Source organism: Arvicanthis niloticus, chromosome 26 (genome assembly GCF_011762505.2).
Source record: "Arvicanthis niloticus isolate mArvNil1 chromosome 26, mArvNil1.pat.X, whole genome shotgun sequence".
NCBI classification, from domain to species: domain Eukaryota; kingdom Metazoa; phylum Chordata; class Mammalia; order Rodentia; family Muridae; genus Arvicanthis; species Arvicanthis niloticus.
In genome coordinates, this window is record NC_133434.1 from 6,906,262 (window position 1) to 7,030,000 (window position 123,739).

The window sequence follows — 123,739 nt, forward strand, 5'->3', positions numbered from 1 at the left end:
TTGAATTATCCTTCTATTTTGGCTCTTAGTCTCATTTTAACGTGGTATTTTGAAAAGTGCTGGGATTACATTTTGTTTTTATTGGTCATTTTTTGTTTACATTTTAAATGTTGTCCCTCTTCCCAGTTTCCCCTCTGCAAATCTCGTATCCTATCCCCCAGCCTCTTTGTCTCTAAGAAGGTGCTCCTCCCCTTACCCATTCACTCTTATCTCACCCCTCTTGCATCTCCCTACTCCGAGGCATCAACCCTCCACAGGATCAATGGCCTCATGTCCCATTGGTGCTATATGTGTAGCTAGAGTTATGAACCCATTCATGTATACTGTTTGGTTGGTGGTTTAGTCACTGGGAGCTCTGGGGGATCCAGTTACTTGATATTGTTGTTCTTCCTATGTAGTTGCAATCTTTTTCATGTCCTTCAGTCCTTCCACTAATTGTTATATTGAGGTCCCTAGGCTCAGCTCGATGGTTGGCTGTAAGTATCTGCATATATATTAGTCAGGTTCTGGCAGAGCTTCTCAGGGGACAGCTATACCGAGATTCTATGTGGGAGCACTTCTTGGCATCAGAAACAGTGTTGGAGTTTGGTTTCTGCAGATGGGATGGATCCCAATGTTGGGTGGTCTCTGGATGGTCTTTCTTTAGTCTCTGTTCCATTTTTTTCTCCCTGTGTTTCCTTTGGACAGGAACAATTCTGCATTATAAATTTTGAGATAGGTTGGTGACCCCATCCCTCAACTCGTGGCCTGTGCTTATCTACTAGAGGTGACCTTTGCAGGTTCTATCTCCTCTTTGTCAGGTATTTTGGCTAGTGTCAACCATGTTGGGTCCTGGGGACCTCTTGCTTCCCTGGCACCTGGAACTTTCTACTGGCAATCCCCAGTTTCCAACCCCATTCTGTTATATATTCTCATCATTTCTCTGACCCTCTGGACTTCTCTCTTGTCTCTTCCCATATTTTGTCCTGCCCTTCTTTTTCCTCCCCTCCCATCTCCCACCTAGGTCCCTTTATCCTTTTGCCTCCCATGATTATTTTGTTTCCTCTTTTAATTAGAATTAAAGCATCCACACTTCAGTCTTCCAACTTGTTAAGCTTCATATGGTCTGTGAGTTGTATCCTGGGTATTCTGAGCTTTTAGGCTAATGTCCACTTATTAGTGAATACTTACTATGTGTGTCCTTTTGTGTTTGGGTTACCTCACACAGGATGATATTTTCTAGTTCCATCCATTTGCCTGCAAAATTCACAAAGTCATTATTTTTAATAGCCAAGTAGTACTCCATTGTCTAAATGTACCACATTGTCTGTATCCATTCCTTAATTGAGGGGCATCTGAGTTGTTTACAGGTTCTGGTTATTATAAATAAGGCTGCTATGAACATAGAGAAGCACATGTCCTTGTTATATGTTGGAGCATCTTTTGAGTATATCCATAATGCATTTAAATATGTATATATGAAAGGAATTTAGGTTACAAAGCGGGTTTATAAACACTAAGGTGCAGAAGTCAAATGAAATATAAGAAGATATAGCAGGAAATATGCGATGAGTCATAGAATTTTTATGCGTAAGTCTTTCTCATGTTACTATTTATGATAAATATATGTAACACCAATTTTGAAGAGAAATAACTTTGATCTGAAACAATTAATTTAATAGTATATATGAAATATTCATGTATAAAACCTTTAAAACCTTTTATCAAATATAAAACATTACAATTATTCAAAAATTAGCCTTTGAATATTCTAAAAAGTGCTGATTTACAACCTGTGTGTATTTTTATTATAAAGACTGCAGCCAAAATATCACTTGGAAACACATATAAGCAGGATATATTTCAAATTTATGGAGCTTAAACCATCTAAGAAAAGTACATTAATCAGGATACAGAAGCTTTTCTTTTAAGATGAAGGACTTTTTTTTTTTTTTTTTTTTTTTTTTTTTTGGTCTCTGAAAACTCAATAGAACTGTGACACTTCAAATTGGCTTTTCTACCAGGAGATATTATACATTACAATGATGAAATAGATCCCTGTCTTTTATGAATCCTTCTTAAAGAAACTCTTTGTCATGTTCTCATTTAGTTTTTGGATAAAGCTTGCTCCCTGGCTACTTCCTGAACCCTTTGGCTTTAATTTATTTATCTGATATTGAATTAAAGTTAAGATGGAGGATAAAGATACAACATTTGTTGCACCCCATTGATTTTAAATAGTAACTAATCATGCCCCTATTGGCATACATGGATGAAATATTTTAAATTCAACTGAAGATTCTGTGGTTTCTTTAGATATTCTCAAAAATTGTATTGTTTTTACTATCTTCAAAGGGTTTCCCTTCTAGTCCAAACATGACCACACTCCAGGGAATGCTGCTGTCTTTAAATGGTGCACTTCTAAGGTCCAAAATATGACCTCTTACACTCACTTGAAATCCTGCATGATACTCTCCTAGGGTTGCAAACTTTATAGATGATTCATGCAGAAAAACTAATAATTTCAAAGTAAATTGATTTGCTTCATTTGAAATGTATAAACTCTTTAAATTATAAATTATAAACCACAGTCGCTATTAAATGTTTCTTACTTGTTTTAATATGTAAAAGTAGAATACTAAATTGACCAAATTGAGATACTACCATCTGTATCTTTAAAGAACCTAACATGAAATCACAGAAGTCTATAGATTATTTAGGTTAACTAAAAGCTCCAGATATTTTATTTAATGTAGATAGATATACAAAATATGGCTCAATAGCCAGATACACAAATAGATCGGCAGTTAAATAGATATGAAATATAGTTATGTCAGAGTCTTAATGTCTGGTAACTGTCAAGGTTACCTGTCCCCATGAATATCCATGTACATAGTCTTTCCAGTAAAGGTAAGCCAATATCGCCATCTTTTGGAACCTGCCAATATTGAGTTTGTAATTATACTGTGTAAGAAAGATCAGGTTTGGTGAACCCCTCAGTCAACGACTTCCACAATTCTCAGTGGGTATGTACCTGTCCTACTAAAATGGACAAAATCTTATAAGATCCTTTGTTTGTCTTGTCTTTTTCCTTAACTTTGAGAAAATGTGACATTGGAACATTGTTTGCTTTATTTTTTTACATATGATGAATATATTCAGGTGTACTCTATGAATTACAAAGGCACATTCACTTTAAGAGTTTCAAAAGAAACTGCTTTCACTAGCACCTTATTCAGACAGACAAGTATACATGAATAGGATCTGAAGTACAGCTGGATGATGTCACAACAGGATTTTACCATTTCCACAATTTCTCATTCTGTAAAATATGTGTACTATTTAAAAATAATATTAGTGAAATCCTTGGGTGTTTTTTCCATTTTTTATTTAGAGTGTATTTTTTTTTGTCAAATTATGGAAAATAGTTTTTCAAATGATATAGTAAATCTATGCGAGGGTTGCATTTTCTTATTGCACATACTGTTTCTTATTTTGCACTAGTAAGTTTTTGAAAATGTAATTTAAATGTCTGTCCTCTTCTGTACATTCTCCCATGGAAAGCATCATATCTCCTTTAACTGCTGGATGTGACACATATGCAAGGAACTGGTCAAAACTATCACATAAATCATTTTAACCTGCATGCAGTGTATTATATTTCTGTTGGTCAGAATTTTCATACCTAGATGAAATTAAGCCAGCATAAACTACATTTTTATCATCTCCTCACTGTATGTAAAGGATTACAGTCAGTGAGGAATTTAGGATACTGAATAATAATGATGATATCAAATGATGTGAAGACTTCCCACAAGCTCATCATGCAAAGCAGTCTATAGATCCAGTGAAACCCTCACCAAAATTTTAATACAATTCTCCACAAAAATAGAAAACCCGTGAGTACCACTCCCACATATAACATATATTTATATACTTATATATAAAATTTACTTAAATGAATATGGGTTTGGTTTTTGGGTAGAATTTATAACTATTTACAAAATGGTCTTAATCACTTTGGGAAATTTGTCTCATTTATATGAAGGGGTTGATTTTTTATAAAATAAAAATACAAATTCTGAAGTGTTGTTGAAGATGGCCTTGTGTTGGAATTATAATCATTCATTTCAGATATGACTTGTTATGTGAAAATACATAAGTACACCTTTGTCATAAATATGCTAATTTGCCCTGAGAAAAAATGATCTACATTTCAAAAAACTGCTTCAGAGGCTGAGAGACTGATTCAGTGAGTAAAGCCCTTGCTGCTCACCTGTGAGGACTAACAACTGCTACATGATTCAGCACATAAGTCCCACCTAGCTCTTCCCACCATATAATAATGATACTGTGTTATGACCAATCAGCCCTTTCCACCTATACCCTCAAAAATGCTGTAAGGAAAGTCTCTTAGCCTATGGCCAGTGCCACCACTGACCAGCTTGAGAATTGTTCTTGTTATCTCTGTGAAGAATTGAGTTGGAGTTTTAATGAGAACTGCATTGAACCTGTATTTTTTTCAGTAACATGACATTTTTACTATGTTAATCCTGCTGATCCATGAGTGTGGGAGATCTTTCCATCTTCTGAGGTTTTCTCTAATTTCTTTCTTCAGAGACTTGAAGTTCTTCTCATATGGATCTTTCTCTTGCTTGGTTAGAGTCATACCAAGATATTTTATATTATTTGTAACTATTGTGAAGGGTGTTGTTCCCCTAATTTTTTCCTCAGCCCATTTAGCCTTTGTGTAGAGGAAAGCTACCAATTTTTTTGAGTTAATTTTATATACAGCAACTTTGCTGAAGTTGTTTGTTAGCTGTAAGAGTTCTCTGGTAGAATTTTTGGGGTTACTTATGTATACTATCATATCATCTGCAAATAGTGATGTCTTGACTTCTTCCTTTCCAATATGTATCCCTTTGAACTCCTTTCATTGTCTAATTTCTCTAGCCAGAGCATCAAATACTATATTGAATAAATAGAGAGTGAGCAGCCTTGTCTTGTTCCTGATTTTAGTGGAATTGCTTCAAGTTTCTCTCCATTTAACTTGATATTGACTGTGAGTTTACTTTATATTGCTTTTATTATGTTTAGGTATGTGCCTTGCATTCCTAATCTTTCTAAGACTTTTAACATGAAGGGGTGTTGTATTTTGTCAAAGGTTTTTCAGTATCTAATGAGATGAACTTGTATTATTTCCCTTTTGAGTTTTTTATATAATGGATTACTTTGGTGAATTTTCTTATATTGAATCTTCCTTGTAACCCTGAGATGAAGCCTACTTAATCATGGTGACTGATCATTTGTGGTCTTGAATTCTGTTTGTGAGAATTTTATTGAGTATTTTTACATCAGTATTCAGAAGGGAAATTGGTCTGAAGTTCTCTTTCTTTATTGGGTCTTTGTGTGGTTTAGGTATCAGCATAATTGTGGCTTTATAAATGAATTAGGTAGCATTCCTTCTGCTTTCAATTTGTGGAATAGATTGAGAAGTATTGGTATTAGGTCTTCTTTGAAGGTCTGTTAGAATTCTGCACTAAAATAATCTGGTCCTCAGATTTTTTTATTGTTGTAGGTTGTTTGGGGGATTTTAATGACTACTTCTATTTCTTTGGGGTTTATGGGACTGTTAAGATGCTTTATTTGATCCCGAGTTAACATTCTAAGCAAGCATATAAGATTTCACCTAGTGAAAGAAAGCATGGAGAATCCACATATATGTGACTTGCTTTCTTGCTCTTCTATTTTGAGAGTGCCTACATTAGCAGAATTAAAATATATGTAAATCCAGAGCACTGGTGATATCAAGGAAGACTGAGAATAACAGAACAGGAAGGATTGGGTAGGACAGGGGGAAGGAGGGCAGAATCAAGAATGGAGTTTGAAAAGAGAATAACTAGCATTAAGGACATTTGAGAAATTATGTGTAAGCATATTGCTGTACAAGCTTTCCAAAATATAGTCATGTATAAAACGGGTTTAAGTAAAGTTACCCTATAATTGTGAGACAGTGTTTCTCCTACCACACACTATCTAATAAAAACAAAATTCATTGCTTTTGGGTACCCTTTTTGGTTGTTTGCCAGTTGTGTTCCATAGCCACCCCCCAATATTTCAGACTATTGTCATTGTTCATGATTGTACCTATAACTTGATGTTGAGATATTATTGGTGAAGATACCATATATTCAAGTCATAAAGTGGAGAAGCAAATCTTGTATCTGCCTAGAAGCTTTATTTCTATTGTCTAGCTTTTATAGTGTTTAATGTCTAGGCATGTTATCACAGGTGAATAGTAATAATCAATTTTACATAGCTGTGAATTCTGAAACCTACAATAATGGCTGAGAAGGCAAGATACATGCTCTTATGCAATATTGGTACAAGTGTTGTTGGAGTAAACAACCACTTTCCATTTGTATTTCAGGATTGTTCCATAGGCAGAAATTAACATGGTTCTTGTAGCCAACTACTTGAGATTAGATAGGTCGCAGGCCCTGGAAAAGTACTTAAGACTGTTTTTTAGTTGTGGATATACTTTAAAATTGACTAAATGCTTAATAAATTTTCATTATACATTATACCTGTAGATTTGTACATCTCTCTCCCTCATCAGAGATGCTTCTTTAGGTAGGAGATAGTGATTAGCACAAACATCCATCATTGAGAACTAGGCAGTAATTAAGAATCTGGGAGTGTTCAATCCTAAATAGGATCTTCATCCCTTCACCCAAGTTACAGGCATCATAAGGGAAATAGGAATCAAAAAATTGTAAGAGACCAAGGTGATAGATGAATAAATTAAAACAATATGTTTTGGACTCAAGAAGTTCACTGGTCAAATGAACCCACAGTAATCTCAATAATATATATATATATATATATATATATATATATATATATATATACATTCAAGGACATCACAGGTGTTGAAAGAGGATATGGTCATAAAGTTTCACCTCTGGCCAAGAAACTATTAACAATTGATGGTTACTGGGAGAAAAAGAGTTGATTTAAAAAAAAATTGGATGGCCCCTGAAAGGCACTTAAATTTCCATAGGTACCACTACAGTTATATACATAGTGGCAGTTCTGAGTGGACTCAGTGTGTAAAAAAAAAAGAGAGAAAAAAAGAAAAGATAAAGGGATAACGAAAGGAGGATGTGGGAGGGATTGTAGGAGAAGCAATTGGCAAATGAATCAAAGCAAAATTCAAACAAGAAAAGTCAAACAAAATTTTATAAACTCTAATATGGCAATGTCTTCAGTATTGAACTAATTGTAAGATCCATAGCAACAAAGTCTGATCTCTGGGGGAAAAATAACTGGGAAACAGAAGCTTTCCAATTTTTAATCAGGTCCCTGAGATTATAAACTCAGAAAACTCTCTTGGGTCCCAATCAGCAGGCTCTTGAGATATCAGTAGATGCTATTTACCAACCTCTGGACTAGAGAAGACATTCTTGGAAAAGCCACCACAAAATATGATAATATAGAATCATGGCCTTTCTTAATCTTGAGGAATAAGAGGTCTGACTTCACCAGTCCTAAATTAATTTTTCTCATTGCCAGAAAGACAAATGTAGTAATAACATTGAGATTTTTTTGTTTCTTGTTTTATTCTGAGCTATACACCTTTAGAGTTCTCCAATGATGTGAGTACTTGTAAGTATAAGAGTAGAGAAGAAAAGATAGTAAATTCATTTTTGAGGTCCCCATGTACAAAGGTAAGTTTTGAAGGCACACTTGCTTGTTGGTTTTATCTTTCCCCTTAAAGTACATTTGAGTGAGCCTTTGAGTCTCTGATGTACCTGTCCTTCTTTTAGGATTATCACTTGGGAGGAACTGTCAAGGTAGAAGTAGAACAGAGATGCTACAGAAGCGAGAATGATCATTGGTGCCATAAATAATATTTCCAAGGAAATGGCCTGTTATATATTTATGTTTTGTTTTAAACCATAAGCGTCAGATATTGAAAACCAGTACCGAGAAGGATGGGATTACTTTTATCCTTCCATGTTAGTTCTTAGTTTTATTTTAAGAAAATTGGTGGAAGAGGGCTAGGATTTTATTCTAATGTTACTATTTTTACTATTCTTACTTAGACGTGATCTTGGGAAGAATGGCCTTTAGCAATGACTCTTCAGTGAAGGAGTTCATCCTGCTGGGCTTGACACAGCAGCCAGAGCTCCAGCTGCCTCTCTTCTTTCTCTTCTTGGGAATCTATGTGGTCTCCATGGTGGGGAACCTGGGCTTGATTGTTCTGATTGTGTTGAATCCCCACCTGCACACCCCCATGTACTACTTTCTCTTCAACCTTTCCTTTATTGATCTCTGCTACTCCACTGTCATAACCCCCAGAATGCTGGTGGGTTTTGTGAAGCAGAACATCATCTCTCATGCTGAGTGCATGACTCAGCTCTTTTTCTTCTGCTTCTTTGTTATTGATGAATGCTACATTTTGACAGCAATGGCCTATGACAGATATGCTGCCATCTGTAAGCCCCTGCTTTACCATGTCACCATGTCTCATCGGGTCTGCCATTTGATGATGATGGGAGTATATGTGATGGGGCTTGTGGGTGCCATGGCCCATACTGGTAGTATGCTAAGCCTTACCTTCTGTGACGGCAACATCATCAATCACTACATGTGCGATATACCCCCTCTCCAGAAGCTCTCCTGCACAAGCATCTCCAGCAATGAACTGGTGGTTTTCACTGTTGTGGGTGTCAACGTAATCATACCCAGTCTGACTGTTTTTATTTCTTACACTTTGATTATTTCCAACATCCTCAGCATCCGTTCTGCTGAAGGTAGGTCAAAAGCCTTCAGTACCTGTGGTTCCCATATGATAGCTGTTTCTCTTTTCTACGGAGCTTCAGCCTTCATGTATCTTAAGCCTTCTAGTGCATCTGTGGATGATGATAAAATATCTACCATCTTTTATACCATTGTCGGCCCAATGTTAAATCCTTTCATCTACAGCTTAAGGAATAAGGATGTTCACATTGCACTGAGAAAAACCTTGAAAAAAAGCATGTTTATCTAAGAAGAATTAGTATTTACTATGAGAGGAAAATCTTACGGTCTGCCAGGTTTACAATTATGGAGAAGACTGAAGGAATAACTCAGTGGCAGAGCTTTTGTTTATAAGCATAAGGCCCTGGATTTGGATCACAATTTTGGAAAGCTTCAATGGTAAAAATAAGTAAAATAACTCTAAATCCAAATAAATATGATAAGAATATTATGGAATCAAAATTATTTAACAGTGTGTAAAATTCAGTAAATTATGGAGAAAATGTCACCAATGCTCCAGAAATGACTTCAGTAGTCCTACTGATTCACAGGCTAGACTTAGAATTATTTCTTTGGTCTATCATTTGTGTCCCATTTGGGGAAAATTATAAGTTTGCCAATGTATCCGTAAAAAATGTCACACAAGAGATTTTGGTTTATTGTTATATGTAATTGGCAATTCAAGTTTTATGTAATTAATCATACATGTCCCAGTTCTTTCCAAAACAGAAAAAAAATGCAAATAATGTACAACATTCTTGGGAAATATTGACAAAAATAATTACAATGTTATGACAATTTTCCTGAAAATGTTTAGGTTAATTTTGTTTTGTAGCTCAAGTGTATCGATAATTACTCAATATATTGAGCATATTCATGTAATTCCTGCCAAGTTCTGTGAGCGAGGTCTAGATTTAATAATATTTTAACTTTTCTAGTCCCTGTCACTTTATATATATTTATGCAATTCATTTCTTTTACCTTCATTCTGGTTATAATTTCTAAATGATTTTCAACCCTAATCGTAATGAGAGTTATTCCTACCTATTGCTACTTAAATGCATTGGGAATGTCCGTAATTTTGACAGAAAAATAGTAAGTATTTGATATTTTGCTCTCTAGGAGTTTTAGGACTGAGAATTGAAATGTAGCTTCTGAGTGCCAACAGTTACTAATAGTGCAACAGTTACTAGTAACAGTTACTATCTTGACATCATCTTCATCTTTTATTTTAGTCAAACCTATGTCCAATTAAAATAATGTCAGCTACAAAGTAAAAAAAAGAAATGAAGACAATGAAGGATGATTGACCCACTATCCTTTAAGTGAAGAGAGAATAGGTTATTTTGCAATTTTCTAAAATCTTAAGTTATCTGCTTTCAGTATTAAAAATTTAACAAATACCTTGTTTGCAGCAATCTATCAGTACACTGTAGTCTTAGAAATCACAAGAATTTAAGTAGAAAACTCAGAAACGGTAAAACCATGAGATTTTTGAAAATGTGCCTTTTAAATATATCTTTGCTGGTGTGTGTGTGTGTGTGTGTGTGTGTGTTTGTGTGTGTGTGTTTGTGTGTGTGTGTGTGTGGTTTATTCATATTTAGGAGTTTTAATGGTAAGATTCTTTCATTGAGCTATATCATAAGCACAGTGATAGTATCTTTGATTAGAGCACATCTAGAAATCTTATGTTGAAATGCCACAGAGATACTGATTTCAGTAGTCTTGGAGACAAATAATCTGATTCATTCAATCAATAAGCCTCTGGGAATATTCGTAGACTTCATTTTGAAAGGGTCATTTGTTTCTCTAAAAGATGAAGGGTGGAGGGAAAATGCCTATCCACTCTTGTCTTTTCTCCATAGTCTAAAATAAGTTTGGTAAAGAGGAGTTGACAAGTCTGCTGTGAACAACAGTTTAGGTCATTCAGGGTACAGTGAACCTATATTAGGTTTTTCCTTTATGTACCTGAGGTGGGCATGTGAATATAAGGACCTTCCATGTCTTCATTGCAAAGAATTTGACTAAGCAAGTTTACTAGTTATTGTTAAAGGTATCTCATTTTTTTCCCTCAAATAAATTATATTACCACCATTTATTAGCACTTGGTACTTTCCCTTTTATAATTTTCTTTTCATTATGTCATAAAGTTTCTATATACAATGATGGAGTTTATTAAAAAGCAAATTAAAAACTCAGGGCCTTTTGTAGTTTAGACATCAACATATCTAGATTTTGGTCAAACATTAAAAATGTAGTTTAGAAGAAGGCTGATGATACTTGTGATCTCAGGAAGGTACAGATTAGTAATGTGGTAAAAACAAAATGTTTGTTTCTGTGAATGTGTACAGAAAGAATAATACACAATGTCTTGGAAGAATGTAACTGCACTGAGAATAACTGTAGTATGTTTTTGTGCTGGCTGTTAGGAGAGACTTTCTGAGGAGGTGGCAGATGACTTGACTGAACGCAGGCTTGCCTGCAGAACATGTAGGCAGAAGGACAAGCCTAGCAGAGTTTTGGGGGCTGTAATGATCTTGATGAGGAAGATGAATGGTTTGGAGAAATAGATAAATGATATGGGAGAAGGCTAAGCCAAAGGATGTGCATGTGAGTGTGAAGAATAATTAATATGGGGTTGAACTGAAGTTCAATAATAATAAAAATCTTGGTGATATAAAACAAACAAGAGAAAGCCTTTTCTTTCTTCTTCTTTATTCTGAAGCTCAATTTATGCTCATTTATAACTGATCTAGGTTCCACGAGCAATTTGTAGTACCACTCATAATACGACAAGTCTTAAAGAGAAAGTTTTCATGTTCAGTGGACAGGATGATGCTTCTTGTCTTCCTGTCTAATGATAAACATAGGAGAAAGTGGGTCAATGTTTGTTCAGTGTGAGTTGAAGCAGCAATAGGTGTTAGTTGGGAGGCCCTTGATCCGAGCTCTTCATGTCCTCATTTAGTTGTGTCAAATTGAAACTCCAGTGGAATTGGGTCTGGGTTTGAATCTGGTTTTTGCAGTTTTTGACACTTTGTGCTTTCAGTCTTAGATTCTGAACAGCTAATAATAAAACTGTTGTGCTACAATTAAGTAAATACTGAGGTACACAGTAAATAAATGATACACATTTTATTATATACTATCATATTACAGGTAAATAAACATGCTTCTTTTCACATATCTTCTCTTGCTCAATATTTCCTTGATACACAATAGCCTTTCACTGCTTATTTATGTCTTACATTGATTTGAGAAATTATGATCCTCTTAACTTTGTCTCTTGAGCATTGAGATTATATGCATGCACCACTACTCCATGCGTTTCAACTTCTGTGTTGATGATGGCCTGCTGGCAGTTCCAACATAACTGCAATTACTATTATCTGTGTAAGCACATGACTATAGTTATTGGTGTTAGAGTTATTGCAATTGATTTCAGGGAGAATTTGTGTTAATGCATACTTGGAGTTAACTCAGGGCCATTTAAGTTCCATACATATTCAAATGAGATCCATATATATTGTTAAAGTTGTAAGATAAATCCAAAGTACAATATAGAAACCAAATATAATTTGTCACATATAACACATGAATCAGCATATGAAGAAATAAAATAATATTAAAAAATAGTTAAGGAAATACTCTTTTTTATACTATTGGGAGTAGATGTAGTATATTCTCACGTGAGACAGGCACCAGTACTCATGTGTTCATTTTGAACAGATTTTATTGAAGAAATAGTACCATTCTTATATATGTATTTATTTGTTCATGTAATGCAAAGCCATAATATCCAAGAAATCAAGGCAGCCAGAAGTAATACAAGCTAGATCTTTATGTCTGAAACTCAAGCACAGCTAGTGTATATATTTAAAGACTAATTTCTGATGACAGAATAAATTGTTGGACCATCTATAAAATCGAAGTGTATATGTACATATGATTTGATCCTTTTAATAAAATTCTAAGCAGTATGTAATTTAATGCATTAGGTTGACAGCTTCTTTTTGTCTCTTTATGATATGAAACAGTGAGTCTTACTAATCATGATATCGCTGTCTCAGTGAAGTTCTATATTGTCTTCACTTTCTTGCAGAATAGTGGTTACAATGCAGGTGTGTTCCTGCAGGAGTTTTTCTAGGTGTCCCATTCCCCAGGACAGTGAAATGGCAGTCACAGTACGAGGCTCTTAAAGATACTAATTATTTAAAACTCAGATAAGTAAATTTGTTAATTTAATGTATAGATGGGCCCTAAACCAATCTGACTAGTGTCCTTATTATAAAAAAAAGATGGAGATAGATGTAGATCAAGAATGAACATACACATAGAAAGGGGCAGCAAAAGCACAGGTCCCTGTAAACCAAACAGAGAAGTCTTAGAGGAAATAGAACCCCCACTTGATTATGGACTTTTAGCCTCCAGAGCTACAAGAAAACCATCTCTACTTGTTTAGGGCATCCAGTCTGTTGCAGTATTTAATGAATTTTCATGGTAGAATTAAGTAAGTGACACAGGGGTAAGAATACAATTTTTAACCTTTGTGTGCCACCAGTTAAACACAGGACTTCTATGCTATGAATTGCTTCATCATTGCACTATTTATAGCCATTTCCCTTTTTTAACTTTTATATTCGAGACAAGGTCTCATGGTGTGCTGACTCTAATCCCTTTCTGGAGTACAGGTAGGTCTTGAACTCTGTATTCAATACTTGCTAGTATTGTAGGCATGTATCACCAGGCCCAGCTACTTTATGTTCTTAAGAGCCTATAGAGAAAAAACAAAAAGAAAAAGAAATAAACAAACAAATAAGTGAATAAAAATGCTGCCAGTTATGATGACATATACTGTAATCCTGCACATAGGCATCTAAGACATGGAAATGACAAGATCAGGGACTTCCTGAACCACATAGTGAGTTCCAAATCAGCATGAGCTATATAAGGAGACTGTTTTAAAAACCAACCAACAAATCAACCAACCAACCAACCAACCAACCAACCAACCAACCAACCAACCGACCCACTAATAAAACCAACAAACAATTAAATCAGAAATAAAGATAGCCTTTCTTCAAGGATGTACTTCTTGAAAGGCTATCTTCACTCATGATATGACCCTACATTTATATACATATTAGCCCTATTGAGTGGACTCAGTGGGCAAATAGAAGTAAGGGGAAAGAACAGATAAAGTTGTGAGGGAATAGTGTCAGGGCAATTGAGAAAGAATTGTATGGGAAAAAATCAGGGGTGAATTTGATCAAAACATATTGTATATATGTATAAAAATTTCAAACAGTAACAACAAAGCAAAACAATACTGTATACCTCCAATAATACAATGTCTTACTATTGACTACTTTGTAAGTACTATAGCTACAAAGTTTGCTCTCTGGGGTAAATAGCTGGGAAACATAACATTTTTTAATGTTTACTCAGGCCTTTAAGATTACAAACTCATAAAACCCCCTTGGGTCATTACTAGGTGGCTCTTGTGACACGAGTGGGTGCTATTTACTATCCTCTGTGGCAAAGAAGGCATTGTAGAAAAGCTACCATCAGAAATCAAGATCCGGAAACATGGCTTTGCAGAACCTGAAGGAATAAGGGCTCTGGATTCCCAGTCCAAAATTAATGTCCCTCACCACCAAAAAGCCAAACTTAATAACAGAAATTATTTTTTTTCTGAGCTATACACCTTTACAGCTCACCTGCGTCTTTTGTATGCACCCTTTTCTGAGAGGATAGAAGCTTCCATAATGTCACTTGTGAGGTCCCCATGTACAGAGGTAAGTATTGAATTGGATGCATGATTTTCTTTCCCCCAGCTGAGCAACCCAGTGAGCTTTTGATGTGCCTTTTCTCTTCTATTTTGAGATTACCACTGAACCTGAAATAGAAAGTGGATTGTCAAGGTAGAAGTAAAACCGAGATCTTGCAAAGATAATAATGGTCATTGGTTCTCTGAATATTATTCCCAAAGACATGCCTTCAATAAATTTATAGCTATTTCTGTGACTTAACTCCCATAAAATGTGTGTGTGTGTGGGGGGGGGGGGGAGGCACAGAGAAGGTGAGCTTCAATTTATCATCCTATTCTGGTTCTTAGTCTTTAGTGTGGTAGATTGATGCTATATTTTAATGCTATATTTTTACTGTTCTTGCAGATATGACCTAGGGAAAAATGGCTTTAGGAAATGTTTCTTCAGTGAAAGAATTTATCCTGCTGGGCTTGACACAGCAGCCAGAGCTCCAGCTGCCTCTTTTCTTCCTCTTCTTGGGAATCTATGTGGTCTCCATGGTGGGGAACCTGGGCTTGATTATTCTGATTGTGTTGAATCCTCACCTGCACACCCCCATGTACTACTTTCTCTTCAACCTTTCCTTCACAGATCTCTGCTACTCCACTGTCATAACCCCCAGAATGCTGGTGGGTTTTGTGAAGCAGAACATCATCTCTCATGCTGAGTGCATGACCCAGCTCTTTTTCTTCTGCTTCTTTGTTATTGATGAATGCTACATTTTGACAGCAATGGCCTATGACAGATATGCTGCCATCTGCAAGCCCCTGCTTTACCAGGTCACCATGTCCCATCAGGTTTGCCTTTTGATGACAGTGGGGGTCTATGTGATGGGGCTTGTGGGTGCCATAGCCCACATAGTGTGCATGCTGAGACTGACCTTCTGTGATGGCAACATCATCAATCATTACATGTGTGACATACCCCCTCTCCTTAAACTCTCCTGCACAAGCACGTCCATCAATGAGCTGGTGGTTTACGTTGTGGTAGGTTTTAATGTAACGGTGCCCAGCCTGACTCTCTTTGTTTCTTATACCTTGATCCTTTCCAACATCTTCAGAATCCATTCTGCTGAAGGTAGGTCTAAAGCCTTCAATACCTGTGGCTCCCATGTGATAGCTGTTTCTCTTTTCTTTGGAGCTGCAGCTTTCATGTATCTGAAGCCTTCCAGTGCATCTGTGGATGAAGATAAATTATCAACCATTTTTTATACCATTGTGGGCCCAATGTTGAATCCTTTCATCTATAGTATAAGGAATAAGGATGTTCACATTGCACTGAGAAAAACTTTGAAGAAAAGCTTTACCTAAGTAGAATCTGTGGTTTTTAAGGATGTAAATCTTAAGATACATAACAGTTACAACTTGGGAGCAAAGTGGAGAAGTAGTTCATTGTCAGAATATTTGTTGACGTTTTTAAGACCCTGGATTTGACCCACAGTTTTTATTTTAATTCAAGTAATATAAACTTTATTGAGAATTCCTGTAATAATGGTTATCTTCCCCCATTCTGGAGATAGATAACACTCTAACAAATCACTGAGAAACTATACTCCTCTTTGGTCAATAGTGGAAAAAAGAAAACCCTTTAAAGGGTGGGTCTTCAGTTTTCCTTATTCCAAGAGGACAGATGCAGAGGAATCCTTTGTAAGATATTTGCTTCAGGGTCAAGTATATCTCCTCATAACTGGAAAAGAAGTTCACCCACTTCTCTCGTGGTGGGGATCTGAATGTCCACATTCATTTCTTACCCTTAAAGGTACTGTTGCTTTCCCAAATAAAACTTTCAGTTGTTTACATTCCTGACAACTGGATTAGATTCACAGTTTTTTAAATGACAGAAACTAAAGATAAATATTTTAAAGCACTTAACTGAGAATAGTTTAGAATCAAAATTATTAAACACTACTGTAAATTAAATTAATTATCATGGAAATTTCAGATGTAAAGGAAGTGACTCATGATTAACCTATCATCCTTTTAGGGTAGAGAGAATAATTTATCTGTAATTTTCTAGAAGCATAGGTATCTTTTTCGGTACTGAAAACAAAACAAACACATTTGAGTTACCATGTACCAGTCCAGTTACCTGCAGCCTTTTATATCATGAGGATTTACATATAAAATGGTAGTCAATATTATACTCAGAAATGGAAAAAATCAAGACTTTTTGTTAAATGTACATATTTATTTTATCATTTTTGTAGAGTGTGTTTGAGGGGATTGTTTTCTGACTCTCTTTCCTGGTTGGCAAGTGTCCTACCACAGGGCTACATCTTAAGCACAACTTCAAAGAGGTATATTTACATAATTTATGTAGCTCTGACAGTAAATGTCACTTCAGTAGTCTTAGAAACAATGTCTTACAAGATCAGTTCATAAACCTCTGGGATGATTTATAAAAAATTTCATTTTAAAGGTTTTAGTGTCTTAAAAGACTGAAGGAGGGGAAATGTCCTTTCAATTTGGTCTTTTCTCATAGTCATAAAGCAGTTTGATAAATAGGAGGTGAGAGTCTACTGTGATTCCAGTGCCCTGAAATAGTAATTTTAATCAATCAAGATATGGGAACCTATAGCAGGATTTCCCCTCTTTGACTTGAAGGCAGATATATGAATATATGGACCTGCTATGTTTTCACTGGAGATAATGTGACTGAGTAAGTTTACTATGTGATGGCTGTGTCTTAAATTTAACTGACTGTGATCAAGAGATATATGAAACAAAATTGCCTCTATCCTGAAATACCCAAGGACAGATGCAAATTTAAAGACCTTTAAAGACCATTCTTGTACATTTCTCAGGAAATTTTTGTTTATCACTGTAATGGTTAAAATGTGAACCACTACCTCTGCTTCTATAAACAAATCTTTCTTGCTCAAGACAATCAGGAAACCTACTGTTTGCTAAAAGCTGTGATTGCACATAGACATGGGTGTGCTTAGGCAAAGATACATGTGTGTGCATCCACAGAATGTAACCTCCTGATTGCAGGATGTATGTCTGCACATGAATGGGATGTAACCGTATGCCTTACACTGTCATTATAACCCCCCATCTTGCGTGACTTAGTGCTATACCCTGGAAATCTAGAATCCCATGAATAGCCCAGGCCAACCAGTATCTGAATAAAAGCCCTTTAATAAAATATATTCTTTGTCAGGCTGGTGCACACTCATAATCGTAATATTCTGAGGTCCCAATGAGATCTGGGAATTTGCTGGAGCTGCCAATTTTTTCTGACCTGTGTTGAGTCCTTTCATACTCCCACCTTGGGGCCTGAGATGTAAATCAGAGAGGCTCAGTGCTTGGGGAAAAAAGACTGGTAGGTTCTCCATGATGAGTATGTGGAAAAGAGCTAGAGGTGTAGTTAAAAACACTGCCTGAAGCACGAATTTGGTTCAGTTGAGGAAAAGCTGGATCCAGAGTTAATTTTCAAGTCAGAGGTTCAGCCTGGGCAAAGCTAACTCCCATTGTTTGGCTCCCTGAGGGCTCCTGGCATGGGAGCTGAGAAATTGGGAGACCCACACTTGAGGGGCCCATGGTAAAGCTGAGATGGAACTAGCTGCTGTATGTATAAATGAACTTGGCCACCAAATGTTTGTTTTTCTACGGTGTTCTCGTTTTCAGCTTCTGTTTGATAGACATGTATTTTCCCGTGTGCCCACAAACTTGTTGCAGTGTTGAATGGATTGCTTGGTATGTTGCTTATTGTTCTTGAGAAAATTAAAACAATGTGTCAAAATATTCCATTCATAAAATGTGGATGAACTGTGTCCTGTCTGTTGAATTTGTTTTAGTTGTCTCTGTCTCTTGCATATGTTTCTACGTCCTTATTGATCTTTTCCAGTTACAGGCAGACATGGGAACAGAACTTCAGTGATGTCCTCTCTCAAGAGTTTCCTGCTCTCTCTGCTTTCTGCTCCTGTCAGCTGTTTACTCCTGTAGCTGCCTCACCCAGAGTCTCTTATCTCTGAGCATCCCCTTTCTCTCCTATCGCCGATTCCTGCCTCTGGTCACTGGATTCAGTTTTGTAGCTATTCAGGTGTATTATAGGTATGGATAATATAACAAATTTTGTTTTATGCTGTTGTATATTATTGAAAAGCTGGCTCTGGAATTTGGACATAGCTTCCTCCACCCCCAGCCAATTACAAACATGCTTGTTTAAAAGTTTCCTCCGAAACTATGTCCGGTGTCAGATGGGCCACTTGACTTTGTGACAAAGAGAGAAAAACAAAACAGCACAGGAGAAGACATGGTGTGCTTCAATACAGCTATAACGTAGACTATTCCCAGTGGGGATTATTGCTACTCCTCACAGTTTTGGTTTCATGTAACTCTCCGAAACTTATGCTGAAGCATCAACTTTATCTCAAGGTTTGTAAGGCTATAGTGTAAACTTTCTGTGCTTCAAGATTTATAAGTCCATTGGGTATGGCAGAAAATGTGTAAAACCTCTAACAAAAACAAATTTTACTTAGACTTTAAAAAAGGGTTGATAATTGAAAATCTATACATAGGTAACCCTCATTTACTACAATATAATATATAATATATTACACATATTATATATATATTACAAAGTTATATATATATGTGTGTGTGTGTGTATGTGTGTGTGTAGGAGGAGCTAAGGTGGAAGGAGTAAATAGAGGAAGACGAGGAGGAGTAAGAGAGGAAGAGGAGAAGGAGGAGGAGGAGATAGGGGAGAGCAGAGATATAGGAGGAAGAGCCATGCAGGTATGGAGATCCATCAGTCATGGGTAACAACTTTTACTTAGGTTAGCTAATTGGGAAACAACTCTCTCTGTATGGGCAAATTGTTGTTGAGCATTACCAAACATATAAAGCCTTTGATTAATCTTTAAGCATTAGAGTCTCATTTTTTACTGGGTCTGCATGGATGGTGGGATGATCTGGGCAATGCCCAGCCTTGCAGAGACAGTGTGGAAGATTGGCAGAGCCGTCTCTCATGGTATCTCGTGGGTGGCAGGGCTGGTGTTTCTGGCTGGTTGATTCTAGCTGCAGCACCCGGGTGGCCTCTGGCCACATGGTTGAGCTAGGCAGAGCCGCAGCAGCCTAGACAGCCGAATTGACCAGAGGCAGATATTAAATAATTACTACATCATATATATATATATATATATATATATATATATATATGCATATATATATATTTACTACAATATATATAATTACTACTATATATGTTGTGTACACATATACATATATATACATATATGTATATATATGAATAACTTTGATTCAACTTTTCTTTTTTTAAATAAATGCTTTTAAATAACAGCTATGTAACTTCACTACCATCTTGATTAAGGTGACTATGTGCTATAAACCAATTAAGAAACCCATAACAAGTCTGTAAGATATTTTGGATTAAGATATGTTTCTTTGCATGGGAAATCTTGTCCTAGAAATAATAGAAAAATGAAAATAACAGATGAGGACAAAATAAAAAAGAGTTTACTGAAGAGAGGACATAAAATGAATTCATATTTAATAAACTGCACCTGTAAGCATTTATACACAAGGATTAAAAAGCAAAAATGAAAAGCTTTACAGGTGGGGCAATATAGGCAATTTTATCTCTTTACCTTTGCAATGTTCTTTACTATAATACCAGAGCAACCAGTAACATTTGGGAAACAACATTTAGGAGGCCAGGGTAATCAAAGATGTAAATAAGAGTCTTCAATAGCTTTATTCTTAAAACCTGATATTATAATTGAGGTTTTGTTAGCTATGTTCTGCAATTTTTTACTCTATTTAAAAAGAGTAATTAACAAGTCTTCTGGGGTTTAGATTTATCTCTGAATAGTGTCATTGATAAAACCAAAATGTTTCTCCTTGAGCCTCTTCAAATTCACTGAGTCTGAGAACTTCACTGGTTTATTAAATGCAGAAATTCCTTTAGTAATTTTACTACTTCTATTTTTCACTTTAAATAGAGAGCTATGGCCAGATCGAGGCAATAGAAACCCCCTGCTCAGGACACAGAGGACTACTCCTAAAGAATCCATTTAAAATTGGTCAAGACAGAAAATACTGATAGAAGAAAAACCAAGTAGGAAAGAAAATGAAAGAAGCTGTCTCATGAAAGAAATCAGCTCAGGTCATCTTGTGACTTTGGGGTGCTTTCTTCACGCCGCCGTTTGTTTGTTTGTTTTAAATGTCAGTCTGATAGTCACTAGCAGGGACTGACATCCTTTGTTGAATCTTTAAATTAAAAGTATTAGTGGTGGGTGTCTGGGTTTGCCACCCCTGCCACTCATCTTTAGTGAGGTTGGCTTGGGCATGCGGGGATGGCCCCCTCTATATCCTCGCCTCTTACCACCGGAGGCATCTGGGAGAGCTGGCCTGGAAATCATAGGAGAAGAAGAGCTATCCCTGCCTTTCACCGGCTGTATAGCGCTTGAGAGTGTAGACCCTGCCCCTGAGAGGAGCTTGCCCTGATAGGGAAGGCACAAGTGAGCCAATCCCAAGGGTGTGAGAGCAGGAGGGCTGGCTTAGCGTTCATCAGCCACAGCTCTTGGGAGAGTGGGCCTGTGCCTGGACTGGGTAGTACAACCAATGGAGCTGGCACCAGAAACCTCTGTGATGGGGAGCTATCCCCAGTTGTATCAGAGTAGAAAAGCTGGCTTTGCCTTCTGCGGGGCGGCAGCATTGGGAGGGTTATCAGGAGCAGGGCTGGAGAGCTCTTCCTGGTGGTGCCGATGAAGGGAGAGGTAGGCAGCTGATTAGCTCAGATCCGGGATTTGGGTTGACCCACCCCTAAATCTTCCTTATCTTTGAGGTGTTGGAACATGTGAAAGGCTTGCTGATCCAACGATGAATGAGATGAAGGATTTCCATGGCAGAGGGCAACAACAGGATAACTGGGAGGATTCCCAGTGAAGATCCATTATTTATGATGTCACAGAAGCCAGACTTCTGGCAATGAACATTTGCAAGTGAAGATGTGGGCAGAGGGCTGTTCTGTGGGATGTGCTGCAACAGTGAAGATGTGGGCAGAGGGCTGTTCGGTGGGATGTGCTGCAACAGTGAAGATGTGGGCAGAGGGGTGTTCGGTGGGATGTGCTGCAACAGAGCACAGCTTCCACAACAAGATGTTTCCTATGCTTTGTTTTCTTTTGTTTAGTTAATTTGTTTGTTTTTTTCTTTTCTTTTGGGAGGAAGGTTACAGGCACAGAAGACGGATATGAGGGGATGGGGAGATGAGAGGAACTGGAATGAAACTCACCAAAAATCAGTAAAAGGTTAAAAAAAAAAAAAAAAAGAAAATATGGCTTAGAAAAGACCATCAGAAGTTTAATGTCATGAGGTAGGCTCTGGCTAAGATAGACTAGGATGGCAGAGAACTGCATCATTCTAGATAAATTATAACAGAGGTTTGAGAAACAGGTGAATGACCTAGGATACAATGGGGTATCCTAGGAATTCCTAATTATTAGAAAATTCCTAATTAGAGAAATTAGGAATGTGGAGAAGAATTTGAGAAACTAAAGAATTAAGACCATATCTATGAGCACCAAAAACTCTTATATCCTATCTTACGATGCAGTGGGACAATGACCAAAGCAGTTTGTCAAAAGGCCTATAGAATGTTTCTCTTTAACTATGGTGTATTCAGGCTAACAGAAATTGACTTGAGAGTTTATGCCTGGCCTTTTTGTCTTTATTGACTTTGTTAAACTTTAGGTGTTTATATAAATTGAGTCATACAAGGAACTTTGATATTCTGTAATGATGCAATACAAAAAACCAAAAAATATAAGATTCTCAGTCTCTTCGTGGGCTGCATTTATGATTTGAATTTTTATTTCGCTACTAAAAGGGCTTCAACTCAATAATTGTGATTTTTAAGGCTCAAAACTGACAGAAATAAGACTGTGAAATCCTAATCTATTAACATGTCGACTGTTAAAGAAAAGACATGCAAGTTAATAGTTATTCATCTTATAAATAATCAAATTCTTTCATGTGATCAAAACTAGGCTTATGATTATGCTAAACACAAATGCAATTCATTTTACAAGGACAGGGCCAATTTAGGCTTCTTTATATGTTTTCAATGTTTAACCTAAAGCAAGCTACTGAAAACAAAGTTTATTTAGAATCAGGCAAAAATAATAGATGACCCTTTAAGCTCCTCAGAGATCTGCCAAATATGGTGTATACAACTGTTTACTAGTAGAGGCTTTCTGTGATAGACAAAAATGTCAGCTATTGATGGAAGCCCTACAGTTTCCTCCAAAGAGGCCTCTGTCTGAATTTTGCTAATGTTAAGTACTGGTGGTGTGTTTTATAAAAAAGAAAAAAAGAGGTCAGGGATATGTTTGGTGGATGCACAGTATTGTGTGGGGGAAAGGGGTGTCTTTGTGGGCCCATGCTGGGGCATCCCTTTCCCTTGAGGTACCAGCCACATGACAGTATAGTATAGAATAGTTTATTTAGGGCATGGGGAGGGGAGTTGAAGGGGTAGCAGTCGCAGTCGCAGTCATCGCAGTAGGAGTAGCAGTAGCAGTAGCAGTCGCAGTAGGAGTATGGGTGAGGGAGGGAGAGTAGAGGAGTACAGGCTGGCCATGAACACATGGAGAGAGCGGGGTAGAGGAATGGGAAGAGAAGGGACAGAGACGGAAGAGAGGGAGTAAAAAAAGCAAAAGGGTGAGGATGGGGTAAGCAGGCCCTTTTACAGTGAGTCAGGCACACCTGGCTGTTGCCAGGTAACTGGGGCGGAACCTAGAAGGAATGCAAACAAATGGGCAAAACTGCCCCATGTCTCACTAACCAACCGCCAGGTGGATAACCAAGACCCTGGAGAATTAACTGCCCTTGTTTGCCTCACCAATAAGACAGTCTCTCAAGTTACTAACACACAGGAAAGTCTCTGGGATCTTTTGTGTGTGGCAGTAGAAGGCTGTTGCTGCCCTGTATGGCAGTCAAAGAGTTAATGTTGTCCTGTGTGATCACTGAAGATTGACTCCACTTTGCCTCCATAAATATTACAGAGATTGCCAAGGAAGAACCTGGGTAATCCTCCAGAGTGCTGGTAAATATCTGTCATCTTGATACAGAGCCCATTTGGTTCACATTTCCCTTCACATTTATCCTTCTCACGTCAATGACAGTGTTGATGGTTAAATAGCTTTATCCCCTCAGTAGCTGCTGTCAGATCAGTCCATTTCATCTGTAAAAATTAGACCTTGGTTTTGCTCCAGCAATTCCATCTCCTGGTAAAAGAATTAAACTCCCAAGACCAGGTTTCCATGTGAGTTCTTAGCATCCTTTATTTAGAAGACCTTGTTACTGCTTTCAGTAATCCAACCCTGTGTCTCACAATAAAAGATCGGATTGAAAAAAGGAAGAGGTAAAGAAAAAGCTCTGAAGAAGTACAAGTTGTAGGGGTCTGAGGATATGAAATCTTATGTGAGTTATGAGGTTTTTTTAAACTAAATTAATTCACTTTACAACCCATTATCAACCTTTTCTCTATTCCTAGTACCCCTTTACAGAAGACCTCCTTCCATTCCAACTCCCCCTTCTTTTTTGAGAAGAGGAAGCTCCCCTCTGGGTGTCAACTCCCCCCTCCACTCCCGCACACATCAACTTGCTGTCAGATTAGGCATATCTTCTCCTACTGAGGCCAGACAAGGCTTTCCATTTAGGGGCACAGGGTCCATGGACTGGCAGGCAACAGACTCAGGGAGAGCCAGCCCCCTGCTCCAGTTGCTGGAAGACCCACATGAATACCAAGCTTCTTATCTGCTACATATGTGCAGGGGGCCTAGGTCCAGCATATGCTCACTCTGGTGGGTAATTCAGTCTCTGGGACCCCCAAAGGTCCAGGTTAGCTGACTCTTTGGTCTTCCTGTGGAGTTCCTGTCCTCTTCAGGTCCTTCAATCTTTCTTACAACCCTTCCATAAGACTCCCTGAGCTCCATCTACTGTTGGAGTGAGAGACTCTGCATCTATTTCCATTGGCTTCTGGCTGGAACCTCTCAGAGGAAAGTTATGCTAGGTTCCTGACTGTAAGCATAGGAAAGTATTATTAATAGTGTCAGGGATTGGTTCTTGCCCATGGGATGGGTCTCAAGTTGGGATGGTCACTGGTTGGCCATTCCCTCAGTCTCTGCTCTATCTTTGTCCCTGAAGATCTTGTAGGCAGAAAACATTTGGGGTTGAAGGTTTTGTGAGTGGGTTGCTATCCTTATCTAGCCACTGGGAGTCATGCCTGGCTATAGGAAGTGGTCACTTTAGAAACCATATCTCCCACTGCTAGGAATTTCAGCTAGAGTCAACCTGATAGACCCTCTGAGGCCTCTCCCCATCGCAGGTCTCTGGCATGTCCTTGAGATAGTCTCCCCTCCCCCTGCCCACCAATCTCCCTTCTCTCCCTCCTGATCTCCTACATATGAGCTACCCCACCCCCACTCCATTCTCTTCTGAATTCCCTTCAGCACCCAGTTCCCTCCTTCCATCGACCTCTGATATCTATTTTGTTTCCCGTTCTAAGAAGGATTCAACCATCATCTCTTGGGTCCTCCTTGTTGTTTGGCTTCTCTGAGTCTGTTGATTATAGCCTGTTTATCCTGCACTTTACGGCTAATATCTACTTAAAAATGAGTATATATCACGCATGTTCTTTAGGTCTGTGTTACCTCACTCAGGATGATATTTTCTAGTTCCATCCATCTGACCATGAAATTCATGATGTCTATTATTATTATTATTATTATTATTTATTAATCTGTTTAAATATAAAATGCTGCTCTTCCTCCCAGTTCCTCCCTTGCTAAGTTTCTTCCCCTGATTCCCCCCCTGTTTAAATATAAAATGCTGCTCTTCTTCCCAGTTCCTCCCTTGCTAAGTTTCTTCCCCTGATTCCCCCCTCTCCTCCTCCTCTGAGAGGGTGGGAAACCCCCCTATATCCTTCTACCCTAGCACATCAAGTCTCTGCCAGATTAGGTTCAATCTCTCCCACTGGGCTAGATAGGGCAGCCATGAAGACTGAGCTGCCTGTCTGCTATGTGTGTGTATGGGGGGGAGGGAGGTGGGGGGATGAAGTTGGGGGCATTGTTTTGCCTTTCTTTGGTGGCCTAGATTCTAAGAGCTCACAGAGCTCCAAGTTTGTTCACTATTCATGTTCCCATGGGGTTCCAATCTACTTCTGGGCCTTCAGTCCTTCCTCCAACACTTCCATAAGTGTTCCAGACCTCTGACTAAAGTTTGTCTGTGGGTATCTGCTTCTGTTTCAGTCCATTGCTTGGTGGAGCCTCACAAAGGGCAGTTGTGCTAGGCTCCTGTCTGCATGAATAACAAATTATCATTAATAATGTCAGGGATTGGTGCTTGCCCATGGGATGAGACTTGAGTTGGCCTAGTGATTGGTTGGCCTTTCCTACAGTCAGAGTAATGCTAACCGTTTTAGCTTGTCTAAACTTGCTTAATCTCTTCCTCTGGCTTATTAAGATTGTCCGAATATCTGTTTCTACAGTGCTTTTCAAACTTTTCTTCACATGCAATATTAATTCCCCATGCAGCTTCCCCCAGGGCTCCTTCACAGGCCAAATTTTATCTCCTAGAACATGAACCCTAGTTTCCATAAGCAGGCAACTCCGGGGGTGGGGGGGATCAAATCAGTATGTTCCAGTCTTTACAGGAAGGTCAGTCCACTAATCTAATGGCCTCTTCATGGCATGCAAACCCTTCTATCCATCCTTCTATCTTTTTTTTACTATACATATATCTTCCAGTATTCCCTAATAATATTTCTGGATCAAACTTACTATTATTAGAGATGTCCCCTCATGGGGCTCTCACCATTGGTCACTCATCAAGTAGACCCAGTTATTTCTACTTCTCTCTTGTCCCTTGTATTTTCTATGGAAATCTCTGATCTTAATGACTCAAGCCTAGTGTTCTTTTTTTTGGCGGGGGGTGTCTTCAATTTTCTTAACTATTAAAACTTCAGTTTTCTCAAATAAAATTTCCTGCTTCAAATATCTGCTGGTACAACTCAATCATCTTGGGTTGGCTAAGATTTCCCAGAGAACAATTAAGGCAGTCATCCACAACCCCTTGTCCTGTTATGCCTGGGTTGACTGCTTGAATGGCCAGGGCCAGAGCAGTTTGTTCCTATAGACATAAGAGACAATTTCCTTCTCTGGTAATGCCCTCAATCCCTTCCCCCAAAAGTTTTACCAGAGTTGTATTTGAGGACAAATATGATATAGAAAAAGGCACAACAGACAAGCATACAAGAAAGAGCAACACAATCTGTTTACTAGGATGCCAGAGATTCACTATTCAGGTTGACAGTGCTCCAGTAGCTGAAACTGTCATGCAGCTGCATTCATAACCGTGTCACACCTGACAGTGTAAGATGGAATCTCAGAGTCATTTTGATTTGCATTTCCATTATGACTAAGGATGTTGAGCATTTCTTTGGGTGCTTCTCAGCCATTTGAGATTTCTCTGTTGAGAAGTCTTTGTTTAGCTCTGTACCCCATTTTTAAATTGGGTTATTTGGGTTGTTGGTGTCTAACTTCTTAAGTTCTTTGTATATTTTAGATATTCTCTCTCTGTTAGATGTAGTTAGTGAAAATACTTCTCCAGTCTGTAGGCTGTTGTTTTTTTCTGATGGTGTCCTTTGATTTATAGAAGCTTTTCAGTTTTATGAGGTCTCAACTATTAATTCTTGACATTAGTGCCTGAATGAACCATTGGTGCTCAGTATAGGAAGTTGTCTCCTGTACTGACAAGTTCAAGGCTATTACCCACTTTTGGTTCTATTAGATTAAGTGTGTTTGCTTTTATGCTGAAGTCTTTGATCCATGTAGATTTGAATTATGTGCAGGGTGGTAAATATGGATCTTATTTGAATCTTTCTACATGCAGACATACAGTTACACCAGCACCATTTGTTGAAGTTGCTTTCTTTTTTCAATTGTAAGGCTTCTTTGTTAAAAATCAAGTGACCATGGGTGTTTGGGTTTATTTCCTGAGTCTTCCATTTGATTCTGTTGATCCACCTGTCATTTTCTATACTAACACCATGCAGTTTTTATCACTATTGCTCTGGAGTATAGCTTAAGTCAGTGATAGTGATCCCTCCAGAAGTATTTTTATTGTTCAGGATAGTTTTAGCTGTCCTGGGTTATTTGCTTTTCATATGAATTTGAGAATTATTCTTTTAAGATCTGTGAAAAATTGTTTTAGAATTTTGATGAGAGTTTAATTGAATCCTTAATTGTTTTGGTAAAATGGTTATTTTCACTATGGTAGTCCTGTGAATCCATAAGCAGAGAGATCTTTCTATCTTCTGATACCTTCATCAATTTTGTTCTTCAGAGACTTGATGTTCTTGTCATACAGGTCTTTCACTTGTATGGTTATAGTCACACCCTGGTATTTTAATTCTACTTGTAGCTACTATAAATCGTACTGTTTCTCTAACTTCTTTCTTAGCTCGTTTATCACCAGTGTAGAAGCAGGCTATTTTTGCATCCTGCCACTTTGCTGAAGGAGTTCTGTGGTAGAATTTTTGGGGTCACTTATGTATACTGTCATATCATCTGGGAATAGCGATACTTTGATTTATTCCTTTCTTGTTTGTATTTCCTTGGTCTCCTTTAGCTGTCTTAATGCTTTAGCTAAAACTTCAAGTATTATATTGAAGAGATGTGGAAAGAGTGGATGATAGTCTTGTCTTATCCCTGATTTTAGTGGAAATGCCTTAAGTTTCTCCATTTATTTGATGTTGGCTATTGGTTTGCTGTATGTTGCCTTTATTGTGTTTAGGTATGCCCCTTGTGTCCTTGTTCTCTTCAAGACTTTTATCACGGAGAAGTTTTGGATTTTGTCAAATACCTTTTTGGCATCTAGTGAAATAATCTTGTTTTCTTTCAGTTTGTTTATATGCTGAATTATGTTGATCTATTTTTGTATATTGAACCACCCCTGCATCCCTGAGATGAAGCCTACTTGATCAAGGTGAATGATGTCTTTGATGTGTTCTTGGATTTGGTTTGCAAGTATTTTATCGATTATTATGGCATTAATCTTTATAATGGAAATTGGTGTGAAATTCTCTGTCTTTCTTGAATCTTTGTGTAGTTTAGATATCAGAGTGACTGTGGCCTCATATAATCTTTTTTGGCAGAGTTCCTTCTGTTTCTATTTTGTGGAATAGTTTGAGGAATATTAGCATAGCTCTTCTGTGACATACTGGTAGAATTCTACTCTAAAATCATCTGGTCCTGCTTGTCCCCCTCTTTTATGGTTGAAAGACTTTTAATGACTGCTTCTATTAATTATTTAGGAATTGTAAGACTATGTAAATAAATTATCTGATTTTGATTTATATTTGGTAACTGGTATCTGTCTAGAAAATCAACTATTTTATTTAGATTTTTCAACTTTGTTAAGTACAGGCTTTTGAAATAAGACCTAATGATTCTTTGAATTTTTTCAGTGTCTCTTGTTATGTCTTTTATCTTATTTCTGATTTTGTTAATTTGGGTACTATTTCTCTACCTTTTAGTTAACTGGGCTCAGAGTATATCTTGTTGATTTTCTCAAAGAACCAGGTCTCAGGTTCATTGATTCTTTCTCTTGTTCTCTTTGTTTCAAATTAATTAATTTTAGCCCTTAGTCTGATTATTCCTCCTGAGTGTACTTGCCTCTCTCTCTCTCTCTCTCTCTCTCTCTCTCTCTCTCTCTCTCTCTCTCTCTCTCTCTCTCCTTCAGATTTACTTTTAATTCATTAGGTTGAGAGCTCTCTATTTTTTAAATGAGGGCACCGAGTGTTATGAACTTTCCTCTTAACACTGCTTTCGTTTTGTTTGGGTATGTTGTGCCCTCATTTTCACTGAATTCTAGAAAGTCTTTAATTTATCTATTTAATTATTACCTGACCCAGTGATCATTGAATACAGTTGTTAGATTTCCATGAATATGTAGATTTTTTGTTGTTTCTGTTGTTGTTGAAGACCAGCTTTAATCCATTGTGACCTGATATGATGCATGAGGTTATTTCAATCTTCTTTTATCTGTTGAGGTTTGCTTTGTGACTGATTATATGGTCAGTTTTGGAGAAGGTTCTATGAAGTGCTATGAAGAAATTATATTCTGCTGTGTTTTGGTGAAACGTTTTATAGGCATTTGTTAGGTACATTTGAATCACAACTTCTGTTAGTTTTGTTATTTTTCTGTTTAGTTTCTGTCTCAGTGACCTGTCCAATGGTGGGAGTGGGCTGCTGAGGTCTCCACCTATTAATGTGTGGGTTCAAAATGCAATTTTAGCTTTAGTAATGTTGCATTTATAAATGTGGTTGCCCTTACATTTGGGGCATAGATGTTCAGAATTAAGATGTCCTCTTGAAGGATTTTTCTTTTGATGAGTTAATTTTATTAAATATTAGAATACCTACTTCAGCCTGTACCATGTATCCATTTTCTTGGAACATCTTTTTTCCAGCCCTTTATACTGAGATAATGACTATATTTGTTGGTGAGATGTGTTTCTCATATTTAGCATAATGATGGATTTGGTTTACGTATCTATTCTGTTAGCCTTCAAGTGGGGAAATTGAGTCGAATGATAATGAAAGATATTAATAACCAATGATTGTTATTTCCTGTTATTTTGATGGTGGTGGTTGACTGTGTATGTATGTGTGTTTGTGTGTTTCTTTTCTATTGCTTTTAATGGTGTGAACTTATTTATTTCTTTTGTTTTCTTAAGTACAGCTAGCCACCTTTTGGTTGAAATTTTCCTTTGAGCATCATCTGTAGGTCTGTGTTAATGGAAAGGTGTTGTTTGAATTTGGTTTTGTAATGGAATATCTTAGTTTCTATGTGTATGGTAATTGAAAGTTTTGTTGAGAATAGCAGTCTGGGATGGCATTTTTGGTTTCTTAGTGTCTGTAAGACCTCTTCCCAGGCCTTTCAGTCTTTTAGCGTATCTGATGTGGTAATTAAATCAAGTTTAATTCTGATAGGTCTGCTTATGTCTTTATATCTTACTTGGTCTTTTTACTTTGCTGCTTTTAAAATTCTGTCTTTGTTCTGTATATTTAGTGTTTTGATTATTATGCATCAGGAAGATGTTCATTTGTGTTCTAATCTGTTTGGTGTTCTGTATGCTTCTTGTACCTTTATAGGCATCTCTTCTTTAGGTTAGGGAATTTTCTTTTCTTTTCTCTGGATGTTTTATGCCATGAACTTTCTCAATTTTTCATTTTCTTTGATTGATATATTGATTTCTTCTATTGTATCTGTTGCACCTGAGATTCTCTCTTCCATCTCCTATTCTCTATTGGTGATGTTTATTGAATGAATTATAGGTTAATAAAACCCAACCTAGGGTTCACTACCTGCCACAACAGTTTATGCTCCCGAAAGAAACATTCGCGCATGCGCACACATGCATACACACACACACACACACACACACACACACACACACACACACACAGCCTTTATGCTTTAAGATGTCTTAAACAACACAATAGCTGGGCCACTGCCGAACCTCCATGCTGTTAGAATCTAACTCTCAGCAATAATCCCAAGTTATATTTACTAATGCCCCTGTTCTGTCTCAGCTGTTCTAGATTCAGTTTGACACATCTCTAGGCCATGTTCTCCCAGCTTCTTCACATGGGAGCTATGCCTCTCTATCCTGTACTGTTCTGAGACATGTCATCTTTCCCCTCCTCCATACTCTCCTAGCATGGCAGATCTCTCTCTCTCTCTCTCTCTCTCTCTCTCTCTCTCTCTCTCTCTTCTTTTTTTTATCCCAGTCTCAAGCCCAGGAATCCTAAAATCCTGCCTCTGTCAGTTCTTTCCAGCTATTGGCTGCTGGCTTCTTTATTTATCAATCAGAGTCAACTAGGGGCAGGTTTCCAGAAGCTATGTGCAGAAACACTACTGTGAGTAGTTGTTGGGAAGCATAATTAGCATTTGTAATATAAGCAGCTACATTTCCTACCATTTTGTCCAATTAAAAAGTATCTTTTCTCTCAGATATACATTGAACACAATTATAATAAATATGTAAATTGTAAGGTATGATACATACTTATAACATCCAGTCCATCACATTTGGCAATTTATATGAAGTATTCCATTATCCATCCTAACTTAAAGAGTTTAAAATTCTGTACCTCCATTACGTTTGATTTTTAACTTACAAAACCATCTGAAAATCATCCTTTCAAATCAAGAACATCTTCTTTAATGCTAAACAACTTAAGTTCAATTATGAGACTATAACTTCATCAGAGATCTGAGAATGAATTAAATATTACTTGAATATGTAGGAAGCACAAATACATAGCTTCCAAAACTTATACAATTTGTAGAGACAGCTGACTACGTTAGAGCACCTTTCTGACAGACCTTAAGTGAAGCAGGAATTATGAAGGATTATTTTACACTGTCTTGTCAGAGGTTAGTAGTTGGCCACTCCACATCCATTTGTTCTTTTTTGGATAATATTTTGTTTGTAAATAAAATTATGGTATTCCTTACCTAGTTGCCACAATTAAAGTGACTCCAATTGGAAGAAACAATGCTCAATATTGTCTTTGAAGAGCGATGGAGGTACTCTCAGTAGCAGATATCTGTGCCAGTTAAAGGATTTATTACTAATGAAAGGATTTTAAATGCCACATTTTATGGATGTCTGATGTTTTTGAAGACTATTTATCATCTATCTATCTATCTATCTATCTATCTATCATCTATCTATCTGACTGGTTAAACATTGATTACTCTTAAATATTTACTATTTGAATAATCTTGAAAACATTTTAATGTAATTAAATCAGAATCTAATATTACCACGAGTATAGTATCCAACCTTTAACTTGCATTACTTAATCTAGAAGTACTGAGTGTAAGCGTTGTATTAGTAAATGAGTTGCATAAGTACAATGCCTATCTAAGAGTAACAAAATTAATTTAAAATTTCATATCAATGTACAAAGATTTACACCAATGAAAACCTTAAACCTGTATCAATATATAAATTCTGTACAAATGTAAGAAAATATAACTTAGATTACACATCAAAATATAAAAATTTCTGTCAATATAAGATTATGGCTATAAAACATTTTATCAGCAAATTTAGTAATCCATCCACACATATCTAATTTCTTATAATATTACTCTACCCCACTGTTTTCTTTTCAACCCCTTTCCTTTTACTTAAGAAGGAAAAGACTGAGAAGAGGAAAGGAAAAATAGAAATCCCTGTGTCTATGTTTTATAATTAGTTTCTTCTATCTAAAACTATAACTATTTCCAAATTATCCCTTAAAGGGATAAAACCTACTCATAATTTATAAAATAATTATAACCAGACACCCAACCTCAAGCAATCAGGATTACTAATCTCTACAACTTATTCCTGCTGAATTGGGGCAATGAATTTTTTTTTAAAGGGATGGGGCAGGGGTAGAGAAATTAGAAAGATGGTTAGACTTAAGAAAGCTAGCTTTAGCATTTGTTACCCAGTCTCTATATGTTTAGAAAGTTCAGGGCTGAACTGAACTTCTGACTGGATCTGTCTGAAAGGCTGGATGAACCAAGGTCATCAGAAACCAGCAGTTATTCCTGAATTTATTTTGGGAACAAATCACTAGAAATAGCATCTGGTAAGGCAGAGAGCTGTAAAACCAGGTCATTTCAGCATCCCCGAGGATGAATCTCGTCAAAGCTGCATCTTGGTGTTTAATTCTGCAATACATGAGGCTTACAACCAAATTTTTAGCTCTTTTAAGATATTTGTATAGATTATGCAAGGTACACAGATTAATTAAGGATGAATTTTTGCTCCTTCATTACATGCTGAAAAAGCATTTGACAAAATTCATCATGTTAAAAGTCTTAGAAAGATCAGGAATTCAAGGCCTGTACGTAAACATAGTAAACACAATATACAGCAAAACAGGAGCAAGCATCCAACTAAATGGAGGGAAACTTGAAGCAGTCCCACCTAAATCAGAGATTAGACAAGGCTGCCCACTCTCTCCCTACCTATTCAATATAGTACTGGAAGTTCTAGGAAGAGCAATTAGAGAATAAAAGGAGTTCAAAGGGATACAAATTGGAAAGGAAGAAATCAAAATATCACTATTTGCAGATGATATGATAGTATACTTAATTTACCTCAAAATTCCACCAGAGAACTCCTAAACCTAATAAAACAACTTCAGCAAAGTGTCTGGCTATAAAATTAACTCAAACAAGTAAGTAACTTTCCTACACTCAAAGGATAAATGGGCTGAGAAAAAAATTAGGGAAATGACACCCATTACAATAGTCACAGACAATATAAAATATCTTGGTGTGACTCTAACCAAACAAGAGAAAGACCTGTATGACAAGAGCTTCAAGTTTCTAAAGAAAGAAATCAAAGAAGACCTAAGAAGATGGAACAATCTTCCATGCTCATGGATTCGCAGGAGTAGTAAAAATGGTCATCTAGCTGAAAGCAATCTACAGATTCAATGAAATTCCCATCAAAATTCCAATTCAATTCTTCATAGAATTAGAAAGAGCAATTCTGAAATTCATTTGGAATAACAACAACAAAAAAAAACCCAGAATAGCAAAAAGTGTTCTCAACAATAAAAGAACTTCTGGGGGAAATCACCATCCCTGACCCCAAGCTGTATTACAGAGCAATAGTGATAAAAATTGCATGGTATTTGTACAGAGACAGACAGGAACATCAATGAAACAGAACTGAAGACCCAGAAATGAACTCACACACCTATGATCATTTGGCATTTGACAAAGGAGCTAAAACCATTCAGTGGAGAAAAGACAGAGTTTTCAACAAATAGTGCTGGTTCAACTGGAGGTCAGCATGTAGAAGAATGCAAATAAATCCATTCTTATCTCCTTGTTCAAGTCCAAGTGGATTAAGAACCTTCGCATAAAACCAGATACACTGAAACTAATAGAAGGGAAAGTGAGAAAGAGCCTCAAACACATGGGCACAGGGAAAATTTCCTGAACAGAACACCATTGGCTTATGCTATAAGATCAACAATCAATAAATGGGACCTCATAAAGTTGCAAAACTTCTGTAAGGTAAAGGAAAGGACATTGTTAATAGGACAACCAACAGGTTGGGAAAAGATCTTTGCCAATCTTACATCCAATAGTGGGCTAATGTACAATATATACAAAGAACTCAAGAAATTAGACTTTGGAGAACCAAATAACCTATTAAAAAATGGGGAACAGAGCTAAACAGAATTCTCAACTACAGAAAGTTGAATGGCTGAGAAGCACCTAAAGAAACATTCAACAACTTTAGTCATCAGAGAAATGTGAATCAAAATGACTCTGCGATTCCATTTCACACCAGTCAGAATGGCTAAGTTCAAAAATTCTAGTAACATCAGATGCTGGTGAGGATGTGGAGAACGAGGAACACTCCTCCATTGATGGTGGAATTGCAAAGTGGTACAACCACTCTGGAAATCAGTCTGGCCATTCCTCAAGGGAATTGTCCTCATGTTGAAAGTTGTAACATCAAATATCATTTTTAAGTTTGTATTTATTTATTTATTTATTTATTTATTTATTTAATATTTTAACAGTTTTTTCAAACTCTTACATCTTTCATTTAAGTATACATGGAAATCCAGGCTTTTTATCTCAGATGTAGGAAATGCTAACTCAACAAATAATAGAGACATTAATCTCCATAGAAGGGAGGAATAAAGGAAAACTACATTGCTATCAGGGAGGCATCAATGGGAGGAAAGGGCCCTGGTCCTGTGAAAGCTTGATGCCTCAGTGTAGGGGAATGCTAGGGCAGGGATGTTGGAGTTTGTGGCTGGTGGGGAAACACACTCATATAAGCAGGGGGAGAGGGATGGGATAGGGTTTTTCTGGAGGGGGCAGTAAAGGGTATAACATGAAATGTAAATAAATATCCAATAAAAAGATAAAAGCAAAGCAAAACAAAAACCTCCTTTATCCATCATGATCAATTATGCTCAATTCCCAGCATGCAGACATAGTTTGATATAGAAAAAAAAAACATCAATGTAAACCACTATATAAAAATACTGAAAGAAAATATCACATTGAGCACCACACTAGATGCTTTAAAAAAAAAAAACCTTTCAGAAAAATCCAACAGTCCTTCAAGGTAAAAATCTTGGAGAGATCAGTGATTCAAGATGTATTCATAAACATGATAGAAGCAACATATAGCAAGCCGATAGCCAGCATTAAATTAAACGGAGAGAAACTGAAAGCAATTCCACTGAAATCAGGGACGAGACACGGGACCCACTCTCTTCCTATCTAGTCAACATAGTACTTGAAGTTCTAGCTAGAGCAACAAGCAACTGATGGACAACAAGGCAATACAAATTTGAAAAGAAGTTAAAGTGCTGCTATTAGCAACTAATCTGATCAGATCCATAAGCCTAAAATTCTACCAGAGAATTTCTATAGATGATAAACACCCTCAACAAAGTTGTTGGATATAAAATTAACTAAATCATATAGCCATAGGTAATCTTTATGCAAAAATAAATGGGCTGAGAAAGAAATTAGGGATACATCACTTTTTAAAATGGGAACTATACATATATAAAATCTTGGTGTCAGTGTAACCAAGCAAGTAAAAGACCTGGACAACAATAACTTCAAGCCTCTAAGGAAAATTGGGGAAGATATCAGAAGATAGATCTCCCATTCTCATGGATTGAAAGGATTAACACAGTGAAAATGGCCATCTCACTCATAGCAATCTACAAATTCAATAAAATTCTCTTCAAAATTCTAACCCAATTCTTTACAAATATTGAAGGAATAATCCTCAACTTCATATGGAAAAACAAAAAACCCAGGCTAACTTTAACAATCCTGAACAATAAGAGAACTTCTGGAGGTGTCAACGTCCCTGACTTCAAGCTGTAGTACAAAGCAATAGCAATGAAAACTGCATGGTCTTGGTACAGTTACAGAGAGCTGGATCATGGTCTTGGTACAGTGACAGAGAGTGGGATCAATGGAATTGAGGCAAAGGACCTGAAATAAATCCACACACCTCTGGACATTTGATTTTTGACAAAAAAGGCAAAACCATGCAATGGAAAAGCACGATCATCTGCAAATGGTGCTGGTCTAACTGGGATGTCATCATGTAGAAGAATGCAAGTAGATCCCTCTTCATCACTCTGCACAGTTCAAGTCCAAGTCATAAAAGACCTCAATGTAAAACCATATGCTATAAATCTAAAAAAACAGAAAGTCAATAATGCATTGAATGCATTAGTATATGAGAGAACTTCATGAACAGGACACCAGTGGCTCAGGCTCTAAGATCAACAAGTGATGAATGGGACTTCATGAAAGTGAAATCCTCTATAAGGCAAAGGACACTGTCAATAGGACAAAATGGCATCCTACAGATTAGGAAAGAATATTCACCAATCCTACATCTAACAAATGGTCAAAATACATATTATATATAGAATATCTAAGACATATAATTAAGTCAAGAACTTAGAAACCATCAATCCAAATCCCTGACATCATTAATGATATACTGCTGAGCTTGCAGATAGAAGCCCAGCTAAACTAACCTCTGAGAGGCTCCATTCAGCAGCCGACATAAACTGCTGCAGAGACCCACAGTCAAACATTAGACTCAAGGAATCTTTTGGAAGAGGTGGGAAGAAGGAGTGAGGAACCCAGTGGGGATAAGAACTCCACAGAATGGCCAACAGAGTTAACTCGCCAGGACCCTTTGGTGTCCCAGAGACAGAACCACCACCCAAAGAGATTTCATGGGGGTAGACTGAGGTTTCCCTCCCTCCCCACCCTGCATGTTTGTAGCAGATGTGTAGCTTGGTCTTCATGCAAGTTTCCCAACAAGTAGAGCAGGGGATGTCCCTGACTTTGTTGTCTGCCCATGTAACCTGTTCTCCTAACTCTACTGCATCATCTGGCCTCAGTGGAAGAGGATGTGGGCAGTCTTGCAGTGACTTGATGTGCTAAGGTGGGTTGGTACAAAGATGGGGTAAATGGCTCCCTCTTCTTAGTGAAGAAAGGGAAGGGGCATGAGTGAAGAGGAAGTATGAGGGGAGTTCTGGGAGGATTGTGAATGGTTGTGGTCTAAATGTATTTTGAATAAACAAGTAAATAAGTCAATGAAAAAAGAAGAAAGCCTCTTTTATGCTACCTCTTTTCTTGTAGGAAAGTCAATTATTTACAGTATAAACAAATAACAATTTGCATTGCATAACTCTGTCTTTGATAATACACAATTTTATTTACTGGTAACCTCTAGGAATCGTACAGGATAGAAAATACACGTGTTTCTTACTTAGACTTGTTCAATTTACTTAGTAAACTCACCAATGAAATGCATCCAGTTTCCTACAAATGACATAACTTCAAACTTCTTTATCTATCTATCTTCTTCATCTCTACCCATTCTTTGGTTGTTTGACACCCAGGTAACTTCCATTATTTATTTTAAAAATATCTCATATGGCTGAGCATCTCTGAGACAATTACGTCCTTCACTGTAGAATCATTGTGCTACACATAACCACTTCTAGGTTGAAGATGTGGGTATGGTCTTCAATAAACACTGCTTTCCACACAGCTATTTTGATTCTTTCTTCTAACTCATCCTATATCAGGGACGGGGCCTTATTTATTTATCTTTCTTTCCATAATGCCTCTGCATAGAATGCTGAAATGTCTCAAACATGCTTCATGAAAAAATATACGTACATGATCGTTTAAAAAATTATCTCTGGAAAATATAGACTTGTGGTAGAGATGGGTCATATGGCAGTTCTATTTGTTATACTTTGAAAAACCTTTATACAGATTCTTATGGTTTTGGAAGAGTTTACTTCCCACCAGCTTTTAAAAGTTCCTTTGAAGCTACATCTTCCTCAACACTGATGTTACCTGTTTGCTTCATGTCTACTATTGTGAATGGTCTGAGATGGAATTTCACTGTAGAATATGTATGCTTTTCTTTGATTATTAGTGATTTTTGAACATTTAAACATATTAACTGGATACAGTTACTTTGTCATTTGTCAACTGTTTGTACATTTCATTAGCCTTGTCATTGATTGTTTTATTTGGTGTCAGCTATTCAATTTTTAATGTTTTTGTATATCTAGATCTAGATCCTCCATATAACATATAATGACTACATTTTTTTTTCTAATCCGTTAGCTATCTTTTCACTCTAATTTTGGCTTCTTTCTAGTGGAGAAGCTTTTTAATGCCATGCAAGTCCATCTTTCTATTATATCCTGAAATGTTGAAATCTTCTCAGTCACTCTTTACCTATGCCTATGTCTTAAACTATTTTCTCCATAGTCTCCTCTAAGACTTTGTGATGCTTCACAATGAATGAGAAATTCATATTATAACAGTCTCCTCAGGATAAGGGATGCTTACAGATAAGGGGTCAGAAAACCTGTAAGAGACCTTATTGCTAGCAAATAGGCAAGTAATATAAAAGGGTTTTTGAAAAGGTTTGTGTAATGCTTCTACTGTAGTTTCCCTAATACATAGAAACAATGATTTTAAAGGACTCAGCATATAATGGAGACAATACCTCCAATAGACATTTTAAGCCACCAAATAAAACTAGAATCAGGTTACTTCTTGTTAAATTTTTGCCTAAAATGGTCCCATAAACTGATCCACTGCAAACCTCACAGGATATTGGCACAGCTATTATTTGTTCCACTTAACACACTGATACCAAGGTCTTATTTCTGACACCAGCTAATTTCACTAAATAGAGAGACATTCAACTAGCACACTGCTCGAAGCTTCACTCCTATTGGCTATCATTCAAAGTGCAGGAGACATCTTGCATGATACTAGAGGAGAGAAATGAACAAAAAAATAATCAAAACAAACTAATCAATAAAAATTCTAAACATTTTCTATGTAACACAGTTAATGAATCAACATGACCTAATCACTGTGGGACCCCAAGGAATGTTGGTCCTGTGGGGGTGAATTTCATGTTTTCCCTAAGGAATTTTTGCTTCCTTAGTAAGTTTGGAGAGTTAGGAATAATTGAGATTCATTTTAGCATTGTTATTTTTTTTCTTTTTCTTTTAGAAAAGTATACAACTGGGAGGTTTCCATTTATTCTTCCTTTTTGTCATTTTATTTACATTTTAAAAAAATTAGACATCACTAATCCTGTGCTTCCTTATTTCCAGAAATGACCTGTAATTTTTCTCATATTTTGACAGTTGTTTCTGAATTTGTTTAGACTTTTTGGTACATTCCCCTACTCCAAGCATGTACTTTCATGTCCAGCTGTATAAGATTAAATGTAAAATCATGAAGAAAATTTCACTCTTTTTAAACTTCTGTTTGTAACAGTACTTTAATTTTGTCAGCCCTTTAGAGAATGTCTTGGAGGTTTTTGTTGATGTTGTTTCCTTGTTTCCTTTTAATGAGAAATCTTACAGAATACTCTCTTTAAATGTCTTCTTTGTATATTTTGTTTATCAGAACTTCTCACAGGATTACTCATAAGTCAGGTACCTTCCTTTGTTTTCTCTCAGTTCTTCCCTCCTTCTTCTCACTTGTCCTTTCTCCTACGTTTTCTTCTGTTTCCAGTCACTGTTGTAGTTTCCTCTGAAACTCATACTAGTTTGTTCTTTACAGTGGTAGGCATTTTTAATTATGCTTTAGAAAGATATATTAATATTTCTAAGTACTAAAGTTGTTTTATTTTTTTGGTGTGTGAGACAAAAGAGAAAAAAAATGACTCCTGATAGCATCTCAAAGGAATACAACATTGATTTTGGCATTTCAGAACTTGTTAGAACTCACAGTTCCTAATGTTCCTCTGACTTGAGTTCAGGTTATAAGTGTGTGAGTAAAGAGTTTGGACATTTTTAGCATTTTGAGAAGCCAGGGTCACATTCAAGGATGAAATCTATTGTTTCTTCTTACTTATTATTTTTTCTTTCATATTTTAGGCCCTCTTATCTGGAATTCACTTTGATGGCCCCTGAGAATTAGTTTTGGCTCTTTTTCTTGGACTTGTTTAACACTAATCTCCAATAGAACCCCCAAAATTATAGGCTTTTGCCACTACTATTTATTATCCCTAAACTTCAGATTAGATCCTATTGCAGAAAACACCATATAGTCAAGTCATAACTCCGTGAAAGAAAGCCTTATGTACATAATTTTAAAAAAATATTCAATGTCTACATATGTGCAATTTTGAACTTGCCTTTCTTTTTTCAGTCTTTTGTATTTTCATACATGAGAACAATGGTCATAGGTCATATACACCTACATAGAGTTCAAAACTTTAAACTCTCATTTCAAACATGCAGAGCTGAAAAGAAGGATATGATTTTTTCATTTGTATTATATAAACTCATCATTATCACTCACTTCTGCCAGCATGAATAAAAGTTTGGTGAGAAGCTATTTCTTCCCTCTTAACAATGTCTCAACCATTCCGTGTAATTTAAAGAGATAGCAATATATGCAATTCTTAAAGTTTATCTTGCTTTGTATAAAAAGTTGAAAGATGAATCTGGTATTGGCCAGCTTCTAAAGAGGTAAAAGTCTCGATATGCTATCACAGGATAAATGTAATAATTGATTTTACCCAGGCATGAATCATAAAAGCTAGAGTAATGTCTGACAGGGTAGGATATACCTACTAATACAATATTGGCAAATTGTTTTAGGAATAGGTAACTACTTATGAATTGGATTTAAGGTTTGCTTCACAGACAAAATTAATTTCTAGCAGATCTTGAGGTGAACTACTGGGGCTATATGGGTCATAGATATTAGGAAAGTACTTATGACTATTTTATACCCACTGCAGTTATAGCATTAGCCTATTAATGTTTTTCCAATGTACTGATAGATTACTTTATCTCACAACCATTATCAAAGATGCTCTTTTTAGAAATAAACTAAGATTGACATAGATATCTATAGCCCTCAATGTGTATTGATTTAGAGACTCAGTCTACTTCACATCATACCTTTCAACCAAGTCTCAGGAATCAGTAGAGAAGTAGGGTATAAGTGACAGAGGTCATAGATGACTACATTAAAACAATGTGTTCAGAGTGCTCCTAAAGAAGCCACAGTGGTAATAAGAGTATAACATAAAACTCGAGTAGAATCAACCCAGAAAAAATTGAAAACAGGAGGGAGGATATAACTATGAATTCTGCCTCTAGCTGAGTAACTATTGGCAGTTGATGGATGGATACTTTGAGAACCATGGTAAGTTTTAAGGATGTAGCCCCTGAGAAGCTACCTACTCCCAAGTAGATAACCCTCATATATGTGTACATAAAGGAAAGTTTGAATGGACACAGTGCCTTAAACAATTGGAAAAGAACAAAGGAATTTCAGTGGAATAGTGGTAAAAGGATAAAGAAAAGAATCAGAAGGGAAGATATGAGAAATGAAATTTATCAAAACACATTGTATACATGTATAAAATTCACAAAAAATAAAATGAAAGTGTATAGCCCTAGTTAACAAATTTCATTGCTATTGAACTAATTTGTAAGTTCCATAGCAACAAAACTGATCTCTTGGGAAAATACCAGGCAAACATAAACCTTTCCATTTTAAATCACATCCCTGAGATTAAAGACTCATAAAACCCTCCTGGGTCATTGCCAGATGGCTCTTATGACATCAGATATAGTATTGAGCAATCTCTGCAACAGAAAAGTCATTCTGGGAAAACTCTGCAGCAGAAATCATGGTCCAGAGCTTATGGCTTCTCAGAACCTGGAGGAATGAATGCTGTAGATTCCCCAGTTCAAAACTAGATTCACTCACCACCAAAAAGCCAAACCTGGCAACAACAGAAAGAATTATTTTTCTGGACTCTACACCTGTACATCTCATCCATTCCATCTGTACTGTTCCTTCTTTGAGACTACAGAAGAGTCAGTAAGATTACTTGTGCTGTTCTCATGTACAAAGGTAAGTGTTGAATTGGATGCATGATTTTTCCCCCAAACTAACTCTGAGAGACCCAGTGAGTCTTTGATGTGCCTTGTCTCTTGTCTGTTGTGATTATAACTGAGCCTGAAGTAGGAGGTGAATTGTTAAGGTAGAAGTAGAACCGAGATGCTACAGAGGCAATAATGGTCATCGCTTTTCTAAATATTATTCCCTAAGAAATAAACATGGCCTTTCATATATTTATGGTTATTTCTGTACTTTTACTTCCATAAAATGTGGAAAGCAAAGGTACAAAAAAGTGTGATCTTGAGTGTATTCTGCTCTTAGTCTTTCTTTAGTGTTGTAGGTTGAAGAAGGCTCCAATTTCATTTTCAAGTTATAATTTTTACTGTTCTTACAGATATGACCTAAGGAAGAATGGCTTTAGGAAATGACTCTTCGGTAAAAGAATTTATCCTGCTGGGCTTGACACAGCAGCCAGAGCTCCAACTGCCTCTCTTCTTCCTCTTCTTGGGAATCTATGTGGTCTCCATGGTGGGGAACCTGGGCTTGATTGTTCTGATTGTGTTGAATCCTCACCTGCACACCCCCATGTACTACTTTCTCTTCAACCTATCCTTCATTGATTTTTGCTACTCCTCTGTCATAACTCCCAAAATGCTGGTGGGTTTTCTTAAGCAGAATATCATCTCTTACTCTGAGTGTATGACTCAGCTCTATTTTTTTGCTTTCTTTGTTAGTGATGAGTGCTATATTTTGACAGTAATGGCCTACGACAGATTTGCTGCCATTTGTAAACCCTTGCTTTACCAGGTCACCATGTCTCATCAGGTCTGCCACTCGATGATGATGGGTGTTTATGTAATGGGCTTTGTTTGTGCCATGGCCCATACAAGTTGTATGCTAAGCCTGACCTTCTGTGATGGCAATATAATCAACCACTACATGTGTGACATACCCCCTCTCCTGAAACTCTCCTGCATAAGCACCTCCATTAACGAGCTTGTGGTTTTCATTGTTGTGGGTGTCAATGTAATAATACCCAGCCTCACGCTGTTTGTTTCTTACACCTTGATCCTTTTCAACATCCTCAGCATCCATTCTGCTGAAGGTAGGTCAAAAGCCTTCAGTACCTGTGGCTCCCATATAATATCTGTTTCTTTTTTCTTTGGAGCTGCAGCCTTCATGTATTTTAAGCCTCCTAGTGCATCTGCGGATGAAGATAAAGTATCTTCCATGTTTTATACTATTGTGGGCCCAATGATGAATCCTTTTATCTACAGCATAAGGAATAAAGATGTCCACATTGCGCTGAGAAAAACTTTGAATAGGAGTTTTACTTAAGTAGAAACTGTATTTGTTATAGAAGCATTCATAGGGTAAGAGTGGTTTACAACTAGGGAGCAAACTAGAGATGTAGTTACTTGTCAGACCATTTGCTTACATTCATGAGCCCTAGATTTAACCCACAGTTTAAAAATAATGGGTACAATTCTAAAACAACACAAAAACAATTACAAAAACAAAATGAAAAATCATTTATGTGAGAATATTGTGGAATTAAAATTATTCATAATTATGCAAAATTAAGGTACTAATGGGAAAATTTCAGAGGTAAGGACTGTGAAATATAAGTAACCCATTATCATTTTATAGTAGAGAAAATAATTTTACTTTGTAATTTTCCAAATCATGTTTTTTTTTCTCAGCACTAGAAAGTGAGCAAGCACATTTGTGCAGCCATCCACCAGTGTATCACATTCCAGCCTTAGAAATAATGAGGATTGAAGCACAGAACACTGGGTGATCTTATACTCAGAAAGGAAATGTCAAGGTTTCTTAAATGTATATCTTTTTATTTGCAGATTATATGAAGGAGTTCATATTCAGATTCCCTTGCATGTCAGACAAATGCTCTACCAATGACCTACATCTTAAGAACAGCTATGAGATCTTTGATTAGAGTACATCTAGAAGTCTTATTTACTTGTGCCACTGAGATATTGATTTATGCAACTTTATAGTCAATATTTCTTCAGTTAATAACCCCCTCAAATATTGGTAGCCTAGTTCATCTTGAAAGGTTCTTTTGTTTTCTCAAAGGCTGAAGTAGGGAGGGCAAATGCCCTTTTCAATTTGGTCTTTTCTCTATAGTCATATAGCAGTTTGGTAAAGAGGGGTTGTTGAGTCTGTTATGATTTTAGTGGTCTCAGACTGAAATGAAATAATTTTACTTAGATTATTAAAAAAATAAAAACAAATACAGCTCTGGAGAAAGGTGAAGATCTTTGTGGTCTTGGAAGGCTACAGACTAGTAAGATGCTGAAAAGATAATTTTTGTGTCTGTGAGTTTGTATCAAAAAATGATACACAGTGTCAACTCTCTTATTATCTTGGGTTGGTTGGTAGAAAGGTCTCTTTCTAAGGAGATGGTAGGTGACCTGACTGAAGATAGGGTTCTTCACTGAACTTTTAAGCATTGGGATGAGGCAAGCTTAGTTTCAGATACACAAACAATCTTCTGGTGATTTGGAATGATTATGAGACAGAGATGAACCCTATGCAAGCATGAGAACAGGAATAATATGCATACAAGAGTGAACAATAATTAGGAAATGAGGTTGGATTGGGGTTTGTGAGAGAAAAGAATGAATGTTAGTAAGCAAAATAAAAATCAAGGTGTTATCAATCATACAATGGACTTTGTTTTCTTTCTTTCTCCATAATTTGATGGTCAGTCAATGCTCATTCATAAACTGTCTGTAATTCATGAAACAAAAATTTAAATAACAAGTATTTCCATGTCTTACAGGAGGGATGGCTTTTCATTGGTAAATTAGCCAGTGATAGTTAGATATCAGGCTGTAACAAATATTAAGTGGGAGACACTTAATCCTGTCTCACCTCTTTCTCTTCAGCCAACTATTTCAAGTGGGAAGATCAGAAGAACTGCTTTGTTTTTGAGTCTTCATTTTGTAAGTTTTGTGTCTTCATCCTCTTAGTCCTAGATTCTGCATGGCTAATATTAAAACTACTGTGTTATACATTAAATAATATATATATATATATATATATATATATATATATATATATATATATTAAAAATTCCTACATTTTTATAGGAGGTTAGCTTCCACACTACAGGGTAAACTTAGGAAGGTGTGAGTAAGAAATTGGCAACTGGAATTGGTTATAATGTCAATGGATATAACCCCCCCCTCCATCCCCTGAAAGTGGAAGGCAATGAAAAAGAGAAAGGGAAGAGGGAAAACTGATGGTGATGGCATGAAAATTAAACCTCTACTGATAACATCAGACAACCGAAGAAAAGAAAAAGAAGGAAACTAGTATTGGTGGCAACCAACTTACGCTACAACTGATAGTATCAAGCAGGAGCTACCACTGACAGTAGCCACCTGGACTGCCACTGACTGTGACAGTAATCACAGAAAAGAAAAGAAAGAAGAAAAAAATAATCAAGTACACACAGTGGATGAAGCACAGTGGACTCCAGCAAGCAAGCTCTGACAAGCAAGTTCTAACAACTTCATAATACACATACATATATACATACATACATACATACATACATACATATATACATACATACTTATGTACGTACATGCATTCAGACAAACACATTCAGACATTGGTGCAAAATACAAAGGTGTAGCTAGCAAGCTATATTTTATATACAGACATTTGTTGTATAGAGAAAGCTCTAGTTAGCAATTTCTCACTACCTTACATACATACTTTTACACATAATTGGTGGATAAAGCAAACCTGTAATGATTAAGCTCCAACAAGTTTATATTTATTTTTTTCTTAGCTTGTTTTTGGATATACCAGTTTGCAAATCCACCAGCAATGGAGAAGTATTCCTCTTTCTCCACATTCTTGCCAGCATGTGCTGTCACTTGAGTTTTTGGTCTTAGTCATTCTGATTGGTATAAGGTGATATCTCTGGGTCCTCTGTTTTTGAATGAAGTAATTCTTCCTCTTAAGAAAAGAACTTTATCTTCAGGGGTATATAAAAGGCTTGGCAGGAATCTGACTTTAGCCAAGGACAAGGAAAAGGGCTTTAGGCAGGAATCTGACATTGGACCATGACAAGGAAGTAAGGTCAGGCAGGAATCTAACTTTAGGGTAAAACAGGGAAGTAATTTCAGTAAGGAATTTAAATCTTATGCTAGAACAAAGAAGTAGGCTTCAGGCATGAATATGACTTTGGGCTAGGACAGGGAAGTAGGCTCAGATATTTTGGTCATCTTGATATACCCTTAGAAACAGTGACTTTGCTTATTGCCTTGCTTGCTCCTTGACTATTTAGATTTATTGTATTGCTAGTTCCTCAACCTAACTGACCTAAACACTTGCATGTAATTAAAATGGTGTAAAAGCAAATTGGGAAAAAATAAACCTGTGTTCAGCCTCAGAACTGGCTGGGGTTATGCTACAATGTTCCTGTGCATATACAGTATATCAAGTTCCTTGTCCTGTTTGATTTTCTCTAATTTTTGAGATCTTCAGGGAGTCTTCCCCTATCACATCTGATCCATATTATTCTGGAAAGGATCCAAAGACTTTTCTCCTTTCTCGTCAACCAAAATACAGAATCTCTTTCCGAAAATTGTATGTCCTTGGTCCAATAGCTGAAAATCATTAAAGGTATAGCTTGACCTCTCTCCCAGAGGACTTTTGCTATAGCCACCAAACTCATAACCACACACATTTTGAAAATTAAAGCCATTCAAAGCAACTAAAGTAATCTAAGCATTCAGACAGTGCTTTCTCACCATCTTCTGCTTTTCGACCTATAATTTAGGATCAAAAGCCTCTATAGTTTATACATCTATGTATAATTAAATCCTCCCTACTATGGAGATTAATATCTTTGCCCCTTTATCTTTATATAATTCTCAAGGCCTAAATTTCTACTGTCTGAGCTAGGTTAGGCTTTCTATCCCATTTTTGACCTACTAATATTGAATGTCTCAATATATATTATTTATGTTTACTTACTGTATGAGCCTATTTCCAAGCTTTAGTTATGTCATACCATGCAAAAGCAAAGCAATCCCATTAATCCCATGTGATCCATGTTTAATTATTTTGACAATTTGCCTCGGCAAGACTTTGAAATTCCTTTAAAGAAATTTTTCCTTCAATCTCCCTTCTGTCCTTAAAAACAATCAAATCAAAATTATTTGTCCCTATCTTTTGATTATTATTATTATTGTTGTTGTTGTTATTGTTGTAAGTAGGTTGCTTCTGCCTTCTGTCTCTCATTGTCTTCCTCTTAGCAGCTGGCCTGGCTCTTTGTACAGCAGAGGTTTCCAGCTTCTCAGCTTAAGCTTTTTGTATCAGTTTCAAACCACAGGAAAATCCCCATGTGGCTAGGGCAAAATCAGTATATTTCCATTTATCCTTAAAAAGAATTAAATAGAATTTATAAACCTCTCTCCTTTATTTTTCTGGTGGCTGGAGGCAGGCCGCTTTTAATGTCTGCTTTTCACTGTCTTCCTCCTAGCATCTGATCAGGGAACCAGCCAGCTTCTGGTGCTCCCAGTGTCTCTGAGCTGAGGCTCTGTCTGGTGGTGGCTCTGTTCCTTTGTTCTAGTCTCATGGTTTGTGCAGGAAACGTGTGACTTAAGACTTGGCTCAGCTAGCTGAATAAGCAAATCTCCCCTCCTCCTAAACTTATCTCATGGTGAGTGTGTAATGTGCATTTCATTTGAGAATCTGCTAATTATTTTTAATAGTGAGTTCTTACCCCCCACATTAGGTACCATCTGTAGCAATGAATTTGAGGTACACCACTTTGGCTCCCAGCAGGTCTCATGCTCACATCTGCCCAGGATCAACCTGGATTTGAGAATGGAACACATACACGCACACACACACACACACACACACACACACACACACACACACGTTAATTTTAAAATGTCTTGGCTACCTCAAAGGCTGGGCAGTCTTAAACCTTCCCCTGCTACCTCAGGCCCAATCAGGGAAGTGGCCAATGGCCACCCACCCACATTCTCACATGGCTAGTTGGCTTTCTCTCCTGAAGTTCTTATGTCTCATCTTTTTCCCCTAAGTCATGGCAATTTTCTCTCTTCTCCTCCTCTCTTGCTAGCCCTAGTTCACACAAATCTAAGGGTCCCGTCTTGTCTCCCTTTGTCCAACCATTTGGCCACTAACATCTTTATTTACCAATCAAAAACCAACTGGGGACATGGACTTCAGTGTTTAGAGATGCAGATTCCTGATTAAATCAGAACATTAAAATCAATCCCTAACAATGAATACTTTGTTTTTGTAAATCAACCAACCAAACAACACACCAACAAACAACTAAGCCAAAAAACACATTCAAAACCCCAAACAAATAAATGACAAAATCAAAAAAGACTAAAAGAAAATATAAATCCTCAAGCTTTGTAAATATTTCATTTTTTGTAAAGAATTATAGTTTTTTTAGGTGAACAATAGTTGTACATATTTATGTGGTACTGTCTTATAAAGTGAAGTATATTGTTCATTCCCCCTCCAAAATACTTAGTATACTAGTAACCTGACTCCAAGAACACATTAAAAATATCATTCACCATGATCACATAGGCTTCATCCCAGTGGTTCAGGGATGGTCCAATATACAAAACCCATCAACTTAATCCACCAAAAACAAAACAAAACAAAACAAAACAAAACAAAACAAACAAAACAAAAAACCTGAAAGAAAGAAAACCACATGGATCATCTCACTAGATGCCGAAAAAGCCTTTCAGGAAATCCAGCACCACTTCATGTTAAATGTCTTAGAGAGGTCAGGGATTTAAGGTGCATACCTAAAAACAATAAAATCAATATATAGCAAGCCAATAGCAACATTAGATTAAATGGAGAGAAAATTAAAGCAATTCCACTAAAATCACAAATGGGACAATGGTGTGCACTCTCTCCCTCACTATTTATTCAATATAGAACTTGAATTTCTATAGACAAGCTAGAGCAATAAGACAACTAAAGGATTCATGGTGATTCAAATTGGAAAAAAGGAAGTCAAAGTACTGCTATTCACAGATGATACAATAGTATATATAAGCAACCTCAAAAATGCTACCAGAGAACTCCTACAGCTAATAAATACCTTCAGCAAAGTAACTGGATACAAAATTAACAAAAAGAAAATATCAATAGCCCTCCTTTATACAAAATAAACTGGCTGACAAAGAAGCACCACCCTTTACAATAGCCACAAATAGTATAAAATATCTTGATATAACTTTAACAAAAAAGTGAAATACACATACTACATGAATTTCAAGTATCTAAAGAAAGAAGCTGATGAATATATCAGAAGATGGAGAGATCTTCCATGCTTATGGATGGGTGGGATTCAGCTAGTAAAAATGACCATATGACCAATAGCAATCTACAGATTCAATGCAATTCTTATAAAAATTCCAACATACTTCTTTACTGACCTTGAAAGAAAAATTCACAACTTCTTATGGAAAAGCTAAAAACCCAGGATGACTAATACAATCCTGAAAAATAAAAGAACTTCTGGAGGTATCACCATCCATGTTCTCAAGCTGTACTACAGAGAAATAGTAATAAAAACTGCATGGTACTGGTATAAAAACTGACAGTATTATCAATGGAACTGAATGAAAGACCCTAAAGTAAACCCACACACCTCTGAAAAATTGAATTTGAGAAAGAAGGCAAAAACCATATAATGGAACAAAGAACACATCTTCAGCAAATGGTGCTGGACTAACTGGATGTTAGTACGTAGAAGAATATATATATATATATATATATATATATATATATATATATATATTCACTGCAAAAAACCTCAAGTCCAAGTGGATCAATTGTCAAACCAGATATATTAAGTCTGAAAGAAGAGAAAATGGGGAATAGCCTTGAATGCATTGATACAGGAGATGACTTCTTGAACAGAACACCAATGGCTCAGGCTCTCACATCATCAGTTGATAACTGGGACATCTTGAAACTGAGAAGCCTCTGTAAGACAAAGGACACTGTCAATAGGACAAAATGGCAGCCTATAGATTGAGAAAATATCTTCACCAGTCCTACATCTGACAGAGGGGTAATATCCAAATACTTCAAGAAATTAGAAACAAACAAACCAAATCCTTGACCCTATTAGTAATATTCTATTATCTTGCAGACAAGAGCCTATGAAAACTGCTCTGAGAGGCTCCACCCAGCAGCAGACAGAAACAGCTGCAGAGATCCACAGCCAAACATTGAATGTTGAATGGAGCTAACAGAGTCCTGTGGAAGAGGTGGACAGAAGGATTGAGGCACCTGGTGGGAATAGGAACCCCACAGGAAGGCCCAAAGAATTAACTCACCTGGATTTTGGTGTCCTGGAGATTGAACCACCAACCCAAGAGGATACATGGGGTATTTATGGAGCACCCCACAGATATGTCAAGTTTAATTGCTTTAAGTGCCTTATAAGTTGTTCTGAAGAAAACAGGCAACATCCCCTTTACATTATAGATGTAACCTTAAGAAGTATATATGATATGAAAGAAGACGCTATAAGGAAGTACATAAAATTTCATTTAGTGATGGAAAGTATGGAGAATACCGAAATATGAGACAGGTTTTCATGCTTTTCTATTTGAAGAGTGCCCAAAGCGGCAGTAATAAAATGTATGTAAAACTGGAGCATGAGTGATGTGAAGGAAGAATAAGGAAGCCAGAAGGGCTGGGTGTGACAGTAGATGGAATGGCAGAGTAGAGGAGTGAGTTTTAGAACAGTTAATTAACATTAAACTTTGAGAAACTCATGTGTAAATCTACTAATACATAAACTTCCTAAAATATACTCACATATAAAAAGAGTTTAAATGGAGTTGCTCTAGAGTTGGGAGTGTTCCTTTTAGACATCGCAGACTGAAATAAAAACACCAAACCAGGATTTTATTACCTTTTCTTGAATTTCTTTGCCAGTAACGTCCAAAAGAATACCTGGAATTGCAGACTGTTGTTTCTGCTGTTGGTTATCTCCAAATGATGATTAGGTGATTAGGTCCTATTTCGTAAAACAAGTCATCATGTGGAGAAAGCTGGTACCTTTATAGTAGCTTATTGTCTGGAGTTAAGAAATAAAAATTTCATGTCTATATATCTACATTTTTGTACTTTTTATTTCTTTTAAAATTTTTGCTAAGTTCATACAAGAAAACAGTGGACATCGCTCATGTTCATCCACTTACAAGTCAAAACTCTAGACTATCAATTTAAACATGGAGAACTGAAAAGAAGGATATGATATTTTTATGTGTATTATACAAACTCCTCAAAAGCACTCATTTCTACCAGCATGATTCAAAGGCTGGTGAGAAACTATCCCTTCCCTCATAGCAATTTCTCAACCCATGTTATTTTAAAGATATAGCAATATGTGACATTTTTAAAGTTAGTCTCGTCTTAGGTGCCAAGTTGAGAGATGAATCTGGTACTATTCTGTTTTTATAGAGTTAAAAGTCTACATACGCTATCGCAGGAAAACGTAACAGTTTATTTTATGGAGGTATGAGCAAAAGGAGCTCCAGTAATGGCTTGACAGGGCAGGATATACCCACTGGTGCAATATTGGCAAAAAAAGTTTTAGCAATAACTGGCCACTTATGGATTGGTTTAAAGCTTACTACACAGACAATTAATTCCTAGCATGGTTTTAGAACCAACCATTGAGGCTAGATGGATCATAGGTTCTAAGAAAGTACACATGACTATTTCTTTTCTGTGGCTATAGCGTTAACCTGACTATTAATGTCTTTCCAATATATTGATAGATTACTATATTTCCCAACCATCGGCAGAGATGCTTTTATGCAGTAACTTGAGATTAACCTAGATATCTGTAGCCAGTCAATGAGTATAGAATTAGACTGTGAGTGTTCAGTCTTCTCCAAATCATACCCATCACCCAATTCTCTGGAATCATTAGAAAAGTAGGGGTGGAAAAATTGTAAGAGCCAGAAGTCATAGATGACTACATTAAAACAATGTTTTTAGTATGTCCTCAATGAGCTCACAGTGGTAACAAAAGTATGCATAAGAGCTGAGTAAAATCAAACCTGAAAAACTTCAAGACTGAAGGAAGAATATGGTCCTGAATTCAACCTCTTCCTGAAAACTAATGGCAGTTGATGGATACTTTGAGATTCAGGGTCATTTTCATGGATGCAGCACCTGAGAAGCTACCTACTCTCAAATATATGGCACACACATATGTGTATGTAGAAGAAGTTCTATATCCACTCAGGGGGTTAAAATGGAAATGAACAAATGAGTTTCAGAGAAAATAGTGATAGAAGGATGGGAAATGAATTTGAGAGAAAGACTTCAGGATGAAACATCAAAACACATTGTATAAATGTATAAAATTCTCAAACCATAAAAAAATGGTATAACCCTAATAAGCCAATGTCACGACTAATGAACTAATTTCTAAGTTGCATAGCAACAAAGCCTGATCTCTTGGGAAAATATTTGGCAAACATAAGCCTTTCAATTTTTAATGAGGTCCCTAAGATTAAAAATTCTTAAAAGCCTCCTAGGTCATTGCCAGATGGGTCTTATGACATCAACAGCTGCTATTTACCAACCTCTGTGATAGAGAAGGTATTCTGATAAATGTCGGCAGTGGAAAAGATGATTCAGAACTCAAGGCTTAGAACCTAGAGGAATGAGGGCTCTAGATTTTCTAATTTATATTTAGTTATCCTATCATCAAAAAGCCAAACCCAATAACAACAGAAAAGAATTTTTTCTCTGGACTCTACACCTTTGTAGCCCATCCATGCCATTTGTACTGGCCCTTCTGTGAGAGTACAGACGCGTCAGTAAGATCACTTGAGAAGTTCTCATGTACAAAGGTAAATGTTGAATTGGATGCATGATTTTTCCCCCAGACTAACTCCGAGAGACTCAGTGAGTCTTTGATGTGCCTTGTCTTTTCTATTTTGTGATTACCACTGAGTTTTAAGAAGTAGGTAGATTGTCAAGGTATAAGTAGAAATGAGATGCTACAGAAGCAGTAATTGGCATGGCTTCCATGAATATTATTCTCTAAGAAATTGCTGTTCATATATTTATACTTATTTTTGCACATTAACTTCTATAAAATGTGGAAATAAAGGGACAGAGAAGTATGATCTTGAAGTTATTGTATTCTGGATCTTAGTTTCTCTTCAGTATTATTGGTTGAAGAGGGCTGTGTTCATGCTACAATTTTTACTGTTCTTACAGATATGGCCTAAGGAAGAATGGCTTTAGGAAATGACTCTTCGGTAAAAGAATTCATTCTGTTGGGTCTGACACAACAGCCAGAGCTCCAGCTGCCTCTCTTTTTTCTCTTCTTGGGAATCTATGTGATCTCTGTGATGGGGAACCTGAGCTTGATTGTTCTGATTGTGTTGAATCCTCACCTGCACACCCCCATGTACTACTTTCTCTTCAATCTTTCCTTAACAGATCTCTGCTATTCCACAGTCATAACCCCCAAAATGCTGGTAGGTTTTGTGAAGCAAAACATCATCTCTTACGCTGAGTGCATGACTCAGCTCTTTTTCTTTGCTTTCTTTGCTATTGATGAATGCTACATTTTGACAGCAATGGCCTATGACAGATATGCTGCCATCTGTAAGCCTCTGCTTTATCAGGTCACCATGTCTCATCAGGTCTGTCACTTGATGATGGTGGGGTTATATGTAATGGGGTTTGTGGGTGCCATGGCCCATACTGGTAGTATTCTAAAAATGACCTTCTGTGATGGCAACATTATCAATCACTACATGTGTGATGTACCACCTCTTAGGAAGCTCTCCTGCACAAGCACTTCTAGCAATGAGTTGGAAGTTTTCATTGTCGTGGGTGTCAATGTCATAGTTCCTACCCTGACTATCTTTATTTCTTACACCTTGATCCTTTCCAACATCCTCAGCATCCATTCTGCAGAAGGTAGGTCAAAAGCCTTTAGTACATGTGGCTCCCATGTGATAGCTGTTTCTCTTTTCTTTGGATCTATAGCCTTCATGTATTTTAAGCCTTCTAGTGCATCTGTGGATGACGAGAAAGTCTCTACCATTTTTTATACCATTGTGGGCCCAATGCTGAATCCTTTCATCTACAGTATAAGGAATAAAGATGTCCACATTGCACTGAGAAAAACTTTGAAGAAAAAATTTTTGCCTAAGTAGAATCTGTACTTGTTATGGAAGTATATGTTAAGAAATATGATGTGTACAACTGGTGAGGAGATTAGAGAAGTAGTTGATTGTTAGAACACTTAGTTATGTTCCTGTGGCTCTGAGTTTTACCCAAAATTTTGTAAACCAATAATATGAGGAACTAAAAAACCAAGTATTTTTAAAACAATATATTGAGAATAATGTCAAATCAAAATTATTTGAAACTAAATGAATTATTCTGAAATTTCTGAAGTGAAGTCAGCGTATGGTGTCCACTGACTATATGAACTGTCTGTCTTTTTAAACTTCTATTTGATAGACATGTTTTTTTTTTTTTCTGGTTCGTTCATAAGTTTGTTGCAGTGTTGAGTAGTTCTCTTGTTGTATTGCTTATTGCTTTTGAGAACATTAAAACAACAAGTGAAAATCTTTGACTCATCAAACATGGATGATATGTGTTCTGTGTTTGTTGATTTCACTTTTATTGTCTCTGTCTCTGGAGTTTTTTTTTTTTTTTTTTTTTTTCTCTCATTGATCTTTCCCAGTTACCGGCAGACATGGGAAACTGAATCCTGATGGTGCTCTCTGCCAGAGCTTTCTGTTCTCTCTGCTTTATGTACGTCTGTCAGCTGTGCACTACTGTAGCTGCCCCACCAGAGTCTCTTATTGCTCAAATTTCCCTTTCCTCTACTCTCTCTGATTCCTGCCTCTGGTCATTGGATTCAGTTTTGTAGCAATTCATTTGCAGCAATTTAATAGTATTCAAATGTCATTTTATGCTCTTGTACTTTATAAAAGCTGGCTCTGGAGTTTGGCTATAACTTCCTCTACTCCCACCCAGTTGCGAGCATGCTTGTTTAAAATTTTCTTCCAAAACTGTGTTTTGTGTCAGGTGGGCCACCTGACTTTGTGACAAGGAGAGAAAAACAAAACAGCACAGGAGAAGACACTGTCCACTTTAATATAGCTAAAATGTGCACTATTCCCAATGGAAATTGTTGGTACTTCTCAAAAAGTTTTGGTTTCATTTAACACTCTAGGACTTTTGCTGAATTATCAACTTTATCTCAAGATTTGTAAAACTATTGTTTAAACTCTTTTTAAGTTTATTGAGTATGGCTAAAATTTTGTAAGAATCTGTAACAAAAATTTTATTTAAACTTATAACAAAAGGGTTTGAAAATTGAAAATTTACTCATAGCTATTTTTCATTTATTACAATATAGTACATATATAACTTAAATTTATAAACAAAATGGCAAACATCCCAGATAACAGCTATGTAACTTTTCCCCAACTTTATTAAGGTGATGATATGATATAAACCAACTAAGGAGGCAAAAACTGGTCTGAAATGAAGATTTTCAAATTAGAATGGAGTTTTGTCCTTAAACTAAGAATAAAAGATGTAGACAAAATCCTAAAAGCGGAGTTTATGAAAAATAGCATTTAAAAACAGTGCATATTTAATAAGACATTAAAATGCACATGTATGCGTTTATATAGAAAGATTGAAAATAAAAATGAAATGCTTCACAAGTAAGAGTATATAGGCAGTTCTCTCCTTTACTTAGCAATGTTCTTTACTATGATACCTGAGGAACCAGTAACATTTGGGAAAGAACATTAGGAAGGCTATGATAATCAAAGACGTGAATAAAAGGCTTTAATAATTTTATTCCTCAAACATAGCATTATAAATGAGGTTTTATTTACTATGTTCAGTAACTTTTTGCTCTATTTTTTTAAATGGCTAAATAACATGTCTTCCGGGTGTTAGCGAGTCTCAGAGTAATGTCGTTAATGAAACCAAAATGTTTGTCTTTGAATATCCTCAAAATTCAATGGGTCAAAAAACTTACCTAGTTTGATATATGCAGAGATTCCTCTAGTTATTTTACAAATTCTATTTTTCACTCTAAATAAAAGGTTATGGCCATTTACACATACCTGAGTTAATAGAATACACTTGCTCGGAACCCAGAGTAGTAGACCTTACACATCTATTTAAAAAGGATCACAGCAGAGTCCATTGCTAGAAGAAAAGCCAAGTAGGAAAGGAGATGAGGAAGGCTGTCTTATGGAAGTTAACAGCCCAAGTCACCTCCTGGCTTAGGGATACTTGCCTCTGGCCAGGTTTTTGATGCCTACCTGACAGTCACTAGCAGGGACTGACATACCTTGTTGAGTCTTTTGATTGAAAAATATAAGCTGGCTCTAGTGGTGGGGCCCTGGGTTATTTAGTCCTGTCATTTGCAGTGAGGAAGCTTGGCTATGCAGTGTGATGCCTTCTACTCCTTTGCCTCTCACTACCTGGGGCAGTTGGGAGAGCTAGCATGAATGTCATAGGAGAAGGAGAGGTGGCTCTGCTCTTCACTGGCTATAGCATATCAGATAGGAGGCCCCTTACCTGGGCAAAAAAGTGGAGCTGGCCCTGATAGCAAAGACACAGCTGAGCCAACCCTGAGGGTGTGAGAGCGGGAGAGCTTACTCAATCCTTTACCAGCTATAGCACTTGGAAGAATAAGCCCAGTGCCTGTACTGGGCTGAATAGTGGAGCTGGCTCTGGAGGTCTGGATGTGGACAAGATGTCCCCAAGGGAATGAGAGCAGGAGAGCTCACCCTGCCTTTTGCAGTGAGTATCTTTGGGAGGATTAGCTGGAACAGTGCTGGAGAACTCATCTTGGTGCTGATGTGGAAGAAGCAGTAGGCAACCATCCATGCACAGATCCAGAACTTCAAGTTGGCCAACCCCCCAAATTTATATCATCTGTTAATTCTTGGAACATATGGAAGGGCTAGTCCTACTGATCTAAAGCAGCAGAATCTCCAGGACACAGAGCAACAACTGGTTAAGGAGGAGGCTCAGTGAGGATCCAATGTTGATATTATGAGAGAAGCCAGACTCATTGCAGTGAACATTTGCAAATGAAGGTATGTAGACAGAGAGGTATACTGTAGGACACATTGTGACACACTACAGCATCCGTGACAAGCTTTTCTATGCATTGTTTTGTATTGTTTATTTTGTTTCTTTTTCTTTTCTTTTCTTTCTTTCTTTTTTTTTTTTTTGAGAAGAGATTACAAGGGTAGAGGGCAGAATTGAAGTGATGCAGGGAGATGATTGAGACTGGGCTACATGATTCAAAACTTACTAACAATCAATACAAAGTTGAAAAAAAAAAAGAAAATATGCTTTTTTAGATAAGACAACCAGAAGTTTAATGTCATGAGATAGGGTCTGGATAGGGGTTTGGATAGATTAAGATGGCAGAGATCTGTATCATTCTAGGTAAAGAATAATAGATATTGGAGAAACAGATGAATGACTTAGGATACAAGGGATAAAAGAGGAACTAGAAACACAAAGAAGCGTATGAGAAGCTATGAATTAGGGTCATATCTATGAGCACCAGAAATTGAGAAATGATGCAGCAAAACACTGTCCAAAGAAGTTTGGCATAAGGCTTATAGAATATCTGTCCTTACCTAAGGTCTATTCAGGCTAACAGAAACTGTCTTAAGAAAGTATGTCTGGCCTCTTTGTTTTTGCTAACTTCTTTAAACTTTAAGTATTTGTATCAACTGAGTCATAAAATGAACTGTAATATTCTGTAATGATGCAGCATGGAAGGACCAAAATGAGATTTTCATTCTTTCTATGGACTACCCTATAGAGGAATTTGACTTCAGCAACATGTGTGCTCTGGCAAGGAATGATATCCAAATACCTTCTAGGTCTGTATGATCCTGCAGGAATGAAACACATTTAATACCCTTGTCTGGAATACAGACACATCCTTAGTACACATCTTTAATCTAAACAACGAAGGTAAAGTTAGTTTGTAGAAGGAAGCAGGCATGTTTGAAAGTGATGTCTGATTGAGTGGAAGACAAAGTGATGAATGAAAGGAAGATTTGACAGAATGAGTCAGAGATAGGATATGCCCAACTCTTACAAGAAGAGCATAGTGAAGAGAGGAGAGAGAGGGGGATGAAAGACAGAGAAAGAGAGAGAAGGCGAGAAAAGAAGAAGGGGAGAGAAGAGAAGAAGAGAAGAGAAGAGGAGAGGAGAGGAGAGGAGAGGAGAGGAGAGGAGAGAAGAGGAGAGGAGAAGAGAAAGAGGATGGCAGTTTTACATAGATAGGTTGCCAAGAGAACACTAGACACAGGAAGACAGGATGAGACATGAGACAGAGAATGAGGAGTCAGAATATTAGAACATATTGCCAAACTAGTATGAGGCCAAGCAGAACAGTTCAGGCAGAATCAGTAAGCTTGGTAGATTAGATCATAAGAAGGTTAGAAGCTTTTATGCTTAGATGTTGGGATAGTTAAAACAGAGAAAGAAATGCTCTGGGCTCAGCCCAAGCCATGCATTCACAGAGCTTAGGTATAGCTCTCATCTCATCCCTTTATTTGAGGAAATAAAAGGTACTTTTACACTACATTTTTTTATTTGAATTTTTTTTCAATAGTAAAAGACCTTCAATTCAATAATTGTGATTTTTGTAAGGTTCAAACATAACAGAAATAAGACTGTGAAATCTAATCCACTAACTTGTAGACTGTTAATAATAAAACACACAAGTTGATAGTTATTTACCTTATAAAGCATAAAGTTTTTAACGTCATCAGAACCAGGCTTATGATTATGCTAAGTAAAAGTGTAATTCATTTTATCAGGGCAAGATTCATTTAGGCTTCTGTTAAGCTTAAGGCAAGCAACTAAAGGCATGCAAAGCTTATTTAAGGCAAAACAAAGTGAATAAATGGTCCTTAAAATTCTTCAGAGATCTATTCAATATAACATACAAGATTGTTTAATAAAAAGGCTTCCTGTAAGTAGGCTTCAGACATGAAAATGATCTTGGGCTAGGATAGGGAAGTAGGCTCAGATACTTTGGTCATCCTGATAAGCCTTTAGAAACAGTGATCACGGGACTGTTCACGTAGCTGGGTTTAATGACTTGCTTGTTCTTTGACTGTTTGTGTTTATTGCCTTGCTTGTTCCTCAATTATTTGCATCTATTGTATTGCTAGACCCTCAACCAAGAACTGACCTTATTACATGCATGCAATCAAAATGGTATAAAAGCATAAAGGAAGAGGGGGTATAGGATAGGGGGTTCTAGGGAGGGGAAACGAGGAAAGGGGATGACATCTGTACTGTAAATAAATAAAATATCCAATAAAAAAGTGTAATAAAAAGGCTTCTTGTGATAAACAAAATTTCAGCTCTTAATGTGTTTTATGATAAAAGTTTGGATTGAAAAAGAAAAAGTAAAGAATAAGCTCTGAGGAAGAACAACTTTTGAGATCTGAGATATGAAAGCTTATGTAAGTTATGGCAGTTTAGGAAAATGACTTAAGGTATGTAAATGCAAGATGTAAAACTCCGAAGAAATAATTAAAAGATAAAAATAAATAAAGCTTAAAAAAATCATATGTGGTTGTAAGACTTTCAAATGTCAGAGTTTTAACATATTCATCAAAGGAGTTCTGATAAACCCTTAGTCTGTCTTGTGAAACACAGACTACTATTTAAATTTCCTTTGATTATCTTCTAAATACAGACTTAAGGTTCTGTCCAAAGTGTTCAAGCCTATGGACAGAGAATAAAGTTCATGTTTTTAATCCCAAATAATTTGGTTTTGGGTCCTCAAGCTTTTACTATAATACAAAAATGTGAGTCTGTTCCAGCAGTTTACTGATCTCTTTCTGTCTCTGTCTCTGTCTCTGTCTCTGTCTCTGTCTCTGTCTCTGTCTCTGTCTCTGTATCTCCCTCCCTCCCTCCCTCCCTCCCTCCCTCCCTCCCTCCCTCCCTCCCTCCCTCCCTCCCTCCTTCCCTCCCTCCTTCCCTCCTTCCGTCCCTCCCTCCCTCCTTCCCTCCCTCCCTCCCTCCCTCTCTGTCTCTCTTTTAACTTAAAAAAATTCATGTAAGCTTCAGGGATTCACAACTACCTCTAACAGGTCAAACATACTCCACATAAGTACTCCTCCTGTCATGTCAATCAACAGCCTGAGCTCTCCAGCTATTGTCTGTTCTTGAGAAGCAAGTTCCAAATGTAAAATTTTCCTTTACGTTCCCTAACTTTAACTTTTGTTCCTAGTCTTTATCTGTCTTGGTAGGTTTTCACTCACCAGATTGACATCACCCACAAATCAGCTGTGGACCTCAAACTGCTCCAAGGTGATTGGTACCACTCCAGTCCCAGGAAGATCACGAAACTAGAGAGCCCTGGACTTGCTGAAAGCTGATATAAGCCAGTACAATGTGATTGTTCCCCAACTCTTCAGCTGGGTCGCTAAACCAGATGCTTTTAATGAATATCCATGGCCTTTATCCTGTCCCTGCTTTTGACTAACATTCCAGCCTTCCTATGCCTTAACAATGATATTCCAATTTCAGCTGAGAAACAGTAACAGAATAGAGTACATTGCCCCCTATTTTTAACAAGAAGGCTGGATTGGCAGGTCCAAAGAAAACTAGTTTTCCTCCACTAGAGCAAGTCACTTCTATTCTCCCTGGCAAAGGGGACAAATAGCTACCTTTAGTGACTATTGGCATACCAGGATTTATGCGAGCCTATAGGTTCCTTCCTTATCAAGAAGGTACACAATAAAACCAGACTAAGATCTGTCAACAGGTTGATTCATTCGGTGAATTAATTCTATAACATTATAGTTACTACACCTGCTGTATGCAGAACAAGGAGGTTATTTTATGGCTTTCAGAGAAAATTGATTCTATACAAAGCCCTCAGGAATCATTACAGATGATTTGACTGTACTAAAAACCAAACCAAACAAACCAAATAAAACAAAGTTAAAAACAACCAACTTCCCTGCCCCAACTCTGCAAAACAAAAGCAAAAACAAAGAAAGCAGAAGAAACCCAACAAATAAAAGAAAACAAACCAGCAAACAACAACAACTACAACAATGACAAAACCACCATAGACAGGGGAAAGATTCAAAATGAGGCAAGGAATTGCTTCCTGTTCTTATTTTCAGATTCCTCCTAGTTAATATCTGTGCTTTTTGTTATTGGGGGACCTCTAGCACTTCTGCTCAAGATGATTATTGTTGACCATTGAATCATTAGTGCCTTAACAAAATATATAAATTCCCATATGGGTCCATTAAAATTATGATCATTAAATCCCCATATTAACAGGTACCTACTGCAGAGTCAAGAATTTGATTCAGAATACAACTAATAGAGAATGTGATGTCTAATGTTCTGTTTTAATTTTAGATCACTTTGATTACAAGATCTATTGAATAAAACTTTATTCTGAAAGCCCCACTGGCCAAAGGACAGATGGAGTGTTAAAGAACGTTCAGGGCCATTCTGGTATTGTGTAATTTAAGGAAACTAATCTTTAACCAGATAATGATCAAAATATGAACTGCTTCTGCTTCTGTAAACAAAGCTTGTTTGCCCAAGATAACTATTGAATCTGAAAGACTTGTGTTTGCTAAACACTGTGGTTGTGGTTGCACTTAACCAAATCTATGTGCATGTCCATGGACAGAATGTAGAATGTGTGCGTACACATGAATGGAATGTGTCTGTATGTTTTACTTTCTTTATAAAACTCTCTTGTATGTGGCTTGGCACTACATCATGGGAATCCTGAGTCACAGGCATAACTGTGGCTGACTAGTATCTGAATAAAACCCTCTTTGCTAAAAATAAATAAATTTTTGTCAAACTAGTGAATCTTTAAGTGACCCCAGACTGTGGGAATTTTGCTATCTATTGAGGTACTGTGTGCTAGACACCATAGATAATGTTTTTAAGGACTTTTGAAGAAAATCTTCCTTAAATCTATGATGATACAGTTAATGCCTTATTTTTCAATAAGAAAACTGAGACTTAGAGGGGTTATGTATGTGTTAAATGCCATATGTAGCTGCCAAGAAGCAGATATGATTTTGATCAGGGAAATAATGAATGCATTTTGCTCCACAGCCCATGCACCTAACTACAATATATATTATTTGAAGGAGGTGGGACTTACATTAAGAGATCATTAAGAAATTGCTAGTACTTTGTGTTCAAGGATTTGAGCTCCAAGTTTGTAATAGAGCTGTGTTCCTTGTTTAAATTGAAATATATTTTATGGTTATTTGAGCATTTGTTAGGTACACCCCTGTTAAAGTTTCTCAGATCCCATAATTATGGCAACAGATTAGCAAACTAACATTTATCATAAATAAAATTGAAATTGTTACTATTGTCTCTGATATAAGAATTGTATTTGTGATTTTTTTTTTAGTGTTACATTTATTCTTGGTTAGTTAACACTGTAATAATAATGTCTAGCCCATTTCCCTTGTCACATGGATTTTCTTATTTTAAAAAATAGTTAAAAATATTTGAAAAGTATTAAAAAATTTTGGGTGCTCAGCGATAAAAGGGACATTTTTTATCATACCCCTCCCTTCAGGTTTGTGGGGAGCTGACGGAAGGCGGCTATCATCTTTGCAGCCATCTTGAGCCATATACCCTGACATGAGACTTGATTACAATAGCCTACAACAGCTGAGCACACTCTGATAATCTTGGTTTAGATACCTTGAGATTAAAGGTGTGTGAGATTAAAGGTGTGTGAGATTGAAGGTGTGTGAGATTAAAGGTTGTGACTTAAGAGTGTGACTTAGAGATCAGATTTAGAGACAAGACCTAAGGGCATGATTAAAGGTGTGACTTAGAGGCATGGCTTAGAAGGGAGACATATAAAGGCGAGAGGCAGACAGAAGACAGATCAGAGATTCAGATACTAGGAGTAGGAGTAGACGAGAGACACTTTAGAGAGAGGAGAGAATGAAACTCTTTAGAGGGTACAGCTAGGAAAGAGACTCTTAAGAGAGTACAGCTAGGAACTAGACACATTATTGAGTACAACTAGGAACTAGGAACTTAGAACTTGGGACTTGGACTAAGAAGAGAGACTGATGAATAAATGGGATTGAATCACAGTCTGTCTGGTCTCCATTCTTCAAGTCTGTCCTCACTCTCTCTCTTGCTGAACCCCAACCCGCGGACTGGAGCGGCAGCTTGGGCCGGGATACAGTGGCTGCCCAAACTCGGGGCAGCCTGGGCCTCAACATTTTGCTCAGGTCTCAACACAGGTTCAGGGATGTTCACAGATTAGGAGCCAGAAAAATATAAGAGCCTGAGGTGATGGTAGATAACTTCAAGCGAAGAGACAACTAATACTAAAGCCTTTTTGAGAAGCTATGTGGAAACCTACTGTATAACTCTCTTAAAACTGTAAAAGAATTTTAAAAAGAATTACCATATAATGGTGAAGAAAATACCTTAAGTAGGTATTTTATGTTATTGACTAAAACCTCCAGTGCCAGAAATAGGTTATATCTTGTTAACTATTTGCACAAAATGTTCCCATAGTTTACCCAGATGAACCATCATCACAGGCTATCACCAAGGGTATTATTGGTTTCACTTGACATTCTGACAGTAAGGCCTTATTTCTGACACCAGTTAATGCCTTCCAAAAGGGAGGTATTCAGCTAGTTCTCAGGAAGTTCAATTCTACTGACAATCATTCACCATGCCAGTAGGCATCTTGCTTGGTACTGGAGGTGAGAGATGAATAAAAAAGATAAGCAAAGTGAAACCAACCTGCATAAAATGTTTAACATTTTAAAGTAATATATTTTAATGAATCACCAAGTCCTGATTACTGTGGGACCCAAAGGAATACTGGTCCTGTGGGGCACATTTCAAGTTTGCTCTATGAAATTTTTGATCCCTGAGTAATATTAGAGTCAGGAATAATTCATTCTAGAAGCTGTTGTATTTCTTTTTATCTTAAATAAAAAAAATCTGCATTTGGGACATTTCAGTTTTCTTCTTTCTGCCAATTTATTTATTTTTTGAAATAGTCTTCACCATTTCTATTTGTTATGTAGAAAAATAACCTGTGATTATTCTTATGTTCTGACAGTTCAGTTGTTTGTAAGTTTACTTAGTCTTTTTGGTACGTTTCCCTACTCCAAACTTGAAAATTCATGTCCAGTTGTTTCAGTGTATATAAAGATTTGAGGAAAATTTCACTCTCAATCTTGTGCTTGTAACAATACTTCAATATTTTTCAGCCCTTTGGATAATGTCTTGGAGGCTTTTGTTGCTGCTGTATGCTTGTTTCCATTTCATGAGAAATCGTTCTGAGTACTCTCTTTTAATGTTTCCTTTATATTTTTCGTTTATGAGTTCTCACAGAATTACACTTAATTCTGATACCTTCCTTTGCTTTTTCTTGTTTCTTCCCCTTCTGTCTTGCTCTCCTGCCCTTTCCTTCTCACTGCATTTCCCCTCCTTCTGTTCCTACTCACTGCCATTTTAATCCCTCGGAAACTCGTGCCAGTTCCCTCTCTCTAGTGCTGGTCATTTTTATTATTCTCTTACCTTATTCATCTTTGTAAGTACTAAGTTGTTTAATTTTTTTCAACAAAGAAGGAAAAAAAAAAACTGATGGATCCCAGTGGTATCCAAAAAGGAACAAAACTTTAATTTTTGGCATTTCAGAGCTTATTATAATTTAGGGTTACAAATGTTCCTCTGATCTGAGATTATGTTGCAGGTTCTCAGCATTTTGAGAAAACCGGAGTAACATTCAGGGATAAAAAATATAGGTTTCTTTCTTTTCTTCCTTCCCTTCTTTCCTTCCTTCCTTCCTTCCTTCCTTCCTTCCTTCCTTCCTTCCTTCCTTCCTTTATTTCTCCCTCTCTGTTTTTTGTTTATTTCTTTGTTTATTCTTTTCTTCTTTTCTTTCTTTCCTTCCTTCCTTCCCTCCCTCCTTCTCTCTCTCTCTCTCTCTCTCTCTCTCTCTCTCTCTCTCTTTCTTTCTTTCTTTCTCTCTTTCCTACTTTCTGAGGTTAGTTACTCTGATCTGGAGTCAGTTTGATGGACTCTCTTAGAATTAGCTTTGGTTCTACATGCTTTATGAATGTGGTCCTTGTCCACATCCATGTCTATAAATAAAAGCATTGGCACTCTATAAATATTTGCCTGTGGAGAAATATTATCTTCTGGTATCGAGTATGTTTTCATGGAGGGCTGGAAATGGACTCATTTATTCATTCTTTTATACATATCTACAGAGCACCCCACACATATGTCAAGCTTAATTGCTTTAAATGCTTCATAAGTCACTCTCAAGAAAACAGCCAATATCTTTTTTTTTTTTTTATTATGGACTTGTATTAAGAAGTATGTATGATATCTATGATAGAAGAAATTATAAAGAAGCACATAAGATTTCATCTAGTGATGGAAAGTACAGAGAATCCAGAGAATACATGACAGGTGTTCATGCTTTTCTATTTGGAGAGTGCCCAAAGTGGCAGTAATAAAATATGTGTGAAACTGGAGCATGAGTGATGTGAATGAAGAATGAGGAATAAGGGAGCAGAAAGAAGGTTGGGTGCAACAGTGGAATGGCAGAGTGGAGGAGTGAATTTTAGATGGGTTAATTAACACTAACTTTTGAAAAAGTCATGTGTAAACCTGCTTCTATACAAGTTTCCTAAGTGTACTCATGATTAGAAATAGTTTAAATGGAGTTGCCCTATAATTGGCAAAGAGTATTCCTCTTAGACACCATAGGCTCTCAAATAAAAAACCCAGAACAGGGAATGAGCTGCCTGTCTCTTACAGTTGTTTGCCATCAGTGTCCCATAGAACCCCCAATGTTATTGGTTATTATTATTAATGATATTGCCTCTGTTCTTTGTTATCCCTAAACTTAATGATTGTATTCTATTGCAGAAAACACCATATATTCAAGTCATATCATAAGGAAAGAAAGTTTGTATCTTTCTAGTAGCCTATTGTCTAGAGTTTTTAAGAAAAATTCTATCTCTACATATGTGCAGTTTTGTACTTGCCTTTTTAAGTATTTGGTAATTTCTTACATGGAAAGAATCGACTTACATAGTATTCATCTACATACAATTCCAAACATGCAGTGCTAAAAAGAAGGACATATAATTCTATTTGTATTACACAAACTCATCATAAGCACTCATTTCTCTCACCATGAGTCAAAGGTTTGTGAGAAACTCATTCTTCTCTGATAGCTGTTTTTCAGTGATTCATTAGATAAGTAGGGGTACAAAACCTGTAAGAGCCATTTGTCATAGATGACTACATTAAAACAATGTTTTCAGACTGTTCTCAAAGAATTCACAGTAGTAACAAGAGTATACATAAGACCTGAGTAAAATCAAGCCTGAAAAAAAAATTGAAGACTAGAAGGAGGATATGGTCATGCATATTACCTCTAGGTGAGTATTGGCAACTACGGGTTCCAAGAGAAACATGATCTGTTTTTCAAGGATGCAGCAGCTGAGAGGCTACCTACTCTCAAGTACATGCCCATCATCTATGTATACATATAGGTAGTTCTGAGTGGATACAGTGAGTTAAAAAATGGAAAAGAACAAATGAATTTCAGGGGGCACAGTGGTTAAAAGATAAGAAAAGAACGGGAAGGAAAGACATCAGAGATGAACTTCATCAGAACACATTTATAAGTGCATAAAATTCTCAAGCAATAAATTAAGGCAGTATTGTATACCTCTAATAAACTAATGTTATTGCTATTGAAATAGTTTTGTAAGTTGCCTAGCAACAAAGGCTGATCCCTTGGGAAAATGCCTTGCAAACACAGCCAGTTCAATTTGTAATGAGGTCCCTAAGATTACAAACTCATAAGACACTCTTCAGTCATTGCAGGTAGTTCTTTAGCAAGAGGTAGTTGCTATTTACTAACCTCTGTGACAGAGAATTCATGTGTGAAAAGCCTACAGTCGAAATCATGATCCAGAACTAATGGTTTCTCAGAACCTGGATTCATCAGGGTTCTATATTCCCAGTACAAAATTAATTTCTATTATCATGAAAAAGCCAAATATAATAACAACAGAAAATAATTTGTTTTCTGGGCTATGTCCATTGATAGTTCATTAATTCCATTTGTACATGCCCATCTGTGAGAGTACAGAAGACTGAATACAGTCACTTGTGAGGTCCTTATGTACAAAGGTAAGTATAGAATTAGATGCATGAATTTTGTTCCCCCAAACTAACTCTAAAAAAATCCAGCGACTTTTTAATATTATTCCTTGTGTCTTCTCTTTTGAGATTACCATGGAGCCTGAAGTAGAAAGTTTCAAGGTAGAAGTAGAATCAAGATGCTGTGGAAGCAATAATGGCCATTGATTTCCTGACTATTATTCTTAAAGAAATTAACTTCCATAAATTTATAGTTATTTCTGCATCTTAAGTCAACACAAAATGTAGAAAGCAAAGGCAGAGGGAAGTGTGACCTTGAAGTTATTCTATTCTAGTTCTTAGTCTCATTTTAATGTGGTAGGTTGAAGAAGGCTATGATTTCCTTTAAATGTTACTTTTTTTTTTCTTTCTGTTTTTACAGATACGATCTAGGGAAGAATTACTTTAGGAAATGTCTCTTCAGTGAAATAATTCATTCTCCTGGGATTGACACAGCAGTCAAAACTCCAGATGTCTCTCTTCTTCTTCTTCTCCTTCTCCTTCTCCTTCTCCTTCTCCTTCTCCTTCTCCTTCTCCTTCTCCTTCTCCTTCTCCTTCTCCTTCTCCTTCTCCTTCTCCTTCTCCTTCTCCTTCTCCTTCTCCTTCTCCTTCTCCTTCTCCTTCTCCTTCTCCTTCTCCTCCTCCTCCTCCTCCTCCTCCTCCTCCTCCTCCTCCTCCTCCTCCTCCTCCTCCTCCTCCTCCTCCTTCTTCTTCTTCTTCTTTGTCTTCATCTTCATCCTCATCCTCTTCTTCCTCCCCCCTCCCCCTTCCCCCTCCCCCTCCCCCTCCCTCTCCTTCTTCTTCTCCTCCTTCTTCTTCTCCTTTTTCTTCTCCTTCTTCTTCTTTGAAATCTATGTGGTTTCCATAAGGAGGAACCTGGGCTTGATTATTCTGATTGTTTTGAATTCTTCAAAAACTTCAGAAACTAACAGAATATGACATTTACACATAGTTTTAAGATTTTTATTTACTTTTATTTTTATTGAGATTTTTTGACATTGATACATGTCAATTCCTGGCAGTAACCCATTAATTAGTCTTGAGAAAGGAAAATGATCAAACACCTCCATATGGAGTTTCTTCAATTATGTATGGCAGGCTAGCCAGTGGGCAAAGCAAATGTTGGAATTTCATCTGCAGACAGAATGCTGTCCAGAAAGGATTAAGAGATGTAGAGACATCTATTGACAAGTTCTGCCAAGACAGAGTAAGCAAGTCCTTAATAATTCCTGATTCACAAAAGGTCTGTCTGCTATCCTGGTCCAGAAGGGTGAAGATAGATGCTCAAGCATTATAGAAATTGTTGGAAACTGTCCAGGCAGTCAGCTGTCTCTGTTATTTCTATGATTTTTGGAAGCTGCGTACATGCCCTTCCTGCATACCCAGGTAATATTTATTTCTTCTCAGGTTTTTGATGAGATTGAAGACCACATAAGAGTCTCACAATTAAGCTCAAGTTGTTCAGAATTCAGGAAGCTGTTTTAGGTCTAAGAAGATACTTTAAAGTTAATAGACAAATTTGGATAGAAATTAGGATAGGAATTGATTTAAATATAAAATTCTGGACTCACCAAAATAGGATAGCTAATAAAACACTTTTTCCTAAATTGCCAAGTATAAAAAGACTGAAGTTTTTAAATATAACTCATAACTAATAATTTTCACAATTGCTTCATAATTGTTCCTACTGTATGTTGCTTATTATTATATCGGGAAAGAGTCTTTTATTTATATAAAAAAGGGGAATTTTGAGGTTGTGTTAGGATATTCAGGGCTTGATATAGTAGGGTGGCAAGTAGTAGTAGGTTATTTTGAAAACAGGAACACGTATCATCCAGGAATGAAAACAAAAACAGGAAGGATCAGGTGACAACACAGCAAAAGTACAGCCATCTGTAAACCAAGCAGAGAAGTTGTGGAAGAGACAGAACCCAAAATTGATGATGGACTTCTGCAATCTTAGGCTAGTAGCAAGGCATATTTAGCAGCTCCAGGTGATATCTGAGGAAAACAATCATTCCGTTCGTATACTTCTCAAATGATATTCTAGTTACCCCTTCCACCATCACCCCCATCCCACATTTGTCCTCCCTTCTCCCTTTCACATGTATGAGAGTGCTCTTCTACTCACCCACACTCTCCTGCACCACTGCTCCAGCATCCCCCTACTCTGGGGCATCAAACTTCTTGGAAACAATGGGCAATGGGCAATGGGCAATGGCCTCTCCTCATGTTGCTGTCGGGCAAGGCCATTCTTTGTTACATATGTATCTGGAGTCAAAGATCCCTTTAGGTACACTCCTTGGTTGGTGGTCTAGTCTCTGGGAGAGCTGGGTGGTCAGGCCAGTCTATGTTGTTTTTACAGTGGGGTTGCTCCTCCAGTCCTTCTGCCAGCTCCCCCACCAGGTTCCCTGAAGTTCAGCCTGATGGTTGGCTCCAAGCATCTGCCTCTGCTTTGGTCAGTTGGTGGTCAGACCTCCCTAGGAACTGCCACACATTGTTTCTGTCCACAAGTGCCTCTTGACCACAGCCACAGTGTTGGGTTTGGTGTCTGCAGACAAGATGTATCCTCAGGTGGGGCTGTTCCCCAGTTGACCCTTCCTTCAGTGTCTGTTCCATTTTTTTCTCTGTTCTTCCTTTGGACTGAAACATTTCTGGGTTCAAAAACCTTTGAGATAGCTGGACCAGGGGCCATGTCTATCTACTGGAGGTGGTCTCCACAGGTTCTAGCTCCCCATTCTCTACACATTACAGCTAAAGCCAATCCCATTGAGTCCTGGGAGCGTCACATTTCTTTGGTGTCTGGGACCCTCCAGTGGCTATCCCCAGCTCCTCATCCCCCCCCCCCCGCTACCTATTTTTATTCAATTTCCTGACCCTCTGTACCTCTCTCAAGTCTCCTCCATATTCTGATACTGCCACCCTTATTTCCTCCTCCTCCTTTCTCCCTTCCTTGACCTCCTCTTCTCTTATCTTCCACAATCGTCCTGTTCCCCCCGCCCCCCCTCAGTACAGGACTGAAGCATCCACCCCATGATCTTCCTTCCTCCGATGCTCCATATGGTCTATAGGTTGTATCCTATGCATTGTGAGCTTTTGAGTTACTATCCACTTATTAGTGAGTACACACTATGTGTGTTCTTTTGTGTCTGGGTTACCTCACTAAGAATGATATTTTCTAGTTCCATCCATTCATCTGTGAATTTCATGAAGCCAGTGCTTTTAATGCTGCATAATACTCCATTGTGTATATGTACCACATTTTCTGTATCCATTCCTCTGTTGAGGGACATCTGGGCTGTTTCCAAATTCTATTATAAATAAGCCAAAAACCCTTTTGTAGTGTGTTTATCTATGAACTTCTAGTTACTGATGCAATTGTATGGGTTTGTAGAAAATTACTAGAAATGGCAGTTGAGTATGACCTTGGATTTTTCTGTTGCAGAGCTGTGTAGGGCATAATGAGCACAGTTCTGAAGGGAACAACCAATATTCTGCTCAGGGAATTAGGTATTCCTGTTGGGAAATTACAAACCAAGCAGAACTTTGAGTCTAAAAAGATAGAATGTTTACATCCACAATACATGACGTAAACAGAGGTTCCTTTAGTTTTACTGTTAAGGGGCTTACTCAACTGAGGAGGGGTCAGGGAGAGAACTACTTATATTTTCCCAGAATGCTAAGTAATAAGAGTCTCATTTGAGTGAAATGATAAATTGGATGCACAAGTAAGATTATTACTTTTTATGCAGGTAAAGAGAACCTTTTAAAGAAATTCTCAAACTGAAATCATGTCATATACCAGACATAGATACTGTAGGAGGCCAGAACCAGAATTGTACTGATAACTAATACCCCTTCATCATCAGAAACACTACAGATTCTATAGTGAAAGAAACTGTGTGATTCAACAGCAGTGACATATTTAGGGCATCAGAGGTGAACATCTCATTAATCGTCTTTACCTTCATGGCATCCCTTCAAACAAATGCAAAGCTTTATAAAAGTCATTGGTTCAAGAGACAGGGCCTGCTTATTTCTTTTTATGCCTAATTCCTAATGAAGATTAAAGAAAAGGGAGAAAAAAATGTTGTTTAAATACTTCAGGAATTCTGTCAGTATTTTTTCACAATTGATGCTAGTCACCGATAAGAAAAAAGCAACAGGAATTTCTCAGGAATGGTAAGTATGTTCCCTGAATACTTTGTATAGTGGCTTTAGACAACCATAAACTTGTAACAAACAGCTCTACCTGTCTTTTCTGAGCTGTTCTTTTAAAATCAGTGACAGAGTCCTTGTTCATATGACCCTTCACCACTGTTTCTACAGATCTACCGATGATACAAATGGCTATGGGGAATGATTCTTCTGTGACTGAGTTCATTCTCACTGGACTGACAGACCAACCTGAACTCCAGATGCCCCTGTTTTTCCTGTTCCTGGTGAACTATATAACCACTATGATGGGAAACTTGAGTTTAATGAGTCTCATTTGCTGGAATTCAAACCTTCAGACACCTATGTACTTTTTTCTCTTTAATCTGTCTTTTATTGATTTATGTTATTCCTTTGTCTTTACTCCCAGAACATTAATGAGTTTTGTCTTAGAGAAGAACGTAATTTCTTTTACAGGATGCATGACACAGCTGTTTTTCATGTGCTTTTTTGCCAATTCTGAGTGTTATTTGCTGACAGCCATGGCGTATGATCGTTATGTGGCCATCTGCCAGCCACTTATGTACATGGTCATTATGTCTCCTATGACATGTTCCCTGATGATGTTTGGTTCCTACTTGATGGGGGTTGTTGGTGCAATTGTCCATACAGGGTGTATGGTCAGGCTCAGCTTTTGTGGTTCGAATATCATCAACCACTACATGTGTGACATCTTCCCCCTTCTCCAGCTCTCCTGCAGTAGCACCTATGCCAATGAGCTTGTGAGTTCTATTGTTGTCAGCACGGTAGTCCTTGCATCTAGCTTTCTCATCTTAACCTCCTACGCTTTGATTCTTTTTAATATCACTCAATTGTCGTCAGGTAAAGGTTTGTGCAAAGCCATGAGCACCTGTAGTTCTCACATTATGACTGTTGTCCTATTTTATGGATTTGGTTTACTTACACATATTAAAACATCATCTGATGAATCCGTGAATCAGGGGAAATTTTTCTCTCTATTTTGTACATTTTTGATGCCTTTGTTGAACCCCTTTATTTACAGTCTCAGGAATAAGGATGTCAAGCTTGCTCTAAAAAGAACACTGAGGAGATTCACAGTGAGTGATTCACTGGGCCGGACATAATCCACATCTCCAAATTGATTCTTTCTTTTCACTTCAATTTCTTATCACTTATCAATTTCTGTTCTTTTCTTTTCTTTCATTCAGCTTTTGTTTTATAGTCTTGAAAGATTTCCCCTTTATCATTTATTCACTTTGCTCCACAAAAAGTTTTGATTTTCTTATATGAGGATAAGAAACTATTCATGATCTGGGGACTTACCCTGAATGTGGATCCAGCTTCATCTTTATCCGTGGGATGGCATATTTTTGTATATTAAGACAATTCTATATGCTATTTATCTATGTATTTCTACAACAAAGGGGAGACATGTAGTAGAATGTTTTCTTTTTTTTTTTGTTTTTTTTGTTTTTTTTTAATTTTTTTATTAGATCTTTCATTTACACTTCAGATACCATCCCGTTTCCCCATTCCCCCCCCCCTTAGAAAACCCCTATCCCATGCCCCCTTTTCCTTTTTGCATTTATACATTTTTTTAAGAAATGTTAATCATAGGCTTTATAAGTTTGGTATTGTTCAATCAGAGGTGTAACCCACTACCCAACCTAGATATATCAACTATCTTTGACTGGTGGAGATACATGAACATCTGCTTCCCTGTCTCCCCCCTCTATCTCTCTTTCATCACCTAGCTTCTCCTCTCCTTCTTCTTCTCCTCTTCTTACTCCTTTTCTTCCTCTCAGTACTCCTCCCACCTTAGCTCCTCCTACACATCACCCTTCCTGTTAAAAGGAAACTTTTCTCTTAAAATACAATTAGAGCATAATTATGCCTATTTGTACCAGTGAGGTACAAGATAGTCCTAATACCCAGTCCATCCTTTTGTTGACTAACCAGCACCTCTGTCATCTATCCTAACTAAAACACTTAGTTCTGAACCTGGCTTTTTCCTTGGCTTTAGGATGAATGTCAGCTGATGACCATACACTCAGATCTTTTCTCTCAAAGTAAATAGCTATAAGTTTTCAACCCCATCAGAAATCCAGAATGACTGAGTTGACTATAATTGTGGGAAGCACAAAGCATAGCTTAGTAGAATGTTTTCTAATAAGTTGACTTGTGGTATTGTTTTCAAAGAGGATTTTGTAACACCTTTCCTGTTTCTGGTCTGTAAAAACATGTGTGAATTGCAATAAAAGAGCGAATATATGAAAAAAAATTCTGGACACAGTAAAGTTGTTAAAGTTAATAGCATTATTTATTGTCTTTCAAGATTTTTCTTGTTTTAGATTTTTAAATTCATCATTAGAAAATGACACTATGTAATTTTTGAGTAATGCTCAGTATTATAAAGATTTGCAATTGAATTAGGCTAATTTTGTATTCAGACTTCTCAAATATCACTAACATTGACAGTACTTTTTTGTTATAAATACAGTTGGATTTGACACTGTAGTTGAACTATTGATAAGAACTCATTTCTTTTAGAAACAACACAATACATGATATCTAAAGTCATTATTCCCTTTTTTATAATGAGGATGGTGTTTGCAAAATGTCTACTTACTTGTAAAAAAGAAACAATAGCTGGCATTTTAGTTCTGTAGTTGAGTGCATATATATCCTCCTGTGTTTGATTCTTGCCACACATACACATATGCAACACATGTATGTATATATTAAATATATACTTATATACATGTATCTATGACATCAATATTGAACAAATGAAATTTTTGTTTAAATGTGCAAATCTAATTGTTTTACTTATTCCTGTGAATCCTCTTCCACTCAACTCATGCCAAACAAAACAAAACTTAATATACCTGAATGTCCATGTAATATGTACCTTTATTCAATATACTGCTAATATAATTCTTCTTCTGTTCTCTGTATTTGACTTGTTTTAGCTTATGTAGTTCATAATACAGATGCCAGTTTTTAACTCATTGTGCATCTAATAAATAAACAGAAGAAATGAAAAAAAGAGAATCATGAAGTGATGGATACAGCTAAAGTGTTGTTTAGGATAAATCTAAAAGACAGAGAGGATCTGGTGACCCCATAGACAGCCTGATTCCTGTTTCTTTGCAGGAGTCATGTATGTTGTGATGACCTAACAGTTAGAAGATCTGCCACAAGAAATTCTTTGGGATCTCAAAGCTAACACTGGCCAAGATTCACATCATAAAGACAGTGGCAGGAGAGATATGAAGCTCTAAGTCCAGATGTGGCAGAAGACCAGGCTAAATACACAGCAAGACTGACTCTTTACAGTTTTAATGATTCTATGTTAAGAAGGACCAGTCACTTATATCACACAACCTCAGCTTGTCAACAGCAATGAGTGATGGATTGCTTGTACCATTGGACCCTGACATGATCCTTAGGGGTAGCATTTAAAAATTATTTTCATGGTTTTGACATTAGAATGGAGTTCAACTGTACAAATGTATTAAGATGTGTAAATAGATATCAACAATTACTCAAAGTATATTGCTGAAAATCAGGAAGGAGAATGAACACTTCAAAAAGATCCTTTAAGCCTTATGCTGATCTCTGTACTAGGATATAATGTACCACACCTTGATAATCTCTTTAATTGTCCTTGTAATAGATCATGAATACATAGAGAAGGTCAAAGCCCAACAATTGATTGAGAATTTTCTTTTTAAAAATATGAACCATATATTCACTGATATCAATTCTGAACTTGGAAGTTAGAGAGATGCCTTCTTACTGGTTTTTGCTGTGGCAGATTATATTTAGAAATGATAGGGTGTTTATCAGAATGAATGGCAGGATGCTTTACCATGAGATCAACAAAACTTACATGGTGTAAGAAAAAGAGCAAATTTTATAATTTAGTGCTTATTTTTACCTCCTTTCTCACGGAACTTAATGAACATCAGAATTTACAAATAAAAGAGACAATTTCAAAGAAGCTTATACATTCATAAAGAGTTGGTTAAGACCAAATTTTTCAGATTCACACAAAAATAAACCCCCCAAAATCCAAAAAGTTATATGATATATACTTATTGAATAATCTTTCTGGGTATGTTAGGTATATATTAAAATTATTTTTGTTATGAAAATCAACCACTCTTGCTTATCTATAAATTTTCTGTAGTCTTAAATAGGAAATGATAAAAGATTGCTGCAGACTAATTCTGTCAATAAACCTCCTTTTGCACTAACTTCAAACCCGTGCTGAAGATATTCTGAAATTAAATTTTTTTTTTTAAATAATTACCACAGACAATGACCTCAGCAGTGAGGGTATCTTATGAACAGTTAGCACAATCTACATTTACTGTAAAATACTGTGTTCTACTGTGAGGAGACAACTGTCAAACACTGAATCTCAGTGCCTGTGTCTTTTAAAAACATACTTCTGATTATTGCTGTACTAGCTCTTTACTTCTGATCTTTGATATTAATTCATACTTTTAGAAAGTTGTGACCTATAATTTTGTAAATTAACCCCTATTATAATGATCTTCCTGCACACAATTAATTTAAAAGATGTTTTACTTCCTAAATTCAAATTAGCTTTAAAATTTGAGAAAAATTATGTATAAGCAAGCAAACAAACGAACATCCCAGTGTTTGATTCTGTAAGCCATCATGTTCATGTTAATATGCAAAAATGGTTTACTTTGGCTATAGGAGCTGTCTTTTCTAATGGAACTGTGTAGTACAGAAAGTATGCAAAAGTAAATCTCAAGCATATTTGGCTATTTAGATAACATCTAAAATATTTTAATAGTCTTTGCTGCCTTTCTAGATGGTATTTATAAAATAGTGGATGATAAATAAGCAGGTAAAGAACCAGGAGATATTAAAATTTCAAAGAAAACCTTTAAATAAGAGAGGAAATAACATCACATTTGTTTTGTCCTGAAATTATTATTGTATATGCTTCTTCTTGCTTGATAAGTCACTAAATAAAGATATTTAGTTGAACATATTAGAAAAATCTTTCTATTATTGACCCGAGGATAGATTTTAGTGAACTATACTTAAATACTTGAGTATATTCATCATTATTCAAGCTTTGCTATATTACTGTCAACCAAACAGAAAGGGAACACTTTATAAGAAAAATTTGTTCATAAATATTTTTGTTATTTGTCTTTTTTATTACAATTCATGCTATTTCTTTTTTTTTAAATTTTTTTATTGGTTATTTTGTTTATTTACATTTTAAGTGTTTTCCCCCTTCCAGGTTTACCCTCCACAAATCCCCTATCCCATCCTCCCTCCCCCTGCTTCTATGAGAGTGCTCCTCCACCCACCCATCCACTCCTACCTCACTGCTCTTTCATTCCCCTAAGCTGGGACCTTCACGGAACCAGGGGCCTCCCCTCGCATTGATGCCGTCCTCTGGTACTAGAGATATGCATCCCTCCGTGTGTACTCTTCAATTGGTGGTTTAGTCTCTAGCTCTGGGGGGTCCTCTTGGTTGATATTATTGTTCTTTCTATAGGGTTGAGAACCCCTTCAGCTCCTTTAGTCCTCCCCCTAACTCCTCCATTGGTGTTCCCAGGCTCAGCTCTATGGTTGCCTGCAAAAATCTGTATTTGTATTGGTAAGGTTCTGGCAGAATCTATCAGGAGACAGCTTTATCAGGCTCCTGTCAGCACTTCTTGGCATCAGCAATGCTGTTTGGGTTTGATGTCTATATATGGGATGGATACCCAGTTGGGGCAGTCTCTGATTAGCCTTTCTTTCAGTCTTTGCTCCATTCTTTGTTTCTGTATTTCCTTCAGACAGGTGCAACACATGTCATTTTAATGAAAATTTGTAAACAAGATTTTGTTAAGGACTTAGTAATTTGTTTTGAGCAAATAATGCATACGTTTATAGACTATTTATATATGAATTTATGTTTCCTCAGATGTTACATATATACATGCCTTAGTTTGAAATTTTCGAGATATTTTCTGAACAGTTTGTGTAACCTTACTTTCTTATTACTGTATGAGAATTCTAGTTATATTACATATGCATGTATAATTAGTATTCTCAGCTTTGTTACTGAGATAACTGTTTCAAATAAATATTAGAAGCCATGCTGCTGTGTGGAAAGATAACTTTACACATTTAGTACATAGGCCATTCAGAAAGAATGCTATAAACTTTCTTTTTTATGATATGAAAGCCTTTTAAAAATCCTAATAAAAATAACAGCTACCCAAAAGAACCCCTATAATGAAATGAGTTAAAATATAATAAAATAAATATTAATATGGGAAATTCAGTTGCTTCGTATATAAGAATAACAAACATTTTAAATTAAAAATGTAATATAATTGATGTTAATTTAAAAAGTTAAATATACAACAACCTATCAGTTGTGGGTAGAAGTCTACTGAAGTATAAATAGAACACACTATCATGTGAATATAAAATGGCCTCTAAAGGCTCATATGCTTGACTGACTTCTTTAAGCTGCTTGTACTGGTTTTGGCGACTATGACCTCAGAGAGAAGACTGAAGGAGCTGAAATGGTTGGTGGCCCCATGAGGAGAGCAACAATACCAACCAACCAGAACTCCCCAGAGTCTAAACCACCAGCTTGGGAGCACATAGTGAGGGACCCATGACTCCATCTGTATATGTAGGGGAGGATGGCCTTGTCAGGCGTAAGTGGGAGAAGAGATCCTTGGTCCCATGAAGGCTGAACATCAAGTGTGGGGAATCGAGGGTGGGGAGGTGGTAGTGGAGGGGGTAGGTGGGGGCACATCCTCATAGAAGCAGGAGGAAGGGGGATGGGATAAGAGGTTCCTGGGTGGTGTGGGGAATGGGGTAAGGGGATAAAATCTGAAATGTAAATATAATATCAAATTAAAAAAGAAAGAAAGTTTAAAAAAAGAAAAAGAAAAAGAAAAAGTAGATTACCATGGGAAGGCCTTGAAGGTTATATATACTTGGAATACTGGCTCAAGCTTTCTGTATTCTGGTCAAAGCTATGTAGGATGTGGTTTCTGCATGTTCCTGCTGCTATAGTCAAATGGCACTTCTTCTAGTGCTGTGTTTTCCTTGCAAAGAGAGCAAAATCTCATGAAATTCTGAGATGAATTAAATCTTTCTGCCCTTTCTTTTTCTTTGTTATATATTTTACCATCATAGTTATGATGAAAAAAGTAACATTTCAATTTCCATATGTATAAAATATATTAACTGATCCTAGTCTTCTGTATTCTAAGCAAGCATTTTACCATCAATCTAAAACTCACTTCCTTTTTGGCAAATTCCTTTTAATTTGTCTATGTATTTATTAAGTGTAGAGAAGATACACTTATAAGTATATGCAGACATTATTATATATAAGCAAGGATCACTGATTTCTCCATCTATACTGTTAAAAAAAAGGAAAGTCCTAGATTTAATCTCATATTACTTGAATGCTATTTTCCCTCTTTTAAAATTATCTGGCTCCTAAGCTACATGTCTCTACCTTCTCAAACCGCCATCCCACGAACATGGATCAGGTAACGCAGTTTGTTGAGCCAAGTCAGCAGTTTGTAAAGGACTCAATTCGGCTAGTTAAAAGATGTACCAAACCAGACAGATAAGAATTCCAGAAAATGGCCATGGCCACAGCGATAGGATTTGCTATCATGCGATTCATTGGCTTCTCTGTGAAACTGATCCCTATCCCTATCAGTGACATTTTTGTGGGTGGCTGAGTCCTTTGTCATCATGGGATGAGTGAACCAATCTGGTGGTGACAAGCTCATGAAGTTAAACGTTGCCTGGATGCTTTGTGGTTTTGTTTCTTTCCACCTTCCTATGAAGTTTTATATTTCTATATTGAAATAATTTCAAAATAAACACTTTTTCCATAAAAGAAAATAAAAACAAATTATCTGTACAGTTTGTCATCAATGTATCAGTCTGTCTATCTATCTATCTACCTATCTATCTATCTATCTATCTATCTATCATCTATCTATTTATCTATCTACCTACCTATCTATCAATCATCTATCATCTTTCCTCTATCAATCATATATCTATCTATCATCTACCTATCTAGTAGAGTTTGAAACCTGTGATCTGACGTTTATTACTTTAATCAGTGATGTCCAGAAATGCTACAAATAGTAATTGAACAATTCTGTGAAAACTCCTTTGTAGAATTATAATGAGAATGACAAAAGGGACCACTCATGGCTCTGCCCTGGGAACAGGAACAAGGTAGTCCCTGATGGGAAATTACAAACTGAATAGGACTTTGAATCTCAAAAGATCTTACCTTAGTTTTATAGCATTTGATGTAAACATAAACTCGTTAAGGTTTGCCCTCAAGGGGAAAATCCCACAAGAGAATATTATAAGTAAGAGAACCATTTTCTGTACTTATAACATTCCCAAAATCCTTAAACTTCAGGTTTTCATTTGAATGAGGTTGTGTTTTGGAGACACATATAATATTGCTTTTTTAACTTTCGAATATGTAAAAAGAACATTCTACAGAAATTCCCTTTCCCACAATGAACCTCTTCTAGCAAATCAGAGATTATCTCTACTGGTTGCAATTGCCCACTTCCTTTCCTTGAACAGTGAGAAGGAAGTACCAAGTGCCCTTAAAGCCAGAAAGTTTCTAGATGACTACAGGTGAGAATTGAATGTTTGCCTTGACAGTTTCACTTGAAATTCAGAGTTTCATAAATCTTGAACCTTAGAAGAAAATAATTCAGTCCTGTTTATTAGTAAAGACCAAAGGAAAGGGAAGGAGTTATATTCTGAGTCACTTCAGGCCATTTGACATCTTTCTTTCTGGACACATAATATGAGTAGAAAAAAGGACATAGGGATTACATAAGAATTAACATGAGAGTATTTAGAGAACCATTCTGTAGCTTTCCTGAACATCATTGATGAAAGTAGTAAATGCTCTTTTGAGGTCAAGCCATGTGTTCTTCAAACTCAAGCTTAGAAACCAATAAATCCAGCTTTTCACTTAGAGTGAAAGATGCATTACTGGTTAGAGTTGATTTGAACACTTTATTCTTACAGATGTCACACATGAAGGAAATGACTATGGAAAATGAATCTTCTGTGTCTGAGTTTATTCTTATGGGACTGACAGACCAACCTGAGCTCCAGCTCCCACTATTTTTTCTGTTCTTGATGAACTACACAGCCACTGTGATGGGCAACTTGAGCTTAATGAGTCTCATTTTCTTGAATTCAAACCTTCACACCCCCATGTACTTTTTCATCTTCAATCTGTCCTTCATTGATTTTTGTTATTCATTTGTTTTTACCCCCAAAATGCTAATGAGTTTTGTTTTAGAGAAGAACACCATCTCCTTCAGAGGATGCATGACTCAGCTGTTTTTCTTCTGCTTTTTTGTGAACTCTGAGAGTTATGTGCTGACAGCCATGGCCTATGATCGCTATGTGGCCATCTGTCAGCCACTTATGTACAATGTTGTTATGTCACCTGGGATATGTTTTATGCTGATGTTTGGTTCTTACTTGATGGGGTTTGCTGGGGCCATGGCTCACACAGGGTGTATGATCAGGCTCAGCTTTTGTGATTCTCACATCATTAACCACTACATGTGTGACATCTTCCCTCTCCTCCAGCTCTCCTGCAGTAGCATCTACGTGAATGAGCTTGTGAGTTTTGTTGTGGTAGGTACTGTTATCACTTTATCTAGCCTAGTTATCTTAATCTCCTATGGTATGATTCTTTTCAATATCATTCATTTGTCATCAGGTAAGGGTTGGTCCAAAGCTATGGGAACCTGTGGGTCCCACATCATAACTGTTAGCCTCTTCTATGGATCTGGGCTGCTTGCTTATGTCAAGCCATCATCTGCTGAAACTGTGGGCCAGGGAAAATTTTTCTCAGTCTTTTATACATTCTTGGTTCCCATGCTGAATCCTCTTATTTACAGCCTCAGGAACAAGGATGTCAAGTTTGCTGTAAAGAAAACCATGAAGAGACTCATGAAATGATCTATCTAGTAGCTTTTCTCTGAGCTCTGTCTCTATTTGTCTACTGATTCCATCTCATTTTGTGTTTGTCTTTTTGGTAAGCTAACTTTTATGTTTTTTTTCTTTCCTTTCGTGTTTTCTACAGTATCATTTTCCTTTTATTATGCAATGTTAATTGTATACGACCATTCTTTCTTTAGTGGTAGCCACTGATTCATTTGCACTTGCATTTCATTTGTTCATGTATATTACCTATATCAGATTAAGACTGCTCTGTTAGCTTACTTTAGTAAAGTACATAATCTACGATTTTTCCTTATATAACTATTCTATCCAAGAAAATCCATAGACTAGTATTCTTTACCTCAAACTGCTTGCTTTCTTGATGTTTTATTGTAAATTTGTATGTAAATTTCCTTATTTGATTGATTTGTTTTCTACATATTCAATAACACAGATAAGAGGTGACACAATTGTCAAAGTTTCAACAATTTTCAGGTTATTTTGCTAGTAGTTTCTTTTCAAATATTTGTGTTGCCTTCATTTTTTTTTAACCTTAGATTATTTTTATATACCTAAAAATCATGTAGAAAAAAATTACATGCAGTAAAAAATTGGAACCAATAAATAAACAAAACACATTTTCATATGACATTGATCTTGCCATCAATAATGATGATTAGCACCTATTATTATATACTAGACACTGTTTTAAGGACTTTTTTAAAAAGTAGCTTTTTAAATACATGATACTACTATCATTAATTTTATATTGAAATGAGAAAACTGAGACAAAGAGAGGTTCATGTACTTGTTAAGGGTATATATAGCTGCTTAGTGGTAGGTCTGAAATTTGATTTAGAATATAGTGGACACATTTTGCCATGAAGCCTGTCCACCTACCTACCGTATATATTACTTGGAAGAGATGAGACTTTTATTAGAAAATCATTAAGAAGTTGCCAGAATTTTATATTAAAGGCTATTAGCCTGTTGTTTGTCATGGCGTTATATAATGTACTTAAACTAGGATACTCTTTTTGGTTATTTGGACATTTATTAAATCTAATTCTCTGTTCAAGTCTCTCAAACCCCACAATTATGAAAAAAAAGCAGCACTCTGATGTTTTGCAGGAGTAGAATTGAAAATGTTGCTTATTCTTCCTGATATGTGAACAGTGCCTGTGATTTTTTTAAAAACCATTGTGTTTATTTTTGGTCAGAAAACATTGTCATAATAATGTCTCTTCCATTTTCCCTGTCACAATGTTGTTCTCATTTAAAACAAATAATGTTTATGTCTGAATAATTGGACCACTGCTAGGCTTGTCAATTAATTTATTAATTAAGGCTTATTAATGCAGTACATGCATGGTGTTTATGAGTTTGATTCACAAGACCAGAAATAATTTTTGTCTCTGTCTTTGTCTCTTACTCTCTCTTTAAATATTGCTATCTCTTTCTCTATGTCTATATGTCATACTCATCTAAATAGTTATGAAATCCTAGCATTTCAAGATAAACTTCATCATTATATCTAGATGTACTTCAAATTCCATACAAAATATAATACAGAAGTTAATATTGTATTCAAAGAAAGAGCAAAGTAAGTTGCAAAAACAGTCAGAATTTCTAGAGAATTATTTCACAATTATTCAAAAACTAAGGTGTCTATGAGACTATGAACCCAGACAAGATGTTATAGTAGAGAACTTTTCTGTTAGAATTTGATGGTCAAATAGAAAAATGTATATATTATTATTGATGCTTCATAGTAAAGTGGCACACTCATAGTGAGCTACATAATAACTAGTAATAACAATTGTAATTAGTGTTCATGTTTTTCTGGCATGAGGTATAGTAGGTTGTTTAGCTTATCATAGTGAATCATGTTTTCTATTACCATAGTGAAATATTCACTTTAGGAAGTCATTAGATGCTATCTCTTTGTTTGGAAAAATAACTTTTTATAATATAAACAAATAAAATATATATATATTATATAATACTATCATTAGAAATACACAATTTTACTTATCAATAATGTCTAGGACCCACAAAGGAGAGAAAATATATGATGTTTGCCTTACTTAGACTTGTTTAATTTACTTAGTAAAATCACCATGAGATGTATTCTGTTTACTACACATGAAATAACTTTAATCTCCTTTATAGCCGATAAAAATTCACTGTGTAAATAAATTTTATCTTTACCCACGCTTTGTCAAGTAGATTGCTTCCAGTATTTATTTAAAATAGTGTATTTGTTGAATATTGACTTGAAATTTGAGTAAACCCCAAAAAGTAGTAGAGCTGTGTCATGTGGTAGATCTATTTATATTACCTTGAGAAACTTCTGATTGTTCTGGTATCTAGAAGTGTTTAATTTCCTACCAGCAGTATAGAATACTTCATTTTAATCCACACCTTCCTCAGCATTGATGTTACCTGTTTGCCTGGTGGGTACCATTTTGAATGGGATAAGATAGAATCTCACTATTGTTTATATGACCTTTTCTTTGATGATTAGTGATTTTGAAGATTTTAAAATATTTATTGGCTACTTTTGTTTTGTTATTTGACAGATTTGTATAAATCTTTTTTTTGCCTTTTTCACTGTTTGGTTTAGTTTCAGGTGTTTAGTTTAAAAAATTGTATAGTCTAGAGTATAGTCTAGATATTGATCTGAATGAATAAATATTAAATATTTTCTTCTATTCTGTTGGCTATGCTTTCAGTTTAATAATAGTTTCTTTCATGTACTAGAATCTGTTCAGAATGTCTTTGTTCATGCCTGTGTCTTAAATGATTTTTTTCATGATTTACTCTAAACCTTTCATGTCTTGTGTCATAGTCGTTTATACAATTGTAATTAATTTTAATACAGGTGGGAGATAGGTACCCAGATTCATTTTTCACACAGGTGATATTTAGTTTGGTTATCACATTTTTTTTTTGGTACAGGGTATCTTTTCTAGAATGTACATTTGGCATATCTGACACTTTTAGTGGGGCCAAGAACCTGGACTAGATAGGTTATTGGTTCTACATATAACATACCACTATTATTCTGACATAACATCAAAATAATTCTTTTTTAATAATCATTCATTTTGTTTACATCTCAAATGATATCCTACTTCCTGCTTACCCCTCTTGAACAGTGGGAAATCTATAGGTCTGTGTCTCCAGTAGATTTAGGGAGGATCAGGAAGCTTACCCCTCCACCAACCCCTTCATCCCACATCTGCCCTCCTCCCTCCCCTTTGCCTGTATAAGGGTGCTCCCCCACCCATCCACACTTTCAGTTAGTTCTGAGCTAAGTGTGGGTGACCATGTCTGATATATATAAATTTAAATTAGCCTGAATAGCATATTCCTGCATGGAAGCTGTGGCATATTACCTATAAATCTATGCATTTTCTAATTACATTGGTGGGAATATTAAATAGGAAGAGGAGAGGAACTCATAAGTTTATGATATTTTCTTGTAGCTTTCTTCACCTTGGTTTTAGTGTAGTGATCATAGTGATTCACAGTGACAAGTTTACCCAACAGTCGGAAGACCGACATGCCAGATGAAAAAAAGCAATGGAATTCACTTTAAAAGAACTAAAATAGTCCCATGTGATTTTGCTCCTTGTCTAATAACATTCTATTTCTTTACAATCATGTTGTGATATTTGAGTCAGATTTAGCAGTTTTTAGGAACCTTAATGTATATGAAACATCTTCAGAGAGCTTCGCTTCATTCATAATAACTAGGTCATCTACTAGTTGGCTCGCCTTCCACTGCATAATAATACTTGAATGTAGAAACAGATCCAAATACAGTTAGTCTTTTAAAATTTTGCCAAACACAATGATAATGTCTGTCAGTTTTAAACTAGAGAGACAGGGCATATATGGCTATTATAAGTGTAAGACCCTAAATGTGTTATACAGGCACAATGCCCATGAGAGTATCAATATTCATCTCACTTTTATATCAATAAGAAGCTCATACCAAAGAAAACCTTAAATTTGAAATCAACGTAAATTTTGTACCATTTAAGAAATTATAACTTCATCTTGATAATAATTATACATATTTCTACCAATAGGTTATGGCTATGCAATAAGTCCTAGCTAATCCTCCCTGTTCCAATAAAACCACTACTTTTCCCTAGAAAGACAGCCCAGTATTAACCACTTTAGTCCCCAAGCCCAGGGAATAGGGGTGCTGACTCTTCTTTAACTTCTTCAAGCTGATTAAGGGCGTTGAGATATTAGAAGAGGGGTGGGAGGAAGAGTAAATTGATAAGCCTCTGACGCTTTGTCTTCACTGCATCCAGATGGAATTCCAGGACCTCAGAGGTTTGGGCAGGTCTGCTCAGTATGCTTGATGAGTAGATACACCAAGGCTGTGTATTCTACAATATACAATTCTCAGAACAAGTTTTAGTATCAAGAAAAAAATTTTTTTCCTTAGAGGGATCACATTTTTTTTAAAGATGTTGGTTCTAACAACTTTTCTTTTTTTTCCCCTTTTTAAAATTGGTTGTAATTTTTACATTTCAAATTTTAGCCCCTTATCCCATTCCCCCTACCACCCAGGAACCCCTTATCCCATCCCCTTTCCTTGTGCTTCTATGAGGGTGTGATTTTCCAGTTTCTATGATGCTGTTTCTATTAACATAAATTGCCTCCTAAATTTCTAAATCCTTCCCTTTGTGTTATTAAATCTCCTATTTTTCTTTTTTTTTCTTTCTTTTTTTCTTTCTTTTCTCTTTTTTTTCCTCCCTTTTTCCCCCTTTTTAGATCCAGTCCTTCTTTAACTTTTTTAACTGATTTGGGACGGTTAGCCTCTGAGTTAAGGGACTATAGCAAATTCAGGGCTTTGAATTTATTGTTAGGGTGTTTTCCATATTTTATTTAGAATAGCTGAGAGGAGTGAACAGACTACAGTCCAGGTTACCTTACATGGATAGTTGGTTTTCAAAACGCCAGAAGTCCATAGAATTGACGTTACAAATATTTCTATATTAATGTTCATTTTGATTAGAGACCTGTCTGCTCCTGACAGTTTCCTGTCGTAGATTCTAAGAAGAAATTGAGCATCCTTGGAGTTACTCCAGTTGTGTGGTGACATCCACTAGGCAAGAATTGCCTCTTTCCATCTACAGACAAATTACTGTCCAGAAAAGGACACACTTGCAGAATAGTCGACTGATTATATCTGCCTAGACAGAGTAATCAGCCCTTAATAATTCTGCATCACTAAAGTCTGTTAGATGATTCTGGGCCAGAAGGCTGAAGATTTGATGCTCCAACATTCAGTAGTATAAGGGCTTTCCAGGTGTTCAGAGGTCTCTATAAATTGGCTAAGTTTTAGAAGCTATGCTTAGTGCTTCCCATAATTTCAGTTAACTCAGTCATTTTGGATTTCTGACGGGGTTGAAGACCTATAGTCTCATAGCCAATCCTGGCTATTTACTTTGAGAGAAAAGATTTGACTTTTTTTCTTTTTGGATGGTTTTTTCTTTTTGGATTTTTTTCTTTTTGGATGGTTTTCAGCTGACATTCATTCTAAAGCCAAGAAAAAAGCCAGGTTCAAAACGAAGTGTTTTAGTTAGGAGAGATGACAGAGGTTCTGATTAGTCAACAAAATGATGGGCTGGGTATTAGGACTATCTTGTACCTCACTGGTACAATTAGGAATAATTATGCTCTAATTGCATTTTGAGAGAAAAAAAATTATTTTAACAGGAAGGGTGAAGCTAGGTGATGAGAGAGAGAGAGAGAGAGACAGAGAGAGAGAGAGAGAGAGAGAGAGAGAGAGAGAGAGAGAGAGAGAGAGAAGGGGGGGCATGGAGGCAGATGTTCACGTGTCTCCACCAGTCAAAGATAGTTTATATATCTAGGTTGGGTATTGGGTTACACTTCTGCTTGAGCATTACCAAACATATAAAGCCTTTGATTAACATTTTAAAAAATGTATAAAAGCAAAAAGGAAAAGGTGGCATGGGATAGAGGTTTTCTAGGGAGGGGAAATGGAAAAAGGGGATGGCATCTGAAATGTAAATAAAATATAAAAATAAAAGAAAAAGAAAAAAGAAAAAAGAAAAAAAGAAAAAAACAGAAATATAAAAAAAATAACTGTAAGACCCAAACTCATCCTAAACATGTTTATAGTCATATCTCTATGCAAGTGATAAACTAGGGAAACAAAAATAATTAAGCTTATAATACAATATATTAAAAAATGTAATAGTGGAGCAACTGGAATTATGTAATAGGTATTTTGATGACGCCTTAGCTATATTAAGTTTTTCTTCATATTACTCTAAAACTCAGTTGATTAGAGGATTTTCTTGGTAGATGAGGCAAGAAGCAATGGTAGGTAAGTGCTTCAGAGCAGTAACGTGCAAGACTAATAGAAACAATTTCTCAAAATGTGTCCACTGAACTTAGTACTACCTTTTACTTTCTGAAAAAAGCCAACCACCAAAAGTTGGCAGGTAGCTTAAGGAACAAGGTAACTAAGCCTTATATGTATCTCTAAGATGTGCTAATGTAATTGACTCCAATTTAGAAATGAATTATGTAATAATGAGATTTCCTATAGAACACTGAATATCATAGGGGAATAGAACTAATACCCCCTTTAAGACCTTGGTCAGCTGGAGTAATGACTTTAGGTGTGTTGTAGCTAGAGGGAAGATTTGCTCTTTTTTGCTGTCCCAGGTACCTTTTGTAGATACATTTGGAATGGTAGTGCTGGTATAGTCATTAGTTTTTTAGCTTTCCATCAACCCAAGTATAAATAGAAACTAATAGAGAAATGCACATAGGAGTCATACAACTGTTACATGTATTTGGAGTGTACTTTTGATAATAAGATGCAAAACAGAATTTTCTCTAAAAGTTCCCAACATTTCAAAATATATTTCTAATATCCATCTAAACTGTAACAAAACAATCTCCAAAACTTCTTTTACTTAGAATTTTAGTCTTCTGTACAATTCTTTACATTGCAATGGCATTATTCCAGTGTTTATTACACTGCTTAGACAGAAGACAGTTTGTCTAACATAACATATTCTTGCAAAATGGTACAATGTGAGTTCATATTTCTGTCGTATCTCAAATATGGTATTAAAGATGAGACCAAACACAAGCACATAAATGCTAAGTCATGTTAAATAACAAAGTGAAGAAAATTAGCACTCTGGTCATGAAAATTTTAGTGTTTTCTCCTGTTGGGACCTAGGCTGGCCCACTTTGGGCGACCTAAAATGTTGCAGCCCTCTCCACTCCCCACTTGGCGGCCATTGTATCCTGGCCCAAGCTGCCGCTCCGGTCTGTGGGTCGGGGTTCAGCAAGAGAGAGAGTGAGGACAAACTTGAAGAATGGAGACCAGACAGAGTGTGATTCAATCCCGTTTATTCTTCAGTCTCTCTTCCTAGTCCAAGTCCCAAGTCTAGCTGTACTCTCTAAAGAGTCTCCCTAAAGAGTCTGATTCTCTACCGTCTGCCTCTGCCTTTTATATGTCTCACTTCTAAGCCATGCCTTTAGGCCAAGCCTTTAAGTCATGCCCTTAGGTCTTGTCTCTAAATCTGATCTCTAAGTCACACCTTAAGTCACACACCTTTAATCTCACACACCTTTAATCAATCTCACACACCCAAGGAAAGTCCTGGGTATCTAAAGCAAGATGTTATTGGAGTGTGCTCAGCTGTTGTAGGCTATTGTAATCCAAGTCTCATGTCAGGGTATATGGCTCAAGATGGCTGCAAAGCTGATAGCCGCTTTCTGCTAAAAATTGGCTCCCAACATTCTCCTGCAATATAACCAAAAAGCCATACAATGAAATGTTCAACTCAGCTTTCAAATGCCAGAAGCTTGCCCAAATATAAAGCCAATATAGAGAATACATCAGAAATAAGACTTGGTTAAAACCAAAAGCCTGTTCCTCAAGTATTTCACCAATATGTATTTATAGACAACTTACATTGGTGAGACAGGAGAGGGAACAATCTTCTAGCAGCTGAAATAGCTTTATATTACTACTGTTGGATTTGGTTAACCATAAGTTTTCTATCAGTTGGCTAAGCCAAAAGTGTTACCAGGTGTTTACATCTATAAATGCTCTTTAAAATTTTCTCCTATTTCAAAAAAATTAAGAAAGAAAAAAATGACATAAAATAGAATTATTTTAGTACTGTAGCCTAAGATATTTCTAAAGATATTATCAATTATTATGCAATGAATATTTGATAATTTCTAGAGAAATATATTAGACTATGATTCATGTGTGCATGGTGGTGAGGAGGGGAGCATGACATGGAAAGCTAGTAGCCAAACATGTTTTATCTCCACTACACAAGACAACAGCATGGGAAGGATTTAGTTTTTCCAGTGAGTCAAGGCAAGACTAACTTTATTTATCTGAGTAAAGTCAGATTGAAAAACTGTAAACTGTATAAGCACACTAACACATACTAGTATATTATCATGTATCCAGTAGACTTATAATACATTGTATAAATTGTCTCAAAACATAATAGATTATTTTTTCGAGACAGGGTTTCTCTGTGTAGCACTTGTTGTCCTGGAACTCACTATGTAGACCAGGCTGGCCTTGAACTCGGAGATCCACCTGCCTCTGCCACCAAAGTGCTGGAATTAAAGGCATGAACCACCACTGCCTGGTGTCATAATAGATTTCTTATTCTATGTATTTTATAATTATTTTTGTTTATATAAATTATACATATAAATTTTTGTATGTTAACCTAGAACTTTACTACTGGTTCAGCTTTGTCAATTTTCTGAATATTTATATTCGTAAGAAAACACGGACGGACGAAAGCAAGGATCAGCAAAGTCTAAAGTTTCATAGCTGGGAAGTCAAATGTTCTAATGTAAATTTGTACTATATTGAGAGCTTATTCATATTCTTTTATCCTCCTCATAAAATTGTTATATACAATATTAATACTTTGTCAGTCATTTATTTTTAAAATCATAGGAAAGCTACAAATGGCTAGTGAACATGTCCCTAGACATTTCCTCTTGTAGAGCTCTGCGGAGCTTAATGAAGAGATGACAAACTCTCAGGTCTTCCCTAGGGAATCGACACTCCTGCTGGGAAGTTATAAATGGAGTAGAATGTTGAATCTCTAAAGAACTGATATTATTTCTATGGCACAAAGTCAACAATTTCTACCCTTAAGGGCATAATCTTGAAGGGAGACTCTCATAAAAGAGAAAATTTTCATGCTTGTAATGATTTTATTTTTCCAAAATGTTGACTATGAAATATTGGAGACTCATGTATGAAAGCTATGTTCTTTTATGTGTATGTCAAGAATCTTTGTAAAATTTCAAACAGAGAGTATGTTATTGGCCCAGTAAATCTCTTATAAAAGTGAAGCACTGCTCTGCTAATTGGAATGACAGGCTTAATATTTAGCTACTTTTTGGCCTTCTGATCATGTGGAGGAAGACGCCATAAACTCCAATGTCAAGGAAGACTCCAGGTGAATCAAGGTGAGCTTCAAATAGTTTTTATCTTGAGACTTTAACTTCAAAACAAAAAAACATTTATATATATACATATATATACATATATATGTATATACATATATATATGTATATACATATATATGTATATATGTGTGTATATATATACACGTATATATGTATATGTATATATATATATTCATATTCTGAGGAAAAAGTGTGTATAGGCCTTTTCAACCTTAATTCTTTTTTTAATTGGATATTTTATTTATTTACATTTCAAATGTTATCCGCTTTCCAGGTTTTCCTTTGCAACCCCCCATCCCATCACCCTTACCCTCCCACCTACCCACTTCCAACTCAATGCCCTAATATTCCTCTACACTGGTTAACCAAAATTCTTAGTACATCCACTAAAGAGAATTTAATGACTTAATTAATAGTCAAAGAAAGTATCTTTCTGGAGAGATAAGGAACATGGTTAGTGGATAGAGGAAATAAGGATTTCCCCAGACTCCTTGTTTAACTACTGAAGTTCAGAAACTGATAAATCCAACTCTGCTCTTGCAGTGAGAGATGGTTCATGGGTTAATACTGTCTTTCTACACTTATTCTTGCAGGTGCCACACATGATGCAAATGACTATGGAAAATACATCTTCAGTGTCAGAATTTATTCTTGTGGGACTGACAGACCAACCTGAGCTCCAGCTGCCCTTATTTGTCCTGTTCCTGATGAACTACACAGCCACTGTGATGGGAAACTTAACGCTAATGAATCTCATTTGCCTGAACTCTAACCTTCACACCCCCATGTACTTTTTCATCTTCAATTTGTCCTTCATAGACTTCTGTTATTCATTAGTCTCTACTCCCAAAATGCTGATGAGTTTTGTTTTAGAGAGGAACACCATCTCCTTCAGAGGATGCATGGCTCAGCTGTTTTTCTACTGCGTTTTTGTGAACTCTGAGAGTTATGTGCTGACAGCCATGGCCTATGATCGCTATGTGGCCATCTGTCAGCCACTTATGTACAAGATCGTTATGTCCCCTAAGATCTGTTGTCTGTTGATATTTGGCTCTTACTTGATGGGGTTTGTTAGTGCCATGGCTCACACAGGATGTATGGTAAGGCTCATTTTTTGTGATTCTAACATCATCAATCACTACATGTGTGACATCTTCCCTCTCCTCCAGCTCTCATGTAGTAGCACCTATGTCAATGAGCTTATGAGCTATGTTGTGGTAGGTACAGCTATCATTTTATGTTGCCTCATTATCTTAGTCTCATATGCTATGATCCTTTACAATATTCTTCATATGTCCTCAGGTAAGGGTTGGTCCAAAGCCTTGGGCACTTGTGGGTCTCACATCATAACTGTTAGTCTCTTCTATGGATCCGGGCTACTTGCTTATGTCAAGCCATCATCTGCTGAGACTGTGGGTCAGGCAAAATTTTTCTCAGTGTTTTATACTTTATTGGTGCCTATGTTGAACCCTCTTATTTATAGCCTCAGAAACAAGGATGTTAAACTTGCTGTGAAAAAAACCTGGAAAAGAATCACAAACTGATTTATTCTGTGGTACATCCTTTAGCCTCCTCATATTCTGTTTTTATAGTGTTTTTATGTGTTTCTTGTCTTTTATATTACATATATTTCATTTTTTTCATTATTCCTTGCTTTTCAAAAACATTCATAGACTTTATAATACCACATATTTCTTTAACCCAAGCAATATAACTCTGTGTGTACTGTGAAAATATGTGGCATCCTCAGATTCAATGTGTTTCTAAGATGTTGTAATGTTCATTGTCTCTATTAGATTAAGACCTTGTTCAGGTTTTTTTTGTTGTTGTTGTTGCTTTTTCTTTCATATATTTCTTTTAAAAAATTTGTATGTTTATTTTAAAGTTTATATGTATGTGTCGAAACTCTGTGAAATGTATGTTTGCCATATATCTTTAAGAGCCTATCATGGATTAAAGATGGTTTCAGAATCTTTAGATGTATTGTAACAGTTAGGTGGGGATTACCAAGTACGTGCTTGGAAAGAACCCATGTCTTCTCTAAGAGCATTAAGTGCTCTTAACAGTTGAACCCTTTCCACTGCCCCACTGTCTCTTCTCTTTCAGTCAATAATAAAATTCTTGGAATTGTATGCTTTACCTCTTTTTGTTCTCAGTTGTCTGTTATTACTTTGATATATAGTTTGATTTGAAAGACAACTTCCTTATCTGGTGGGTTTATCACCTATATATTCATTCAAAGAGATGAGAAGAAAACTACGGGGTTGATATAATTGTCAACATTTCAGCTATCATTTGATATGGTTCATTTTCTAGTATTTGAGCTTGAAATTGATGAGGAAAATTTATAATTAACTGAAATAAAGTTTTTATTCTGTGGTTATCACAGCATGTGTTTGGCCTATTCAACTGCACAGTTTTCCACTCCCCCATGAGTTTGAGACTATTTCAGCAAATAGAGATTTTTTGTCATTTATTCCCCACTTTTTAATTTTATTATTTAGGTTTTTATTTTTGACATCTAGTTTCTTGAGTTCATTTTATATGTTGGAAATGAGTCCTTTATTGGATGTGGAACTGGGAAAAAAATCTTTTTCCATTTTGTAGGCTGCCACTTTGCCTGATTGATGGTAACCTCTGCCTTATAGAAACTTTTCAGTTTTATAAAGTCCTATTTATTAATTGTTGATGTAATACTGGATAATTTCTGTTCAGAAAGTCTTCTCTTGTGCTAATGCATCCAGGGCTATTTTTCCTTTTCTATCAGAATAAGTGTATCAGATTTTACACTGAGGTCTTTAATACTCAGACTTGCATTTGTATAGGGTGATAAGTGTGGATTTATTTGCAGTTTTCTACAAACAGATATCTAGTTTGACCAGCACCATTTGTTGAAGATGCTGTCTTTTCCCAGTATGTACCTCTGTCTTCTTAAAAAAAAATGGGTGTCCATATATACATATATATATACATATATATATGTATGTATATATATATATATATATATATATATATATATATATATATACATACATATATATATGTATATATATATGGAAAATTTCTGGATCTATAATTCAATAACATTTACCAACATGTCTGTTTTATTCCAATAGCATGAAGTTTTTCTTACTATAGCTCTGTAAGTAAAACCGGAAGTTGGGAATGGTGAGGCATTCAGGAGTTATTTTGGTGCTGAGGATTGCTTTAGCTATCCTTTACGTTTTGATTTTCCATACAAAGTTGAGAATTGTCTTTTCAAGTTCTATAAAGAATTGTGTTGCAATTTTAGTTAGGATTGCACTGAACGCGTAGATTGCTTTGGTAAAAAGGTTACTTTTACTATGTTAAGTCTACTATGAGCATTGGAGATCCTCATATCTTCTGACATCTTCTTTAATTTATTTCCTCAAACACTTGAAGTTTTATCATACAAGACTTTGACTTGCTTAGAGAGGTTACCATAGATATTTTATATTATTTGAGGCTATTGTGAAAAGTTTTGCATCCGTGATTCCTTTCTTATTCTGTTTGTTATTTGTTTCCTTGTGAGCAACTCTACAATCAATGGATGGAGTTGATAGGTAGACCCAATCATTTTTGTATATGTTCATTGGAACCAGGCACAGGTGGTGTGAGGTCATTACTTATTGACATTTTCATACCTCAAAGACATATAGACCTTCTTTTTCAGCCTTCTACCTGCTTCATTGTTTTCTGCCGCCTTTTCTATGAGGTCCCTGGGCCACAGAGGAGGTAGTATTATGCTTTCTTTTGGGGTGAGCATGCAATTCTCACTAATTCTCAGCATTTGAACAGGCACACATTTCTTAATTCACAGAATTCGTTGTGAAGAGGAAATTAGGAGATTAAGAGATAAATAATTTATTTATGAGCATACTAATAAATATTTTAAGGCTATTTGTCGCTATGGTAATATAGCTAAAGAGTAACACCAAGTTCACTTCTAGGCTCCCACGCATATTTTTTTTTTACAGAAATTTACTATGTTTATTTTATGAAAAAAATGTCCAATTTTATAATTCTTTTTTAAAATTTTATTTAATCTTTTCTTATAATCCAGATTTTATCTCCCTCCCAATCCACCCTCAGACTGTTCCATATCCTATACCTCTTTCCCACCTCCCCACCCCTACCCTTCCACCTTCATCTCCATGAGGATGTCACCATCCCACACTCCCCATCCCACCAGATCTTCCCACTCCCTGGTGCCTCCAGTCTCTTAAGGGTTAGGTACATCTTCTCTGACTGAGTCTACACCTGGCAGTCCTCTGCTGTATGTGTGTTGGGAGCTGAATATTAAACTCTGAGCCTTGATCAGAGAACTTTGTCTTGGCTCCACATTTCTCTTGCCCCTCCATCTCTTTTCATTTCCAGCCTTCCATTCAGGTGAACCCAGTTCGTCCGTGGCTGCTGGTTGCTACAGTTGGGGGCCTCATATATGCTGCCTGGTTGGTGGTACAATGTCTCAGAGGTCCAGGTTAGTTGAGAGTGCTGGTCCTCCTATAGAGTTGTCCTCCTCCCCAGCTTCTTCAGCTTTTCCCTAATTCAACCACAGGGATCAGCAGCTTCTGTCCATTGATTGGGTGTAAATAACTGACTCTGTCAGTTGCTTTTTGGATCTTTTGGAGGGCATTCATGATAGACCCCTTTTTATGAGCACTCCATACCCTCAGTAATAGCAGCAGGCCTTGGGACCAACCTTTGAGCTGGATCCTAATTTGGGCCTGTTGCTGGACCTCTTTTTCCTCAGGCTCTTCTCCATTTTCATCCCTGCAGTTCTTTCAGACAGAAACAATTATGGGTCAATCAGACAAAAACAATTAGAGTTTTTGACTGTGGGATGGCAACCCCATCCCTCAATTGATGCCCTGTCTTTCTCCTGGTGGTGGGCTCTACAAGTTCCTTCTCCCCATTGTAGGACATTTCATCTAAGGTCTTTTAAGTTCTGAAAGTCTCTCACCTCCCAGGTCTCTGGTACATTCTGGAAGGTCCCACCCCCCCACCTCCTACCTTCCAAGGTTGCCTGTTTCCATTCTCTCTGCTGGTCCCTCTTAGCCAGGCAGGAAAGGAAAGGCAGAGCCCAGGAAGAATGGGATCCATTTTGATTAGGTGCAAGGGCCAAGTATGCTGGTGCGTCTGTAGGAGAGAAGGCCTTCCTGAGGAGTTTTAGGTACAGCTTTTTAAGATGAAGGCTTTCTCTGTGGTCATCCTTAACATAGCAACTCTTTTAGATGATTCTTGCTTGTTTAATACTAGTTTATTTGATGGTGGGTACATCAAAAAGACATATACTCTTAACTGGGGTGAACCACCACTTTATTCAGGGTGAACCAAAGGATTAAATACCTTTTGTTGGAAGGAATACCCAGGAAGCAAAGCTCGTTGGCTAAAGGCTCAGGGCTATCTCCATTCACATGGAGAACTCCAGGTGTTGTGACTCATGTGACTACACGACTCAGTGAGGCGTTATGATTATATGCTCCAGAGAAAGTACACAGACAGGAAACAGCTGTACTCCTACTATTCTCCATTCTCTCTTTTCTCTGGGATTTCTAGGGTCTGAGCTAACTAAACCTTCATAGTTCTTATATCTGTCTGGTAACATGTTCCCACATACTCTACACCTAATATATACACAAAGGATGAATGACGTTTAAAAAAAAGTAGTGCCCTGACACAGAATTATGAGACAAGAAACCTCCAAAGATGCTGTTGAGCAGATTTGTGTTAGCTGTCTACTACTGAACATGGGGACTACCTTTAAAAGTGGTTAGTTTCCTCAGTAAGGCTTATTTGAAAAAAAAATAATTTTTCTTTTGAAGTGAGTATGCATTGAAAATAGCTTCTGTTAGGGATGGGTGATATGTCCACTTCTCAGCTCCAAGACCCTATTTTACCAGTTGCAGACCCCTGCATGCCATATGAATGCTGGCTACAATTTCTGGGAGTTCACAAAAATGCATCATTTGTATGTTTAGGTAGTCTTGTTTTCTTTGAGTCTTCCATCCTGTAAACTCTTATACTCTTTTAGTTTTCTTTTCTACAGAGTTCTCTGAGCCCCAAGGGGTGGATTTGAAGAAGACATCCCTCTTAGGGATGAATATACCATGGTCTTCCATTCAGCACATTTTCTGGCTGAATTTATTATTATGTATTTTTGGAGGAAAATTCATTTATGATGGTTGATCAAAAAATATATATTTATGAGTACTGCAAAATGTCATTAGGAGTCATTTTAGTGGTATGTTCTTTTAGCAGAACAGGAAGATTTGTATTTACCCAAGGTTGATGAACTCTCTGGTCCCAGAGTCTTGGCTACTCAGGCAGTTTTGGTGTGTGTTCCATGTTATAGAGTTTGACAGTAATCAAGCATTGTTGGTAACTCCCACAAGCTTTGTGCCATAATTACATATGCTTATTTTGCTGGCAGTCATCATTTTAGATTGAAAGATTTATAGGTAGAGTAGCATTTACAGTTCTCATTTGGTAGCATTTAACTTTCTCTTTATAGTCGAATGAACATTTGACTATATGAGTAAATACTCTAGGTAGGCACCAGGTCCACTTTTTTTCTTTTTAAAATTATTTCTTTATTTTTTCCATTTTTAATTTAATCTTTTCTTACAGTCCAGATTTTATCCACTTCCAGGTCCACCCTATGACTGTTCTATATCCTGTACCTCCTCCCCCTATCTCTGTGAGGATGTCCCCACCCCACCAGATCTCCCTACTTCTTTTCTTCAATGAGTTGTTTAGGTATTTCTTCTCTCTCTCTCTCTCTCTCTCTCTCTCTCTCTCTCTCTCTCTCTCCCTCCCTCCCTCCCTCCCTCCCTCCCTCCCTGTGTGTGTGTGAGTGTGTGTGTGCTACAGGATGTTACTGTTGGGTTATGGAAAGCAACACATAACTTTCTCAACAGCCTGTGTTGTTTCGGAGTTTCCATGCAACCCCTTTGACCAATAACTCAAGTAGCTGTAACTCATTCCTGGTACTGGAAGCATTATTTAATGATGAGAGTTGTCTGGCTGGGGCTCTATCTTCCTTACTTTTTGTTGACTTCATTTAGATTGGCTTCATATACACATGTTTTAGAAGGTTTCTACTGTATTAGATTTGCAATTGCCCTTTGAAATTGCTGTTTTAGCTATGCTGCTTTGTCCTGTCCTGCAGGGCATTAAACAGAGTCCGGGGAGATCACCTAAGAGAGAATTGGGGGGTGGGGGGGGGGGAACAGGCGAACGCAAAGAAACACAGCTTGTCTATGGGCTGATCAAACCGTACTTTTTACTTTTTCACTCAGGGGTTATATACACAAAAAGGCAGCATGTGGGGAAGGGGATGATGTAGGAGCTTAGGTGTTCAGGGGGAGTACAGATATCTTCTAGAACAGAGTGTCTGTCAGCTGGGTGAAGGTTCAGGAGACAGTTCACTATGACTCTGCCTATGATTCACTTGTCCTTATCTAAGTTGGTACTATCCACCAAGGCTACCCAAGGTCTATGACTATCCACAAAACTAATGACTACTTGTTCCTAACCAGGGTGGTAAATTTCCACCAAAGCTGCTTGTTTACAATATTTTATAGTTATCTGTTTCAGTGTTTTTCCACAGAGACCCAAGACTTTGTTCCAGCAGGCTGACTTTAGGCCTATGGCTGATTTTAGGCCTTCAGTGTATAAGCAAAGCTGTCCCTGACACTGCTTCACATACACTTCCTTGTCTCTTTTTATCTCCCATTTGCTGTTTGACCCTCCTATTCTAGTCTATGTCACATCCATCCGTAACATTTCTACTTCCCCTTTGTAGGGAAATCCATCTCTTTTCCATTAGTGTATCTCTAAACTCTAAGGTGATATAGATTATACTTTTTTTAATCAATGACTTAACAGCTAATATCTACATATAGTACATTCCATATGTACCTTTCATTTTTCCCCTCTTGCCAGACATACTTTGAGCCTTGTTTAGTGAGAGGCAGAGATGATGCATCCATACACAGCATCATTTACAGTTAACAATTTTGAAAGAGAACAAAGTTGTAGTACTCAATTTTCAAATTTTAAACTTTCTACAAAGCTGTATTCATCAGATTAATGTGCTATTAACTACAGACAAATTAATGAAATAGAACTGAGAGTCTAAAAGTAAACACTGAATTCATGGTTTGTTAATTTCAAAAAGGATGCCAAGACTATACAAATAGGGAAAGAATTGCCTTTCTTCAGTTAACTGGTAACTTAGGATGACTGTCTTATCTATATATTTATATACCTATATATAATAGGTATGCCTTTTACATAAATACTCAAAAATACTCAAAATTAACTAAGTTATTTGTAAGAATATTTCATAGTAATTTTCTTTCAAATGAAACATTCAACTCTGGAGGGAGGAGAAATGGTCGTGGCATGCAAAGAAATCTTATCAATCCAGGAAAGCTAAAACTTATAATTTCTCAAGATTTTCCTGAATATCATGGAAGCAGTAAATAACTGATATAGGTTGACTAGCTGATTTGCTAGTGCTACATTCTCCACCTGTAGAGGTGCCTGCTACTTTTGCAGGCAACTCTGGGGATGCAGTATGTGATTAGTGACCTAGTCTGTGGTAGGCTTTTTTGATTATGCAGCTGTTTTTTATCCATCTTCTCAAGTATATTCTTGGAAATAAGTCCAATAAACACATGGTTATTGGTCATGAATTTGAGAATGAGGATATCCATGGAAGAGTTGTGAGTAAGCAAATGAAAAGAAAAATGATGTAATTATATTTAAATTAAATATATGTATATATATATATATGTATATGTATATACAAATATACATATGAATGAAAAGAAAGCAAATGAAAAGAAAAATGATGTAATTATATTTAAATTAAATATATATGTATATGCATATGTATATGTGTGTGTCTATGTATACATATATAGACACACACATATATAGGTATATATACACATATACATATGTATATATATATATATGAAATTTTTTTCTTAGCCTAATCAATATCTTACTGTCTTGTCAATTTATCCAACAAGACAAAGCAAACTGTTTTAACATCTCATTTTTAATGATACTATACACATAGAATATTCAATAATGCTTTAAGTATTTTCATTGGATATAATTCTTTGTATATGTAGTGATGGGAAGAATAATATTGATATAGAATGGGAAAGGACTAAGGATGTTGTTTATTTTGTTATTCAGAATAGCATCACAATTCCTTGTCCAACCTAAATAGTAATAATACCAGGAATAAGAATTTTTTCATATGAATAAAGATGAAAAGATATTCAACAAGTTTTAACACACAGAGTAATAATTTCATTTAATTAATATTAAATGGACTGTAAAGTCCATTTATGTTTTATTCTATCATTATTATTTATTGAGGTATAGAATATAAATGTATGTGCATCTTCTGCTTTCTACATCTAACATAAATATTCTACCACTGGGCCCTGGCCTAATCCTTCTCGTATGAGTCTCAGTTTATAGATATACATAAAAATGCAGTTATACATAAGTAATGGTTAATAAGATTTGTAACTTTCTACAGTTTCAATGTGAAAAATTTGTGAAGTCTGGCTTCACACACTATATATATATGTATATGTATACATATATATAATTTTTCATATACATATATAGTCTTTCATATATATGTCTTTCAACTTACTTTTTACAAAATATTGTAGAATATTAATCTATAATATATTATGTATTAATACAGTTCTTCTTGGTGCTTATTAGAAATTACTAGTAAAAGCTCCAAAGCAAACCACCTGGTACTCTGTCAGTCAGTACTCCTGATGGGAAATTATAAATTGAGCACAGATTTGAACCTCAAATGAGCCAACACTGTTTATGGTGCATGATGCAAATGAAGGCTCAGTAATTTATTCACTCAAGGGACTCATGAAACCTGGGAGGACATCTTAAAGAGAGAATAATTTTCCAGGATTCTAAACAATTTTCACAGAACTCTGGATCATGAAATAAGTTCTCACTATAACCAGAAAACATCTTGTAGTTTCATATAAGGATGTTATTTTTTTTTCTGCAGGTGTAGGGTGTTAGAGACAGATTTTCACCATGGCTACTCCTATCCTTATCATCAAAGGTTTTGGAATCTTCAGGACAATGGAGAAGGGTCCATTTGTTGCAATAGCTCTGTGGAACAAAGCTGAACACTGAATCTATTTGTGTTGATAATTTTTCTTCAGCCACAAAGGTACAAACTCAAGGCTTTTGATAATACATTTATATTTCTTTTTCAAAAATCTCTGATCTGTAACGATGACTAGAGAGTAGGAAGAAAAAGATGTTCACAAGACACAAAGAAGGTTTTTCAGAATTTTCTCTGGAAAGAAACAAACCCTAGTTGGGGAAGAAGGGACTGGGAATTTCTGAGGATTTCACCTGTGTTGTGATGATTGAATGCCATGCAGCATTTTCACAAAGTACTGTGATTACAAATCCACCAGTTTCAAAAGTCTTTGTCTGTCAAAAGTTATTTTCTTTTTAATGTCACTTGCTTTCCCTCTCCAACAGATGACTCCATGATGCAAATGGCTACGCAGAATGACTCTTATGTGACTGAATTTGTTTTTATGGGATTAACAGACCAACCTGAGTTACAGATGCCTTTGTTTTTTGTGTTCTTGCTGAATTATACAGCTACTGTGATGGGAAATTTGAGCTTAATGATTCTTATTTGTCTGAATTCACACCTTCACACCCCAATGTACTTTTTTCTGTTCAATTTGTCCTTTGTTGATTTCTGTTATTCATTTGTCTGTACCCCTAAAATGCTGATAGGTTTTGTTTCTGAAAAAAGCATCATATCTTATACAGGATGCATGACTCAGCTATTCTTTTTCTGCTTTTTTGTTAATTCTGAGTGTTATGTGCTGACAGCAATGGCCTACGATCGTTATGTGGCCATATGTAAGCCCTTGATTTATGCCATTCTTATGTCTCCTAGGATGTGTTCCTTGCTAATGATTGGGTCCTATTTAATGGGATTTGCAAGTGCCATGGCTCACACTGGCTGCATGATTAGGCTCAACTTTTGTGATTTGAACATCATCAACCATTACATGTGTGAAATCTTCCCCCTTCTCCAGCTCTCCTGCAGCAGCACCTATGCCAATGAACTTGTGAGCTCTTTAATTGCCTGTATAGTTGTCATTGTATCTGGTCTAGTTATCTTAATGTCATATGCTTCCATCCTCTTAAATATTGTTCACATGTCATCAGCTACAGGTTGGTCTAAAGCCATGGGTACTTGTGGTTCTCACATCATAACTGTTACTCTATTCTATGGTTCTGGGTTGCTTACTTATGTCAAACCAGCGTCTGCTGAGTCTGTAGACCAGGGGAAATTTTTCTCAGTGTTTTATACTCTCATGGTTCCCATGCTAAACCCTCTTATATACAGTCTTAGGAATAAGGATGTCAAACTTGCTGCAAAGAGAACCATGAAGAGAATCACAATCTGAGGTAAATGTTTGTGGTACTCTCTCACTGTATGGTAGGGTCTTTTCATTTTGTTTTCATCCCATTACCTTTCTTCTATTCTTCCCGTCTTCCATTTTTCCCCTTTCATCACTTTTATCATTCAGTTCATAATTTTTAGTACATTACACACACACATAGATACAGCATCAAACTTAAACTAACACCACCAACATCACAAGCATTCTTACCATGACCACTACCCCTTTGATCATCATCATCATCATCATCATCATCATCATCGTCATCATCATCATCATCTAGCAGGCAGCTTTGTGGAACGATTCTTGGGTTTGAGACCCTTCCACACTCTAAGATTATCCATGCTGATCTTCATTACCTGTTCCAGATAAAGACTTTGATCTAATATGTTTTATACATAAAGATAATGCTATTTTATATTTTCCTTTTATATCTTTTTAATGAAAATAAATCTATGAGACGGTTTTAAGTTCTAGAAATGAAACCTAGAAAGCTGAGTCTTCTCCATTGTACCACTAATCATTGCTTAGCTGTGTATTATTTCTAAGAAGAGGTAACCAGATAAATGTTTTCTAAAATAAGAATACTTATTTATGCAAAAATAGAAAAAGTAGGGTGGTAAAGAGATAAAGAACTTTTGGAAAGTTGATTGTTTCAGTATGGTTCCAAATGATGGAATATTAGAATAATGGTTCAGCCAAGTTGCCTGTATTAGAGACGATATCCATAAAACTTTAATAGGGATTATGAAGAAGTAAGTAGGAATAAAAGCAAATGCCTATGCAAAAGTCTTTGATGTACAGTGAGTAGAGAAAGCTACAAAGTGACATTTTAACCTGTTTCTTCATATTCATATCAGTTTTTCAAGGACAGTGAAGCTGAAAGTTTTGATCAGGCTTTTTTTGTGAAGCATGGCAATATTTCTCTAACAAAATGTGTACTTTAAGAAGCTTATTAAATGTTATTGTTTTACTGAGAAGCAAAATTAATTTGCTCACAATAAAAGTTAATATAAATTATGCTTTACACAATTTTAATATGTGTATCTACTATAGAAGGTACATTATCAGTTTTCAACCTCAACTTTGCATGAATTCAGGCATGTACCCATCAGTGAAGATGCTGTGGTCAAAGAAAGACTATTCAAACTGTAATTCTTATATATACTTCAAGATCATGGAAGTAGTAGATTAGTAATATAGGCTTAGAAAAAAGAGCAAACATAGAACATGAATTTAAAGTTCTTAAAGTTATTCATGTGAGATGTTGAAGCAATATTTATTATAATGTTTTTACATTTAAAAATATCCTTATTTTCAATGCTGAGATGTAATTCTTTTGTTTTCATTTGTTATAGTACCTGAAAAGCAAGTTAGTAAAATTGTTGGTTTACATTTTTATTTTAAGACGTATTTTAATAAGACCAGAGAATAATTAACAAATACAGATAATAAGGTATATGAAGTTTCATTTTCAGAATTTCTTGAAACTTGAAAATATATAATATGAATCACATGAATAGAATGTTGTGCCCTTCCCCCAGGCCTGAGAAGGCCTGCAAGTCTTTTATCACAGTAGACCAAACAATAATAGGACCTAGGAGAGGCATTGCATTGCCAGCCTTGGAGCCTGCTACCTGAGCTAAGAAGAATGGACTGCCTGCTGAGCTAGCCTTGACACCTTCTGGACTGCTATCTCCTTGCCCAGCCCCTGGGCTGAACTGAGAAGAGACTCTGGGGGGGTGGGGCTTCCCCTTTATATGTGAAAGCAAATTATTAAACTTCAGGCCTTGATCAGAATACTTTGTCTTGGCTCCACGTTTCTCTCGCCCTCCATTCCCGCTAATTTCCAGGCTTCATCTCAGGAGATCCCGGTACTTGTGGCTGCAGGCAGCTAGAGAATGTATTCTGTGGCTTGAGTGTGACATAATCATCTAAGACAGGTGGAGAAAATATGAACAAATACACTTGTCAGAGTTTTCTCAAAGAGGTTAGTTTTACAGGAATAATTTTTATATCAACCTGGTAAAAAATATTGATTTATCATTTTAATCAGTCTGCATTTGATCGTACTTATGGATAAATTATTAAAATTTGGTAATAGTTATAGATAAATTATTATAATTATTGTAATTTTAAAAGCACTACAAGTAAGTTAGATGCAAGATAAATTTTAAAAGTAAATTCATTTGACAATTAGTATTTAGAGGTACTCCATATATATTTGTTAACAATATGGACATAGTGTACATATATTTCTTATATAATTTCTGCATAATTATATCTCCATTTACATAATTGGAATGAGAAATTTTGTTTCATAACTCCATATTAACAAATGCATATAAAATCCATCTTTGGATAAAACATTAATTACATTGATTTTAATTTCTTAAATGACATTAACATAAAGGGCAACATCTTCAGATTTTACAGTCAAGATAAGCATGGCATTGGAATCTCGTGAATCTTCCAGTTCTCAACAGCTACCCATTGCACGTAGATCTTCAACTACAGGGAGAGCCTTGTGAGATTTTCCTCAAGTGCCTCATTATCTAGGCCTCGTTGGGCAACCATATTGTTGAGGTATCGTGAGTACAGCTTTTCTGTCATGTCTTGAAGTTAACATCTACCAACAGGTATTCTTATCTTCGGGTTCTAACAACTATTCTAATCCCTTTGTCATCATTATCCCTTACACCTATGTGTAGATATATCAGTTGGAGTTGGTATGAATTGCTCTGTATTTTGTCCAGTTATGGATCTCTGTAATAGTCACTATCTGCTGCAAAAGAAACTTCTTTGATAAAGGATGACAGCTAACGAACAAATAGTTGCATTAGAGTTAGAAATTAGGTTGGTTTAGGAAAATGGCAGTAGTGATTTCTAGTTGACTGTTTACAGTACTGTTTAAATGCCCCACCCCTTTGAATAGGCTTTCAGTACAGATAGCTCTTGCTTACTGTCAATGGCTACTATTGCACCATTGAGAATATCTTTAGAGGCTCAATATTGATTTATTAATAGGCTTTATCTTTGGTAGAACTATTTAAATTTCTTGTTTACCTTGCACAGCACATTCTGATACAATGAGAGGTAACCCTTCTGGGTTACACTAAAAGCAACATAAGAGGAAAATTTACAGGTTAATGTGCCTTCACTAAATAACCAGAAGAACCACATATAAATGATTTAGGAATGCATCTCAAAAACTAGAACAAATCAAACACAAATACAGTAGGTTGGAGCAAACAATAAAATCTAGAGCAGAAATTAGTGCCATAGAAAGAAAGAAAATGATACAAAAAAATAAAAAAAAATCTAAGATCTGATTCTTTAAAAAGATAAACAGCATTCACACATAATCCTTTGTCTAATTAATAAAAAAGAATATAAAATATAAATATATAAATAGAAACAAGAGATTCAAATTAACATAACCACAAGTAAATAGGGAAATATTAAAATAGACACTAGAAAAATTCAGCACATGGTAAGGGAATAATGTTAAAACCTATATTGCACTATTGCAGAAACCTTAAATAAAATGGATGAATCTTCACCCAAATGACTAAGACTAAGCCAGGAAGAGATCACTACCTTAAGTCAAGGAGACTCATCCCCAAAAAGGACATTAATTCAGTAATATAAAACCTTTCAAATGAAAAATACACAGGTACAGATGGATTCCCAGAAAAATTCTTTCAGACTCTCAAAGAACATCCACAACCAATATTTGTTATATTTTATTGAAAATTCATACAATATATTCCCATAACTCTCTCCCCACGTTCGTTTTCTTCCAGATCCTTCAGATCTCCTTCCCGCCCAACTCTACTCTTCTTTCTCTCACTTTAGAAAACAAAATGATCAAATATAATAATAATAATAATAATAATAATAATAATAATAATAATACCACAAGGAAACAAACAAAACTCCATAAGAAATATACACAAATACAAACAGAAGCCACAACCCTCAAAATCACCAAATTTGAAATCATCAAATCAAGTAGGAGGCCAGTAAGTCAAAAAGATATACAGAGAAATATGAGACAAAAATTCAACAGAAACACCAGTAAGTTTCCTTTATTTTGGCTGTCTAATTCTGAGCATTTGTACTTATGTGTGGTTTATAAACCCAGTGAGATGCCATTGGGGAAAATTTTCTGCTATGTATTAAATTATGTAAGAAAATACAAACTGAAAGAATGCTTGTAATCTTCTTTTATGAAGGCAGTATCAATCTAATGCTAGTGTTAGGTAAAGACACAACAAATCAAAACTACAGACCGATATCTCTCACTAAGGTAGAAACAAAAATTATCAATACTGTACTTTCAAACCAAATCCTGACACACATGTCTCAGTATGTGTTTGTTATTCACACTTTTCTAGTTTCCTAAAGTTCTGTTCGTCTTCCTGGGTCTCACCCAGATGCCTCCTTGGGGTCGCGGGGACACCAACTTCTGTTCTTGTAGTTACTGTCTTAAATTCAGTTATGTTGTAAGACGTGGACAATGGAAAGTCTCAATAGTATCCATGAGCTTTGTAGAATGTTTCTCAATTGACATTTTGTTTCAATTTCTCATGATTTGAGCGGGTACATGTAGTTTTAAACTATTCTATGTTTATTTCAGAAATTATAATCATTATTTCTATAACATCAAGACAAATATTCCACATCTTAATTGCCTGCCATTAATTTAAAATTTTCTTTTCTTTTTAATTATGAATTATATTTATGATAGATAGGTCTCTTTGTTTTTGTCTATTACTTTTACTTATGGGTGTGATTGAACTAATAGCCTTTTTCTTAACTGTTACTTGAACTTTCCTACTTCTTTGCATATTAGTTTAAGCAAATTATGAATTATATTTCATTTAATTTGAAATAAATTTTGACCTGTTCTTAAAATGAAAATATACATATTATATTGTTCTTTGAAAAAATAAAACAGAAGTTGAATGCTGGTGTCATTATTGATGATAGAAATATAAACACCATGCAGTGTTTACAGAACTCGAGAGGTACATAAATGAGATGGGACAGTAAGAACTTCTTTGTCTGTACCTGATTTTTCTTTTGCTCGGTTGGCATCAATAGCAGATAATTTCTTCCAAGTTTTAGAAGGAGAACCATTGCAAGCCAGAATATTCTTTATAGGCATATATTTTCAATACCAGCCTTATGTATCTGAGTGGGCAACAATGTAGATGAATGGGTGTTTTTAACTCTGCATCTTTAATTTATGCAATTAAAATTTTCTCTAGTTGTCCATAGTAAATGTCTCATATATTAATTGAGTAACATTGCTTATAATGTTGAACTATACTAATTTTCATACACACTGTTGTCCATAAATGTATTTATAACACATTTTAAATTTTACTTCATGACAATTTACACAGTAATACATTAAGAAATTATTCAGTTTTTTATTTTTTAGAAGTATATGTGCATATATAAGATCATCTTCAGTAAAAAGGTATAAAATTTCCTGTTGTCCAAAAAGTTCTCTCATTCTCTTTCAATTAATCACCACCTTTGTCAGTAACCAGAGGTAAATATTGGTTTGATTTCTATTATCTTAGGATATGAATATTCTTTAAAATACATGCTTGCTGACAGGAGCCTGATAAGCCTGACAAATATAGAGGTGGACGCTCGCAGCCAACTATTGAACTGAGCACAGGAGGAGTGGAGGAATTAGAGAAAGGACTTAAGAGCTGAAGGGGTTTGCAACCCATAAGAAGATCAACAATATCAACAAACCAGACTCCCCAGGAACTAAACCACCAACCAAAGACTACACATGGAGAGACCTATGGTTCCGGCAGCATATGTAGCAGAGGATGGCCCTGTCAGGCATCAGTGGGAGGAGAGGCCCTTGGTCCTGGGAAGGATCTATGCCCCCAGTGTAGGAGAATGCCAGAGTGGGGAGGCAGGAGTGGGAACACTCTCATAGAAGCAGGGGGAGGGGAGATGGGATAAGGGGTTTCCAGAGGGGAAACCAGGAAAGAGGATAGCATTTGAAATGTAAATAAAGAATATATCCAATAAAAAGAAAGAAAAAAAATGTGTTGCTTATACAGTTTTTTCTTTTTCTTCTTCTTTTTTTTTTTTTTTTTTTTTTTTTGAGTTTCAATTGTTCTGGTGAAAGTGTCAGCATTGTTTGCTCATGAGAATGCCTTTAATAGATTTTCCTTAACCTTGACCAGTTTTAAATGTGTTCTTATCTCATACAATATGATTTAAATAGAATTTTTCTCCCTCTACTCCTACCTTCTTCCCTACTCACCCTCAATCTGGATCCACTCTCCGTCTGTCTTTAGAAAAGAAGAAGTAATTTCAGGCAGGAATTTAAATCTTAGGCTAGAATAAAGATGTAATTTAAGGCATGAAAATGACTTTGGGCTAGGACAGGGAAGTAGGCTCAAATATTTTGGTCACCCTGATAAGCCCTTAGAAACTGTGATCACAGTACTTTGTTTATTGCCTTGCCTGTTCTTTGACTATCAGTGTTTATTGTCTTGTTTGTTCCTTGACTATTTACATCTATTGTATTTCTAGTTCCTCAACCTAGAACTGACCTTAATACTTTCATGTAAATAAAACGGTATAAAAGCAGATTGGGAGCAGAGGGAATTTAGCTAAACATTAACCTGAGATTAAATTGAAGTAGTGTCCCTCCATCATTTTGGAAAAAAAAAAAAAAACACAAAACAAAGAAACAAACAAAAAAACCCACAGAACCGAAGACTTAGTATTTTTCACAAAAGTATCAAAACACACTGGAAAATAAAAATGTTAAATAAATTGTGTTGCACAAAAAAAGAAAGAAAAAAGGAAAACGAGCAGGATTTTGAGAGACAACAATAAAACAAAACAATAAACATAATAAGATAGAACGAAAACTTCGACAATCTTATCAAAGTTGGCAATCCAGGCCAACAATAAACAAACAAACAAACAAACAAACAAACAGTGAGTCCCCAAATAAGGCACAGGAATCAGAGATCTACTCAGTTACACTTTTAGGAGTTCTATAAAATACTAAACTGAAAACAGTAGTATATATGCCAAGTACCTGTGCAGACCTATATAGGTCTTGTGCTCACTCACTTCAGTCTCTGTGAGTTCATGTGAGCATTGCTCAGTTGATTTAGTGGGCTTTGATTTCCTGGTATCTTCTGTCCCTTGTGTCTTTGTTTCTTCATTCATCTGTCTCCTCTTCTGTGGTGTTCTCTGAGTTCTGAGGAGCAGAATTTTGATGCAGGCATCTTGTTTAGAGGTGTTTATTCTGAGGCCTCTTTCTCTGCATGATGGCTGACATAGGGTCTACATATTTGCTTCCAGAAGAGGAGGAAGCCTCTTTAATGATGGCTGAATAAGGCCCCAATCTTTTAGTATAGATAGAGACTAAGAGCATTTCCTTAAAAAAATTATCAATATGCATTTGTAGGTTGCCTACACTATTATTATTGAAGAGGGAGAAAACAGTATTTCGACTGTTGAATTTTCTTAACCATATTTCCATCTGGTCAACTAAGCCAAAACTGTTATCAACATTTATATCTGTAATCTCTCTCTTGAATTTCATACTATTTACAAAGAAATTAGAAAACAGAAAAGCAAAATAAAATAGAATTATTTGTAGTATTGTCATATTTGGGGAATTTTTTTTTTTTTTTACATTTCTGTGCAGTGCTACAATTTCATAGAAGAGATAAAATAAGAAGCAAGAAAAAGGCATCAAAAGCACCAGATTGGGTTAACTCCTTTGCATGGAGCAAGTTAATCTCTTAGTACCAGGGTTAGTAGAGTCTAAATTTATACATTATTAGCAGGAAGTTTGTAGAGAAAAGAGCCCTGGTTTTGTAAAACTCAGTGTGCTACTACACATACTTACAGGGTTGACATTGTAAAGTATTTCTTTCTTTAAAATTTAATTTATTGAGAAGTAAAATAGAATTATATAGATTTCCTCCTCTTTTTTTTCTCCCTCCAAACTTCCCATTTCCATCCTCATCAGCTCAGTCTCATTGGCTTTACATGTATGTATTTAATTTCATAAAATCACAATGGTCAAAGTGTAGAAAAATGATCGTTGGATGTGTACTTCCTATAGTTATATCTGCAATGCTACTTTGGCACCTAATGCTCAAGAAAAGTTGAGGAAGATGAAGGGTGTGTATGTTTCCAGGGAGGACCTAAGAACCAAAAGATCTGGACAGCTGCTATGAGATCCTGTACCATAAAAATTACAGGATATTTCAATGATGATACAAAAACAAGGTGACTTCCTAAACAAGATCTGAAGAGTACAGCACAAGCATTTGTGCTTACATGGAAGGACTGAATTTCTCAAGGCTTGACCCATAGACAGAGAAATATAGGCAGTTAAAGAATTTTGGGAGAGGGCTAGAGAGATGGCTCAATGATTAAGAGCACTGACTGTTCATCCAGAGGTCTTGAGTTTAATTCCCAGGAACCACATGGTGGCTCACAACCATCTGTAATTGTATCTGATATGCTTTTCTCATATGTCTGGAGATGGCTACAGTGTTCTCATATAAAGTAAATAAATATTTTTCTTTCTTAGCTTCTTTCTTTCTTTCTTTCTTTCTTTCCTTCTTTCTTTCTTTTTTCTTTTCTTTTCTTTTCTTTTCTTTTCTTTTCTTTTCTTTTCTTTTCTTTTCTTTATATTTTTTGGAATGTTGGGAGGTTACAGAGTCCTATCACGAGAGAAGCCAGCTAATTGGTTTTGAAGTTCCTTTTGTTTTGGGGGTTGGGCATCAAGATGAAAATGCAGCTTCCAACTAAAAGCACAATTAAAATGATTCTCTGGTGAAGAACACTTTTGCTTTGATAACAAAGGAGTCAGTGCCAAGCACAAGAACGTAAGGTGGTTGTTCTTGGACTTCTGCCTAACACTCAAGTGTAGAATACTGGGAAGCTGCAGCAGTTATAGTGGGAGAGTCCAAATTATCTCAAGAGACTTTTAACTCCGACTTTTTCTCTATTAAAATTTCATGTACATTTTGTAAATAGGTGATCTTTTACCAAACTGGATTGGGAAGAGATCTCTCTTCAGTTTGATAAGGACTTTTTATTAGATATTTTATTTATTTATTTACATTGCAAATATTATCCCTTTTCCAGGTTTTTTCTCCGAAAAACCCTTATCCCATCCTCCTCCCCCTGCTTCTATGAGGGTGCACCCCTACCCACCTTCCTATTCCCATCTCATTGTCTTAGCATTCCCCTACACTGGAGCATCGCACCTTCACAGGACCAAGGGCCTCTCCTCCCACTGATGCCCAACAAGGCCATCCTTGGCTACATATGAAGCTGGAGCCATGGGTTCCTCCATGTGTACTCCAGGGAGCTCTGATGGGTCTGGTTGGTTGATGTTGTTGTTTTTCCTATGGGGTTGCAAACCCCTTCAGTTCCTTTTATTGTTAGCAGTAGGTTTCTTTTTTTTTTTTTTTTTCTTCTGAATGAAAATGAAACTGTATAATTTCAGACTTTCCAGTCTTATTTTATAATTGAAACTCATTTTTGCATCACATTAGACATTTTTTCTGGGTAATGGAATGATGAGACACCATAAATATCACTCGTATAGCCAGACTGATACTAAGAAGCTGTTTGTCCCTTACAGGAAGCCTTGGGATTCGATATGAAAATTCTTCAAATTTCTACTCAAACAGGATGTGCTATAACAAAGCTTACTAAGGTAGCACTCTTGAGTTTATTTTGTTACTTTAATTGTCTTAGATATGTAATTTTGGCAAATTGATTTTCAAGACTTTAGGTGTATACACTTCATGTGCACATCAAGAAGCTGAAGTTTTCTAGATGATATTCTCCTTGGTGTTGCTATGAGAGATGTACATGTTTTGGAATAACGTCATTGTAATTCAACAAAGTCAGGAGTTGTCTAGACTATTAGAGCACTCCCTAGGGCACTGGGAGGAGCAATCTCTCTTTCCATAAACTTCTGATTGAGATTCTTGTATCATTTCGTGAAGAAGGTTAAGGGTCAGATCATTTGGGGATTGGGTTTGACGTTAAAGAAGTATTGCCAAGAAACTGACCTGGAAATTAATAAAAAAATTATCCTATGGGAGATCTCAGCTAGGATGAGCAATGTAAAAAATGTCATCAGCAGTGTTCCATGTCTGTTTCTGACAGACAAAGTCTGTACGAAATGAAAGAGGGAAGAACACACACACACACACACCCCACAAACATGGTTTCCAAAAGTAACCCCCATTATAAAAAGAAATAGTAAAGACATTCTTTGGGCTTGTCTGTTCTCCACGCTTTGATAGCTTTCATTTACGTTTTATTACTAACTCATCTCTGCTACATTTCCACTTCTCTGTCAAATTCTTTCTCTGATGTGACAAAGATCCTTTGAAACCCTCAGCCTGCTGAAAAGACTAATGGGATTTGTTCAGTGTTGAAGATATACCTAATTTTTGAGAACCGCACTAGCCCCACGTTTGGGTGCCAAAAAATGTTGGGGCCTAGGCTGCCCCATTTTGGGCAGCCTAAAATGTTGAGGCCCTCTCCACTCCGCACTTGGCGACTACTGTATCCTGGCCCAAGCTGCCGCTCTGGTCTGAGAGTCAGGGTTCGGCAAGAGAGAGAGTGAGGACAGACTCAAAGAATGGAGACCAGACAGAGTGTGTTTCAATCCCGTTTATTCTTCAGTCTCTCTTCCTAGTCCAGTCCCAAGTCTTGAGTTCCTAGTTCCTAGTTCCTAGTTGTACTCCTCCTAGTTCCTAGTTGTACTCAATCTCTGTTACTCCAAATTGTTCTCTCCTCTCCTGTCTGCCTCTCGCCTTTTATATGTCTCACTTCTAAGCCATGCGTCTAAGTCACACCTTTAATCATGCCTAAGGTCTTGTCTTTAAATCTGATCTCTAAGTCACACTCTTAAGTCACACACCTTTAATCTCACACACCCAAGGAAAGTCCTGGGTATCTAAAGCAAGATGTTATCAGAGTGTGCTCAGCTGTTGTAGGCTATTGTAATCCAAGTCTCATGTCAGGGTATATGTCTCAAGATGGCTGCAAAGCTGATAGCCGCTTTCTGCTAAAAGTCAGCTCCCAACACCTAATTTAATACTCTTTGCACCTTAGACCCACTCTTTGTCCTGCCTACAAGATGTGTAGAGGTAAAAGATGGAGCAGAATGTGAGAGAAGAACCAACCAGTAACTGTCCCAGCCGGAGACCCATGCCATCAAAGGGAGTCCACCCCTTATACTATTAATGATATTCTGCTATGCTTGCAGGCAGAAGCCTAGCATAATTGTCATCAGAGAGGCTTTACTCAGCAACTGATAGAAACTGATGTGGAGACACAGCCAAACATCAAGTGTAGTTTGGGAAGCCTGTGGAAGAGGAGGAGAAAGGATTGAAGGAGCCAGAGGGGTCAAGCACACCACAAGAAAACCTACAAAATCAACTAACCTGAGCATATAGTTTATAGACACTGAACCACCAACCAGGGAGCAAGCATAGGGAGGACCTAGGAACTCTGAATGTATGTAACAGCATGCAATCAGTCTTCATGTGGAGTTCCTAAAGTGTGAGCAGAGTATGTTGCATTGCCTGCCTTTGGATCCCTTTCCACTAATTGAGCTGCCTTGTCTAGCCTCAGTAGGAGATGCAGCTGGTTATACTCTATGTTTCTATGGAGGGTGGTTGATATCCATGAGATATAAATCTCCTTAGAGAAGCAGGGGAGAGGAGATGAAAGGGAAGGACTAGGAAGAGAAGGAGGGAAAATTATGACTATAAATAAATAACTTAATAAATAATGTAAAAAAACCAATTATGTTTAAATATCCATAAATGCCAGTATTTTCATGTCATACACTGTTTTGTAATATTTAATTTGTATTTTATATCTAGGAAAATGACATAATGTAATTTTGGGTACTATGTAATTAATTTTGTGTACTATGCATGATTGTTCTTATTATTCTTATGTACTTTTCTCCATATCTTCAATATCCTTCTGTTTAAAATAATCCCTATGAGAACATGTACAACAGCAACTCATTTTCTGAGCCCAATTAACTATACTATGAATATTTGATACTATCTAGAGAAATATCTTAGGCGATGTTTCATGTGTGCATGGTGGTGAGGAGGAGAACATAGCCTGGGATGGTAGGAACCAAGGACCTGTTTTATCTCCACTATACAAGACAACAGCATGGGAAAATTTTAGTTACTCCAAGTGAGTCAAGTCAAGAACAACTTTATTTTTATGAGTAAGCATATAAACAGTATGAGAGCACTAACATATGTTAGTATATTTTTATATATCCAGTAAACCTCTAATAATGGCATAAATTGTCTCAAAAATATAATAGATTTCTTATTTTATGTATTTTAAAATTATTTTTGTTTATATAAGTCATACTCTTAAATTTCTGTATGCTAACCTAGAACATTACCACTGGTCTAGATTTCTCAATTTTTATGAATATTTATAGTTATGTATGAGAAAATACAGATGGACAAAAACAAGAATCAGCATAGTCTACAGTTCCATAGGTGGGAAGTCAAATGTTGTACTATAAATTTGTAATAACTTGAATGCTTCTTCATACTCTTTTATCCCCTCCATAAAATTATTTTTATATAATATTAATACTTGGTCAGTAATTTATTTTTGAAACAATAGGAAAGCTACAAATAGCTAGTGAACATGTCCCTGGGTATTTCCTCTTGTAGAGCGCTGCAGAGCTTAATGAAGAGATGACAAACTCACAGTTCTTCTCTAGGGAATAGACTTTCCTATTGGGAAATTATAAATGGAGTAGACTGTTGAATCTCTAAAGAACTGACATTAGTTCTATGGCACAAACTAAACAATTTCTACCATTAAGGGACTAATCCAAAAGAAGATTCATAAAGAGAATAATTTTTTGTTCTTCTAATAAATGTTTTCCAGAAATATTGGCTATGAAATATTGAAGATTCATATGAGAAAACTATAGTCTTTTTCATATGAGACAAGCATCTTTGTAGAATTCTCACACAGAAAGTATGTCAGTGTCTCCAGAAAACCTCTGATAAAAGTGAGGTACATGATCTGCACAGATTATTATCACCTTTTTCATTATTAACAACTTTGCCTCTCTGAGCACAGTATTAAGGAAGACTCCATGAACTCCAATGTCAGTGAAGACTCAAGGTGAACCAAGGTGAGAATTGAATTGCTTATCCTAACATTGTATGTTAAAAACCACATATCTATCTGTCTATCCAACTATCTATCTATCTATCTATCTATCTATCTATCTATCTATCTATCTATCTATCTATCTGTCTGTCTGTCTATCCAACTATCTATCTATCTGTCCATCCATCCATCCATCTATCTATCTGTCTGTCTGTCTGTCTGTCTGTTTATCTATCTATCTATCTATCTATCTATCTATCTATCTATCTATCATCTATCTATCTAATCTATCATCTATCTATCTATCTGTCTTCTATCTTTCTACATAACCTATATTTTGAGGAGTAAATGTGTATTAATTTTTTAGTCATAAGTCTTAGTAAACCCTAAGTGAAAGAAAAGATTTAAAGTCAAAGGAACTTTCTAGAGAGCTAAACAAATCATGAGTAGGGGAACAAGAAATTAGCAATTACTTTGGACACATTGTACCCTTACTCATATTTGGAAACTGATAAATCCAACTCTGCTCTTGCAGTGAGAGATGGTTCATGGGTTAATACTGTCTTTCTACACTTATTCTTTCAGGTGCCACACATATGCAAATGACTATGGAAAATACATCTTCAGTGTCAGAATTTATTCTTGTGGGACTGACAGACCAACCTGAGCTCCAGCTGCCTTTATTTGTCCTGTTCCTGATGAACTACACAGCCACTGTGATGGGAAACTTAACGCTAATGAATCTCATTTGCCTGAACTCCAACCTTCACACCCCCATGTACTTCTTCCTCTTTAATCTGTCCTTCATTGACTTCTGTTATTCTATGGTCTTCACACCCAAAATGTTGATGAGTTTTGTTTTAGAGAGGAACACCATCTCCTTCAGAGGATGCATGGCTCAGCTGTTTTTCTTCTGTGTATTTATAAATGCTGAGAGTTATGTGCTGACAGCCATGGCCTATGATCGCTATGTGGCCATCTGTCAGCCATTAATGTACCAGGTTGTTATGTCTCCTAAGATCTGTTGTCTGTTAATATTTGGTTCTTATTTGATAGGATTTGTTAGTGCCATGGCACACACAGGATGTATGGTAGGGCTCAGTTTTTGTGGTTCTAACATCATCAATCACTACATGTGTGACATCTTCCCTCTCCTCCAGCTCTCTTGTAGTAGTACCTATGTCAATGAGCTTATGAGCTATGTTGTGGTGGGTATAGGAATCAGTTTATGTAGCCTCATTATCTTAGTCTCGTATGCTATGATCCTTTTCAATATCCTTCATATGTCATCAGGTAAGGGTTGGTCCAAAGCTTTGGGCACTTGTGGGTCTCACATCATAACTGTTAGTCTCTTCTATGGGTCTGGACTGCTTGCTTATGTCAAACCTTCATCTGCTGAGACTGTGGGTCAGGCAAAGTTTTTCTCAGTGTTTTATACTTTATTGGTGCCCATGTTGAACCCTCTTATTTATAGCCTCAGAAACAAGGATGTCAAGCTTGCTGTGAAGAAATCCTGGAAAAGAATCACAAGCTGATTTATGGTGTATTCTTTAGACTCATCACTTTGTATTTGACATGGTTTTGTTGATCCTTGTTTGTCATATTTTCTATACTGTATTCTTTTATTTATCATTGTCCTTCAATAGCATTGAGAGAATTCATATTATAAAACCACATTTCTCTTTAAGCCTTGAAGTATAACTCTATGTGTACTGTGAAGATATGAGACAGCCACAGATTCGATGTGTTTCCAAGATGATGTTATGTTCACTGCCTTTACCAGTTTAAGACCTTGGTTAGTTTTTTTTTTTTTTAACCCAAGAATACATTTTCTTAGTACATTTTCTTTCATGTCTTCTGTTCAAAATATTTGTGTATAGTTTTTAAATTTTATTTGCACGTGTTGAACTTCCCTTAGTATATGTTTACCATGTACATTTAGGTGATTGCTGTGGATAAAAGAGGGTTTCAGATTCCCTAGTTGTAGAGTTACAGGCAGTTGGAAAGTACCATATAAGTGGTGGGAAATAGACTCATGCCTTCTATTAAGTGCTCGTAACAGTTGAGCTCTCCCCACTGCCCCACTGTCTATTTTTTTTTTTGTTGTTGTTGTTGTTTTGTTTTTTTCGAGACAGGGTTTCTCTGTGTAGCCCTGGCTGTCCTGGAACTCACTCTGTAGACCAGGCTGGCCTCTAACTCAGAAACCCGCCTGCCTCTGACTCCCAAGTGATGGGATTAAAAGCGTGCGCCTCCACTGCCCGGCCCCACTGTCTATTCTTATCCAGCCAATAAATTTCCTGGAGTTCTTTGCTTAATTATCAAATCTTTCCTTTCTCAATTGTCTGATATATCTTTTATATGAAGTTTTATGGGAAAGATAACTTCTTTATCTGAAGGGTTTATTGCCAGCATATTCATTCAAAGAGATGAGAAGACAACTGTAGGACTGATATAATTTTCAACATTCAAGTTACTCTTTGATATGATTCTTTTGCTAGTATTTCTCTTGAAATTGATGAGAAAAAATTGTAATTAGCTGGGAAACAGTTATACTTTTATGGTTATCATAGCATGTGCTTGGCCAATTCCTCTGCACATGTTTCTCCACATTACACAGAATGGATAGTGTTTTCTTAAGAGATATCAGTTTACTTCTGGAAATGAAATAGCACATGGGATAAAAACCTATTAATATAATTCATGTATTTGGGACTGGGTTCCCACAACCAAGAGGAATCTCTATCTCCATTCCTCTATCAATGTCTGCCTCTATATCTATTTGCCACCTAGATGAGGAAATGGTCACATGACTATGGATAGACAATACATCTAATAATGCACAGTTTATTTTCACACATGCTGCATTTTTTATGCATCAATACATGAAAAGGAAAATGAAAAGTGAAGAAGCAGATAATTTCTGGAGAGTTATTCCTTATGACTCCCCAAGAGATGAATCTATAAGAACATGGAACCATTAAAGATTCCTATTACAGAGACCATGTCTATAGAGCTTTGGAACTCAAGTTTTATAAAAAGCATATCTCCCTGAGAAGCCTCAGAATAATGTATAATCTGCTGAACTAAAAAGCAACATTTTATCTGTTTTTTTTAGATTAATGATTCTCTTTCTGGAATGATGGGAGTGAGGAATTTTGTTAAGCCTTTTTGAAGTGTAACTTCTAACTATTCTTATAGATTAAGAAGTTGAAGTATATCACATATGTTACCTTTAGTCAAAAAAATAATTCTTTCATGAAATGTACAACCAAAAATTGCCATTGCATTATACTTTTAAAATTGTCTGTGTTGGGTAGAATACATGTTTTGTAGTGTTCAGTGAAAAACCCAGAGACATGTGGATGATGAGTGTCTAAAACTCCCTCAGTGAAGTCCCCTCTGCAACTTGCAGTAAGGTTTACTGTAGAGTATTTTTTTCCTCCAGGAACTGCATACTGACAATCTGTTCTTAAGCAAGACCTCTTGATGAGAATGTATTTGTGAGATTTCTAACTTCCCTCTGAGAGGGAATATTGCAATTTTAAGAAAATAACTACATAGTAAGGGATAGCATGCTCAGGGTTCAATGGATTCTGTAAGTATAATTTTTATTTATTTATTTATTTATTTATTTATTTATTGCTAACTTTTTAAAAATTGGGTATTATATTTACATTTCAGATTTTATCCCCTTACCCCACTTCCTGGCACCACCCAGAAGCCTCCTATCCCATCTCCCCTCCTCATGCTTCTATGAGGATGTACCCTCACCTACTCCCCCACTCCCCCTTCCCCCCCCACTCGGTGTTTGTCCTTCATGGAACCAAGAATCTCCTCTCCCACCTATGTCTGACAAGGCCATCCTACATATACAGCTGGAGTCATTGGTCCCTCCCTATGTGCTCCCAGGCTGGTGGTTTAGACCCTGGGGAGCTCTGGATGGTTGGTATAATTTATAACATTTGAAATTTTTATAGTATTTGACTTAGAACCACAGAATTTGAAAAAATAATGCCTTTGACGATGAAGTCAATCTGACAACAATTAATGGTATTAAAGATAAATATTTCTATTTGTTTTAAGAGTGGTATGATTCCTTAATGTTTTTAATTTCTGGAGAGTAGTTTGAATGCCTAGAGTCTTTGAGACTTTTACAGCGTTTTGTTTTGTTCTTGTTTTGTCATCAGTATGTGATTAAACATTAAACAAATTTGGCAAAATTGGTTTGTTTTTATTCAGAAGCATACAAGTTAAAACCTGAACAGTGTTTATAAAAGACATAGAACAACATATGCAATATCCACACATACAGTATGATTAGCAATCACACTGTATATGAATATACTGTATATGGATATGAGCCACTGAGACAATATATAAAGAATTCTGTATTGCAATCAGGCATAGTATGGTGCAAAACAAATCAGCAAATAGCCTGGCTTAGTCATGAGAAATGAATAACATTCTTTGACATACATAGCTGTTTGCTGTGTCTTAGAAAAATGAAATGATGTGACATTTTACACAATTCAACATAAAGATGTATACTTAAAACACATTCTAATGATTTTTTGAAACAGCATAGAATGTAAATTAAAAATCAGAATAACACTAATGGATATAAGTATATTTGATCTCTCAGGGTTATTAGATTGAAGCTTGGTTATCGTTTACTTAAAAGCTATTGTGCACTTAAAAGTGAGTGCATACCATAATATCTTTCTGGGTTGTTATTATCTCTGTAACTAATCAGATATATGCTACCATATAGAGAAGCCTGTAAGTTTCATAAGATAACAATAATTAGTTATTGATATCATTCTATGGAATAATAAAGTTTTATTCAGAAAAATTTTACCTATACTTATGTATTCACGTATTGTTTCTATGTTTTTTTTTCCAGCACTGAGAAGCCACTGAGTCTTACATTGAGGTTATTAATCCATTTGAAGTTGAGTTTTGTGCAAGGTGAGAGGTGAAGATCTGTTTTCACTAGTCTATGTATTCTCATGTATTCAGTTTTCTGAACATCATTTGTTGAAGAATCTGTCTTTGTACCCAGGGTACATTTGTGGCACGTGTGTCAACACACACATAGTTGTAGTTGTATGCACTTACATCTGGATCTTCTATTGATCCGTATGACTATTTAGTTCTCTTACTATTTTATTATTCTCACTATCATCAATAGTATTGCTTGTAATCAGATACAACAAACCTTTCATTAGTATTATTTTTATGGAGAATTTTTTAATATTGTTTGTTTTGCCTCTTGTCTACCTGTTCTTTTTAAAAATATATTCTTGGTGTGCTATAATTTTATATAAATTTTAAGATTTTTCATATAAATTTGAAAAATAGCTCTGGAACTTTAGTTTTTAGATTGCTATTGATAGGGTTGACATTTTTAAAATAGAATTTGTGTTCTTTGATATTGTTGTGTATGTGCATGTGTATATATATATGTGTGTGTGTTCCAATGTATCTCTAATTCTCTCTAACTTCTTTTAAGGCCCACCTCACCTCCCTCCTAATCTCATGTTCTTTTCTCATGGTTTTAATTTATATTAAAAATATCCAAAGTCAGTGAATAATTCCCATATACACTTGAGTGTGTGTAACCTACTGGTAGCTATATCTCCACAGATGAATAATTCTATTTCAATAGCCATCAACTGCCAAAAGGTCTCCTGCTAGGGTTGGCTTTAGTTATCCTTTCCCCATCCATGCTGGAAGTTTTAGTGGCTTGATAATGTACAGGTTTTGGGCAGGTAACTATTGGTTCTATACATTGATGTGTACAACATCCACATCATGTTCAGAAGGAAATGCATCTCAGCTCTTCTTCATCCACTTGCTTTTACATTTTATTTTTAATCTTGAAAATAGATTTTCACTATATAAAGTATTCTGATAACACTTTCCTTATCAACACTTTTGAGAACTTTCCTATCTTCTCTTCTTCTGGATCCTCATCCACATGTATTTTCTCTGTCTTTAGAAAACAAGCATCTAAGAATGATAGCGGGGAAAAAGTTGAAACAAAAAGAAGCAAGCCATAATATGAGAAAACAAATACACAGAAGTAAAAGAGCCAGTGATTAAGGAAACACATATGGAAGTAGAGGTACACACACACTTGCCAGGAATTCTATGAAAACAAAATTGAAAACCATAATATATACACAAAGGACCTGTGATGTTAAAATAATTAGTGTGTGACACATTATGAGACAAGAAACCTCCAATGATGCTTTGGAGCTGGTTTTGTGTTGGCCATCTACTGATGAACAATGGGAATATCCTTAAGAGTGGTTAGTTTCCTCGATAAGGCTTCCTTAGAAAAAAGTAGTTTTTCTTTTGAAGTGGATATCAGTTGGAATAGCTTTTCTTAGGCAACAAGTCAAATTCTTCTGTTAGCTCTAAGACCTTATCTGTTTCTGTAGCAGACTCTTGTGTTTGCTATGAATGCTGCTACAGCATCTGGATGTTCATGCTTGCATCAGTTATATTGTGCTTAGGAGACCTTCTTTTCTTTCTGTCCTCCATCTCTGTTGATTCTTACACTCTTTCTGTTTCCTTTCCTACAGAGTTATCTGAAGCCCAAGAGGTGAATTTGAAGAAGACATCCCTTTCAGGAATGAATGTACCAGGGACTTTCAACCTCTGAACCTTGTCTGGCTGTCGGCCTCTGTATTTATTCTCATCTTTTGTTGAAGAAAGGTTCTTTGATGATAGTCAATCAAGGAACTAAACTATGAGTATTGCAGAATGCAATTAAGAGGCATTTTATTGATGTTTTCGCAAAAGAGGAAGATTTGTATTTACCCAAAGTCTATAACCTATCTAGTTACAGAGTCTTGTCTACTCATCCAGTGTTGGGTATGTGTTCCATGCCATAGAGTTTGACAGTAATCAGGTATTGGCTGGTTATTCTTACAAGCTTTGTGCCATTGCTACACATGCTTATTTTGCCAGCAGTCACCATTTTCAATTGAAGGGTTTGTAGCTAGAGTGGTGTTTAGAGTAATCATTTGATAACGTATAACTTTCTTTTTACTCTAGTCTGAGTGTTTGTCCAGAAGGGTGAAGGCTCTAGGTAGGAACCAAGTCCACTTCTTTTTCTTCAGCAAATTGTTTAGGTTATTTTTTATTTGTTTGTTTGCAAAAGGGCCTTACTCTTGGATGGTAGAAAGCAACCCATAGCCTCCTCAACTGCCTGTGTTGTTTGGGGATTCCCTTGGGACCCCTTTGGCCAACAACTGAATTAGTTGCAATTCATTCCTGGTAC

General features: G+C 36.3%; 8 protein-coding genes, 1 long non-coding RNA gene and 2 pseudogenes across 9 annotated transcripts; 10 read left to right on the forward strand and 1 right to left on the reverse strand.

Annotated features, from left to right (window-relative positions):
- Positions 1-7,413: 7,413 nt before the first annotated feature.
- LOC143438988 (olfactory receptor 8B8-like) lies at positions 7,414-12,686 on the forward strand. The gene is made up of 2 exons (XM_076924692.1): positions 7,414-7,709; positions 8,088-12,686. Exons 1-2 carry the CDS (start codon positions 7,700-7,702, stop codon positions 9,032-9,034), a joined length of 957 nt encoding a protein of 318 aa, XP_076780807.1. The 5' UTR covers positions 7,414-7,699; the 3' UTR covers positions 9,035-12,686.
- Positions 12,687-14,294: 1,608 nt separating this feature from the next.
- On the forward strand, positions 14,295-19,623 carry LOC143438989 (olfactory receptor 8B8-like). Its single transcript, XM_076924693.1, has 2 exons — positions 14,295-14,579; positions 14,958-19,623. Exon 2 carries the CDS (start codon positions 14,975-14,977, stop codon positions 15,899-15,901), a length of 927 nt encoding a protein of 308 aa, XP_076780808.1. The 5' UTR covers positions 14,295-14,579; positions 14,958-14,974; the 3' UTR covers positions 15,902-19,623.
- LOC143438990 (uncharacterized) lies at positions 14,502-21,503 on the reverse strand. The gene is made up of 3 exons (XR_013107481.1): positions 21,381-21,503; positions 15,628-15,767; positions 14,502-14,680 (listed from the first exon to the last, which is right to left on the reverse strand). It is a non-coding gene; the product is annotated as an uncharacterized LOC143438990 (long non-coding RNA).
- Positions 21,504-42,360: 20,857 nt separating this feature from the next.
- On the forward strand, positions 42,361-45,313 carry LOC143438991 (olfactory receptor 8B8-like). Its single transcript, XM_076924694.1, has 2 exons — positions 42,361-42,634; positions 43,017-45,313. The coding sequence occupies exon 2, from the start codon at positions 43,034-43,036 to the stop codon at positions 43,958-43,960; it is 927 nt and encodes a 308-aa protein (XP_076780809.1). The 5' UTR covers positions 42,361-42,634; positions 43,017-43,033; the 3' UTR covers positions 43,961-45,313.
- Positions 45,314-53,934: 8,621 nt separating this feature from the next.
- Positions 53,935-55,392, forward strand: LOC143438798 (olfactory receptor 8B8-like; annotated as a pseudogene).
- Positions 55,393-71,673: 16,281 nt separating this feature from the next.
- On the forward strand, positions 71,674-73,563 carry LOC143438799 (olfactory receptor 8C8-like). The gene is made up of 2 exons (XM_076924486.1): positions 71,674-72,148; positions 72,296-73,563. The coding sequence occupies exon 2, from the start codon at positions 72,304-72,306 to the stop codon at positions 73,264-73,266; it is 963 nt and encodes a 320-aa protein (XP_076780601.1). The 5' UTR covers positions 71,674-72,148; positions 72,296-72,303; the 3' UTR covers positions 73,267-73,563.
- Positions 73,564-79,695: 6,132 nt separating this feature from the next.
- LOC143438800 (protein transport protein Sec61 subunit gamma pseudogene) lies at positions 79,696-79,902 on the forward strand (annotated as a pseudogene).
- A 1,333-nt stretch (positions 79,903-81,235) lies between these two features.
- LOC143438801 (olfactory receptor 8C8-like) lies at positions 81,236-84,097 on the forward strand. Its single transcript, XM_076924487.1, has one exon. The coding sequence runs from the start codon at positions 81,236-81,238 to the stop codon at positions 82,184-82,186; it is 951 nt and encodes a 316-aa protein (XP_076780602.1). The 3' UTR covers positions 82,187-84,097.
- Positions 84,098-91,353: 7,256 nt separating this feature from the next.
- On the forward strand, positions 91,354-93,982 carry LOC143438802 (olfactory receptor 8C8-like). The gene is made up of 2 exons (XM_076924488.1): positions 91,354-91,699; positions 92,293-93,982. Exon 2 carries the CDS (start codon positions 92,302-92,304, stop codon positions 93,241-93,243), a length of 942 nt encoding a protein of 313 aa, XP_076780603.1. The 5' UTR covers positions 91,354-91,699; positions 92,293-92,301; the 3' UTR covers positions 93,244-93,982.
- A 7,741-nt stretch (positions 93,983-101,723) lies between these two features.
- LOC143438803 (olfactory receptor 8C8-like) lies at positions 101,724-105,069 on the forward strand. Its single transcript, XM_076924489.1, has 2 exons — positions 101,724-101,963; positions 102,284-105,069. Exon 2 carries the CDS (start codon positions 102,292-102,294, stop codon positions 103,231-103,233), a length of 942 nt encoding a protein of 313 aa, XP_076780604.1. The 5' UTR covers positions 101,724-101,963; positions 102,284-102,291; the 3' UTR covers positions 103,234-105,069.
- Positions 105,070-117,039: 11,970 nt separating this feature from the next.
- Positions 117,040-119,414, forward strand: LOC143438804 (olfactory receptor 8C8-like). Its single transcript, XM_076924490.1, has one exon. The coding sequence runs from the start codon at positions 117,045-117,047 to the stop codon at positions 117,981-117,983; it is 939 nt and encodes a 312-aa protein (XP_076780605.1). The 5' UTR covers positions 117,040-117,044; the 3' UTR covers positions 117,984-119,414.
- The last annotated feature ends 4,325 nt before the right edge of the window (positions 119,415-123,739 follow it).

Bases quoted from the DNA above. Each gene is read 5' to 3' on its own strand.
- LOC143438989 (XM_076924693.1), top strand. From the start codon at position 14,975: ATGGCTTTAGGAAATGTTTCTTCAGTGAAAGAATTTATCCTGCTGGGC.
- LOC143438991 (XM_076924694.1), top strand. From the start codon at position 43,034: ATGGCTTTAGGAAATGACTCTTCGGTAAAAGAATTTATCCTGCTGGGC.
- LOC143438799 (XM_076924486.1), top strand. From the start codon at position 72,304: ATGATACAAATGGCTATGGGGAATGATTCTTCTGTGACTGAGTTCATT.
- LOC143438801 (XM_076924487.1), top strand. From the start codon at position 81,236: ATGTCACACATGAAGGAAATGACTATGGAAAATGAATCTTCTGTGTCT.
- LOC143438802 (XM_076924488.1), top strand. From the start codon at position 92,302: ATGATGCAAATGACTATGGAAAATACATCTTCAGTGTCAGAATTTATT.
- LOC143438803 (XM_076924489.1), top strand. From the start codon at position 102,292: ATGATGCAAATGGCTACGCAGAATGACTCTTATGTGACTGAATTTGTT.
- LOC143438804 (XM_076924490.1), top strand. From the start codon at position 117,045: ATGCAAATGACTATGGAAAATACATCTTCAGTGTCAGAATTTATTCTT.